This window comes from Crotalus tigris, unplaced genomic scaffold (genome assembly GCF_016545835.1).
Source record: "Crotalus tigris isolate CLP2741 ecotype Arizona unplaced genomic scaffold, ASM1654583v1 scf7180000018856.1329670, whole genome shotgun sequence".
Classification (NCBI taxonomy): Eukaryota; Metazoa; Chordata; class Lepidosauria; order Squamata; family Viperidae; genus Crotalus; species Crotalus tigris.
This window is the reverse complement of record NW_024097237.1, coordinates 900,038-1,044,216: the sequence shown is the minus strand read 5'-3', so window position 1 is coordinate 1,044,216 and position 144,179 is coordinate 900,038. Positions and strand designations below refer to the sequence as shown.

General features: G+C 41.1%; 1 protein-coding gene and 1 long non-coding RNA gene across 2 annotated transcripts; one reads left to right on the top strand and one right to left on the bottom strand.

Annotated features, from left to right (window-relative positions):
• Window positions 1-69,641: 69,641 nt before the first annotated feature.
• On the top strand, window positions 69,642-76,905 carry SPRY2 (sprouty RTK signaling antagonist 2). Its single transcript, XM_039356983.1, has 2 exons — window positions 69,642-70,812; window positions 75,147-76,905. The coding sequence occupies exon 2, from the start codon at window positions 75,198-75,200 to the stop codon at window positions 76,140-76,142; it is 945 nt and encodes a 314-aa protein (XP_039212917.1). The 5' UTR covers window positions 69,642-70,812; window positions 75,147-75,197; the 3' UTR covers window positions 76,143-76,905.
• Window positions 76,906-77,264: 359 nt separating this feature from the next.
• Window positions 77,265-125,191, bottom strand: LOC120314170. Its single transcript, XR_005558356.1, has 5 exons — window positions 125,041-125,191; window positions 121,819-121,862; window positions 92,012-92,180; window positions 90,337-90,410; window positions 77,265-77,314 (listed from the first exon to the last, which is right to left on the bottom strand). It is a non-coding gene; the product is annotated as an uncharacterized LOC120314170 (long non-coding RNA).
• Between the last annotated feature and the right edge of the window lie 18,988 nt (window positions 125,192-144,179).

The following is a 144,179-nucleotide window of genomic DNA, read 5'->3' as shown; positions in this document are numbered from 1 at the left end:
ACTTGAATCTACTTGTACTTCCATTTTTAAGCATCTGCCTAATAGCGTTTAAGTGTCAGAACATTATTGTATTTGCACCATCTTGTCACCAATTCTTGCTTGCGGTCTTGGAAAGTTTAACTCTTGTGGCCTAATAATATCTTAATATTCTACCCTCTGGAACTTGACTATGGTATACAGTTTGTATAGCTCAAACTCTCATCTCAACTCTGACTGTGCCTTTACCTAACAGTTTAGAGCAGGGGTGTCAAAATGCCGGCCCGCGGCCTGGTTTCACCATACTGAAGCCACACCCACTCCATTGCCAGCAATGCAAAAAAAGTCACGATACTTCACGACATGTCACGTGATGTGGCGAGTTTGACACCTGTGGTTTAAAGTAACTGTTCCTTATAATATTATTCTTGGACTGTTCATTTTCTCAACAGTTAACTGTCCAGGTTCTGGAAAGAATGGTTGGTAAATATGTAGAGATGTGATTGGGACCAACATGGGTCCAAAGGAAAATTTCCTAGCATGACAGAATTCCTACTTATGACAGAAATAAACTTTCTGCTGGATAAAAAGAACATGTGGAGTACAGGATTATAGAAAACTAACATTTTTTTTTCCTGAGAAAAAACAGTTTATTATTTACCTCACTAGCATTTTTCCCCTTTGAGCTTTAGTTTTTCATTATAATGAAGAATAAATTCTGTTTAAGCCAAATGTTAAAAACAACAACAGCAACCCAGTGTCTTGGTTATTCCTGCATAATTTATATCTCCCTCATTTCAAATTATTTCATTCCTGGGAATTGTCCATGATCATAAAATAAAGGAATGGCCAGTACAAAAACAATGAGTAATTTTCCAAGAAAAGAAATTTTACAGAGGAGCACAATTTCACCCTAACAATATGCAAAAGCTGCATTTGGTTAGTGGAATTCTATTCTATAAAGGCTCAGGAAAGGATAAGGAATTCATGAAGCTCTGGATTATTTGACCAAGCTGGCTGGACCTGCTAAGATTTTAAAGGGCCAGAATGTTCCTACCCTTTGTCTTTCTTCTACTCATTGAATGTAGAGAAAGACACCACTTCTCCTGTGTTCAGCCAGAGATGGAATAACAGTTCATCAAAGAGGAGACATAAGAAGCAGTATTACAGCACATAGTTACCATGTGTGGCTCTCCAGATGTTGAACTATCATTTCTCTCTCACCAATCACCATGCAAGCTGAAACTTTCACTCCAGCTTACTACTTGAAAGAGGAGGACTCTAACCGGTGGAAGAGTCTGGTTTTTTCTACAAGCCATGGCAATTTATTTTACACCTTGGAGTTGTCAGGATAAGCCAGTCTAAGGCAGCTAATCTGCAGGCCTGAAATCAGGGTTATGCCAGCTGAAATAAAATGATTAAAGTATACTTTTTAAAGTCAGGTCTGCTGCTTGCGCCAAGAACTTCCACATTAAGGAGAAACAGTTCCTGAAATCCACTGTAATTCTGTCGTGCTCGGAAGAGATAATAAGGGAGGGTGGTGATTTTAATTGGATCTATAAAGCTGGCTCTTATTAAGGTGAATGAATGTAAAAGATAGATCAAAGGCAGTCCTTCACAACCAGCCTGTCGGCAGTATCACTCAAACAGAATTAGTAGGCTTTCCACTGGGGCATGTCGGGAAAGACTGTAGCATTTGCCTACAGTGATCCTCAAAGCGCTTTTTTTTTCTTCCCTCTTCCATTTATGTCTTTAAAGAGCTTCAGCCTTCATTAATATTTAATGCTGCTTGACAGAGGAAGAAGAGGAAGAATTATAAAGGAGAACAGAACAGGAAAGAAAGGAGGAAAAAAGGAAACAGAAGCTAAGAACCAAAGGTGTGTTTCCACCCCCACCCCACCCCCAGTTAGTCCTCGGAGCCCAAAGGGGTTTAAGACTTAGTCTTCTTGAGCTATAGTTGCTTATAAAACATACAGGCTGCTTTCCAAACTGAAAAGATTTTCCTATGCAGCTTCTATGATGTTTATTACTTGTTTACATATTTGAGCATCCCCCCTTTCTTCTTCTTCTTCTTCTTCTTCTTCTTCTTCTTCTTCTTCTTCTTCTTCTTCTTCTTCTTCTTCTTCTTCTTCTTCTTCTTCTTCTTCTTCTTCTTCTTCTTCTTCTTCTTCTTCCTCTTGGTGCATTCCAGTCAATTTTTGACTCCTGGTGACTGCCTGGACAAGCTTCTTCCCCTCTGCAAGATTTCAGAAAGCGCTTGCCATAACTTCCTTGCTATGGCTAATGGACAGATGGACTGGCACAAAGTCATCTGGCTGGCTTTGTGACTAATGGGGGACTTGAAGTCACGATCTCCTGGTTTCTAGTTTGATGCCTTAACCACTACACCAAACTTGATTCTCTTCTCCCCTTTAAAGTAGATCAACTAAGAGAGAGCTATAGAAGTCACCCAGTGAGTTTTAAGACAGAGTAAAAAAAACCTGCATCAAAAAATTATCTGGAAATACTTTTAAGTATGACTAAATCTAGATTACACTGGACTAGTATTAGTTTAACTGATGACGTTACCTAGTTTGGTAATGAAATATCTCAAGAAAACCATCAAGCTCAGAGAGCACCAAGGACCCTACAGTTCAACCCGGAGCCATGTATATTCTCTGCTATCAATATTAGCTTAAAGATTGTCCTAAGGCGGAGCAACCTATAAGGGTAAATAAATAAAGATACCAGTAGTGGCTGCAGGAGAAAAGATTTTTTAAAAAGTAAAGATGGCAATTGAGACTTCTGATTGAAGTCTGATACATTTTTATGTGTGCAATACAGTTTACACATGTCAAAAATGTTACACAACTTTACTTTTCTATCTCCCCTGAAAATGGCTATTTCTACTACCTTATTCTTGGATGATAAAGTGGAATATTACCTCTTTTCCCAACTACAAAGTGCTATTTCTGGCTCAGTGCTAACATGAAAATGCTATTATTGAAGTTTTGCTGGAAAGATTTTTTTTAAAAAAAAAAAAATCTTTAAGATATGTGGATAAAACAGACTGATAACAAAATACTATATTGTACTTTTTCAGATTTCCAAAGCATTCAGCATAGTACATCAAGTATCTAAAGCATGCATACCAATGACTTAAGTACATCCAGCAGGAAATACACACATTCAAAAACTAAGCTCTGACTCAATTCAAACATTTCCACACGTACTTCTAAGGGAAAGGAAAAGTGAAGTGAGTAGGAAGAAAAGAGATAATAATCACCTCATCAACAATACAAAAGAACTTTATCGTGCTTTATATAAGAATTTTGTGTAATACCGTGAAGGTTCCTTTGATCTTAAATGATGTGGATGCAAACATTCTTCGAATATTTTTGCAATGTGCTTGATTAGTAAGATCGCATGTTCTTATGAAGAAATCATTGCACTTGTCTCAGTTCAAACCAAGTTAGGACTTGCACACAATTCGTCTCTGCAAGATATATTTAGCAAGGTTCCCACTGGTAATAAAAGCTTGAATCCTATAAAATCTTGTGTCTTCTAATTACTTGAACTGGTCAGCTCTATTCACAGGTTTGAAACATGAGTGGTGGATGAAATGGAGACAATTGAAAAGGTCAAAGGTTAGAAGTTGTGTCTAACTTTTTGCAAACTTCAAGGCAAGTTGTAAATCTGGATTTATGTTAATAGCAGATATTAATTCCTTTATATCATGGAGAAATTGTTTTGCAGATCCAATGTCAGGTTGTATCCATTGACCAACTTAGTTGTAATAATTGAATCAGATAAATGCTTCAGTTTTGGTATACTTAAGCCTACCATGAGGATGCAACTGCTCAGCAGCTAAAGACTCTGAGCTTCTCAGCTGGAAAACTGACAGCTCAGGTTTTAGACCCAAGTGGTATGTGACAGGGTGAGCTCCTGTTATTTATCCTAGCTCCTGCCCACCTAGCAATTCAAAAGCATGCAAATGCAAATACATAAATAGGTACCACTTCAATAAGAAGATAACAGCATTCTGTGCACCTTGGCATATAGTCACACTGGCTACATAACCACGGAAGCATCCTCAGACAATGCTGGCTCCCTTGGTTAAGAAAGAGAGATGAGCATCACTCTCTAGAGCCAGACACACCTGAAAATGGGAAACCTTTACTTTTAAGTCTATTACACAGTTTTCCTTATATCATTTACCCAATCCTGGATGGATGGATGGATGGATAGATAGATAGATAGATAGATAGATAGATAGATAGATAGATAGATAGATAGATAGATAGATAGATAGATATTCTTTATCATGTATGAAACTGGAATTATTTGATGGATGAATAGAATTTTAAGAATAATTATTCCAAGCAATGATAAAGAAAGATTTCTGGTGCTTAATACCGATTCTTCTAAGCATGTGAAGGGTTTATGGTTGATGAAGCATGAGGGCAAATGGCAGGAGCAATTATCATAGCTGATGTGATGAAGGTGTCAATATAACACTTGTGCCACATCAATCAGAGAGAAGAAGAAACACTAAGGTTTATTTCAAGTTTATGCTTGCAAGAGAGAAAAAAATCAAGTATTAGATTTTTGTTGGCTGGCTGACTTTCTGTCCAATGGTTCCTGCCAATATCTTGACAGCATCTGAGTTCAATTCTGAGCAGTTTGATTTGTAAAGGTATGTTTTGCAACAAGGTCTCGCACGTCCATGCCAAAACTTATATCACTTTGAGCAACTTTATAATTAGTGTGCCTATCATAGCGTCTAATTCCATTTGTATGAATCAGTTTCATCAGGAAGAGAGTGATCTGTTTATACCAAAACTAGCATGTTAGATGCCATTATGGCTTATAAATTCTGTGCCATTAATGATCAGTAGGTTCATAAATATCTCTCTTTTGCAGGCAGTCTTCATCATTCTGGAGGATGAATCAATGAAGTTTTAACACGTGAGAAGCCATCTCTGGCCCAGCTGAAATGAAGCAGATTATCTTGAGCCTTCCTCATCTGCATTGACATGTATTTCTTTGTGACTGTTAATATAAAACTTGTTGCGGTGCTGAAGAGAAGTGAGAGGCAGTTGTTCTGCTCTGAATGTTCTACTTTACACTTGAAAGCAATACTGGGAAACTTCTGTATGATTCCTTAGGAATTGTCCCGAGGGATTCTACCGGGTTCTGTCTTGCTTTCCATGTAATTTAACATCTATATGAATTCCTAGGAGAAAAGTATTAGCTAGCAGATTCAGTACTGGCTCTCATTGATATGTTGACGATGCTCACCTATACTACTCCCTTCTTACAAACTACAGACATTTCCAGAACCCCTGCTCCCAGTAAATAAAGCAGATATTGAAACAGAGAATGTAATAAACCTATTACTAAATTATGACTAGGTTACAGTGTGATGCTATTCAGCTTTTGAAGAAAAATTAACATTGTCTATCAACACTCTATGGCATAAAATATTGTTTTGATATTTCTGAATGTTCTATGCAAATATGCTCTATAATGTGGCTACATTCAATAAAAGAAAATGGACATCCCTGTTCGTTGTCCTTATTTATTTGAAAAAACTATCCACATTGTTGATATTTATTACCAACTGAGTTGGAGAATGCAACTTGATGCTTATAGAAATAAAATTATGCCCAGATACAATAACAAATAATTCCAATAACAAAGTTTCAGGAATTTCCATTCTTTCAAAGACTTTGAAGTCATTCATAGACAGCTGTGGAAGTAAGGTTTTAATTTGTTTAACCTAGTGCATGAAGTACACTTTTACTTGAATCAATCATGTTGCTATTACAAACATATCTAGATTTATAAGGGATATGCAACTGTTTAGCCAATAGGCTAAAACAGTGAGTTTGCTAATTGATGTGTAACAGTTGAAGACAAGCAAGAATCCCTTTTTTCCTCCTTCTCCCATGCAGGCTAACACATTGTTGCTGAGTTTAAAAAGAAGTAACTGAGAGACTCATCACAGTTCCTTTAGCTTCGATCTCTTCTTCTCCACCTCACATGTTTAAAAAGGAGAAGGGAGAAGAAATTGCCTCATTTGTTTTCCATCCCACTGAAATGAAGACTCGACTGCTTTACTTCTTTGGGAGAAGAGGAAAGAAGTTCTTTATCACACATTTGGGACCTAGTGGTAATATGAATAATGTGTGGAAAAGTTATATTGGAATTAGATTCCTTCAGGAATGCTTTGGAAATTAGGTAGTGATATGGTATCGCTCAATGTAAAGGACCTTTCTTTATAATCATTATCATCATCATCAATGAAAAATCTGACTTAACATATGGTGTTATAATAAGGATGATTAGCTTACCATGTGATGGCAGGAACCTAAGAGGTCTACCCTGTAAATGATTGTACGTGTTCATTCTTAAAATATCAAGTCTCCTTAAAAATGAGTTTGATTCCTGGTAATTTCATGATTCCTTGGCAATAGTACAAAAGTAGCTTGCCCATTGCTTTGCATTTTTTTAAACTATTTTTTAAATGTTGGAATACAAGCAACTATAACACCAATAAGGAAAAAATACAATATTAATTATCAATTAAGAAAAGAATCTACATGTCATGGTTCTGATAGATGAGACCAGTAAAAGAACTTCAAGGCAAAAAAGTTTCCTTAAAGAACATATTTATTTGGCTACATAGTATCAGCATGATCAAAAGTGAACCCAACACTGAAATCCCGTCCCAGATGTTACAATGTTGCAAAGTTGAACTTCCCACCCCAGTAAAGTGTCATGAGTCACATTCCCCAATTAACTACTTGTGTGGGCTTTGTAACAGAAGCTTTAGCCTGCCAAAATGCAATCAGCAATGACCTTGGTTCCCACAGAACAATTTATTGTTTTGACCAGTGGTCTTCAAACTTGGCCTTTTTATGATTTGTGGACTTCAACACCCAGAATTCCTCAGCCAGCGTGCCTAGCTGAGGAATTCTGGGAATTGAAGTCCACAAGTCATAAAAGGACCAAGTTTGAAGACCCCTGGTTTCGACTAACAAAAAAACACTCATCCCCCCTCCCAATTCTGAAAACGAAGGGAAAATGGCTTCAGCCAAATTCATTTATAGAGTTGACACATACATTGATGGAGATTAAAATAAAAGAAAAAAGGGGTAGAACCGGGGATTTTCTGAAAGAAAACAGCTCCCTATATTATCCATGTAATACTAATAATTCAATCCTATAGTTAAATATAGACTATATGGAAACATATTGTTTCATCTTTTTTTCCAAAAAGACTTATATCCTGGACCCATTTTTTAGTATTGGGAGGGTAAGTTTGTTTCAGTTTATGTAAGATCATCTTTTCTGGTGAATTCCAGACTCAGTAGAGGCAAGGTTCTTCATAGAGTGACAAATTCCATATTTAAGGATGATAATTTAACATTACAATTAAATCTTAACTATTATGTTTTTTAAAAAAAATCTGAAGTTGTATTAATACATGCTATCATCTGAAGCAAAACAAAGCTATGGCTAGACAAGACAAAATCATATGAGGAAAAAGAACCTTCAAATTTCATGCCCAACCAACATAAGAAATCTGATGTCCAATCCTTTTAAAATGTTCTTTGAGGGAATCAAATAAACACAATGTAATATTTTCTGATGAACATAAATATAAAAGAAAAGTTGTTGTAACTGAATAATGAAATTAAGCCATGAGAAGTATGTTTCATACTTCTTAAAACCTAAATTTCCAAGATTGGGTATTCCAATTCTTCATTACAAAATTCAAATATGTAATTCATGCTATCCATTTTGTTGTTTAATTCCTTACAAAATTGAATTATTAGTTCAAGAAGAGCTCTGTCTCTGAAGATCCTTGGATTCCATGTACCTGTTAAGTGCCAGGGAAATCAGAAGATCCAGGCATTTCAAATGGGTGTAAAGATTTATTGCAAACTTAAACTGTCTACAAGAATCTGAACTACTGATGGTCAAAGCAAACTGGTGGTAGATAAGAGTCAAAAGAATTCAAGGTGGGCTGGGCTTAGATATCTTGTGGATTCGGAGAGACTCAGGATTGATGACGCATTTGACCCCTCCCTCGGGCTTAGCCTGGTCATCTCCTACATCAGTGGTGGTGAACCTATGGCACGGGTGCCAGAAGCGGCACTCAGAGCCCTCTCTGTGGGCACACGCGCCATCACCCTAGTCCTAGGCCTTCAGCTGGGTTTTATAAAACCTTTTTGCTTTAGGCCTCCACCGCCATGTGCAAAAAAAAAAGGTTCAATCAATCAGTCAATTTCAACTTCTTGCGGGAAAACAAAAGATCTTGCAAAGTTGATTGAATGCCCAGCCAATGGGCCACACCCAGCCAATGGGCCACACCCACCCGGCACCCAACGATGAATAAATGGGTTTTGGGTTGCAGTTTGGGCACTCAGTCTCTAAAAGGTTCACCATCACTGTCCTACATCATCTCTGAGACTGATAAAGCATCTGGATCATACTATTTAGCCAAGATATGTTTCAATGAAACGTAATGCCAAATAGATATTATTGATAAATCATATTCAAAATGTACTATCTCAAAATCTTTAAAACAATCATTATAATCAACTGGTTTAAGGGGTTTAGCCACTGCTTGGCCCAGGAACTCCAACAGAATATCTGCAACTTTCAAGTTTTGGGTTATTCCACATGTCAACTATGGTTCAGCTTTCAAGAGTAGAAAGGAAGATCCTTCGCTAATATACTTGGACCCTAAAACTTGCCAACATTTCAAAGGGGTTACACAGTTGCTCTCCAAAAAAATCCAAAGAGGACAATATTTATTTTAAAAAATACTTCATAACGCAGATGTTAAAATGAAAGTCCAGTAATACAATTTAAAATCTGATAGGTAGAGGCCATCTTCATCATAAGGCAGCTTTTGTTTGACCAAAGATATTCTAAGAGTTTTGGCTCATTAGTTAATCTATCTGGTAAAGTATCTGATAGGAATTAATATTGAAAACTCTCTTAACATGTCCTTGTATCTTTCTTCTAAGTCAGTGGTTCTCAACCTGTGGGTCGGGACCCCATTTGGGGTTGAACGACCACTTCACGGGAGTCTCCAAACAAGGCTGTCCGCCATTTCCCCCCCCCTTTCTTTGGCCACGCCCCTGGCACCCGGTGATGTATAAGTGGTTGGGGGTCACCACAACATGGGGAACTGTATTATGGGGTCGTGGCATTAGAAAGGTTGAGAACCACTGTTCTAAGTACATTAATATTAATCCAGAGATTTAATGGAAGCCTTTGCTATCAGATTATACCTACTGAAATTACTTCTATACATTTAGATATATTCTGCTGAACATCCAACTATGTATTTTGAGAAAAATATAGGGCCAAATATTTTATGGCGTTGGTACAAATTGTAAATCCTAATTTCTTACTATAGCCTATAAATATTACAAATGATATTATAACGAGTATAAACCATATTGCTGTGCCCATTGTCTTATTTTAAGCTCTTTGTACAATTTCACAACCCACTCTATAGCAATAGGATTTCCAGGTTGTCTCCATCTAAGTACTAACCTGAGCTGACACTTTTTGCTTCCAATATCAGCCAAGGTCAACTAAGTCATATCACTAAGCTGAATCCCTATATTCATTATTAACTCCATATAGTTTTGCCTAAGTTCATATATGTCTAATTGGCCTCTTTTCTTTATCTTAGTTTTTATAGTCCAATAGGAGATATGAATTCAGTTTAAAAACAAAACAAAACAGGACTTATGTCATTATATTCTCAGCAAACATAGCAAGTAGCACAAACAGTTGAGCCTATTGGAAAATGAACTGATGACCCTCCCATGGAAACAGAGAAGCAATAAAAGTCTAGCAGAGCTATTATTTATTATGCAACAGAATAATATAGTTCTTATCAGATTGAGAAATATATTCAAGAAACCTCTGATAAAATTATCTTCTTGGCAGGGCGTGGTGAAACTTGATATGTTAACATTTGTCAGATGGATTGAAATCAAGAAACTGAAGATTACTAGGGCTGCACAGCTTCCTTTAGAAGAATTTGGTAGAGAAAAAAAAAATCAAATTTCTAACACTTCGTGAGCTTTGATCTGATAAATGAATCAGTTGACCAAATATAGTATTATGTTGATATGGGATCTGGTACCTTGAAGGGAGAAATACAACAAGGAAAAGAAAAATTAAATCTAACAAATAAGATTTAACTCGCTGCAGATGTAACTCCACACTGTTTGCATTAGATCGGTCTGCCCCATCTGCATGTCAAGCAAACAAAAGTGCTTGACTTTCAAACACGTCACAAAGCCTTTACAAAGTATATAAAACAAAGGACAATAAATGCACTAGTCTACCGATACACTTGTGTAGCCTGTACTGATGGCCCTGTCCCTTGGCACTAAAGTATAAAGAGGGGCAGAAATAAGGTGACCAACCGTCCTCCTTTAGGGAGGACAGTCCTCCTTTTGTAAGTTCTGTCCTCCCTCAAAAAGTGTCGTCTTTCATGTCCTCCTTTTCGATATTTGAAAACTAATCTGCAGGGCTTTTTTTCCCCTCATAGAACGCTCAGAACGGTGTTCCGGCACCTTTTTTTGATGGTTTTTTTTTTCAACTTTTGCATGAGCTGTGCTACTCCCACTATTGGCTTTCGAAAGCCAATAGGAATTGCTGCTGAGCGCGCCAAAACACCCGGCTAGCAAACTTTGCACATGCAAGTTGTCTGTATTATTGTCGAAATGAATAAAAGTTTCTTTTATTTACGATATTTTTTCTTCAATTTATTTGTGTCCTCCTTTTCATCGTAAAAAAGTTGGTCACCTTAGCAGAAAAGGACAGAACATGGAAAATAAATATTTTTCCCTTATGGAAAAAACCTTGTGGTTTTGATAAAGTTCCAATCCTCAGTTATTTGCCCAACCTCAAGATGAATAATAGCATTAATGGAATCTGGGGAGAGATATAGAGCAGTAGCTAAAGCAGGGGTCTTCAAACTTGGCAACTTTAAAATGTGTGGACTTCAACTCCCAGAATTCCTCACCCAGCCAGGAGTTGAAGTCCACAAGTCTTAAAGTTGCCAAGTTTGAGGACTCCTGAGCTAAAGAAACATACAACTACACCAGGGAATATTTGCAAAAGCTAGCTGTTCCTGTCTGAACATTTGAATTGTGCATTTAACACACCCAACATAGTGTCAGATATGGCTTTCCATCAAGTAATTAACACCAGGGTATAGATATAGCCTGAACCTGCTGCTTCAGCTTCAGTTTTGACTTCCAATCTTTAGATGACAGTATCAATAAGGCATATGATTATTCTGATATATGAGTATAGGCATAGAATGTCAAGAAAATGCATAAGAAAAAGACATTGTGAACCTGGGCCTAGTACTATGTTGCAATGAGGAACCTCAGGAGATTAGAATGACCCAATTCCTCAAACATTCTTGAAAATCTGGCTCTTCACCCACCAAAAGTAAGTAAAGCCCCCTTCAGATTGTGCGAGTTGCTTTCTTTTTTTTTCCTGTATTGTTTTGTCATCCTTGCTATCTTTACTCCTCATGTTTGTCTTTTGTTCTTTTTAATGTTTTATTTGTAAACTACCCAAAGTCACTTGAAGTAAAATGGCATATTATTACTAATAGTAGAAGATCAGGCGAAAAAAATGATAGATTTAATTTTAATAAATTTAATAAATGACAGATTTATTCATTAATAAAGAACTCTTAACCTAAATTCCTGCATCAATGCATTGCGAGAGAAACAAAGGACCCATAGTGGAAAATTCACCCACATCAATGCCAATAAATAGAAAAGATCCAGTGATTATTCTACTGTATGTTCTGAAGCTATAAGATTATTGGTCTCTTGCACCTAGATGAGCCCAAGAGCATGAGCTACAAGGTTACAGAGATCTTATATTGAACATTGATTAAAAACAATTTGAACTCATGTATACATTAGAACAGAGGTGTCAAACTGCTGGCCCACGGGCCAGATGCATCATAGCACAACCGCACCCATCCCATTGCCGGCTATGGCAAAAAAGTTGCAATATGTCACGACATGTAATGTGACATTGCGAGTTTGACACCCCTGCATTAGAAGATCTCAAATAAGGTTAGAAGTGTTTTTATATATAAAAAGAAAAAACTTAAAAGGAAGACATGGGTGTTATACATAGACAGATTCTTTGAAATATAATATAGTCAGTTTGATATATGAGGTGGTACAAGGACTCTGTTATTCTGTACTTAACTGTGAAAGAAAGAAGAGTTAAAGAAGCAATATTACACTTACTTCTATCAAAAGCCTTGTATGGATTCTGTACGTATTTAAATCATTGCAGCATGTTGGCCCAATAATAAAAATGCTACACTTAAAGGAATGTTCGGATGAATGCAACTAAATGGCAATACTGTGGCTTTATGCAAGAATTATCATAGCAAAGAGTACATAAACTAGATAAATAAGATAAAAAATGAAAAGCACAATCAATTAAAATTACAATTCTTCTCCACAAAAGGCACTAGATCAGCTGCAGAATGAATATTCTCCCAAGAAAGGAGACTTATGGTACAACTCTATGTATAACGGAAAATACAGATGACTGTGCTTTTTGATAGTTCTCCAAGTATAGAGTGCCTAAGATTGTAAACAATGAATTGCTACTTCCAACGTAGGACTAGCAGCATTTATTCAGGTGCTAGTGACTATTCATAGAATAGCAGGTACTAATTTATGTCCTGGGATCTGATGTTAAAAGGTTCATTACTCTTCTACATACCAATGGTCCTTTTAGTAGTTATAAAAGGAGTCCTCCACTAGTCACTGCCGACAATAGGGACTGGTGCTTATCTTCATTTGAAGCCCATTGAGCCAATACTGCTGAAGACATTTCCAGCATGACATCATGGAGTGGGGTTACTTTTCCACCAAAGTGGTACCTATTTATCTACTTGCATTTGCATGCTTTCAAACTGCTAGGTTGGCAGGAGCTGGGCCAAGGACAGATGCTTACCCCATTGCATGAAGCTCAGGTCTCAAACCTGAGCTGCTAGTTTTCCAGATGACAAGCCCGGCATCTTAACCACTGAGCCACTGAGCTGCCCATTTAGTAGTTATAGGTAACAACAATTGATGAAAATTAAATTCATGAATAACAAGTAACTCCTTCTATATATGACTGTGCCTCCATAGCCATGTGCTTCCAAAGAAACCTACAATCCAGTGGAAACTTGTTGCAGCCAGCAAAATAATACAGTAACGTGATTTTATTGCAGGCACTAACTCTCTGATTTGAAGGCAAAAGGAGAAGGGGACAGCAGAAGATGAGTGTTAGATAGTGTCATCAACACCATGAATATGAATTTGGGCAAACTCTGGGAGACAATGGAGTATGGAAAGGATTAGTTTGCTATGGTCCATGGGGTCACAGAAAGTTGGACATGACTTAATGACTGAACAACAACAACAACAACAAAAACTTTCTCTGATTCCTCTCTCCCATCTCAGAAAGCAGTTTGCAACTCATTTTGTGAGATCCCACGGATGTGAATGAATCTTACTTGAATAATAACGAATACTGGATTCCACCCATTGCAGAAATGGCAAAATGGTGCACAAGTTTTAATGATTAATCAAGGAAGAAGAGTCCTTTCCTTTTAACAATTTGGCTTATCCCTAATTGGTGTCATGTGTCTTTACTTCAAGTGCTGTTCAAGTTTTATTTATTTTGCTTGGAGGCAACTAAAGCTAAGAATACGACCTTATTTCATGGCCAAATGTATTTTGCTACACATCTGAACCAATCAGAAGGTATTTTTTTCTAAACACTGCAAAGATTTCCTCTTGTTGTTTCAGGATATTTCTGAAACGTGCCTCAGAGCTGAAGGCTTGGGTTTGATTAATGTATCGTTTCCGTTTTCAAATTAAAAACAGGGATCCTGAGTGATGGTTTCATAATTTTTGTTTGCTTTTCTGCTCTTTCCATGTGGTCTTAATTGCAGCCTGGTTCCCAGGCCTGATTAGGAAGAATGTACATCTGACTGCAGTTTAAGGCATTGCTTCAAGGCAGGAACTCAGCCTTTTTTATTTCCAGCAAATGGGAACAATCTGGAAAGGAACCAGGAAAGAGATCTACCTTTCCACTATCATTTCTCCTAATTACAGAAACTGCACAACAGGAATAGACAGAGCTTAATGTACATTATACACAAACATCTATAACAAGGCTATTGTACTGATTTGGAGAGGGGTTGTTTTAATTAAAAAACAAAATTAGGATAGGAAACTTAGATCGGCATTTTTCCTGCATGTTTTGTTCCATGTGCACCATGATGTCTTGGACAGACAAAATGAGAAAACTCTTCTTCCTTAGATCTATGGAGAGTCCCAGTTATCCAGGTCATGATTCTCCCAATGTGCTTTTTCAAAAGGCAACTGGACTTTCTTTGTGTTTTTTTTTCCTTGAAGAGGTTTTGCTTCTCATCCAAGAAGCTCTGATGTCAGAGCTGAAGAAGCTTCTTGGATGAGAAGTGAAACATCTTCAAGGACAAAACAAAGTCCAGTTGCCTTTTGAAAAAGCGCATTTGGGTTTCCTTCCTTATCTCTCCTTGAAATAATCTGTCCTCCCTCTCCATTTCTCCCTCTCCCTCTTCCAGTTCATTCTGTATAACATAGCATCCCAAGATAAAACTGTTGGCATTCTTAGGAATGCCCTGATTCCAAGCAAACTCCATTTCCAGCCATCAGTGCCATGGCTGGATTTTATAGATCTGGTGAATGAAAAAAACGGAACCACCCTATTTTTTTTTTATTTTAAAAATGAACTTAGGGTCCAGCTCATCATTACTCTGAGTTTGCATTTGTAGAAGTATGTTTAGATTGCCTGTTTCCCTTTCTGAAAGGGAAACGGACAATCCTAACATCTACAAATGCACACTCAGAATAATGCCTAGCTGGACCCTAAATACATACTTTAAAATGAATTTTAAATACAGCTCTGATCTATATTTATTGAAGTGTTTAGGACTCATTCCTTGTCCTTTTATACTGAGAAATATCCAGTGTTTAGCTATTGGATAAGCAAAAGCATCATTCACATTATAAAAATATGAGAGAATCACGCAAGCAAAAAAAAAAGCAAGTTTCAGTGGAAAAATGTGCAGCGCTAAATGCTGATTCTCTTAAAGAGCTGTATGCTTTTGTTCTCATCTTATTTGGGAGTCATATGGTTGGTTTTTCTCAGAAAAAGAGGTAACCAACAATATTGGTCTTGATAGCTAAGACTACATCTTCATTCAAAGCCATCATGTCTTAAATATCAATTGTAGGAATTATGCTTGTGTTTGTTGAATTGCTCTGATTATCCAGAGTAGTAGGCTGGTCAATTGGTGTTTTCTTGATCCAACAGGACTCTTTTTGTGTGTGTTATCTACCCTTTTACATACACATTCTAAGGAAAATGTGCATATTGTTTGACTCTTAAATTCACAGTTCAACAGTGTAATCCTGTATTTCTTTCAAAGACCCACTGGCTTGTTATTAGATAAATGAGCACAGGACTGGACTCTACCATTTTAAATTGCATAGTTCTGTGCAAATGGATTATAAGAATGGCTTTCAAAAATAAATTAAGAAGAGGAAAGGTAATGTAGTAATCACCGGTGCATTAAACTGCAATATGCAGTAAATCAGTTCTCTAATTTCATAGGTGATTACAAGAGAAATTGAGATTCCCTGGGGAAAAGGAGATGGAAGGATAACTTTCTTAGATGGTACTGATTTTGGATGTTAAAGAACAATCTGATTACCCTGTCGGAGAGGTTTCATCCTGTAAGAAGGAAAATAATAAAACAGATGGAAGTAGATGGGAGAATGGATGATGATTTAATTTTTCTCCCTTCTTCTTGGAACTGAGAAACGATTGAAAAAGCTGTTGTTATTTTTTTTTTTTAATATGACTCTATGGCACCATAATATATTTTGTTGTTGTCTACAGAAGTCCCATTGGCCTACTAATTATTTAAGCAGTTTTCAGACTAAAACAGATTGAAACATATATATATACAAAACTAAACTTTATTTTTGATGACAAACACAAAATGCCTATTAAGAGGAGCCTGGAACTCATTGTTGAATGAATCCTTGACTTACTTTCTGGACAGAAAGAGAGCCTGGTATATTTTATAATTTGTCGTATTTTTAAATTCAAGATGCTATACAGGAATTTCTACAGTTGTTTACCTATTATCAAATGCTGTTGATCCTTATAGTATTGGAATCCAATGCCTATCAATCCTCATGATTAGATTAAGTTATTACAGCTAATGTGGGTTACAGCTGAACAATACCTGAAAGAACATATGAACGGAGTAAGAATTCATTGTTGAATCTATTAGTAGTAATGACAGAGATGAAAAAGCAGTTTTCCTCCTCTATAGTTGCCCCTCTCAGCCCCTCCAGAGCTTTTCTAAGGAATTTATGAATTTTGGGGAATATGGCCCAGCATAGTATAAACAGGTTTGCAAGACACTTTGAAAGAAAATCATTACTTACAACATAGAATATAGAATAAGAGAGTTGGAAGCCACCAAAAGGGGATACAAATCTAGCCAGTGTCTCATCTTCCTCCTGATCCTTGGTTTACAGTAGTATGATGTTTAATCTGCCTCAGTTCACAAAACAAACATGTTAGTAAGGCATAGTAGAGCCCCAACTTTAATTTAATTAGCCGATTCAAATGACATCTAATAATCCCTTTTTGGAATGTTCTCAACCTACAAGCCAACTTTTTCTCAAAGAAGAAGGCTGAGGCTGGGTGAAAACTATCCCAAATCACTGGATGCGATGAGCAAAGTGCATATCACAACGTTCTCTGAGGTAATTAGGTCCACCTCTTCATTCAAGGGTGAATTCACCACTACCTGGAGGTCTTAACTAACCAGGAGTACATAAATCTAACACACAAGTTAACTGTACTAAGGACTCTGTCCATTTCTCCAGAAGTCACAATATCTTAACACTTTCTGTTAACAGGGATATTGAGCTAGTCAACTTAAAGGGACCTGCCCAGAGAGAGTCCAAGATTGGATTCAACTGGCTTTATTCATTAGAGCCCTAGAGTATTCTTCATACTAATAAAGTATATTCTCATTGATGTTCCTAGGCCTTTTCCTTCCCCATCCCTCTATGGTCCTACACAGGTTTCAGTTAGGAAAGCTCAGATGGAGGGTGCCTTATCCACAATAAGATCATTACAAGGGTAGCCTTGTTGCAAACATAGCTGGCATTCAGCAACAAAAGCCAGAGGTCGGGTTACTAAGGATCTCATAAAGTGGTATCTAGGCTGAATACTGGATAAATCTGAGGGAATTAGGTTTCAAATATTGCCTCTGTCTTCCTTGTCATCCTGGTTTATATACCTTCCATACACACACACACACACATATCTCCTATCAAACTTCTCCCAGGTCTCAGGATCATCTAACATAACTGTCCAAATATCCACAACCTAACCACAGTAGTCCCCAAGCTGCTTCTCCTTTGCACCGCATGCCACATGCTTGTCCTTTGTAGGCTACCCAATCAGTATCTTTCATACTCATTTCTCCCATTCCAGTCCCAGCAGGGCTAGTAGCTGGTACAATGCTGTTCTACATATCTAATCACCAATTCCTAACACAGAACAAAGCTAAAATAATAACACTCCAGCAGGCAGTCCAATAGGCAGTCATAAGGCAGCCCTAGTAGCTGGCAGGTGGAAATTTGTCCTCCAGGATGATAGCAATAGCATAGAATTTAGGTTTATATACCTCCCCAGCATTTTACAGCACTCTCTGGGAAGTTTACAAGGTAGAAGCATTATTGCATATCTGGCTCCTCACTTTACACACCTCAGAAGGATGGAAAGCTAAGTCAACCTTGAGCCCCATCAGGATTGAACTCCAGGTTGTGGGCAGAGTTTGCCTGCAATAATGCACTTTAACCACTGTGCCATCTGGGTTCATTATAATACAGGGGATGCACTGGTTACAAAGCCAGGAGATCTGTGCCCAGGTAGCCCCAAGGCTCGGGTAAGTTGCCAGACACTCGCATGTCAACTTGATTCCGTTTGCATGCCATGATTCCTCACTGCAGTCCCTCAAATTCAAGTTTTTCCTGTCCACAATTCCTCGTATCCTGATACTGTCATTAAAATAGCATAGCTCTAGTTAGACCTCCTCCTCAGTGACACAAGCATAAGAGCATCAATCCTAGACAAAAATTGCTACTTGAAGGTTCAAGGCATCAGGACTTTCCCAATGCTTCTCCATAGTGTAGATCTTGAAAAAGTGAGCAGGGTCAAAGCTAATTAGTGAATGAATGAAAGAGTATCAGGAAACCCAAGCTGGAGGCTAGACTGGGAAGTTGAAAATAGATCCTAGAAAAGGCAATGACAAACCACTGCCATACTGTTGCCAAGAAAACTACACCAACGTACTCATGGCTTTGCTAAGAGTTTAACTCAAGGGACATTTTAGTTTTGTTTTTACTGTTATAGGAGAAAGTAACTGTGGTGGCTAGGGAAGCCTCAGTTACCATTTGTCTGCTTCTGATATAAAACCCTTTCTGTACATCCTTTGGGACCAGAAAAAAAGTTGCCAGATGTCAGTCTAAAATAAACTTTGATAGCTAAGTTATAAATCCCATAGGGAAAAAAAAAGGAGGATATAATGGAAACACTGAGTAACGTATCATAAATAAAGGGCTGCCTCAGTAAAACGTTCAGGAGTCCAAGTTCAAAGAAGGTTCAATTCTTCCCTAAGACTAACATCAAATGCTTCAAATTAGTGTTGCGTTTTTCTACAGAAATGATCTTTTATAGAAAAAAAAAAGATCTTAACTCAGGATGCGTAAGTTAGTAATTGTTTGCTGTGCTGAAGGATGAAAACATTCCCCTTTAAAATAGGTTGATAATCCATATTTCCTTCCAGAAGGATGTTTACTGCTTTTATTTCAGTCAAACTTCTCTTTTTTTCACCACAAGTACTTTCTGTTGTAAAATAAATGGAATTTATAAATCCACTCGGCTACAGCTATGTCGACAAAACATTAAACAGTACAAGGTTTGATTTTGCAAATAGCTACACTTTCCATTTTTATTTATGATGGCTTTTAAAAAGTATGCTTGGATTGGCCATTATTCTGCTCCCCTTGCCATAACTTTAAATTATGACATTACAGTGCCAAGTCTGCGTCTTCCATTTTCTTCAGTTTAGCAATCCTCATCAAACCCTTATTTCTCTAAGTTAGGTTAAGAAAGTTTCATCAGAGGCCCTGGAAAGGGATGCAGCAACCACGTTTCTGCTAAGCCTCCACTGCTATTTCCATAGCCATTATAAATGCTGATACCAAATTCAAATTTTTAATGAGAGAAGAGTAGAAAACAATTGAATGCAGGGAATAACCGTGTGCAATTATTTAATCGATGGCATTTAATTCCAACTTACATCAAAGAGAGATCTAAGCAAGCTAGTTGTCCTTATTTGTTAGTTTTTGGGTATTATTTCAATTTATAATGTCAGGCACAGGAAACCAGGAGCCTGGATAGAGTTCAAAAGCACTGTGAGTTTATTCCATGCTATTTAAACACAAGATCTAGGCAAATTGGCACCAGATAAGAATCAACGGATTTCAAGGGAGGCTGGACTTAGATCTCTTCTGGGGGCATAGAGATTCCAGACTGATGATGCATTTGACCCTACCCTCACGCTCAGCCTAGTCATATATACATATATACTACATATATATGCATATATATAACCCACACACCCACTTCACGGTCTGTTTCTGTTTCAAAGAATTTCTAGCAAGACTATCCAATTCTGTAACAGCTTTGTTCCCTGTGCCATTCATCTGCCACAAGATTCATTTCTCTTGCCATGTATATCTGTACATCCAGCTAGACGGTATTGTTTCTCTGGGCCACATATGAGTTTATGTGGGTATATGCATAATTTGTTGAAAGGATCACGCACCTCAGTTCTAATTTACATGAAAGCTGGGACACGACCATTGAAGTGAAGACAAGGATAGAAAAAGCTCGAACAGCATTCTTCAAAATGAAAAAGTCTAAGACTGAAAATCAGGCTTGTCAGATGCTATATTTTTTCTATTCTGCTCTATGGAGTAGAGAGTTGGTGTCTGACAGAAGGCCACCTGAAGAAACTAGAACCATTTGAAATGTGGATTTACAGGCGGCTGTTATGTATAATCTGGGTTGACAAGATCAGAAATGAGGAGGTGATAAGCCGCCTGGAAAAGCCAAGGGAAATCATCAAAACAATTAAAAAATGAAAGTTAGAATATTTTGGATATGTGATGCGACACCCAGAAAAATATGGCATACTCCATTTAATCCTCCAGGGAAAGACTGAAGGCAAATGAGGTCCAGGCAGAAGAAGAACATTGTGGCTTCAAAATCTAAGGGACTGGTTTGGACAAAACTCAGCTGCACTTTTTCATGTGGCTGCTGATAAAAACAGGATCGCCAACATGATCGCCAATGTCCGATAACGGATATGGCACAACAACAAGAAGAATGCATAATTTATTTCATTTTATTTCTTTGTAATGTTTATGCAGTGTATATTGGAGGTGGTAATCCTTTGAGAACTGTATGCAATGAAATCTCATTTTAATGCATGCTGATTAATGCACATTTAAAGTGACAATAAAGGTGGTATGGTATGGTATGGTATGGTATGGTATGGTATGGTATGGTATGGTATGGTATGGTATGGTATTCTACTCTACTCTACTCTACTCTACTCTACTCTACTCTACTTTACTCCATATCATGCCATGCCATGCCATGCTATGCCATTCCATGCCATTTCATATTATGTTATGTTATGTTATTATAATTAAATAGAGTAATAGGTTTAGAAACTAAACCATTTTTTATAATTCAATTCAACTAGGTTTGCCTCTCTTTGAGATAGCATGATCTTCATTTTTTCCTCAAATCCTCCCTGAAAATCTATGTTTTATTTTTTGTTTTGTTTTGTTGTGCTTTATTTTGTTTTGAAAATATAGTACAGAAGGGATGGGATCTTTAGCAAGATATATCTCCCAGCTCTTATCGGATAAGCAGACAAATTCAGCTTGATCTAAAATGTATCCAGATGCTGAGCCGCACTGGACTTTACAGTTAATCTTCATTACTAAGTTGCCTGGGTTGGAATGTGCAGATGGAGAAGGAATGGGGGAAATGTTGGCAATAGCATCACAGCTTTCCAGGGACAAGCGAGCACATTCCAGAGAGGGATCCAAGACAAAAAACTGCACAGTCCTGAACTGGATGGAGGGGATGAGGAAGGTTCAGGGTAACCACACCTTAGAATCTCCCATGTTATGTCTATTAGGTTAGAAGGTTATAGTGTTGGTGTCAAATAAAAGTCCAGGTTCATTCTGTTTCTGAAAATCTTACTGTTTATTGGTTACACAGCATAGTAATGTTGAAGCAAAATTAATTCTGAGGTTCCCAGACATTGGTTCATAGAATTAAATAAAAATATCTCTGGTCCAACCCCCACCTTCTCATGTAGTTCATGTAAAAAAATTCACTTTATTATGGGAACCATCTGCTTCCTCTCCACACCTGCTGCAGTGTCCTTGGAAAGGTTTCAGGTTCTCATGGTCTTTAGTGGAATTGTAGAGGTTTCATTTCTCCATCTTAATCAAATCTAAAGCAACACCTTCCCCCCCCCCACTTACTCTAATGGCAAGTTGAAATGAAGAGGCACGTAGCTATCAAAGTTTCATTCTTGACAGTTGGTCTGGGGAGATTTTGTCTATTAGGTGTAAGTAATGGAGAACTGGATTTGATTGGATCTCACTGTGTCACCTTTGGGTATTTGCCTGACAGTGCCTAAACCAATGCAAAGCTGACCAACAGTTTTTATGACAATCTGTGTGGCATAATAATAAAGGTGGTAGACTAGTAATGATGCTCCAGTTCTAGTCCATCTTCAGTCATAGAACCTCATTGAATGACTTTTTGAGTCAGCTTCTCTCTCTCTCTCTCTCTCTCTCTCTCTCTCTCTCTCTCTCTCTCTCTCTCTCTCTCTCTCTCTCTCTCTCTCTCTCTCTCACCCCAACATATCTCATAGGACTTTGTTGGGAGAAGTGAGGAGGACTGTGTGCTCTGCCTTGAGGGATATAAATTGAATAATAAAATAACATTAGCAATGGGAGCACAAAGTATGGATTTGACACAGAGAGTGTGATGGAATACAGGAGAAATAAAATTAAAATAATCATTATGCATGACCCCGGATTGACCTTCATGGGTTGCTAGGGAGAAAGCAGATAATTGAGTTGCTGACCTTATTCAAATGTACTTCCCTTGAAAATAGTGTTCCTTATCAGTGAAAGTTATATCAAGTGAAAGTTCAGTCAGTAAAAGTTCAAAACCATGAAAGGCTGGCAAATCTCTTGCCTAGAACAGAATGTGGCAGGAGTTGGCTGGGCTGCTTGTAACCGGAATATGTAAGTTACCCATCAACTAGCTCATATTTCCCTTTATAAAAATAAGACCTACCTTTTGGTGTATTTTAGCTGTTCTTGCCAATGAAACTATTATTTGTCAATGATGTCATGATGTTTTGATTGTAGCTGTTTAAAATCAAATGCTTTAATACAGGCATGTCCAACCTGCAGCCACGGGGCCACATGTGGGCCTAGATAGCTAATAATGGAGCCCCACAAAATCATAAACTTACTGTAACATTATTGTGCAATTTTATTTCATAAAACTATATTATATTTTTTATATGCAGTCCAAGACAATTATTCTTCATCTTCAGAGGAGTTTAGGGGCTAAACTCCGCTGAAGATGTTACCTAGCCTGGTAATGAAACATTTGGAAACCAACCCACAAGCTTGGAGAATGCACCTCCACCCTCATCCTACAACTGAGCTACAGTTATTCACCACCATTGCAAAATTAGACTTCATTCAACATGGTCCAGGCAAGAATGGACACCCATTCTTTGGCAGGGGCCCTTGCGCGTGATTTGGAAACAAAATAAAACTATGAAAGAGATGCCCTATCTCATGCATTTGATTGGCTTTGCATGCCAGGTGCCACGAACCCATTGCGGTTCTCATCTTTGTTCACAGAATGGGAGATCAATACTAGTGATCTACGCATACCGCATCCATTGTTCCAGGATTGCTGCTTTTGATTCCAGCTCCAAGTCCGATTGTGCTGGATTCAATATTGCAATAGCAACCTTGGAAATCTCAGGTGGCAGTTTGGTATGGGGTTTGTGAACTTCCCATTGCCTTTGGTCACATCAGAGGGTGAGCATCATTGCTTGGATCAAATTTTTGTTAGTAAGTCCACTGAGTTCTTGATAAGGCATCTAGGCCCAGATTGTGCCCCTAAGTACCCAATGATGCCAGAACCCCTGTGTCAGAAACCCAAAGGTTGACCACCACCATGCATTGTATGAATCCTGACAAATATATGTCTTGAAAAGAGAGTGAATGACTCTCAGATGAAGCCAGTGGTTTATTGCACTTGGAGAAAACAGGTGATAAATGAAATGGAGATGGGACGGGGCAAGGATTGGAAAGGGACAGCCTTGAGATGTGTGTTGTCAAACTTCAAAGGACCTAGGGAGTGACAACCTCTTAACCAAAGGTTAATGTGTGAAAGTGGGGGTGGACTTTTGTACTATAATATTATTGTATATTTGACTTTGTTTTGTAAAAGAAAAAATATTGAAATAGAAGGTAAAAGACATGTATTTGGGGGCAGCTGCGTTCTGAGAAACTTTAAAGAGTTAGGAAGAGGGGATTTCCTAAGAAAAGAACAGTTCTATTGTAAAAATGCTTGGCCATGTTGTAAACTTGAGAGCTCAGTTCATGAATAAAAATAGATGCTAAAATATTATCTGCATACCTGCTAACTAGAAATACTAGCAGTTACCACATCTGGAGGAAGCAGGATTGATGTGTCCCAGAGAAGGAATTGAGAACATGAGATTATTAACACTGTAAATCCTCTAGCTTTAAAGATAGGACAGAATGTTACTGCCTTTTTAACAGCATCTTGACCTAAAATTGTAAGACCCTTTGGTTTATACAGACTATGAGTTGTACTTGATTTTTATTTTATAGCATTTGAAAAACTATTAGCTCTAGGGCAATTGAAAAATTCTTAGAAATAAAATATAAATTTACCTCAGCTGGATAGTTGCCAATAGGACGGAGAAGACCAGGCAGGCAATGACAAATCTAAATATGGCAGCCTTATTCTCATATGACAGTGATGGCGAACCTTTTAGAGACTGAGTGCCCAAAAACCACCCCCCACCCCTGACCCTGCTCCACCCTGCCCACTGGGCCACCCACCACCTCCATTGCCCACCATAGATTACCCAGGCAGCCCAGAAGCGCCATGGTGGCCATGCCCTCCGCCCATGCCCCACAGCATCATCTGCATGTGACGGGGCGCAAGGGCAGAGTCTTGTCCCCGCTGCCTGGCTACCATGTCCTTGGCTGTGCTGCTTCATGTGGACCACGCCCAGGGGTGACTCTCCTCCGGGGAGGGCTGCTGGTGAGGAGGGGGCCTTGGGAGGAGGCGGGGCTGGGGAGACAGTGTGTGTGCCCACAGAGAGGGCTCCGAGTGCCACCTCTGGCACCCGTGCCATAGGTTCGCCACCATTGTCATATGACATAAGTATTATTTTAGATGTTCATCTCATTCTATCCAATAATAGTTAATCAACTTCATTGTCCCTAACTGTGCCTCAGAGAAAATCTAAAAGTAGATTTTAAAGAAATCCAGTATTTTATCTTCCCATCATCCATGTCTTTCTTTTGTTCTCTCTTATTCCATTTTTAAAGGAACATTGATTAAGCAAGGAATTAATTACATTTTGGATATTCTTGCTTATATTCTAAATCAAGGCATATGTGGATTTAAAAAGAGAATACAAACTTTTCTCCATTGTTTAAATATGGAAAAATAGAAGTGTAGTGTTGCTACAAAGAAAAAAAAACCCTCAAAATATTGCCCTTACTAACAATCCTAATGAGATTTTCAAAAAAGAAAAGATAGAGTACTTTTAAAAGTAATCTCCTTTTAACCCACATCTCAACATTCATCTCCAGAGCGCAGAGGAAAATAAAAGAATTTCTGTTGTCATCTAATTTGAAGATCCACAAAATGTGGATTTTGTCTGATAGTGCTGAATGAGTTTATCCACCGGTAACTTCATTGACAAAAAGAAATCTGAACAAACTACAGAGGAGTTCAAGTGAACCAAACAAATGTTTTGGTTAAGGATTTTGCTTCTTGGCCAAGTTTGCCTTGATCCTATGAACTCTGCTAGGTTAGATCAACCTGACATTTTTTAAAAACTTTGAGAGAGGATAGACTTCTGTGGCATCTGTGTCCCATAAATAAAGTGATGTTCTCCAGTACAAATTTGTTTCTTGGCAAACTAGTCCATGATCAGGCAGGGGAAAAAAAGGCTGTCATCTGGGATTCTGGAGAGAGGAAGGAAGCCTTTCTGTGTGGATTTACTGGAGAGCAAAATATGAACTGGAAGAGGAAAACCACATGTTTCAATTCTCCTGAAATATAAAGATGATATCACCAAGAGATATATGTGTATGTGAGCACCCCAGACACTTTAGTGCAGTGGTTCTCAACCTTTCTAATGCCGCGACCCCATAATACAGATCCCCATGTTGTGGTGACCCCCAACCACTTATACATCACCGGGTGCCAGGGGCGTGGCCAAAGAAAAGGGGAAAAAATGGCGGACAGCCTTGTTTGGCGACCCCCGTGAAATGGTCGTTCGACCCCAAATGGGGTCCTGACCCACAGGTTGAGAACCACTGCTTTAGTGGCATATAAAAGTTTATTCTTGAATTCTGCTCTTTTTTTCCTTCTCCAATAGTGTGTTCAGTCTAATTGTTGCCTCTGTAGTTTTGGATCATGAGGGATGCAATACCCAGTTAGGTCTTCATGTGTGTAGAATTTTAGCCACTCTTTTATGACAGAACATTGCTCACGATATACCATCATGGAGGTAGTCTATACTTCTTACCGATATCAACTTACAACACCTATCTCATTGCAATTCTATGTCTCCACATTACAGTGATTTTATTTTATGGTTTTATGTTAATATAGTACATTATCTCCTTAGTTTTTTTTCATATTATATCTATATCTATCTATATCTATATATCTATTGGCAATTTGGAAATAAACCTCCGTTAGAGCATGTGCAAGAAATAGGCGGGGATAATGACACCCATCCTATGGCGCCCTGTGAAGTAGTTCAGTAGGCCATAAGGAGTGGAAGGAGAAGATTGTGTTGCAGTTAACTCATCCGCTATATCAATTGAAAATGAACCATTTTTTAAAATGAAACAGGGGCTTGCTTTGCACTGCTTCAATGATGACAATGTGTTTAATGATGCTGTTACAGGGTGGCTTCATTCCCAGGTGGGAGATTTTTTTGCAGAAGGAATTTCAAATCTTGTAAGAATAAGAGAGTTGGAAGGGACCTTGGAGGTCTTCCAGTCCAACCTCTTGCTCAAGCAGGAGACCCTATACCATTTTAGACAAATGGTTGTCCAGTCCCTTTTTTATTTATTTATTTATTTATTTATTTATGAGACTTATATACCGCTTTAAGTGCAAGCACTCTCTAGGCGGTGTACACCAATAAGCAATGTATCTGGGTCCTCATTTTACGTACCCCGGAAGGATGGAAGGCTGAGTCCACCTTGAGCCGGTGAGATTTGAACCACTGACCTGCTGAACACAGTCAGCTAAAGTGGCCTGCAGTACTGCACTCTAACTGCTGCGCCACCTCAGCTTCCAATGTTGGAGCACCACAACTTCGGAAGGCAAGTTGTTCCACTGGTTGATTGTTCTTACTGTCAGGAAATGTCTTACTGTCAGGAAATTTCTCCTTAGTTCTAGGTTGCTTCTCTCTTTGTTCAGTTTCCATTCATTGCTTCTTGTCCTGCCTTCAGGTGCTTTGGAAAATAAATTGATTCCGTCTTCTTCGTGGTAACCCCTCAAATATTGCAATTATTATTTTTTTGAAGTACACAACTTCCTATTGCCTTAAGGACAAAAGCGTAGAGAGATGTAGTGTCTTTCATTGGATGACTTCATATGTTCCAAATTTTTAGTTAGTGTTCCATAATTAATTGCAAAGACTCTGAGAAACACTGGGTTAAAATGTTGGACTTGATCTGGAGACACTCAGGGCAATGTCCTCATTCAGCAAGAGGTCAGTTTGGGTCTGTCATATCATTCATTCCAACCTACTCACAAAGTCTTGGAAAGAAAGAAAGAAAGATATAGCCATTTGAGTCCAAATGGTCCAGTTTGAGTCAGTTTGATCTAGTGATTAAGGCATGAGGCTTGAAAACAGGAGACCCTGAGTTCAAGATCCACCTTAGCCATGAAAGCCAGCTGAGTGACCGTGAGCCAATCACTCTCTCTCTCTCAGCCCAACTCATCACACAGGGAGGTTGTTGTAGGAAAGTACCATGGGAGGAGGAAGTTGGGTTTGGATATGTTCACTGCCTTGCAGTATTTGTAAAAATAATAGAGGCAGAGTATAAATAAAATAAATAAATATAACTGGAATAAAATATCATTTCCTTTCCCTTTTCTCAATGTGGAAACCCCTGAAAAAACTCTTCCTGTAAGAAAAATGAATGGGAAATGATTTGAAGTGGGGAAGGAAGAAGAAATATATAGATAGGCAGAACTTTTACAATATAGTGTATCTAATTTACAGGTGCATAGGAAAAAAAAACCGTCTCCAGACAGATTAAAAATAGCTAAATGTAAAATCTCCTTCATGTCAAGTTCGACATCTGATGTGCCAAAGCTTCTTGGATGAGAAGCAAAATGTCTTCAAAGAAAAAAACAAGGAAGTCCAGTTGCCTTGAGAACAGGGGTGTCAAACCCACAATGTCACGTGACATGTCATGACGTATTGCGACTTTTTCCCCATTGGTGGCAATGGGGTGGACGCGGTTTCAGTGTGATGCATCTGACCCGTGGGCTGGCAGTTTGAGACCCCTGCTCTAGAAAAAGCACCTTTGAGACAACCATGACCTGGATGACTAAGAATATCCATAGATATTCAACACGTGATGACTTCATGACCATATCCATATACTTTTCTTGGCCACATAGAATAAGTTTGCCACTGCCTTTTCCCAAGTACTACTGGTAGTAATAGTACTTCTTCTCCTCCCTCCCTTTTATTTCTCCTTCATCAGCCCTACAGTCCTGATTAATTAGGTCCAGCCTATATTAGTGACAATGCAATGGTTTATTCCTCAGTTTGCACACAAACATTTTAATTTTTAATGATGAAATTTAGAGAAGTAACCCAGAGTGGGTTTTTCATCTTGTTGGTCATACATTCTATTCAATTCTGATATGATAAGTATCACATCTTTAATTTTTTTTTTCTAAGCTGCATCAGCATTCATTTGATAGCTCTGAGGGTCCTTCTCCAAAGCATCTGAAGGCAGGACAAGAAGCAATGGATGGAAACTAATCAAGGAGAGAAGCAACCTAGAACAAAGGAGAAATTTCCTAAGAGTAAGAACAATTAATCAGTATTATTCTGTTACTAACTGTTTTCCTAATTATTAAAGGAAGAGATGATACAACAGTATTCTAAGTTTGGTTGGTTTGTTCTGAAATGGCAAGAAACATTTCAGCTCCTCTCTCTGATATAACAAATATAATTGATTCTGCATCATATAGGTTCTTACAGATTCACTATGAATTTACTGGACATGTGTTCATGATTTCAATTATGCCTTTTGGAAAACTCTTTAGTACTTTTGTATTTATAGCAGCCACAAAGATAACATCTCAAAAAGCTCTTATGTTGATGATCATAGGAAGGATGTGTCAGGATCATCTTTTTATTTTCAAATCGCCACATTGTATGAAAGCTAGCAAGATAAATATGAGCTTTGTCAGCGAAGGCAGAAACAGAATCAAATGAACTAGAACAGATACAGTGCATGGCTTCATGACTAAAAGTACTTTGAATTAAGCAATGATTCAATTCTTAGTTAGATTATTTAAAACCCATCTCTTAAACCATTGAGTAAAGGACACTTTAATCACATGGAGACTGCAGAGTTGATTTGAGAATGTGCTGGCTGAGGGCCACCTTTGGTCATTTTTTTTCTAATCAAAGGCCATAGTCATTCATTTTAAAATGAATTCCATAAAATAAAATATAAGTGTTACCACTAAAAATGTCTTAATAATGTGAGGCAGTACATAACACTTAAGGTGTTAAGACTGAAAAAAGGGAGATTTGGGTTCAGTCTGATCATTAATGTGATGAGATAACTTTCAGCTGGTTACTGTTATCCAATCTTGACCTGAAAGGTTTGCCATGCATTCTTGGACTGGGAAAAGTAGTGCCAGGATAAATTTTGCTGATTCCACCACCAACTCTATTGGCTGAGGTAATTATGGCCATCTCACTTGCCTGCAAAGTAATGGGTGCCAAGACTGAGGAGATTGAGGCTATTTTTGGATGGTATCAAAACAAGGGGAGAATCTTCTCTTCTCTTCTCTATTCTCCCTTCCCCTTCCCCTTCATTTTTACTTTTACTTTCACTTTCATTTCCTTCCTCTGTATATTAGAATTCTAATTTGCTATATATGTTACTTAGTGTTCCACTCATCATCAAGATTCCTCACTACACCTATTTTTTTAGAAATATAAAGGCTTTTTGGATTAAGATTTGGTGAAATATTCAAAAAAAATTTAATAGAAGGATAAAATTTACACCACAATTATTTTGTTAGGTATTATTGAAGATTGTGATAGTAAAGAGATTATTTTAATGTTGAATTTTATTATGGCGGCAAGGTTATTGATTGGGCAATATTGGAAAAAAGATTCCTTGCCTATCTTAGAGGAATGGTTTTTTAAAGTTTCTTATTTATCAGAAATGGCTAAAATTTTGGCTTATCTGAAAGACCATTCACAAAAGAGATATAATTCTGTATGGAAAAGATGGGTAAATTTTGTTCAGAATAAATATGGGATTAGAAAGTATTATTTAGCTTTTGAATAACTTATACTGTAAAGTTGTTATGGTTAGATTTGTTGATTTTAATATTGATTTTAATGTAATGGAGTTAAAGGGGTTTTTAATTTTTTTTTAGGATTTATGTATAGTTGATTGATGTTTATTTAATTTTTATGTTTTTTCTTCTGCTGTTTTTAGCTCTGTATTCAGCTCTGGGAAGGGGGGGTTAAGGGGGATGGAGGGAGGGAGGTGGGGAGGGATTTTATTGTAAAAACTTTATAAAAATTTCAATAAAAAAAAGATTCCTCACTACACCTATTTTTCCATGCATTTCCAATTAAACAAATATTTCATTCTCAATTCTTCCTTTAATAAAAATGGAGAGTTCAAATAATCTAGACTGATGATTGGCGTTCTACTTCACATCTTGTATTAGATTCTAGCAGAACCTGAAGATTCAAGATATGGCCTCTTCTGGTTTGGTGGAAGATTTTTAAAATTATTGATCTGAAACAAAATAATATTTTATTATTTTAAATCAGACATCCAAATATAGTGCAATTCTACCATTGTATTAAAATGCATTATATCAAAAAAAAGTTAATGCATTTATCCAGCCTATGTAACAAATTTAGGCATAGATCAATAAGATTTGACAATATTTATTTAGGAGGAAGTTGCCCTCTACTGAGTTTAATCATTACCTCAACTAACCTAGAATTGACACCATTAACACTTGACAAAAAAAAATATGTTCCTTTCATGTAGGCTAGGAGTAAGCTGAAAAGTGAAAAAGATAGGAAGAGAGAATTTCTTCAAGAATTTGCAATGAAAGGGGACAGAAAATGTCCTACTTGCCCCTTTAAACAGGTGATAGCTAAATGAACCTTTCTCTTTTACTCTAAAAGTGGCACAGACTCTATTTCTACATTTTAAAAATCAGCGGCTAATCCTACAATGAATTTGATCATAGAAGATCACTCTAGATCTTGGTTACAGGACCATCTTTAAAAATGCTAGAGATCAAAAACTGGGTATTAAAATTTAATCTTCCAGTGCTACAGGAAATGTTAATATTCTAATAGAATAGGATAACAGAACTAGAAAGGACCTTGGAGCAGTGGTGGGATTCAGCCGGTGCGCATCACTTCAGCAGAACCGGTAGCTAATATTTTGTTGCCCAGGTTCAGAATGGACTTCTGGAAGCGGCATCCACACAGAGAACTGGTTGTTCACGTATTTGAATCCCACCAGTGCCTTGGAGGTCTTCTCGTTTAACCCCCTGCTCAAACAGGAGACCCTATACCCATTTCAAACAAATGGATGTCAAATCTTTTCTTAAAAACCTCCAGTGTTGAAGCACCCAAGTCATTCACAGCGAATGTTCTTTCTCTGCACACTATTATGGAAAACCACTACAATATTGAATATACAGTAGGCAATAATGTGATCAGAACAAAAGTTCTTGTGCTGTGAATACAAGTGTGTGTGTGTGTGTGTGTGTGTGTGTGTGTGTGTGTGTTTGTGTAAATGGGAGAGATGCTCTAGGCCATCTCATGGACTTAATTAAGCAACTGGAAACATTCTTGCATCCCTTTTGCGAATGTTTAAATACATACATGAGATAAGGGGAAAAAAACACTTTCACAAGAAACAAAATTGGGCAAGATTAACCACACACCAACTATCAAGAATTCACTAGCCTTAGTTAGAGCAGTTGACATTAGAATTTTCTGTATACCAAAGCAAACAGACCTGTATCTACAATACTCAGTGCTTTTTTTCTAAAAAAAAAAAAAGGTGCCGGAACTCACACACTTCATACAACCTGCCTTGCCTACCCTACGAGGTTCCATCCAAAAAAGGTGCCGGAACTCCCTTCTGGGTGTTCTATGACAAAAAAAGCCCTGACAATACTCATGGTCAATGTTCCATCATTAAATCCAATCAACCAACCAATTAATCAATCAGTATAGACCTGGAAGCGTCCTTGGAGGCCTTCTACTCCAACCCCTGCTGAATCAGGAGACCGTATACTATTTAAGACAAGTACCTATACCATCTTTTCTTAAAAACCTCAGTGATGAATCACCTACAACTTTTGACAGCAAGATGTTCCACTGATTAATTGTTCTCACTGTTAGGAAGTTTCTCCTTAATTCCAGGTTGCTTCTTTTTTTGATGAGTTTCCATCCATTGTTTTTTGTCTTGCCTTCTAGTGCTTTGGAAAATAGGCTGACCCCCTCTTCTTTCTGGTAGCCCCTCAAATATTGGAATACTGCTATCATGTCACCCCTAGTCCTTCTTTTCTCTAGACTAGCCATACCAAATCCCTGCATCCATTCTCCATATGTTTTTTGTCTCCAGGTCTTTAATCGTCTTAGTTACTCTTCTTTGCACTTTAAATATTTTCCATATTTAAAGAAGTTTAAAGTGTATATTTAAAGTGGAAATATTTAAATACTTTCCATATTAAAGTTCTTGTAGTAATACTGATACTTCCTCATTAATCCTCTTCTCCGACAGGGTTCATCTATATTTCTTTCACCAGTGAATCAGGATGGTATCTCACCCTTTATTGACTTGCACTGCTTTTTTCTTGTATTTCTGCAAATGTGATTTACAGAATCCTGGGAGGTAAAGACTCCCTAAAGTCCAGCCTGTGTTCTAGTAACTTGCCTTGGCAACAATACAGTAGTGCTTTGCCAAATGGAGTATTTTAACTACTCCATCTGAAATCTCCAATGTTGTTCTGTCCAAGGATTAATCAGTCCTGATCCTGCTTAGCTTTTTTTTTTTAATGATCATCCAAATTTAGCTAGATATCCCACCGACTGCAACTTTTGTAGAAGTCAAAACTTTATTAGAGATGAACAAGATTATCCCTTGGCCATTTCCCAGTTCAAATATGGCCTCTGAAAAGATTTTTAAAAAGATTTTTAAGTTACTGGCTTAGCCTACTATATTCTATACAGTTCATACCCAACTATGTATGTATGGCAAGACTAGGCAATATTTGTTACCCTTTAAATCAGAGGTTCTCAACCTGTGGGTCGGGACCCCATTTGGGGTCGAACGACCATTTCACGGGGGTCACCAAACAACACAGTCTGCCATTTTTTTCCCCTTTTCCTTAGCTGTGCTACTCCCTTTTATTCTATTGGCTTTTGAAAGCCAATAGGAATTGTCCAGGCTGTCTCTGTCCTGCTGAGCCCGCCAAAAGTCCCATTCTGCAAACGGTGCTGCACCAGTTGAGTAGTCCTCGACTTACGACCGGTTGAGTAGTCCTCGACTTACGACCGGTTGGGGGTCGCGGCATTAAAAAGGTTGAGAACCACTGCTTTAAATGTCTACTGTTCTAGTGATGCCCTTGGCAAAATATTTCATATTGTGCCAATACTCTAGTGAGGAGTCCTAGGTGCTCTCTGAGCTTGCTTGCTTTTTTGCAGACGTTTCATTACTCTAACTAGGTAACATCATCAGCGCTGGTAAGGAGTGCTGTTTGCTGTCAGGTTATATTCTGGTGTCTTGCCTGTCTGTATGGGTGGGGGCGGTCTTAGGGATTTTTCGATTGGGCTGTTTACTAATGGTTCTACGGCAGTTTCTTGGTCTGATGTTGACCTTGGAGTTAATCTATGCTGATCTGAGTGCTGATTACTGATGGAGAAGTGCTAGAGTCTTTTTCTCTTTGGGGCTGATTGATTGTCTCTTTTGCATAAGCAGTATATAAGTCTCATAAATAAATAAATAAATAATCTATAGATGTTGTTAATGTGTCTATGTGTCTATTGATGGCTGATTTGTCAGAGTGCCAGGCTTCTAGAAATTCCCTGGCATTTTTGGATTTGGCCTGGTCTAGGATTGTCACATTTTCCCAATTGAAACTACGGTTAAATCTGTCTATAAGTTGTGAAATTAAAGAATTTCCATCATGCCTCTTGATTGCCAGTTGGTGCCCAAGGGTGCGTTCTGCCAGCCTTCTGCCTCTTTGTCCTACATACTGTGGTTGTTGCAGTTCTTACACTGTATCTTGTAGATGACTCCTGTTTTCTAGTGAATTGTTAAAGGACTACATGTGAAACTGGCAGTTTTGCACCTTTTATTTCGTTGTAGGTGTTCAAGGGGCCTAATTTATAGATTTTTGAGTTGCCTTCTTCATGGGAAGGTCTTTGGAAGTTGAATAATCAGGGATTACTTCAGCTGCAAGAAACCCAGCATATTATCTCTTCCACTATTTTGCCACCTTCAAACAAGATGAAGAAAGGAAAAGAGAGATAAGTGGAAATGAAGCAGTAGCCAATCTGATAGAGGAGACAAGACAATTTTTATTTCGCAACTCCGCAGCACACCTTCTGCAACGGATTAGGGCTGTTTCCACTTAAGCAAAGAGGTTGCCAACCTTTGAGGTTGAGAACCAGCAGAGCCTGTTAGGCAGGCTTTAAGAGCTGGAAGGAAGGGAAGTGGAGAACTTTCACTCACTGAAACAATCTGTTATGTTCTTCCAGCATTTAAATTAAGACAGAAGCTAAAGTAATCTGAAACGGAGGGATTAAAAGCAAAATCCCAAACTTCACGAGGGTGAGAAGTTAGAAGTGCAAATGACATGAAACAGTAATAATGAGGCGGGCGAAAGCTCAGAAGAAATGCTACTTCAATTCAAGAACTATACAATTAAGGCCCGATAAGGAAAGCACACAAAGCCCAGGGCTTTGGGAATTCTTTCCAATTTCTTTACCAGCCTGGACTATAGGAAATGTCTGCATTTTCTTCCGAGGAACAAAGTAATGTGTTCCATGTGGGTCTGGTTTTCTGCTCTTCCTTCATGCTGCATCTGTATGCATTTCTTTTAGGAACCACAGAGAGAGCAGCATACATTCCATTCTGGATCATGTGACAAGGAAGGAGGGAGGGGCTTATAATGGAGCCATCGCAACATTCCAAGATGTTGTCCATCTGCTTTTTCCATAAAGATGCATTACAATATTATTTTTCTCCTGAGATTTTTTTTTTTTTCCCCTTGTAACCCTTACATTGGATCCACTCCACTTTTTTTAACTCGATCTTCCTTTTGCTGGCTTCTCCCTCCATGGAAAATTTGATTTATTTCACTCACTTTTCTGTTGACCAGTTGACAGATATTCAGGCTCCCAAGATCTTTTGTGCAATTTCTTTCCAATATTTTGTTGGGATGGAAAGATAAAAAACAGATAAAAGCATGAACCCCAAATTTAAAAGATTCTTTTTGAAAAGACCCTTAATGTTTTAGGACAATCAGAAGCTTGAAAGATGGCAGTTTTATTTGAAATTCCATAGGAAACTAGTTTAAATAAATACCTATTTTAAAATACCGCATCTTCCCTCAACCTAGAAGGCAACAAAACAAGACAAGATGGGTGGCAAATAAATCTAATAAATACCTTCTTTGTTAAGAAAAAAAAAAGCTTGCATAAGAACAGTGGCATCTAAGGAGACATTTTGCACAACTTTATCCTTTACAGAACAATCCAATTCATGTCTACTTTGAAATAAGGCCCATGTTGTTTTATTTGATTTACTCATAAGTAAAAATGGCTGCAAAACCACACCTCTACACCTGAGAATAGGTCCACTGTATTGAGTTTCACCACAGTGTAGACATCAAAAGGACTGGACTGTATATATGCTACTATACTTTTCATCATTAAAATGCTTTGTGCCCTGAAGGAAAAGGGAATTGGAGCAACATTTTAAAAGGGATATGTAGGGACAGCAATAATATTAATGCAAATATGCCCAAAAGAGAAAGTCAGGAAATTACAGTATGAAAGTCAATCAATTAATTCAATTTAATCAATGATGTTGGTTTCCGAAATGTTTTCCAAGCAGCACTCACTAATATACGTGGCTATTTTCCAGGTTAGCTTCACAAACCTTTTAAGAGATAGACTAGACAACAGTGATGAAATAAAGTAAGTCACTAATCACCATGGTTGAGCAGAGCTTTGAACCCCAAACGTCTTAGTCCGGATTTAATTCTCTGTCCAGGAACTTTTTAGTAATGGTATATGCTGCTGGATCTCAGTGCAGAGATCATTTTAAAGTACAATTTTTACAAGCAGAAACTATTACTCACTGCTGGAAGGAAAAGCCACTTTCAATCCTGCCTTTGCACGCTCATTACAAAAGCAAACAAAAACCAACCAAACTCAGAACAGAATAACAGTGTTGGAAGGGACCTTGGAGGTCTTCTAGTCCAACCCACTGCTCAACAGGAGACCCCATACCTTTTCAAACAAATGGTTGTTCAATCTCTTCTTAAAGGCCTCCAGTGATGGAGCACTCACAACTTCTGAAGGGAAACCGTTCTACTGGTTAATTGTTCTCACTATTAGGAAATTTCTCCTTAATTCCATGTTGCTTCTCTCCTTGATTAGTTTCCATCCATTGTTTCTTGTCTCGCCTTCTGGTGCTTTGGAGAACAGATTGACCTCCTCTTCTTTGTGGCAGCCCCTCAAATATTGGATCACTGCTATCATGTCACCCCTCATCTTTCTTTTCATGGAACACAAATGGCCTGCTGCAATCCCATCTCAAAATTTAGCTTCCACCAAGGCAGCGATCAGCTAAATCAAAGTTACTTATTTAATTCCATTTTACAAATATCAGTATCATTTTTGAAGTGCTTAATTTTAAAAACCCATCAAATGCTTAATCTAAAGTGCAATGGCTATATAGTAGTAATGCAATACTGCAGCACTCTAGTCACATAGTTTGAGCAATCTTAGGCAGTTAGTCACATGCATTTTTACTGAATCAAAAACGGCCTTGGAATAACAGTAGTTCTGAAGAAAAAGTATATAACAATCCAATGTCCAATGTGTTGTCTGCACCTAATCAATGATGAATGATACTGGAAGTTAAGCAAGAGTTAAGTTGGTTAGTCAATACTTGGGTGGGAGACCACTAAGTATTCCCAAATTCCATGTAGTGATCAAAAAATTGAGGATGGCCACTTGCAGATCGTTGTCAGTTAAACTACATGGACATGAGCATCATGTTATATAAGTCCAATTTGAAAGAAAGTTTGCCTTTTCTATGTGACAATCCCATGCAGATTTTTATTCTTGTTTAGGACGCTACAACCCTTCTCTCAATTCACCTCCAAACCATGAGCCTGCCACTTAAAATAGTAAACCAGAAAAGAAGTCATAAATATATCTTCTTCTGAGACACTGCTTGCTGTCTACTTTCTGTAAGTGCTTATGTTAAAAAATACACTGAACAATTTTTTAAAAAATCAGGTTAAAAGCCCTTTAAAAATCTGACCCGTGATTTTCTTAATACATTAATATGATAAATGACTCAACAGATGCAAACAGAAGTCAATAGAAGGTTTTCTAAGAATTAAAACATGTATAGTATGAGTTGAAACTGAACGAAGAGAGAAGCAACCTAGAACTAAGGAGAAATTTCCTGGCAGTAAGAACAAACAATAGTGAGATGGCTTGCCTTCAGAAGTTGTGGGTGCTCCATCACTGGAGCTTTTAAGAAGGGATTGGACAATCATTTGTCTAAAATGGTATGGGGTCTTCTGCTTGAGCAGTGGGTTGGACTAGAAGACCTTCCAGCTCTGTTAATCTGTTATTCTGAAAGAGGCAACTGTAGTCTCTAGTCAACAGAATCCAAATTAATGGATGATTGTTTTTGTATTGTTGTTTTGTTATGTTTTATGTGTTTTTTATTGTTAACCGCCCAGAGACTTTCGGGAATGGGGCGGCTTATAAATTTTAAAAATAAATAAATGAATGAATTTCCCATGCACGTGCAGCTCAGAGGACAGAGAAAGGAGTCTGCAGATGTTTATTGTGCATCTTTACTAACAACCATAAACTGGCAAGTAGATGAGTGAAAGGTACCCACTAGGCATTTCCACTAATCTCTTTGATCAAAGAGACATAATGGGAGACAATCCTTCTAATTGCTTTCAGGAGTTTCAGGCTGAGTACGTTATGTGGCTTTTAGCTGTCCATCAAAGGGGAGCACTTGGAAGTGAATTTCTAGAGGAAGAAGGAAGGAAATCGTTTAGAAAGCCTTATCATCTTTTTTATGGTTTCATGTTAAAGGATGTAACAGTAGGGGGAAAGATGCTAATTGCAGGGGTATGGGGCTCTGTGATTTAACGCAGACCCAGGCCTCCATTTCTGCACTTATTTTAAACGCCCTCCTTTGCTTTTCTTGACATATAGGTAACTCTCGACTTACAATCATTCATTTGGTGACCATTTGAAGTTACAATGGCACTGAAAAAAGTGAGTTGTTATTGTTTTTCACACTTATGACCACTGCAGCACCCCCACAGTTAATGTGATCAAAATTCAGACCCTTGGCATATTTATGACAGTCGCAGTATACCCCAAGATCTTCTAACAAGCGAAATCCATGGGGGAAGAGCCAGATTCCTTTAACAACCCTGTTACCAACTTAACAACTGCAGTGATTCACTTAACAATTGTTGCAAGAAATGTCGTAAAATGGGGCAAAATTGATTTGACAACAGAAACTTAGCAGCAGAAACTTTGGATTCAATTGTGGTTGTAATTTGAGAACCACCTGTAATGAAGTGCACCAGACAGCTGTGCATAGTTTTTCAAACTTTTAGGGGGTTCCCCCATCCCCCAAATATCAGTAAATAGTGGATCTGGGGAGATAAATAGTGTGGAAGTTGCTTAGGAGCTTGGCTGCAAACTCTCTACATTTGTCCACAGTCTGTATGGCACACAAATCTATTCTTCTTAAAGCTGCAGTTTCACTTCCTCAGTCCCTGAAATGGTAACTCTGGAGTTAGCATTTAATCTATAGGATATAATGTTCATTTTAAACCAGGGCCTCATTTATTTCACACTTGAGACAACAGCAACTGTCCTCTCCCATCCTGCAGGTTTTTCTCAGTGGGGAAAAAACAAAAATATATGGAAAATTTAGGATGAATGGATGAAACTGCTAGATGCTAAGTGGGAAGATCTTTGTTTAAAACAAAGAGGTTGCTTTCCGTGAGTGGAGTTTTATACAAATCCTGCAAATTTTGTCACTTTTTCTCTTCTTAGATGGATTCTGCTACCTACCCACTCCTCAAAACTTTGAAAGCAGTTTCAATGGATGTAACTTATTTCATTATATAAATAAATTAGAATAGAAATATAAAAACTATAAAGACAAGACCTATCTCTCTACATGAGTTCAAATCACCAGGACCAGATGGATTATACCCTAGAGCAGGGGTGTCAAACTGCTGGCCCATGGGCCGGATGCGTCATGCAGAAGCCACACCCAGCCCATTGCCGGCAATGGCAAAACTGTCCTGATACGTTGTGCGATGTCACGTGATGTTGCGAGTTTGCCCTAGAATTTTGAATGAGCTGGCAGATAGGATGGATGGATGGATGGATGGATGGATGGATGGATGGATGGATGGATGGATGGATTTAAATTGATATCAGAATTTTGTCAGCATTGGGACCAGCCTTACTTCATACTACTGCCCAGTTCACATGTTGGAGAAGGGCTTTCTTTATGTCATCTGACAGAAGCAATGTGGAAACACAGTGGGGGAGTTTCAAATGAAGAGACTCCAGGGCACAATTTGGTAACATGGGAAATTAGCTCCTTCTTGGTGAGCATGCAAATTTCAGTAAGATCAGACTTGTAAAATGCAAGTACGAAAGGATCACACCCTGTTTCCTACAACTCCTTGCATCTTGTTGCTTCACTCACCTCTGTACCTGCCGTGGGGCAAATCCTATTTGCTTCAGTAGGGCAGTCAAAAAGAGGAGAGGAGATGGAGATACAATTGAAATCTTGGCCTCTATCCTCTCCAGTTAGTAATCTTTGTGAAAGCAACTTGTAATCTCCAGATTACTCCTGTAGAGTTTGTGTTTGCTCCTCCTTTTCCTTCTTTTCTTCATTGTACATGAAGGACTGAAGGAACACACATTGAGGAATAGTTCAATAGGTATGGAGGCTGTTGGACTTATCTGGAATTTGGGGAACAGGTTATTGATCCTCTCACAGTATGGGATGGCTACCGTGGGAAGGAGATTAACAGTTCATAAAAAGGCTGCCTCCAATGGCATGACCATTTACAAAATGCTCATTTCCTACCAGACAAATTGATGACACTGATGATCACCACAGATGTTCATCTTATCTTTTTTTTTCTTCCTTCTTTCGGAACTGTTTCTGCATTTTCAAACAAAGCAATGGGTTACCGTCTCGTTTTCATTTTCTAATACATTCTGAATAATTCCACATTATGGAGTCTAGAAACACTGGTGTACAGTACATAAACAAGATGTATTGCTTCCTGGCATATTAGCATCCTCCTAAGAGACATTTCATTCAGCCTCTTCCATTTTAAAGATATGAAATATAAAAACTGTTGCTCTAGGTTGACTTAAGAACTTATATGATTCAAATACACAGAGGCTTGCTTGCTTGTTTGTTTTTTTCTCATAACCAATCCATCGTATGTGAGAAATTTAAAGCCAGCTGAGATCATAGATTTATTGTTGTTGTTTAGAAATCTTTAGATTCTTGGTACAGATCAGACTTCTTGGTTAATATCTGGCAACATTAAGGATAACCATGTAATATTCTAAAAGTTATCCTCTGTAGCTGACTGTAAACATGTTCTGATATTTATTTTAGTTCTCATAAAATCAGCTCTAAGAATCTTTGCTGTGGGTGGACTGGATGACATCTGAACATATTACTTATAAGTTTTTGGTTAGCTGTTTTATACACTATAGGATTAATTTCATAAAGTACTTTAGATGTTCTGTGAATTCTTGTAAATTAGAAATTGAGTTATACATACAGGCAGCTGTGGGATTCAGCCGGTTCACACTGGTTCGGTAGAAGCTAATTTTTTGTTGAGTTTGGCAAACCGGGCCTCCCAGGCTCAGAATGGACTGCCGGAAGTGCATGGACACCACTTCCAGAAGTCCATTCTGGGCCTCGGAGGCCCGGAGAAAGCCTCCCAGGCCCAGAACAGCCCACCAGAAGTGCATGGATGCCACTTCCAGAAGTCCGTTCTGTAACTCAGAGGCCCAGGCCCAGAATGGACTTCTGGAAGCAGCATCCATGCAGAGAACCAGTTGTTCATGTATTTGAATCCCATCACTGCATACAGGAAGTCCTCAACTTACAGTGGGTTCATTTAGTGACCGTTCCAAGTTACAACAGCACTGAAAACAATGACTTATGACTGTTTTTCGCACTTATGACCTTTGCAACATCCCCATGGTCACGTGGTCAAAATTTAGACTTTTACATTTTACAACCTTTCTTGTTAAGTGAATCGCTGCAGTTGTTAAGTTAGTAACATGGTTGTTAGGAGAATCTGACTTCCCCATTGACTTTGCTTGTCAGAAGGTCACAAAAGCGGATCGCATGAGTCCAGGACACTGCAACCGTCATAAATGTGAGTCAGTTGCCAAGTGTCTGAATTTGGATCAGCTGACCATAGGAAAGCTGCAATGGTCGTAAGTGGGAAAAATGGTCATAAGGCACTTTTTCAGTGCCATTGTAAGGTCAAGTGGTCACTAAATGAATTGTTGTAAGCTGAGTACTACCTGTATATAAGACTAAAGATCTCCTTCATAAGTCCTACCAATTTTTTTCGAACTATTGAATCAAGAAAAAGAGTCCATTTTTAGAAGAAGAAAAAAAGAGAAGTAGAAAATTATTGGCATTTATCTTATTAACATTTATATGATTAATCACGTGATAGTCTTAGGGATTTACGCACACTTTTATTTGGAGAAACAGATGCTGAAAGATATGTTAATACACTAAAGCTTATCTATGAATATATGAGTTTTATTACGCAGAAGGAACGGTTAAGGCATCTAGCTCTTTTGCAACTGTGTGTGAATGTACAAGGAGGATTTATTTTTGTGGAACTCGTTTGTGAATTTGCAATTTAAAAAAGTAGAATTAAGATGACAGGGTAAATTTATAATCATTTGTAGCCCACTGGCAATTGGAACTGGAAAAAAAAGTAATATCATTACATTTGTATTAGTTTAGACAAAAACTACAAACTACCAGAATTCTATACAATACTTTTTTTCAGCGTAGATATTCGAGAAAAACAGAAGCAAGGCGTAGCTATTTGGAAACATGGTAGATAAAAGATCAGTTTGAATTTTAATGTAATTTCAAAAACATTAGTTACATTTAATCTTGGGTTTTCCTCCCCTATGATTCAAGAAATGAGAAATATGAAATAAGATTATTGAAACATGTATTAGCCATTGGAACTATAGTCCAAAATGCCAAAAATCAAAAGTAACAAATTGTATTTGAGTGTATGGCTGTGAAAGTTGGACCATAAGAAAGGCTGAGCGCCAAAGAATTGAGACCTTTGAACTATGGTGCTGGAGAAGTCTCTTGCGAGTCCCCTGGACTGCAAGGTGATCAAACCAGTCAGTCCTAGAGGAGATCAACCCTGACTGCTCTTTAAAAGGCCAGATTCTGAAGTTGAAACTCAAATACTTTGGCCACCTAATGAGAAGGAAGGACTCACTAGAGAAGAGCCTAATGCTGGGAAAGATTGAGGGCAATAGAAGAAGAGGACAACAGAAAATGAGGTGTCTGGATGGAGTCACTGAAGCAGTAGGTGTGAACTTAAATAGATTCCAGAAGATGGTAGAGGACAGGAAGGCCTGGAGGAACGTTGTCCATGGGGTCGTGATGGGTCGGATACGACTTCACAACTAACAACAACAAAATTTATTTATTATATGGAAAATATTATGAAGTCTGGATACTTTTAATATTTAAAATATTAAGTAGGTTTTAATGTGAACAGCTTGGCAACCTAGTGGTAAAGATGCTTGCCTGCCACTTGGAAGGTTGAGAGTTCAATTCCCAAGCAGTGACAGATGTTCCTCTATCAGGGCACAAAGAAAAAATATCTGCTGTGAACTCCACATAGGCATCAGGAAGGGCATCCAGCCAGTAAGCACTCAGCTGCATCCATTTGCCCTCACTTTACCCCTAATTAAGAGATTACAGGGTTGTAAAAAAAATGTTGTTGTTAGTTGCGAAGTTGTGTCCGACCCATCGCGACCCCATGGACAACATTCCTCCAGGCCTTCCTGTCCTCTACCATCTTCTGGAGTCCATTTAAGCTCACTCCTACTGCTTCAGTGACTCCATCCAGCCAACTCATGTAAAAAAAATAGGTTTTAATATATTAACTCAGATTTTCCCACAAGACAGGAAGCCCTGCTCCTATCTTTGAATTAGCCATTTCTGTGCTATAAAGAAATTAAGCACATTTCCCAAACCTGAATGTAAAACTGTACATCTCTGAATGTAAATACTGCATCAAGTGTTAATATTTGTGATATGAAAAGCTTAGGAGAACTGATTTTCTTTTGCTTTGTTTAAATGATCTGCTCAGAGTTACCACAAAGACCAAGATAAGTGGTATATAAATTTAAAGAATAAATTAATAAACAAATAAATCTCTGCTTCTATCAAGTTCCCATATATAGCATCGGTATTTGTTATGAGTTAGGTATATCATCTGATTAAATAAACCACTGTCAAAAAATCAAATAAGTTTTACTCTTTTAATACTTATTGTACTGAGTAATTTAATAAGCTTAATACAGGGAGAAAGCTAACCATCAGAACACAAGCGAGCAGTCAGATGAGAAAACCTGAACTCATTGGTAGCCTCACATTGCAGTGAACAAGACACATGTTCAATTTTGCAATTACTGAGATTGTTGGCTGAGCAGGTACAAAAATAGCCAGAGAAATGATTAAAGCCTGGGAAATGGGCCCCTTGTCAGTCAACAGGAGTGCTGATTTACCACCAGCTTATCAGGTGCTTAGGAGCCAAAGACTAGGCAGCACAAGGAAACAACAGCCAATTGCCGGCCATCAACACACCAATCAACCAATAGGAAGGCACCACATAAATATGACTCATAGAATACCACAAATCACATATTCCAGTAGAGCAGACATGTCAAACTCGTGATGTCACTTGAGTTTGCATGACGTATCAGAGCTTTTTCCCCATTGCCGGCAATGCGATGGGCATGGTTTTGTCGTGATGCGTCCGGCCCACGGGCTGGCAGGTTCACACCCCTGCAGTAGAGAGAAGTTCCCTGTGGATGGGCTCCAGTATGAGTCCAAAAGCTCAGAAGATTAAGCCTCTGGTCTTGGTGACTGACCCAGATTGGATCTTGCAATTAAATAACTATTCTGAAAGTGGAAAACTGTCTCTTTCATTTTTAGTCCTTCCATATATATGCTAGATGGATCAGGAGTTAGTGTGGAAGAGGCATTCCTCTCCTGAATAAAAATAAATGTGAATGCCATTTTTCAGGTTGCTTGCCAACTACATTTGAAAAAAGAAGTTTGTCAAATTAATCAAGTTGGTTTGTTGATAATAATAATAATAATAATAATAATAATAATAATAATAATAATAATAATAATAATAATAATAATAATAATAATAATAATAATAATAAAGTTGGAAGGGACCTTGGAGTCATCTAGTCCAACCCCCTGCTCAGGCAGGAAACCCTATACCATTTCAGACAAATGGCTGTCCAGTCTCTTCTTAAAAACTTCCAGTGTTGGAGCATTCACCACTTCTGGAGGCAGGTTGTTCCACTGGTTAATTGTTCTAACTGTCAGGAAGTTTCTCCTTAGTTCTAGGTTGCTTCTCTCCTTGATTAGTTTCCATCCGTTGCTTCTTGTCCTGCCTTCAGGTGCCTTGGAAAATAGCTTGACTCCCTCTTCTTTGTGGCAGCCCCTGAGATATTGGAATACTGCTATCATGTCTCCCCTCATCCTTCTCTTCATTAAACTAGACATACCCAATTCCAGCAGCCTTTCCTTATATGCTTTAGCCTCCAGTCCCCTAATCATCTTTGTTGCTCTTCTCTGTACTCTTTCTAGAGTCTCAACATCTTTTTTACATCGTGGTGACCAAAACTGGATGCAGTATTCCAAGCATGGCCTTATCAAGTGGTATTCCAAGTGGTATTAATACTTCACGTGATCTTAATTCTATCCCTCTGTTAGTGCAGCCCAGCATTTTGTTGACCTTTTTGGCAGCTGCAGCACACTGCTGGCTCATATTTAAGTGATTGTCAACTAGGACTCCGAAGTCCCTCTCACAGTTATTACTATTGAGCAAGGTATTTCCTATACTATACCTGTACATTTGGTTTTTCTTGCCTAAACATAGAACCTTACTTTTTTCACCATTGAATTTCATCTTGTTAGATAGCGCCCAGTGTTCAAGTCTGTCCAGATCCTCCTGTATCCTAAGCCTGTCTTCTGGAGTGTTGACTATTCCTGCCAGCTTGGTGTCGTTTGCAAATTTGATGATTTCCTCATCTATCCCCTCGTCCAAATTGTTGATGAAGATGTTGAATAGCACTGGGCCCAGAACTTAGCCCTGGGCACCCCATTACACACTTCCCTTCATGTAGATGCAGTTCCATTGAGGACCACACGCTGAGTAAGGCCGGTCAGCCAACTAAGGATCCATCTGGTGGTGATGCTGTCTAACCCACATTTTTCTATCTTATCAAATAGTAGGTTGTGATCTACTTTATCAAATGCCTTACTGAAGTCCAAGTAAATTATATCCACAGCATTCCTCTGATCCACTAATTTTGTCAGTTGGTCAAAGAATGCAATAAGATTTGTCTGGCATGATCTGTTTTTGACAAACCCATGTTGGCTTTTTTGAAGATGGGAACTACATCAGCTCTTTTTCAGTCCTCCAGTAGTTCCCCAGTGCTCCAGGATCTTTGAAAAATATAGTTCAATGGTTCTGAGATCACATCTGCCAGTTTCTTGAGAACCCTGGGGTGTAATCCATCTGGTCCTGGTGATTTGAACTCGTCTAGGCTGGACAGGTGCTCACTTACCGTTTTCTTGCCTATCTTAACTTGCGTTTCTATTCTGTTTTTTATGGCACTATTTTTGGTAGGTTGGTCTGTTTTTTCCCTTTGTGTAAAGACAGATGCCAAAAACGAGTTAAATAGTTCTGCTTTCTCCCTGTTGCTTGTCACCTTCTTGCCACTTTCCCCCACTAATGGACCAATCATTTCTTTCACTTTTTTCTTGTTTTTTACATGTTGAAAGAAGCTTTGTTTGTTATTTTTGACTTTGGTCGCAAGCCTTAGTTTATTTTGAGCCTTAGCTTTCCTCACTTCATCTTTGCAGGCTCAGGCTATTTGTTGATATTCTGACTTAGTTATGTGCCCCTCTTTCTACTTTTTATACTTGTCCTTTTTATCTTTCAATTTATCAGAGAGTTCTTTATGTTGTTGTTGTTGTTGTTTTTATAATATTTTTAATCAGGCCAATTGACTGTAGATTCCTCTTTGAGTATGTCAGGCATTGACTCCCAAAGTCTCTGTTTTACTGATTAATAAAACAAAGTTTTCAAGGAGTCAGATTTGATTAATAATTGCTACTGTATAGCCAGTAGAGGGAGCACTACTCATTTATTTCTTGCTGCTTTATTATCAAGGGTTCTAAAACAAAATTAGCTAACCTTTGGTAGCTTTTTCTCCCCTTCAGGACTCAAGGATCCTAATTCCTGTGAGAAAATAACTTCCTTTCTCAACGCGTAACAAAATAAAGTAAGGAAACTGGTTTTAAATTACTGTTAGTACATTGCAATCAAAAGTTTGAGATTTGTATCTTGCTTCTTTATTTACTCTGTAAACTTTGGCCATACGGTCTATGTGCAGCTTCCACAGTCCCCTGCATTACCTAAGCACAGAAAATGTTGAAGAACTCCATGTTTATAAGGTCTGGCCTAGGACTACAGGCAGCATTAAACAAACTGGTATTTTTGGCTTAGTGTTATTATGTGTATATTCAGCTCAATAAATCATTTAAAAAATCTGGTGTGATGTATGAATCTTACGTCTATTTTCAGTTCAGACAGACTCAAAGTTACAAGTGAAATTAGTATCAACTATCTATTCTTTGGAACTCTTTAGTACTTGAGTCTAACACTTTTGTAAGGGTGTTGGTAAATGTATTTTACTATGCTCTGTTCATACTACTTGAACCATATTTTTGTTGAGAAGTATGCTTGGGGCATCTTCAAAATAGCAGCAGTAAGACAATCAATCACTGTTTTCAGGCCTGTCATAACAGAATAAGAGAGTTGGAAGGAACCTTGGAGGTCTTCTAGTCCAACCCCCTGCTCAAGTAAGACACCCTATAATATTTCAAACAAATGGTTCTCCAATCTCTTCTTAAAAACTTCCAGTGTTAGAACACCCACAACTTCTGGAGGCAAGCTGTTCCACTGATCAATTGTTGTCACTGCCAGGAAATTCCTCCTTAGTTCTAGGTTAATTGTCTCCTTGATTAGTTTCCATCCATTGCTTCTTGTCCTGCCTTCAGGTGCTTTGGATCCCCTTTTCTTTGTGGCAGCCCCTCAAATATTGGAACATGGTTATAATGTCACCCCTAGTCCTTCTTTTCATTAAACTAAACATATACAATTCCTGCAACCTTGTTTTAGTGCCCAGCTTCCCAGTCATCTTTGTTGCTCTTCTCTCACTCTTTCTAGAGTCTCATCATCTTTTTTGTATCATGGCAACCAAAATGAACACCCATCCCTTTCTCCAGCTATATTGGGGGGCTATATACAACCTTCTCTTGATATCTTTAGGCTTGTGCTTTTTAGTACAATGTAAGCACTGTGTTTTGTATGCATTCATAACATGTGAAAGTATTTTAAACACACAAAAAGTGCTGTCAATAAAAACAATGCCTGTAGTACAGAAAGAGAACCCTGCAAATCAATTTATCCATCTATTGTGCCTTAGGACTCATTCCACTTCAGAATGCTAATTTTTTTGACTAACCGACTGCACAATTTGAGTCATCAGACTATCTACCACCCAGTTAGAAAAATTGCCAAATGGTGATAATTTTATCCCCCTGTGAGGTAGGATGGCAGAGAAATTGTGACTGCCAAAGTCACCCACCCACCTTTTGGACAGACCTAGAACTCAAGTCTTCTGGGTTCTAGGTCAACTTGTTAACCATTACACCAAACTGATTTGGATTGATTTTTTAAAATGTGCTATGAAGCATGCTTTACTTTCAGCTAAGATCATACTTACTGACTTACATTTGTATGGCTCTCCCAGTCTATCTGAACCAGTTCCCACACTGACAAATAGCCTGAGAGTTAGATTTTTGTTTTGTTGTGTTTTGTTTCTGTTTCTAGTGTAGCCTATAACCAGCATCTTATGGCTACCCTTGTCTCAGCATGAAAGCTAAGCAGGTTCAGGCCTGCTTAGCATTTGGATGGGAGACATGGAATTATTGTAGTTGTAGACAGAAAAGCTGAAAAAAAGATATGCCGTGGAAAGGGGTGGTCCCCAATGATGCCAAGAAAACTATACTGATGCAGTCCCCCAGAAGTCAAGCTTATCTCTGAGATGCTTTATCTTTCTAAGTTAAATTAGTGAATAATGAGGAAGAAGTCAGGTGAACAATGGGGTGAACAATGGAAGCACAAATTATGGACTCCTGAGATTGTTCATTTTCCCTTTGGTGATATTTCCTGATTAATCAGCCCTGGGAAGCATCATTAGGCATCCAGGGAGACAAATGTAGAAGAACTTTTCTCTCTTGAAGCCAAAAAGAAAAGATGGTCCTGTTGGTCCTAATTTAATATTTCCTTTCCCAATGCCATCAACCTGATGAAAACCATTGTCACCACCCATGACTAATTTTAATTACAGGGGGAGAAGAATTCAGGAGATTGTATCCTGGGTCTCCTGTATCATGTCTATCCCAAGTCATATTTTAAAGGATGTTTTAGCTTTCCCACAATTTATCAGTTCCAAATGACCTACCCATAGCTATATATAATCAAGCATGACATAAGACTGGGTGGCCTTACACTCCAGCCAAGAGTCCAGTTCCTGTACCTTGTCTCAGTTCTTCCTTGCAAGTCTCAAAAGATTCCTGATGTAAAGGCAGAGAATTAAAATTTATCTGAATAAGTGGATACAAATGTTTTGTCTAAAAACAGAGCTTGCTCTGTAGATATTCCACTTCTTTCTGTTAAAGCAATGGTCATTCATCCAGAGCTTAATTGGAGGGCGGGTTCCACTCTGGAATATGTCTTACCTAAAAATGCCACGCAAATCAAGCTTCTTTTATGTCTGTATAAAGTGCCTTTTCCTTGACCATTCGCATTCAACTTTATCACTTCTCAATCGAAAAGAATGCATGAACTTTTCTCAGTTTAAAAAATGGACTGTTGTTTCCGATGACATGTGTTTTTCAGATGTGTTTGATTTTTCATGCAATGGGGAGATCTCAAATTCTATTCAGCCCACACTGATTTCCTCTTAGTGCTTTATGGTACAGTTTGTTCCTTGACACAGGGTGTCTGTGCGTGCATGTGGGTATGCTTTTTTTTCCTCATTAATATGGATGCTGTCTAGAGTTGCTTTGGTCATCAAGCAGCCAATACATTGATTAAAAGCATAAGTAAGCAAACAAAGTCCAGTAATGCAGTGCTATGATTTTATCAATGCAATTTCTGCTACATTGTGCTTTTTCAAGTTGGCCCTTGAAAAGATCTACTGCTCCAAAAGTCACGCCACTGGAGAGCTGCATGATCACTAACAGAATGCAATTCCCTGCAATTGTTGAAACATTTACTCTGGCTTGTATACATTTGCATGGATTGCTGAGCTGACTTTTCCAAATGGATCCTAGCGACCAGAAACATTGCCCCTTCCTTGCATTTTGCTTATTCAGCTCTGTGTCTCTCATTCATTCATCTAACCTTTTAATTGTTGATGAGAATGAATGAATGTTCCCAGGAAGCAATAGGGAAATCTATTTAGTTATTCTGAACTGGTTCAGATCTGAGGATCTTGTAGGATGTATCTGGAATGAATTCCCAGATTCCTTATATTAAAGGAATCTTAGTAGCAAGGCTGGGAATAACCTCCAGCTAAAATCTTAAGAGCTACTGTCACTGCATAGTCCTAGCTAGAATTCCAGGGCACTAATTTAAATAAAAATAGCTTTATGAAGTAAATGTTACCAATTAAGAAAGTATGGATGGACCAGCGTGCAAGTTCCTATAGTCCCTGAAGCTCGGACTGTTTCAATGGCTGAAGCTTCTGTGTTTATTGTATCTGCAACATAGCATTTGCTATAACAATGCAAGCCTGCAGCACTCCACAAATGCCTCTTTTATGGGCTCCTAAATCAAAAGACCAGACTAGCTCAGTTCCTCTTTGGGGAATATATGATCCCTCCAAAACAGGGAACTGTGGTCAATTTTCTTTGCAAATTACTCAGCTCACTTCCTGCACTGCGTGGGAGACAGGAGATGAATTATAGACAACACAGCAGCAAAGGAAGACATGATTGAAGGGAATAGATAAAAAGTCAGAGCAAGGGAAACTGGCCAGGGTCTAAACTATTTGAGAGAGAGAGAGAGGGATGTTTAATGCTAAATCACGCGAAATGTTTTTGCCAAACTTTGACATGCATGATTTCCTGGCCTTAATTCTTTTTCTTTCTTTTTTTCTTTTTCTTTTTTTTTATTTCTTTAAAGAGAGTTGGGGGGGAAAATGGGGGTAATAAAAATAACCAGCTGTTTCTTGTATAGTCCAGGAAATCGGGGTGATTTATAGTTTGAAGGCAAGGTTTGAAGGGGTTGCTTATGGCAAGCTGCGATGCCAGAGAAGTCACTCAGGCCTGTCCACTTGACGACTCAAAACCCATTTCCTGAACAGTTCCTTCTACACTCATCACCTCCGACAGCTATTATAGACAACGGTTTGGCTGGGGCCTGGGAGTATTTTAAAGCAGCGGGGATCCCAGCTAGACAATCCAGCTGTCAATTACCTTTTCCCCTGTCGTGAAAAGAGGGCCTCGGGACAATGGCAAAGGCTCAGCGGGTGGGTGTGTCCCTTCAAGGATGTGGCCCATTCTGCATTCAAAACTATTTAAACGGTAGGGCCTGCCCCACCCCCTTGGATGAGGTTGACTGGAACAGAAGGTATAGATGTCCCCCAGCAAAAAGTTCAGAAGTCTTGCTGAGGCAGAACCAACTTGGCATCCGATTAGCATCTGAGCAGCCTTTTGCAAATAAATCTTTTCTTCTTCTTCTTCTTCTTCTTCTTCTTCTTCGCTTTGCTCCAGCAGCCCTAACCGTACAGAAAGTGCAGAATAACAGCGGTACTGATATTGTGCCTGTGGCTTGGAAGAGCGGGGGTGGGGGTGGGAGTGGGAGAGAGAGAGAGAGACCCAAACTTCCTGTGAACATAGATGACTTGCTGAGCGGCCTGTCCATCATAGAGGCAGCTTTGTCCAGCAGTCACTTCCCATTTGAATTTGACTGAGTGAGGAGCCCAGGGTTATTTGTAAAGAACAACAAGGCTTTTCATAATTTCGGGAGGGAAAGGGTGGGGGGGGAGGGTGCTAATGACTGACCTTGAATAAGGAGACAATCTGGTTTACCCAAGGCAGGAAGATGCCCAACTGGTAAGCCAAATGAGAAGTTGGGAGGGGGGAGAGAGAACAAAAAGGACAGGGAGGCCTTTTGGCAATGGAACGGAGGTCACCGCTGTTGTGTGAATTGCCCCCCCCCTTTTTTTTTCTTAAGTTTACTTTTTTGGAAAGTATGAAAAAAAAAGAGCAACACAAAGAATGACCCAAGCTTTCCTTGTTGCCCTTCAAACCAACTCTTTGCCTCTTCAGAGATGTTTGACTCAAAGTGAAAGGAATCACATAGAAATAGTTCTTGTCTTCTCTCCTGGATCAAAAAGGCAACAACAACAACAACAATAATAACGATGATGATGATGATGATGACGATGATGATGTTTTTCATCTGATGGACGTTTTCCTCTCTCTCCCCCCCCCCCAAATAAAATTTTGGAACTTTTCAAAATTAACAAAACTGTTTATTGGGAGGGGGGAAGGATCAGCATAATGAAGGAGTGGAATATAGAATGGTGCGAACCCCGGAGGTTCCACATTTCTTGTAAAGTACCATTTTCCCACACTTTCTCTTATCCAGGCGTAGATAATATTGGAAGTGAAGCTAGGTGACAGAGGCATTACACTTTCAACATCTAAGTGGCTTAGTGCTCTTGTGAAAAATATCATTTTGATATTTTTGACTTGCAGTACTTCATATGAGAGGGAAGCTCAGCTTACAAAGTTTTAGTAAGAGGTAAATATGGGAAAGAGCCTTCAAGTCATCTGTGTATCCAATTGGCAGATTCATGTCTCTTCTGATCTAATGTGATAGCTACCTTCTTCATACTGTTTTCCTTACAGAATGCCCCAGGTAAGTTCAACCTGGACACCTCCATTTCCTTCCTCATGTGTTACTTATTTCAGTTCCTCTTAGTCTGACAGGCACTTAAGATGCTCAGCCTATTTCTACTGACTTAATACTGACTAAAAGCATCAGTGTATTGCTGAGTTGTTGTTTTTTTCAGTTTTTCTTTTTATAAATAGCCAACACCCCAGAAGATAGGCTCAAGAACCAGATGGATCTCAACAGACCTGAAGACTGGGCCCTATCCAACAAAATGAAATTCAATGTAGAGAAAGTAAGGTCTTACACTTAGGAAAGAAAAACCAAAAGTGTAGGTACAAATTAGGTGCAACATGGCTCAATAGCAGTAACTGTGAAAGGGATCTCAGAGTCCTAGTGGACAATCATTTAAATATGAGCCAGCAGTGTGTGTGACAACAGAAAAAAAAAAAGCTATTGCCATTCTAGGATGCATTAACAGGATAGAATCAATATCACATGAAGGACTAGTACCGTTTTATAAAGCCTTCGTAAGACTACACCTGGAATACTGCATCCAGTTTGGGTCACAACCTTATAAAAAAGATGTTGAGACTTTGGGGGGGGGAGTGCAAAGATGATTAGGGGTCTAGAGACTAAATCATTTGATGAATGGTTGCAGGAATTGGGTATGGCTAGTGTAGTATAAAGAAGGACCAGGGGAGAGAAGAAGAAAGGATCAACCTATTTTCCAAAGCACCCAAAGAGAAGACAAGAAGCAAACAGATGGAAACTAATCAAAGAGCGATCCAATCTAGAACTAAGGAGATTTTTTTCTGACAGTGAGAACAATCAACCAGTGGAACGGCTTGCCTTCAGAAGTTGTCGGTGCTCCATCATTGGAGGCTTTTAAGAAGAGACTGGACAGCCATCTGTCTGAAATGGTATAGGATCTCTGGCTTAAACAGGAGGTTGAACTAGAAGACCTTCAAGGTCCCTTCCAACTCTGATATTCTATTCTCTTATGTTCTAAATTTGATCCTGCAATGTTTTTGACCATTCATTTGATTATTGCTGTATTAGATATGAGAAAGTCACCTCAAATGCTCTGGAGTGACTAGATGGAAAGCTTGATTTAGGTGGCCCAGAAACATAGTCACCATGATCAAAGTCTATGTTAGCTAGGAATTCTGGCCGCCTGATTCAAATTTCCAAAGGTCTTGTCCCCTTGTTAATATGAACAGAACTGCCACCAACATCACACAGCCTATATGTTTCTTCCACATTCATCCCAGTGCTCCATAAGGAGCTTACAATATTCTAAGCTGCTCAGAGTCGCCTCGCAGCAAGATGGACAACAAAAAAATGTAATAAATAATAATCATTGTCCTCATCAGTAGAGCGGAATGACTGCCCTGAAGATTATTAAATGCCTCTACAAGGGATCTTCCAGTAAGACCTCTCTGCAGGAAAATATCCTTAAGCAAGGATAATTACAGGTTTTTAGCTCAACACAGTATTGATCAGGGAGATATTAAATATCTCAAATAGTCCACTCATCCGTACTCTGGAAGAACAATAGTAGATTTTAAAGACAGATGTCATATTGCTCCCACCTCCCCTTTTTTTTTCCAATTAGAAATAGCTAAAGTGAATACTAAGATTTGTTTGCCATTCAGAAATATATAATTTGCAACACACAACAATCTGCCTGGCTCCTAGGATCTACCCTGCTTACTTACCCCCATTCTCCACCTTTGGTGAATGCTAATTTTGATCTCTGCTCTTTGTTTTAAAATTCCTGGAGAACTCCTTCCGGCAGTCTAAGCCGGGAAATTGCAGCAAAGAGCTAAATCTCTTGGTAACTGGAGCCAGATTTAGGGGAAAAAAAAGTGTCTGACAGATCTATAGGAAAGCCATCTCTGAGCCAAGCTTACTTAAGCTGGGCTGCATCTCTATCTAAGAGCTAGAAAAAAAGCAGCAGAGATAACAAAAGGTAACCACATTGCTGAACAAAGAGACAAAACTCTTTGCAACTGTATCGCCTGGAAGCATTTATAGCAGAGATGAACAATCTCCAAAGAGCATGCCAGGAGCCACATTCAGCAGGCAACTGTGGCTAGGACAGAAATTTGGCAGGCCTGGAGGGAAATGTAATTTTGGAAAATTACATCTATTCTTAATATCTTAAATATCAAGAGAAAGTATTACCCTTTAAAATATCCCATATGTTACAGCTGTTAAAATTGCATGGCCAATTTTAGATGGCAATCCCCATCGTTGTTAGAAAGGGGAGGAGGGGTTATGCAAGGACTTTGAAGAGTCCTCATACCATTCATAGGCTAACAGAATAAAAGAGTTGAAAGGGACCTTGGAAGTATTCCAGTTCAACTTCCTGCTTGAGCAGGAGACCCTATACCATTTCAGACAAATGACTGTCCAGTCACTTCTTTTTTTTATTATTATTAAAAAAATTTAAGATTTTACAATAAAAACCCCTTCCCCAATCCCTCCCAACCCTCCCCAAAACCCTCCCCCATTCTTCCCAGAGCTGAATACAGGCTTAACTAGAACTTAAAAGAAAAAGAGTTTTAAACCCAAATAAACCTTAAGCAAATATAATTACACTCAATAAACAAATTGTAAAATACTTTAACTTCATTATATATAAAAAACAAAAAGAGGAAAAAAAGGAAAATAAAAAATAAAAAATTAAAGAATAATAATAATTACACTTCTAGATAATATCTTAAACTTTAAATATAAATTATTTGAAAGCTAGATAATATTTTCTTATATCATACTTATATTGTATAAAATTTATCCATCTTTTCCACACCAAGAGATACTTCTCTTGCAATTGATCTTTCAAGAAAGCCGAAATCTTTGCCATTTCTGCTAAGTAAGAAACTTTAAAAAACCATTCTTGCAAAGTAGGCAAAGATTCCTTCTTCCAATATTGCCCTATTAACAACCTAGCCGCAGTAATTAAATTTAACATTAAAATGATCTCTTTGTCATCACAATCCGGAACAATACCCAACAAAAACAATTGTGGAGTAAATTTTATCCTTCTTTTAAAAATTCTTTGAATATTCCACCATATCTTAATCCAAAAAGCTTTTATACTTCTTAAAAGCTTCCAGTGATGGAGCACACCCACAACTTCTGAAGGCAAGACATTCCACTGGATAATTGTTCTCACCATTAAGAAATTTCTCCTTAGTCCTAGGTTGCTTCTCTCCTTGATCAATTTCCATCTATTGTTTCTTGTCTTGCCTCTGGTGCTTTGGAAAATAGGTTGATCCCCACTTCTTTGTGGCAGCCCCTCAAATATTGGAAGACTGCTATCACGTCACTCTTCTTTTCACTGGACTAGAGATTCCCAATTCCTGTAACTGTTCTTCATATGTTTTAGCCTCCACCCCCGTTAATCATCATTGTTGCTCTTCTCTGCAGTCTTTCCAGAGTCTCTACATCTTTTTTATAATATGGTGGCCAAAACTGGATGCAGTATTCCAAGTGTAGTCTTACTAAGGCTTTATAATACAATAGTAATACTTCACATAACTCTTGATTCTATCTCTCTATTAATGCAGGATTGCATTAGCTTTTTTGGCTGCTAACCACAATACTGAGTTGACCTTGATAATTTCAAGGCAGGCGAGTCCAGGCCAGTGGAGAAAAGTAGAGCTAGGTAGATACCTGGAAATTCCTACACTTTCATGGCTTTCAGGACAAAGAGTACCAGCACTCAGGTTGTAAAGCAGTGGTTCTCAACCTTTTTAATGCCGCGACCCCCCCAAACCGGTCATAAGTCGAGGACTACTCAACTGGTGCAGCACCATTTTGGCGGGCTCAGCAGGGCAGAGACAGCCTGGACCATTCCTATTGGCTTTTGAAAGCCAATAAAATTAGACTCTATTCAAGAGAGTCTATTCTATTGGCTTTCAAAAGCCAATAGAATAAAAGGGCGTAGCACAACTAAGGAAAAGGGGGACTGCGTTGTTTGGCAACCCCCGTGAAATGGTTGTTCGACCCCAAATGGGGTCCCGACCCACAGGTTGAGAACCACTGTTGTAAAGGCTTCTTGTGAATCAGGCCAGGACTCCAAATGGTGAAAGAGAATTTAAAGATGCATTGCTGTTTCCTCAAAAAACTCAGTGGATTGCAGCCCAGATGAGCTCTGGAGGTCACTCAGAACTGGTTGCTAATAGAGATAATAAAGCCCTTTCCTTCCCTTAGGTGTATTATTCTCCTCCTTTCCAGTTCATTATTGCTCTTTCAAATGCTAAACATAAAAAAAGAAAATGTCAAGGAAAGGTTTATCTTTCAAAGGAAATGCCAGCATTAATGCTTGCCTTCCACTCACTTTAAAAAAAAAAAAAAAAGTGGTCCTAGATCAATATCATTGCATTAAGCCAGGAGACGAGACACTAAATGCTCCAGGGACACGGTAGAAAAGCCATCAGCAGCTTTCTCTTTGCCCTGAATGAGCACTTTCAGGAAACCCCTTTATGCAAAGAAAATAACTAGCTATTTGTACTTCTCTGAAGGAGAAATAAAGCAGACAGATGGGAATACGGCCTTTCTCGTCCTTGGCTGCTCCTGGAGATGAAATATATTTAAATTTCAGAAGATAAGAGTAGCAGCTTCAGCCGAATGGAGCTGCCTGGTTTTACCAGAGTAGGGCAGCTGAAGCCTCGCTGCCCCAAATAACAGAATAACAGACCTGGAAGGCACCTTTGAGGCCTTCTAGTCCAACCCCTTGCTCAAGCAAGAAACCCTACATGATTCCAGACAAGTGGCTGTCCAATCTCTTCTTAAAAACCTCCAGTGATGGAGCACCCACAACTTCTGAAGACAAGCCATTCCATTGATTAATTGTTCTCACTGTCTGGAAATTTCTCCTCAGTTCTAAGTTGCTTCTCTCCTTGGTTAGTTTCCATCCATTGCTTCTTCTCCTGCCTTCAGGTGCTTTGGAGAATAGGTGGACCCCCTCTTCTTTGTGGCAGCCCCTCTAATATTGGAACACTGCTAACCGCATCATCTCTGATTCTTCTTTTCACCAGATTAGATCCCAGAGCTTTTTTGTGTCATTTCCAGTTTTACCCCCTTTCCTCCATGACACTACCAGTGTCCTCATGCCGTGCTTTAGACACTCTTGTCCTGTTCTTTTCTGGGCTGCAAGAGTCCAGCCAGCAGCAAAACACAAAGGAGAACAAAGATAGCCACAGTCAGCACAACACATTTTTATCCTGACTCCTCTTTCTATTGCCATTGCAAAAGGCTGGGCTTTACTAAGGCTTCTGAAAGAATTGCTTCCTTGTCAATTCTATTTGGAGCCCAACTCATCCCCAAACAGAGTCAAAGCGATTGGAGCAGCATAAAAGGACTTTGTAAATAAAGGATACTGAGCAACTTGTAGCTTGCTGCCTAATTATGTAAAAAAAAAATTGTTAAACTATTCTGATTATCTGGAAAAGTACTTCTGGAGATGATGTGATCTATATAGAAAGATTTAGACCAGCGGTTCTCAACCTGTGGGTCGGGACCCCATTTGGGGCCAAACGACCATCTCACGGGGGTCGCCAAACAACACAGTCCGCCATTTTTTTCCCCTTTTCCTTAGCTGTGCTACTCCCTTTTATTCTATTGGCTTTTGAAAGCCAATAGAATAGACACTCTTGAATAGAGTCTAATTCTATTGGCTTTCAAAAGCCAATAGGAATTGTCCAGCCTGTCTCTGCCCTGCTGAGCCCACCAAAAGTCCCATTCTGCAAATGATGCTGCAAGTTGTCTGCAGCGAAGGCGAGCTGTCTGGAAGTTTCCACCCCTCCCTGCTGAGCAACTACTAAAAATGTAAGTAAAAGAGGCCAGGGGTGGGAAGTGGGAGGCTGGTGGGCGCAGGGAGGGTTGCTGGCACACGTGGGACCCGGCGGGTGCCTTACCTGCCTTGGGCTGGGCCAGCTGGTGGCCCAGCCAGTGGTTGGCCTGCACCGTCTCTGCCGCTTGCCAGCTATGTCTCGGCCGGTGCAGGGGGTGGCACCACGCATGCATGGCGCTCCCAGGCAGGGAAAGTCCTCAACTTACGACCGGTTGAGTAGTCCTCGACTTACGACCGGTTGGGGTCGAGGCATTAAAAAGGTTGAGAACCATTGATTTCGACCCATTATTAAGTGATCATTCGAAGTTACAACGGCACTGGAAAAAATGACTTATAACTTGATGTTTTTCACACATACGACCATTGTAGCATTCCCCTGGTCACATGATCAAAATTTGGAGGCTTGGCAACTGGCAGTCTCCCGGGGTCATGTGATCACCTTTTGTGACCTTCCGACAAGCAAAAATCAATGGGGTAGCTAGATTCATTTAATAACCATGTTACTAACTTAAGAACTACAGTGACTCTCTTAACAGCTCTGTCAAGAAAGGTCTACTAACATGGGGCAACATTCTCTTAACAACTGTCTCGCTTAGCAACAGAAATTTGGGACTCCGTTGTGGTTATAAGTTGAGACCATCTGTACCATGATACTCCAGGAACTCCAGGAACCAATCAAGGCTCAGTGAGTTCCACTATAGCCTTCTTTTGGTTAACCACATAAGAGTACTTTTGTCTGCCCAACAGATTTTGGTCTTTTGAGAGGTGGCTGTATTTCTCTATCCATGTTACTCTTTTGTTTTCTTTATGTTTTATTAGCTTTGACTTATTATATGAGCCGTGGTGGCGCAGTGGTTAGAATGCAGTACTGCAGGCTACTTCTGCTGACTGCCAGCTGCCAGCAGTTCAGCAGTTCGATTCTCACCAGCTCAAGGATGACTCAGCCTTCCACCCCTCCGAGGTCGGTAAAATGAGGACCCAGATTATTGGGGGCAAAAGGCTGACTCTGTAAACTGGTTAGAGAGGGCTGTGAAGCACTGTGAAGTGGTATTGCTATATTTATTAAAGCAGCCCACAAGGAGAAGATGAAGGGCAACATATGGATCACAGCTCATTCGTTCATTCATTCATGGAGCCACCAGAAAAGATCGGAAAGTAGTCCTGGAAATAACTTGCTCTTGTGCCTTGTAGGGATTTTGTTGGTTATAACCAGCATCTTAAATTGTACCCAAACACTTATGAGTACAAGTCATGGAGATATAGTAACACCTGAGTGTATTCTGACATATCCAGAACAGCTTGTTTACCGTTTGAGCTGTGGTGGCACAATGGTTAGAATGTAGTATTCCAGGCTAACTCTGCCCAGCCAGGAGTTCAGTCCTGACAGGGCTCAAGGTTGACTCAGACTTCCATCCTTCCAAGGTTGGTAAAATGAGGACCCTGATTGTTGGGGGCAATATACTGACTCTGTAAACTGCTTAGAGAGGGTGGTGAAGTGGTATATAGATCTAAGTGCTATCGTTATTCTTCTGAAACAGTTGCAGCTTCTGAATATTCTTCAAGGGCAGCCCTGCATAGAACATTACAGTAGCCCAAATGGAAGTTGATTAAGTCACAGTAAGGTTCCGGATCCAGGAATGGATACAACTGGTGCACTAGATGGATTTGTCCAAAGGCCTTCCTGGATACTGATGTTATTTTATGATTTATTTCTTTTATTTCAAGTACTAACTCAGACCATGTGAATTCTGGGAAGTCACATACTTTCTCCTCAAGTAGAAGTCATGAACTGTTGGGAATCCTTTGCTATGTAATCCTGTTATATAACAATGTAAAAGTATAATAATAAAATAAACCATAATGCACAAAGAACAGTAATGTATTTCACACATTATGCTAAATTAAAATTAAACATAATGTGGGAACAATTAGCAGCTACTGTGTTTTCTACTCACTAAAAATAAAGGACTTATTTAATAGCAACTCCACTGTCAAAGTGCTAACAAAGAACCAAATTACTTTCCATGTGAACTGTAGGCACAGGTGTCCAACTATTAACATCCCCTAACATCTACACTAGCAAACTAAGAAATAAGCTTCCAGCCATTTACTCTAGAAAAGTGTTTCTCAATTTCAGTGATTTTGAGACCTGCGGATTGCAATTCCTAGAATTCTGCAGCTAGCATGGATTTCTGAGAGTTGGAGTCTACAGTTCTTAAAGCCACTGAGATTGAGAACCATTACTCAAGAGTAAAGGGGAAAGGAAATAACATAGAGAGCTCCCTTTGTCTGGTCATGATTGCAAAAACTGTAAAAATCGGTTGATACGACAGTGAGAGAGACTATCACAAAGTCATTCAAGCAGCTTTATGGTCTAGCACAGTGGTGGCGAACCTACGGCACGGGTGCCAGAGCCGGCATTCGGAGCCCTCTCTGTGGGCACACGTTCCGTTGTCCCAGCCTCGCCTCCCCCCACGACCCGCTCCTCTCCAGCAGCCCTCCTGAAGGAGAGTCGCCCCTGAGCGTGGCCCACGTGGAGCAGCACAGCCAAGGACATGGCAGCCAGACAGCGTAGACAAGACTCTGCCCTCACATCCCATTGTGCACAGTTGATGCTGCAGGTGCAGGCAGAGGACGTGACTGCCATAGCACTACTGGGCTGCCTGGGCGATCTGCACGGACCCTGGAGGCGGTGAGTGGCCCTGCAGGCAGACGGTGTGGGGGATGGGGGGTGGAGTGGGGGTGGGGCAGGGGGTGGAGTGGGGGCAGGGCCAGTTTTTGGGCACTCGGTTTCTAAAAGGTTCACCATCACTGGTCTAGCAGGAACCCTGAGGAACAACATCCCCAGCCATTCAGCCATGACCAACCCTTGCTGTTCTATGGATGAGCACTTGTCATGCTCCTCTGTCTCACACTGCCTTTTCAGATCTGCCATGATCATATTTTATAGTGTCCAGCCAACAGATGCTAGGGTGGCCTCCTCTCCTATTTCTGCTGATCACTCTCAGCATGATGGACTTTTTGAGTAAGTCAACTTGCATGACATGGCCAAAAGTATGATAGCCTTTATTTGGCAATCTTGGCTTCGAGTGGTATTTTTGATGAGGTCCGATCGAGGACTTCAATGGTGTCCACCTTTCTCCTACCTGTATTTTTCAGAGTCCACATTTTGCAGCCACAAGTAGCAATTGGAAAAATTATTGCACTGACGAATCTCCATTTGATTGATAGGCTGTGGCATGCCTACTTCATTTTTTCTCGTCTCCTCTCTTCTCATCTCTGCTAAAGAAAGTTTTCATCTTGTTTTCTTGCTTTGTCTTTTTTATTATTTTTTAACGCTATTCATTACTCAACTGGCTTGAAAAATACTGCATACCCTTTTGGATCCTGATTATTCTCAGAAAAATGGTTTTGAGTTCAAGTTGTCTGTCTCTCTCTTTTTAAGGTCAGTGCATCCTTATTGCCATTACAAGGAAGGAGTATGAGAGAATTTTTCAGAGCGCAGCTGGGATGGAGAGGAATAGAACTGCATACTAACACAATGAAGCCATTGTGTTGAGCAAATGTACTGGCCATGAAAATGACAACAGCTGGCTATGTCTTCTGCCTTGAATACGCCCTGGGCAGTCATTCTAATCCTTTTCCAATTGAAACATAGTACTACACAAAACTATACTTATCTCTTACTGTTATGGATTTCAAATTCCATAATTCTCAATGGCAAACATATCAACAGAACAGCCGAATAACAGAGCTGGAAGGGACCTTGGAGGTCTTCTAGTCCAACCTGTTGCTCCAGCAGGAGACCCACTACCATTTCAGACAAATGGCAATCCAATCTCTTCTTAAAAGCCTCCAGTGATGGAGCACCCACAATTTCTAAAGGCAAGTTTTTCCACTGGTTAATTGCTCTCACTGTTTAGGAAATTTCTCCTTAGTTCTAGCTTGCTTTTCTCCTTGATTAGTTTCCATCCATTTTTTCTTGCCGGGGAATCCTGGAAGCTGAGGTCCAGAGGGATAGGAACTCTGATCCAGACTTACATACATTTATGGGCAAATACAAATGAAGTTGTAACCTGCAATATATTTAAGTTACAGACCTGGCCATGGATTTATTTATAGAAGCACTGGATGACTCAGGTATCTCCAATCTCCCACTCTTTTTGGCTACTGAAGTGGGAGCATCAAATGGAGAAAAATAATGGCATCTTCTTCCTTGCAGCAGGTTAAAAAGCTACACACTGTCCAAAAATACAATTAGGATTTCTACAATACAGTTATACTGTATTATAGACGTAGGTCTCAACTTAGTAGTATTATATTAAGTAGTATTATACTAAGTACTAGTATTATATAGGTAGATCTCAACTTAGTAGAATTATATTATACTAAGTAGTATTGTAGAGGTAGGTCTCAACTTAGTAGTGTTATAGTAAGTAGTATTATAGTAAGTAGTATACAGGTAGGTCTCCACTTAGTGGCATTATATTAAGTAGTATTATAGTAAGTAGTATTATAGAGGTAGATCTCAACTTCAACCATAATTGTGACCAGATTTTCCACTGAGTAACAAGGCAGTTGTTAAATGAGCCCAAATTTTGATCACACAACCGTAGGAATGCTGTAACCAGGGCTTTTTTTGTCATAGAATGCACGGAACGGCGTTCCGGAACTTTTTTTTTGAACCTAAGAACTGGTTCCTTCTAAGCTGCCAGCGCATGTCCAGGTAAACCTGCAGAGCGATTTTGCGGACCCCCAGCAGCCCGATCAAAAAAAAAAAAAAAAAAAAGCACTGGCTGTAACAGTCTTCAGGTGTAAGTCACTCTTTTTCAGTGCCATTGTAATTTTGAATGGTCCCTGAATGAATGGTTGTAAATTGAGGATTCCCTGTGAGTGAAATAAACATGCATCAGCTCTCCCGTGTTTCCCAGGGCCTTTTGGGATGCTTGTTGGAAAGAAGCACGTGTAATGGCAGAGCACAATGGTAGAAAGTCATATTCCTTGCTGGGACAAATGCCAGACGCACAACAGCTGGACAGGGTCCCAGAAGTGGATGGGGAAGCAGTACAGATAGTCCTCGACTTAAAAACAGTTCATATTGTGACCGTTCAAAGTCACAATGGCACTGAAAAAAGTGACTTAGGAACATTTTTTCAGTTACAATCTTTGTACCATCCCCATGATTATGGTTAAGGTGACCAACCGTCCTCCTTTAGGGAGGACAGTCCTCCTTTTGTAAGTTCTGTCCTCCCTCGAAAAGTGTCCTCCTACATCTCCTCCTCTTCGATATTTGAAGACTAATCTGCAGGGCTTTTTTTTCCCCTCATAGAACGCTCAGAATGGCGTTCCGGCACCTTTTTTTGATGGTTTTTTTTTCAACTTTTTCAACTGTGCTACTCCCGCTATTGGCTTTCGAAAGCCAATAGGAATTGCTGCTGAGTGCGCCAAAACACCCGGCCGGCAAACTTTGCACATGCAAGTTGTCTGTATTATTGTTACAATGAATAAAATGTTTCTTTTATTTGCGATATTTTTTCTTCAATTTATTTGTGTCCTCCTTTTCATTGTAAAAAAGTTGGTCCCCTTATTACCATGTTCCCCCGAAAATAAGACTGGGTACTTTTTTTTTGCCTCCAAAAGAGGCACCAGGTCTTATTTTCAGGGTAGGCCTTACCTCACCTCCAGCACCCACAGCCTCGCCCAGCCGGTCCACTTCTTCTGGGGCTGAAGTTCTGCAGCTGCATTCGGGCCTGCATTTTGCAGTCAGGCCATTCCAGAAGGCCTAAGCAGCCGAGTACAGTCTTGCATAAGTCTCGGCTGCATAGGCCTTCCGGAAAGCCCTGTGACTGAGAAATGCAGGCCTGGCTACAAGAAGAGGCCTCAGAAGAAGTGGGCCGGCAAGGAGAGGCCTGGCTGCAAGGTAAGTGGGTGCAGGGTGAGTGGGGCAGCTTCACCCCACACCCCACCCTAGCTTGATTTTTAGGTGTGTGCCTCGCCCCAAAGCTAGGGCTTATATTAGGCCCACCCCTAAAAATCAAGCTAGGGCTTATTGTTGGTGTAGGCCTTACTTTTGGGAAAACACTGTATATGCTCAAAATTCAGATACTTGGCAACGGTTCATACTTACAACCGCTGTTGTGTCCCGGAGTCATGAGATCCCCTTTTGCGACCGTCTGACAAGCAAAATCAATGGGGAAGCCAGATTCGCTTAACAGCTGGGTTACTAACTTATCAACTGCAGTGGATTCACTTAACCATTGTGGCAGGAAAGGTCATAAAATGGGCCCAAACTCACTTAACAAATGTCTCACTTAACAACAGAACTTTCAGGCTGGGAAGAGGCTTTACCTGTTCAATCCAGGACGATCATTCTAGCCAAATACCCAAACTGCATTTACGGGTAACTATTAAACAGTGTCTACAGTACAAGTAGGCCTCGGCTTACAAGCACAATGGAGCCCAACATTTCTGTTGCTAAGCAAAAAGATTGTTGATTTTGGGCCCCATTTTGCAAGCTTTCTCGCCCCAGTGGTTAAATGAATCACTGCACTTAAATGAATCACGGCTGTTAGGTGTTACTAACAGTCCCCCATACGTGACCTCAAGAAACTGGAACTGTCATAAATATGAGTTGCCACATATTATATTAAATTTTAATCACATGACCATGGGGACACTGCAACGGTTGTGTGAAAAACCATCATGTCACTTTTTTTCAGGGCCGTTGTAAGTCCACACGGTCATTAAACAGTGTTGTGAGGGGTCCTTGCTGCTCTCTGAGCTTGCTTGTTTTCTTGCAGACATTTCATTACCCTAACTAGGTCACATCATCAGATGTGTCCCACTGATACCAACCTAGTTTTTCAGTTTTCCAGTCCTTTCCCTTAATGCAGAAGACAGAAGACAATGGCCAGCTCTTAAGGCTGCTGGTAACTCTGGGTATCAATAGAGAAACAAATGCTTTCGCCTCTTCTCCATCCCTGACATACTTATTTTTCTAACAGCTCACTAAAGCTAAGCAATTAGCCTCCCCCTCTAGTGGTTATAATGCAGAAAAGAAATCTGGTCATTCATAAAACTGAGGAAGAGAAATGTCTAACTGGGAAATTGCACCTGACTCCGAACTGGATAAACAGAGGAAAACATTGGGAAAGGTGTAACTTTCAACTGGACCATAGAATCAGAAACTTTAAAACAAAGGAAGGAAGGAAGGAAGGAAGGAAGGAAGGAAGGAAGGAAGGAAGGAAGGAAGGAAGGAAGGAAGGAAGGAAGGAAGGAAGGAAGGGCTTTAATTCCAGGACATACAGTAACAAGTTAATTATCAAAGTTCAAATCTTCACTAAATCTTCTCTAAAAATTACTGTTAGGTTGTTGAGGGAAACTAATAATAAGATGTCAAAAGTTTCTAGTGAACTGCATGATAGATGGTGCACAACAGTGAAAGTTCCCTTTACTTATGCATTAATGATAGTTCCTAAGGAGAGCTATTCTAATTAGATCCACAGTAACTCTAGGGCTTCTTACCGACCTTTCCACAAACAGCAGCTTGAGATCCAGATTTTCTGAAACTGAAGGCCACCATTGGACAAAAGAGGAAACTGCGGTTCCATAATATGAAAGATTACTTTGATCTTTAAATGAAGTCAGAGCAACACAGATGTCATTTGATGTCTATTAAGAGTCACCCCAGAACGTTTAATAAGGTTTGGCTACAACCACCTCGCTGCTAAAGATGCAATTCAAGGGTTTGAACTAGACCAGTGGTTCTCAACCTGTGGGTCGGGACCCCATTTGGGGTCGAACGACCATTTCACGGGAGTCGCCAAACAACGCAGTCCGCCATTTTTTCCCCCTTTTCCTTAGCTGTGCTACTCCCTTTTATTCTATTGGCTTTTGAAAGCCAATAGAATAGACTCTCTTGAATAGAGTCTAATTCTATTGGCTTTCAAAAGCCAATAGGAATTGTCCAGGCTGTCTCTGCCCTGCTGAGCCCGCCAAAAGTCCCATTCTGTAAACGGTGCTGCACCAGTTGAGTAGTCCTCAACTTACGACCGGTTGAGTAGTCCTTGACTTACGACCAGTTGGGGGTCGCGGCATTAAAAAGGTTGAGAACCACTGAACTAGGCTGTCTGGTCTTCTATTATGGCCACGTTCAGAACTTGGGCTGACATCCACAAGCCTGTTAACATGATTCTGGACTGATCACTGTGTTAAAGATATATATACATGTTCTTCTTGGCTATATGCCTGGTATTTGGAATTTAACAACAAATCCAGAACTATGGCCTGGGGGATTGGTGAAAAAAAAATATATTCTTCAGCATTTCAACTGGTATGCAAAAATGGATTGTCAATATGTTGCCAACATTTTTGTTGTTGTTGCTGCTGCTTATCAAGTCAAAGAAGCAGAATTCAAACAAAAACTATCAGTTTGGAGAGTTCTTCTGTTACGATCCAGATTTCTGGATTTGTTTTACCTTTACTTTCTTTTTATTATTTCTACACTTTATTAATATTTTTTATCCATTTGAGATAAGAATCTGTGATTAATGTCTTCCTGCCTTAAGCACAGCATAAAAGAAATACACGTGCAAGCCTAATTTGTTTTTTCTGGAGATAATTTTTTTGTTTCTAATTTATTTGTTTATTAAATTTACTTGCCGCTCATCTCATTACAAGGTGACTCTATGTGGCTTACAAGGTTGAAAGCAGTAAAATGATATATGTACGTTTAATAATAATAATATATATTCAGAATTCAGTCAGAACTGAAGAAGCTTCTTGGATGAGAAATGAAACGTTTTCAAGGGAAAAAAAAACAAGGAAATCCAGTTGCTTTTGAAAAGCACCTTTGGAACAGCCATGAGTGGATGATGGAGAATCTCCATACACATTTACCTACATTAACCTGCCAATCATTTGCAAAGGATTCCTAATGGAATATACAGTGGATTTAAAAAAAAAAAATCTGATACTTTAATTAGAATAGTAACAAATGGCTACGGTCATAGCTTCTTTACCTTTAATGGAATACTTACTATCAAACAGCATTTTCTGTTTCAACTCATTTCTTCAAAAAGTGTTTGAAATAGAATTAACAGCGTTGGAAGGGACCTTGGAGGTCCTTCAGTCCAGCTCTCTGCTCAGGCAAGAGACCCTATACCACTTCAGACAAAGTCCAGCCTCTTTTTGAAAACCTTCAGTGATGGAGCACCCACAACTTCTGAAGGCAAGCTATTCCATCGGTTAATTGCTCTCACTGTTAGGAAATTTCTCCTTAATTCTAGGCTGCTTTTCTCCTTGGTTATTTCCCAACCATTGTTTCTTGTCTTGCCTATTGGTGCTTCGGAAAATAATTTGACCCTCTCACCTTCGCAGGAGCTCCTCAACTATCATGTGCTATCATGTGTCCTCTAGTCCTTCTTTTCAATAGACTATAGAGGTGCCCAATTCCTGTAACCAGTGGTGGGATTCAAATATGTGAACAACCAGTTCTCTGTGTGGATGCTGCTTCCGGAAGTCCATTCTGGGCCCCGGCAACAAAAAATTAACTACCAAGTTCTGCCAAAGTGGTGCAAACCGGCTGAATTCCACCGTCTGTAACCATTCTTCTACATTTTAGCCTCCAGCCCCTTCATCGTTTTTTGCTTTGCTCTTCTCTGCATGGACATTCTGGAGAACTGACTTCTCTTATGTCAGAGAAGGCTTCAACGCCTGCCCACCCCCCCACTCCAGGCAAGACAAATGTCAACCAATTTCCCTCTCTGGCACCCTTTCCAGGCTTTCACCCCAGCCAGTGAATCAGAAGCTTATAAAAGGCTAGGCTTTCCAACCGTTAGTAGCCAGCCTCCTATGTATGTTCATTCAGAAAATAATGCCTCCCTATAATCCCCCGTGGAAAACCCTTCCAAATAAACAAACCTCGCATCACGTCTGCCCTTTTCCTATTCTTACTAAGCCTCCCCACGCACTTTCCTTTTAAAAAAAAGAAAAAGGAAAAAAAAACTGTGCTTCGTTTATACAGAAACGCATTTTTCATAGCCCTGGTCCGTTTCTACCAGGGCAGCATTCTGCTTCTCACGTACACTAAACACGCAGAGGGTGAACGGGGACGGGGGTGGTGTTGGGGAAGTGGGGAGGATAGGAAAGGGGAGGGGAAGGAGAGGAAAGGGGGGGGCGGCGGCGGAATTGCAGCTAACACTTGTACTCAAACGTCTCCTTGGGATAATCCACCCAACACGATCCCCTCCCTTTTCTCCTCCCCGCGTAGCGCCCTGGAAAATCGGCTAGGTGATTGGATTACCTTTCTTTGAATGGAGGCGGGGGACGGGAGAAGGGGGGGGTAGGTGGGTGGGAACCAGCCGCGAAGTTACATTCATGATGCAATGCCCCGCACCACGTGTTAAGTTATTTCGGCCCTGCTGCCTTGCCTAGGTCTGCTTCAAGCTTCCTTTGGGTCTTTTGTGGGGGGGGGGGGCGATTGCCTGGTCTGACTCTGCGGTCCCTCGAAACCGCTTGCCCCCCCGCCCCCGCTTCGGACTTGCCCCATCCCAAGGGCGTCTAACGTCCCACGGCTTTCTTTGTAGGCTCAGGAAGGAAAGGCAGCGAATTCAGCGGGGTTGATCCCCAAAGAAGGGGGCCTTCAAACGAGGAGGCCCCCCCCGCCGCCTCGGAGTCTCGTGGAGGAAAATAATTCACGCCCCCTCCTCCCGAATAAAATCCAATTTGCAATTTGGGATGGTGAAGGTTGGGGGGGGGAGGAATAAGGGGGCATTCCCGGGAGGGGGAAAAGGGGTGCGTGGATTTTGTTTTGTCACCCCGAAAAAGTTCTGCCTCCGTTCCGCTTTTTGTTTTTTTTAAATACCATTGGCTAAGGTCAAGATTCAACCAGCTTATTTAGGGGTGCGAACCCCATCTGATCTCAGGACAGCAAGACGGGGGGGAGGGGGGAAGAGGGAGGTTGGAGTCCCCTGCCTGCGCTTTTTTTCCCCCCCTTTGTCCAAAATGTCACCGAAGGGAAAATACGTCTCCCTTCCCCCCCCTTTTTCCCTTCCCATCCCCCCCCACCAGGTCCCCCGAAGCGAGGCTTCTTTAGGGCAAATAGGATCCCTTCCATTCCTGGGGTGCACTGGGGATTTTAGTGGCGTCCCCCCCACCACCCTAAAATGAAAAAAGGGAGGGAGCGGAGCGGGAGCTACTGCCTCCTCCGGCCGGGGTCTCGAACACCGACTGCTGCGGAGTTGCAACAACCCTAAGCGCGCCCTGGCAGGGGAAATGAATGTAGCCCGCGCGAGCCAATGAGCTGGGACCGGATGCGATATATCCTCTAGGACAACAACTGCTCTGTTCCTCCTCAGATCCACATGACGCCATTTACTTTTGCTTTTGCGGAGAGATCACCCTGCCTCCTCCGGAAAGGAGAAGAAAAAAAAAAAAAGAAAAGAAAGGAGAAAAAAAAAAAAAAGCCAGAGAAGGAGGGGAACGAGGGAGCAGCAGAAAAACGCCGAAGCTCTTAGAGACCGGATCTCAAACCTGCTTTTCTGCAAAGATACAAGCAGCAGCAGCAGCAGCAGCAGCAGAAAGCAACCGCTGATTTTTTTTCCCCTCTCCCCTCCCCTTTAAAACAACAGCAACTCCCCCTCCCTTTTTTTTTTTTTTTTTTTTGCAATCAGCAAAGCTGCCTTGAGAGAGGGAGAGAGAAAGAGAGAGGGGGGAAAAAAAACACGCACTCACGTACAGCACACAAACTCCGAGGAAGCAAGCAAGCCACCACTTTAAAAAAAAAAAAAGAAAAGAAAAGCTACCTTCCCTTTTTCCTATTTTTTTTCCCATTATCATTTTTTTTTTATTTTGCAAACGGTTTTTTGCAACCGATCGGAGTCTGGGGAAGCCGAGCGATCCGAGAAAAAAGCCGCTCTTGGTTGGGCTGGAAAAAGATCTGAGCGAGAGAGAGAGAGAGAGCTCATCAAAGCCAACTCCAGGAATCGTAATTTTTATTTTTACTTTTTTAATTGTTATTAAAGAACCGACTCTTCGCGTCGTTGGCCGGGGCTTGTCTTCCCCTCGCGCTCCTTTCTGTGTACGGTGCACGCAGAGAAAAGTGGCTGGAGAATGACGAATCGGCCTCTTCATTGATAAAAAAAAAAACCCCAACAACAACAGAAGCGATTAAGGAAACCGCCGTGAGATCGCGAAGGGGGAGAGAAAGAGAGAGAGAGAAAAAAACAAATCCTCGCTGGATCGGAAAAGAAAAAGGGCGTTTTTTTGTGTTTTTTTTTTTTTTTTTAGAAATCCGTTGATTGTGGTGCAGCGGCGTGTGGCTCTCTGGCTTACGACTTGTTGTTATTTTTCCCCTCTGGAGAAAAGTGCAAGCAGAGAGAGAGAGAGAGAGGAAAAAAAAAAAGCCTCCCAAGTTTGCAGTGGATTTTTTTTTCCCCCTCGGTTTAAAAGCAAAACATTTCGATGCTTCTGGCTTACAACCTGGACTCGAAGTGAGTTTGCAAACGGAAGAAACGCTTTTCTGTTCTTTTTTTTTTTTTCCCTTTTCGGCTTCTGGGGTTGCATTTACTCGCCCGCCGCAGGAAGGAGGACGCGGGGAGAGACTCTTGTGGGGGGGGGGAGAGAAGGCTTGGGAGTGAGGGTGACCTCGCTTGCACGGCGGCAGGCAGCTTTGCCCTTCCGTTGCAAAGCGAACTCCCGGGAGGAGAGAAACCAAGGCTTGTACAAGAAACGTGCGGATCGGAGCCGTTTGCCCCGGGGTGCGAGACGGCGGGGTTTCCCCGCTTTGCTCCCTCCGTCTTTCTCCCTCCCTCGTGGGGACGGAGGGCGATGGAGCCCGGCGAGGTGGCTTGGAAAGGGCGCACGGGGGCTGCGGGGGCTGAAGTCCCGATTTCTCGGGTGGGGGGGGTCACCTGCTGGTCCCCTTCCGCTTTTTGCGGAGGTCTTTGCAAGCGTGGGAGCACCCACCCGCGGCCCGATTGTCAATGGGAGGTGGCGTGGTGGTTTCCAAGGGCAGGTTAAAAAAAAACAACTGCTTGCAGGAGAGTAACTCTGTTCCCCGGATCGAGGCGCCGGGAAGCTCGCCTGCAGGCGGACCCTTTGCAAAACGGGGTTCGGGCTAAATCCAGAGCCCGTGGGGAGGGGGGCTTCAAACCTGTCAAAGGTTGGGCTTCCGCAGCCCCAGACTCTGAAATCGGGGTTCTTTGGCTTGTGCCTCTTTGGGCGGGGAGGTGGGGGGGAGCTTTTTCTGGGTGCCATTCGGAAGTGAGAGACTGTAAATCTGTTTCTCTCCCCCCCTCCCCCGGCCTTCTCGTCCCCCTCTGCTTGGGAAACCGATTGGAAGGGGAGCAAGGCCGCTACCAAATCACTTTGGGAGCAACGCTTGTTGACATCTGCCCTACCAGTTTCCTTGCCTTCTATTTTATTTTGGGGAGGGAGAGAGGGGGGACACTCCTTATTTTGGGGGAAAAAAAGGCTGGCAATCTCCCTTCCCCCCCCCCTCTTAGTTTGGGCCGTTTTCTAACTGCAGAGATTTAACCTCCGGCCGTAAATATGACACGAAGACAAGGCGATTCAGTGGCAGGAAACAACGGTGGAAGGTTCTCAATGGCACGGAAAGTTTGCCTTTATTCCTTTCCCCTTATACGCTTCTGTCTGTCAAAGGGACCTGTCTGTATGCGCCTTGTCAATTTCGCCTAATAACGACTTTTGAGAGAGAGAGAGAGAGAGAGAGAGAGAGAGAGAGAGGTTGGGAAAGCGAGAGAGAACTGTTTAGAAACTTGTAGGGGGAAAGGAGCGTTTTCCTCCCCATGACTCTTGATTTTGGGCAATGGCAGAAAAGCCATTGATTTTGGGCAATGGCAGAAAAGCCATCTCGCTAAATATATATATCAATTGGGGGGTGGGAAACCATCGTTTCAAAAGAGGAGTTGAGCTGCTGTTTTTTTCCAAACACCTGTGTGACATTCATAGAGAAATCAATCTATTGGGAGTGTGACTTTGGTCTTATTCATAGGTCAAGCTCCCTCCACCGCAGCCCCCAGCCCCCTTATGGACAAATGACATTCTGGGGGCTGTTATTTTATTTATTTTGGGAAAAGTTCAGGTTTTCTCATGCCTTGAAGTGTGTGTGTGGGGGGGGGGGAAGGTTGATTATGCAGATCAAATCAAAGAGAGAGGCTAGAGAGAATACTACCTTTTAAAGTATTTTCCTGGGCTCCCGGAGGAGAGAATAATAACATCCTATCAAAAGCAACATTGAAGGGAGTCTTATACTTTTAGGGCCAGGGAAAGGAATAAGAGAGAGAGAGAGAGACTACCTGACTTGAAGATATTCCTGAATGGAGCTGCTATCTAGAAGGCTTTACATAAGCAAAGTCCCTACTTGGGAGGAGAGAGGAAGTGAGACAGCAAAGCTCTCCTGATAAGGCAATCTTATTAGTAGCCCCATTCTCACTGCTTTTTCTCTCCCACCTCCGCCCAGCCAGGAAGTTCATTTCTTATCTCCAGGTTGTTTGTAGGTTTTCTTCCTGCAAGATCAGGACAGCTTAGAGGCAAACAAGTAGTGTGGTTTCCAAAAATCCCACCTTATCAGCCTGCTTTATCTATCTATCTATCTATCTATCTATCTATCTATCTATCTATCTATCTATCTATCTAACTAACTAACTAACTAACTATCTGCAGAGGAAAAGTCTATAATAAGAGAAAGAGCTATGCTTGGGTTGCTAGGAGGAAGAATCAGCTCAAGTGGGAAGATGTCAAACTAATCTTTTTCTAGGGCGAAGCTTTGTCACGGAAATCCTAAATGTACAATATGAAACCTCCAGGCTCCTGCATTTTCCCCTGTGCAGGATTTTAAAAAAGCAACACCCATTTTTATACAGTTATTGCAAAATAGGTCTGTGCCTGACTTTCATCCAGCACTAGTGAGTTCTGTTTGTTCATGTTCTTAGAAGGCAAATGGAAGTCAGAATTTTAAGTGCTTCTCCAAAGTGGTTGTTGAGGAATGAAATGCTTTGCAAGCAAATGTCCATGAGAGTGTGGCCATTTCTTGCAGGTTTTCTCAGAAATAAATCCTGCAAAGTTCTCTAGACAGGCAGTGTTTGAATGCTTGTATATTCGAAAGTGTTGTCTTCTGAATTGCAGGGAGCATAATAAAGTTTAGTTTGATAGCCTTTATGGTTCACCTTTGTGAAATAGGTCTTGCTAAATCTTGAGAGAGTAAGAATTTCAGCTTCTCTCTCTCTCTCTCTCTCTCTCTCTCTCTCTCTCTCATTCCAGTTTGACATCTTTGTTACTCTGAGCATAGTTCATTGTGCTTCTTACAGCTAAGCAATAATGCTTTAGGAAGCCCAGTTTTAAGTTGAAGCAGCGGTGTCACATGCTGTTCCTGGAACTGTGTGATTTATTGTTAATGTGTAGGATGTTTGCCCATGTAAGCCAAACCACCTTTTCTGGCTATGTTCAGGAAGTGAATGGATTATCTCTGGGTGTTATGAATGCACAATGCAAACCCTGACAGTGCTTAGCATTGTAATGTGTCTCTGCTGGTACTTTGAATTGCAAAGTGGAACACAAATGCAAAATTCTGAAGAGAGAAGGGGGGGTCTAGCTTTTCGGGTTTGTTTGTTTTTTCACCTCAGATAAGACTAACCTCAAATACCCAAAAGCATTTGTTTGTTCAATTTGATGACTCCCAGAGCCAAATAACCTGGCTGTTTTTCCTGCTACCATTGCATAGAATTGTTCCTTTTCCTCTCTGCATTGTCTTTACGTTTCATGGGCTGCCAACATTTTTCCCAGATTGCCCCATAATGTTCAGAGCTACCATTTTGCTCCCAGAGCTTCAGGGCTACTAACAGGTAGTCCTCGACTTATGACCACATTGGAGCTTAACATTTCCGTTGCTAAGCAAGACATGGTTACATTTTGCCCCATTTTACGATCTTTCTTGCCACTGTTAAGCGAACTGCCGCAGCTGGTTTAGTTAGTAACACGGTCGTAAAGCAAATCTGACTTCCCCGTTGATATTTGCTTGTCAGAAGGACCCTGGGGCACTGCATAAATACACGAAGGGTCATAAATACGTGCCAGTTGCCAAGTGTTTGAATTTTGATCACGTGACCCTTGAGGATGAAACAACAGTCCTGTGAAACACGGCCCTGCGTCATTTTTTTTCAGTGTCACAACTTTGAATGGACACTAAATGAATAGGAGTAAGTCGAGGACTACCTGTATGGTAATTTTACAACTTGAAGGGGATTAAGCTCCAGCTAAGTCTTCAGTCCTACATTCTCTTACTTATGGAATAAGTTCCTCTGAAATCAATGGCTCCCACCTGTACTTATGTAAGATTTTTCTATCTGGGGCAAGAATTTGAAAAGCCTGTTTGGAGCCTCATTCAGATGTAAGCCGTAAAAAGTAAAGCGCACGAGATAGAGACAGGTGTTCACTAGGCTTATTTATCAGGTGTGGTGGAGTGAGCCACATGCAGCTGCCTTGCCAAGCAGAGCACACTTAAGTGTGCAAAAGCTGCAGGCTGACCTACATGCAGATCTGGGTTGATATTGAAAGTCCTAATTCCAGGGAAGCATTGTAGTGTTGCATTTCCATAAACTTGGCCCAATTCAGGATAGCAAATAAAGGTTTGTTTCCTTAAAGTGTGTGTTTATTTCAAGATCAAGACCTCGGTTGATTGACTTTCTTTCCTGAGAGACTGGGTGCAATGCTGCACCCAGTTACATTGCCTGGCAAAGCAAACATCCACACCTGGAAATGCAAAAACAAAAGAACACCCAACTAATCCTCCCTTTCTTTCACTTAGGATTTCAGATGTGTTCTAAGCTTCCGGGAGTGATAGCTGTTCAGGATACTGATGGAGACGAGAGCTCAGAATGGCAGTGGGTTACAACCCTTGCTTCAAGGCCAGCATGACACCGGGAGACAATTTGGAGATTCTGACCTGAGGGATGTCTTAGCACAACAAGTTCACGTCTTATCCTTGGAGCAGATCAAGGCTATCCGAAACACAAATGAATACACAGAACCTCCTACGGTGGCTCCCCGGCCAGGACTGAAGCCAGCACCACATCCAGCGGTCCAGCACAAGAGCGAAAGGCCACATGACTTGACGGAGCAACGTCATTTGAACTGGCTTCAACACCCCCAGGTCCATGTTTCTTCTCGACTACCACTCTCCCGTTCCATCAGCACGGTCAGCAGCACTAGCTCACGTGGTAGCACAAGGACAAGTACGAGTAGCAATTCCTCCGAACAGAGACTTCTGGGGTCATCCTTGGGGACAGTTGTTGAGGGGATAATACGAGTACAGCCGAAATCGGAACTGAAGTCTCGGGAGCTGAAACCCCCCAGCAAAGAAAATTTGCATATGCATGCTTACCGATGTGAGGACTGTGGGAAATGCAAGTGTAAGGAATGCACTTATCCACGGACTCTTCCATCCTGTTGGATCTGTGATAAGCAATGTCTTTGCTCAGCCCAGAACATGGTAGATTACGGGACCTGTGTCTGTTGTGTGAAGGGGCTTTTCTACCACTGCTCCAATGACGATGAGGACAACTGTGCTGATAACCCGTGTTCCTGTAGCCAGGCCCACTGTTGCACTCGGTGGTCCACCATGGGGGTCGTGTCCCTTGTTCTGCCTTGCTTGTGGTGTTACCTACCAGCCAAGGGTTGCCTTAAATTGTGCCAGGGCTGTTACGACCAAGTTAACAGGCCAGGTTGTCGTTGTAAACAGTCCAACACGGTTTGCTGTAAAGTTCCCAAAGTCCCACCCAGGATTATTGACAAGCCAACATAGCATCACTAATCGGGTAATAAGGATGACGAAAGAACATCAAATGGGGCCAGCTAAATGATCTATAACTGTGGCACTGTTTCTTGGTGGTTGGGGAGGGGAGAAGCAGCAGTGAAAAAAGTCCAGTCTTGTGAAGACCCCACTTTAGAATCCGACCAGTGGAGATCCAAGTGGCAGCACCCAAGTATTGCATAAGCTAAGAGACTCAAGCTACTTCTAGGCAAACTCACGTGTTGTGCGTTTGTGTGTTTTTAAAGGAATTAGTACACTTGTAAATTAGGAAACTACTTCAACCCACTCCCAATTTATTTTCTGCCAGAGATGTGCTATATTTTTGTATATAGGATATTTTCAACTGTGAAAACACAAGTGTCATAAAAACAAGTATGGCACACGAGTCACAAAATATTATACTAATATGTTGTACATTCAAAAGAATGTGAATCAATCCCTATGGCTTAGATTGTATTTTTTGCCTTATGAAGCCCTTCAATTGCAAGACTCTGATTTCTTTTTTTTTTCTCTCTCTCTCTCCTTTTGGACAGTTGCAGTAAAATTGAGTCTTTATTTTCTAATTTTTCAATATATTGTCTAGTGTAAAGAATATTTATTTGAAGTTTTATTATTTTATAAAAAATATTTATTTTAAGAGGCATCTTACAAATTTCACCCCTCTTTATGAGGATGCCACCATTGCTGCAAATTAAGGGTGAAAAAAACATATATTCCCTATAAAATAGAAAATATATTAACGTTTGAAATTAAACCAGGCTGTTTGTCATTTTTTTTCATCCGTTCCCCTCACTTCTTTGAATTGAGCAATTGCATTTGTCATTAGGATGTTTTTAAAAAGCAAGTACCAAAGGTATTTTTGTGAGCTTTTGTTTGGTTATTAGGGGATCCAGAAAGATACACAAAAGTAGAGTTAATAATAATAATAAAGTTGGAAGGGACTTTGGAGGTCATCTAGTCCAACCCCCTGCTCAGGCAGGAAACCCTATACCATTTCGGACAAATGGCTGTCCAGTCTCTTCTTAAAAACTTCCAGTGTTGGAGCATTCACCACTTCTGGAGGCAGGTTGTTCCACTGGTTGATTGTTCTCACTGTCAGGAAATTTCTCCTTAGTTCTAGGTTGCTTCTCTCCTTGATTAGTTTCCATCCGTTGCTTCTTGTCCTGCATATGATAAAGGTTGTTAAAAGGACTTAAGATCATCAGTAGTGCCAATATTACATTCTACTATTGCCTCTGTCGAAAAAAAAAAGCAATTATACAGATGGTCCTCAAGTTACAACAGTTCATTTAGTGACTGTTTGAAGTTGCAACGGCAATGAAGAAAAGTGACTTATGACCATTTTTCACACTTACGACCTCTGCAACTGACTCATATTTATGATGATTGCAGTGTCCCAGTGTCACCTTTTGTAACCTTCTGACAAGCAAAATCAATGGAGGAGGGTCAGATTCATTTAACAACCATGTTACTAACTTAACAACTGCAGTGATTCACTTAACAACTGTGGCAAGAGAGGTAAAATGGGGCAAAATTCACTTAACAAATGTCTCACATAGTAACAGAAATTTTGGACTGAATTGTGGTCCTAAGTCAAGGACCATCTTATCTGATAGCAATGTTTGTTTCCTCCACTAATGTCAGCAAATGGATACAAAGCAGTTACAGAATTAACATGGCCTGGGAAGTGGATTATGCTTGTGGATATTAGAAGGAGAGAGGTTAACTGTTTAGGTATACAGTTAACATTTTCAATAGCCACATAAACAATGCCTTTCTATAGTCTGGGTTAATTATTCAGCCAGGTCTGGTTTAGGACAAATGCAAAAAAAAAAAAAAGTTCCATGCAAAGAATAGAAAAGCCAGAGGCAAAATAATTTGTTGTGGAAATCTGAATGCACTCCAGTTTAGGCCAAGCTTCTGGTTGATGTATCTGCTTAAAATTGTCAAGGTTGAGAAACACTGTGCTAGAGCTACTTCTGCATAGGTAAGTGTCCTTCTTTTACCAAGGTTCTCACAAGAAAACAAAAAAATAACTGCCCAGCTGTATTAACAATCTTTTTGTCATTCGAAGTCCGGCCTTCCAAGTCCATAGTTCATAAAGTGCTGATTACCCAGACAACAAGCAAATAAAACCTGTCACAAATGTGTGTTTCTGTTTGTGTATGAAAGGGAGAGAGAAACTGAGAATGTTATTTTTATGAAATTGGCGGAGAGCCACATGGAAGTGCCTCCGTATCCTTGCCAGTCTGAAATAATTTAAGAATGTAGTCATGATTGTGTTGGTTGGATCATAACAGAAAGTCTGAAAAGGAATTAGGAAATTCTTGTTCCAGTGATGGATAATGAAATGCCTTATGAATTAAAGTCACAAGTGGACATGGAAATGTGGCCTGTTCTGTGAATTACTGGTGCAGTTATGCTACCATTTATTTGTACATGGAAGTTCCACGTCTGAAGAATTGAATTTAAGCGTATCAGAAATGACAGTTTGTGTATGATAAATTCAGCTTTATCTTTGGGCAGTTTAAGCTGTTGACACATTTTCTGCCTAATAGAAGTTTTGCAAGCCAGGGGCTTCCTTGTGTATGTTGTTCTTGCTCTCCCAAAATCTTCAGCCAACGTGGGGCAATTCTGCAAGTTGAAATTGGATATATGACTTCAAACAACAGAGTGCTGCTGTTGATGTAACCTGTGACATTTTGTGATCCTTGAGGAAATGACAATAACAGAAGTTGAAAGGGATGTTAGAGGTCTTCTAGTACAGGGGTGTCAAACTCAATTTCATTGAGGGCCGCATCAGCATTGCGGTTGCCCTCAGGGGGCCGGGTGGGTGTGGCCAGAGTGGGTGCGGCCTACTGGGTGGGTATGGATGGAGTGGGTGTGGCCTACTGGGTGGGTGTGGCCAGCTCTACATCATTCACGTCAAGGGTGCCTGTGGGGGCCTGGGCAGGAGTGGGATAGATCTGAGGGTCTCTAGCAGAATGGGATGGGACCAGGGCAAGTGCCAAGGCATGGTCCACTGGAGGAGCCTCACTGTTCCTCTCGGGCCATGCGGGGGGGGGGGGGCTTATGGAGCTAAGACTGAATGCGTTTCAACATAGAGGGCCACCACAAAATTGTACATTGGCTCCCGGCTGGCCTGGGCCAGAGCCAAGGCAGAGGGGGCTGTTCCCTCACTGTTTCCAGGATGGCTTCACAGGCCACATGAAACCACTTTGCGGGCCGCATCCGGCCCCCGGGTCTTGTGTTTGACATGTCTGTTCTAGTAGAACCCCCTGCTCAACAGGAAACCCTATACCATTTCAAGCAAGTGGCTGTCCAATCTTCTTAAAAACCAGTGTTAGAGCACCCACAACTTCTGGAAGCAAGTCATTCCACGGATTAGTTGTTTAACTGTCAGAAAGTTTTTCCTTATTTCTAGGTCAGTTCTCCCCTTGTTTAGCTTCCATCTATTGCTTCTGCTTCTGCCTTCAGGTGATTTGAAGAATAGGTTGACCCTTTAAATATTGGAACACTATCTAACCTGAGGATGGTTCTACCTTTTCAGACAATATATGCAACGCTGAAATCTTGTTTTCATCAGATTTGGCAATCTCCACGTGTAGGTGATATTTTTCTGATAATATGGACAAATGTGGCTGCTATGCTTTCTTAAGCAAGTGTATGATTTTATAAAGATACATATTTGTATTAGTTTGTCCAAAAGCTGGTTTTATACATAAGCCATATTCTTGCTATTTGGCAAGCTTGGGGGCCTTATAAAACAAGCTTTTTGGTGCTCTCTATTTGGACCATAATCTCCAAAACTGCCAGCAATGTCATTTTAAGATTTTTTTTATCAAATCAGATCAGCCAATCTGATTATCAGATTGTCAATTATAAATTCTGAAATGATCAAATCAGAGAACCAGCTTGCTCTAGTAGTTAAGGCTCCAGGCGGAAATTCAGGAGACTGAATTCCAGTTCCAGTTTATGCATGAGACTCAGCTTTGTGACTTAGGAGCAGTCGCTGACTCTTAGTCCGACTCACCTCACGAGTTTGTTGTGAGGAAAATAGGAGTAGGAAGGAATATTAGATGTGTTTGACCCCTTGAGTGATTTATAAAAATAATAAATTTGGGGATTATTTTTTAAAAAATGGATGGGACTATGGTAAAGTGAATGAATAGGTTTATGGCATAATGCTGCAATATGTTTGCTTGCATTCTCAAAGCGATTGAGAGCAAAAGGCTTTCCTTTGCATTCAGATCTACAATAACAAGATTGTGATCAAAAAGAATCAGCTGTAGAAGGCAGCCTTCTTTGTTGTTGTTGTTAGTTGCGAAGTCATGTCTGACCATCACGACCCTATGGACAACGTTCCTCCAGGCCTTCCTGTCCTCTACCATCTCCTGGAGTCCATTTAAGCTCACTCCTACTGCTTCAGTGACTCCATCCAGCCACCTCATTCTCTGTTGTCCCCTTCTTCTCTGGCCCTCAATCTTTCTCAGCATTAGGCTCTTCTCCAGTGAGTCTTTCCTTCTCATTAGGTGGCCAAAGTACTTGTGTTTCAACTTCAGGATCTGGCCTTCTAAAGAGCAGTCAGGGTTGATCTCCTCTAGGACTGACCGGTTTGATTGCCTTGCAGTCCAGGGGACTCTCAGGAGTCTTCTCCAGCACCATAGTTCAAAGCAGTGGTTCTCAACCTTTTTAATGCCGCAACCCCCCCCAACCAGTCGTAAGTCGAGGACTACTCAACCGGTCGTAAGTTGAGGACTACTCAACTGGTGCAGCACTGTTTGCAGAATGGGACTTTTGGCGGGCTCAGCAGGGCAGAGACAGCCTGGACAATTCCTATTGGCTTTTGAAAGCCAATAGAATTAGACTCTATTCAAGAGAGTCTATTCTAGTGGCTTTCAAAAGCCAATAGAATAAAAGGGAGTAGCACAGCTAAGGAAAAGGGGAAAAAAATGGCGGACTGCATTGTTTGGCGACCCCCGTGAAATGGTTGTTTGACCCCAAATGGGGTCCCGACCCACAGGTTGAGAACCACTGGTTCAAAGCCTTCTTGTTGTTGTTAATTGCGAAGTCGTGTCCGACCCATCGCGACCCCATGGACAATGTTCCTCCAGGTCTTCCTGTCCTCTACCATCTTCTGGAGTCCATTTAAGTTCACACCTACTGCTTCAGTGACTCCATCCAACCATCTCATTCTCTGTTGTCCCCAAAAAGCCTTCTTAAGAGGGCACATTGATTTACATCCAGAACGCAAAAAAAGTGAAACCATCAATTTTGTGCTCTCCAGATTCCCCCCTCTTTGCATATTGTTGTTAGAGGTTAAGATGCAAAATAGGGACCTTTTTCAAGGTCCTTAAATCTCACAGGTGTACAAAGTAAACTAAATATCCCGGGTGTTATGTCCCGAGCCTTGCAAACGGCTCGGGCGTTTGCAGGCAGTCCCGGGCAGGTGCAAAGCTGCCCGGGACCAGACAGGCTGTCGCCAGCGCCGTGCGCATGCGCGGGTGCTGGCGCGGGAAAGTAACCCATTTACCCGGGAGTTGCCTATATAAGAGGCTGTGAGGCGTTTGGGCTGAGCTGAAGCCATCTTCCTGTAAGCTGAACGCTGAATAAAAGAAACTGAGAACTCCAGCTGCTTCTCGTGTCTGTTTTCCCGCCAAGGACGCAACACTGGCGACGAAGGTGGGATGCCTTGCACTACCTGGAAAGGAAGAAGTGTAAGCTTACCCGAGGAGTCCTGAACGGCGGAAGAGGAACGGCGTCGACTCCGCAGCTACCCGCCAATCCGGTGCGCATTCGGGGGTAGGCTGGCTGATAGACCCGTCTCCTGAAGATCCGAAGATGGCGAAAATCGGAAGGCTTTCGGAATTCGACGTCTCACATCCAGAGCGGTGGGAGTCCTACGTATCCAGAATGGAGAACTACTTCAAGGCAAACCAAGTGAGGGAAGATAGCTTGAAGGCCGCCACCCTGCTTTGCGTTTGCGGCCAAGACGCCTTCGAAATCGCAGAAAATCTTGTAGCACCTGTTCCAGTAGAGTCTGTAAGCTACGCAGACCTGAAGAAGCTGCTGAAAGAGCACTTCCACCCCAAGGTGTCCGTTATCTCATGGCGCCACACCTTCGAGCAGAGGGATCAACGGTCCGGTGAAACAGCCAAGGAATACATCGCCGCGCTACGGAAGGCCGCCAAGCCCTGCGAGTTCAAGGACCTCGAGGAACGACTGAGGGACCGATTCGTGTGCGGGCTAAGGCATCGAGAGCTACAACAGAGACTTTTTGCCAAGGAAGAATTATCCTTCCAAGACGCCTTAAGGGAAGTCACCGCAGAAGAAGCAGCAGGCGGCGCCATCAAAAACATGCGGCCGATCAGAAACAGTGCAGAGGGTGCGTCCGTGCACCAGGAAGACGTCCGACGAAACTCCGAGGAGGATCCGGACGAGGAAGTCGACCGTCTACACCCCGCGAAGGAAGAGAACCAGAAGGGAAGCTCTTCGGCTCTGCTCAAGTGCATCGGCTGTGGAGGTCGCCACAGGAGAACCGACTGCAAGTTCCGCTCCGCTACCTGCCGGGCATGCGGCAAACAAGGGCATATTGCAGCTGTGTGTCTGAGCCGACGAAAGGCACAACCCCAAGAAGAACGCCTGAAAGGTACCAGATTCCCCAGCCAGAATAGGGTAGGGTTTTGCGCTTCGCGAAGAAGCATCTGTAGAACAGGCACACACAAGCCCATGAAGAAAAAGCTGTCACTCAACGTGAAGCTACAAGGGGTTCCATTATCTATGGAACTAGACACAGGGTCTGCCCTGTCCATCATTTCATTGCATACATTTAGGAAGATTTGTTCCAGTAGTGGGTCTAAGGCCAAGTTAAGGCCTTCTGATATTGTATTAACAGATTTTCAGAACTCAAGAGTATGTGTTAAGGGGGAGGCCACCCTTAACGTGCAATACAAGAGCTTTGAAGGTCCACTAGACTTATTAGTAGTAGGGGGTGAACGAACGAGTCTCATAGGACTCGATTGGTTTGAGGCCCTGGGGATACACGTCACAGGACTCAACAGCTTACAAACACTCGACCTACAGGAAGTCTGCAAAGAATTTGCAGATGTTTTCAGCCCCCAGCTGGGCACATTCAAAGGACCACCTGTGTCCTTAAAGCTAGACCCCACTGTCACTCCCATTAGGATTAAAGCAAGAAGGGTCCCTTTTGCTTTAAAAAGTAAGATTGACACTGAACTAGACAAACTAATCCAACAGGGAATCCTAGAACCTGTTGATTCCAGCCCGTGGGAGACCCCCATTGTCACGCCTCTAAAGGCAAATGGGGACATTCGCATTTGTGCTGATTACAAATGCACACTCAATAAGGCATTGCAGCAACATGCCTATCCTGTTCCTGTGGTCAGTCACATCCTGGCCTCTCTCAAGGGGGGGCGTGTTTTTGCAAAGCTTGACCTAGCTCAAGCATATCAACAGCTGCCTGTTGATGATGATGCTGCCATAGCTCAGACCATTGTGACCCACAGGGGAGCCTTTAAAGTAAAAAGGCTACAGTTTGGAGTAAATGTCGCTCCTGGGATTTTCCAAAGCGTAATGGAAAACACACTACGAGGTATACCAGGGGTCTGCCCCTACTTTGACGATGTCTTGATTGCAGGAGACTCCACACACATTCTAGCTGAAAGACTTAGGGCTGTCCTGTTAAGATTCAGGGAATCAGGCCTCAAGCTCAGAAAAGACAAATGCAAGATCGGGGTGCCTTCTACTGAATTTCTGGGATTCAAAATTGATGCTGCTGGGATTCATCCTGCTGAATCCAAACTAACTGCTATTTTACAAGCACCCAGGCCAAAGTCTAAGGCCGAACTTCAGGCCTTCCTAGGCCTCCTGAATTTCTACAATTCTTTTCTTCCACATAAAGCTAGTGTAGCTGAGCCTCTTCACAGGCTACTAGACAAACAAGCTGTGTGGCTGTGGTCACAAGCACATGAGGCTTGCTTTAAAGAAGTCAAGGCCTTGCTCACTTCTAACAGTGTTCTTGCACATTTCAACGAGTCTCTTCCTGTGTGCATCGCTTGTGATGCATCCCCCTACGGGGTTGGAGCTGTCCTGAGTCACCTCAGGTCTGATGGAACTCAGGTTCCTATTGCATACTACTCCAGAACACTGTCTTCTGCCGAGCGCAACTACGCTCAGATAGACAGGGAGGCTCTGGCTGTTGTTGCTGGAATTAAAAAATTCCACGATTTTCTATATGGCAGGCATTTCACGGTCTTCACTGACCATAAGCCTCTGCTGGGACTGTTTACCACACGTAAGCAGACTCCCCACATCATTTCCCCTAGAATGCTTAGGTGGTCTATTTTCTTGTCTGCATATGATTTTTCATTACTCCACAAGCCTGGGAAAGAAATGGGCCATGCTGATGGCCTCAGTAGTTGCCTCTGCCAGTAGTAGAAGCTGACCCCGCGCCAGCTGTCAACATTCTATCAATCCAAGCCTTGCCCGAGCTCCCTCTTAGTGCCAGGGATGTTACCGCTGAAACGGGTACAGATCACACACTTTCACGTGTCCGCTCCTGGGTCCTGTCCGGGTGGCCTGAGCACTGCCCTAGTCCTGAGTTTCAGAGTTTCTGGTCCAAAAGAAACGAACTGTCCCTTTCTCAGGGTTGTCTGCTTTGGGGAAACAGAGTTGTCATTCCCACCTCAATGAGGACTAGGGTCTTAGAATCCCTCCACGAGGGTCATCCTGGCATTGTCCGTATGAAGGCTCTTGCACGAAGCCACTTGTGGTGGCCTGCTTTAGATAAAGATATTGAGGCTAAGGTGCACGCATGCCACCTCTGCCAACGATCTCGCCCAGAGATGCCCCAAGCTCCTGTGCATAGATGGGAGGAAACACAGTCCCCATGGTCTAGGGTGCACATTGACTACGCTGGGCCCTTTCAGGGCCAGTTCTTCTTGGTCCTTGTTGACAGCCATTCAAAATGGCTTGAGGTTGTGCCTGTCTCATCCACCACCACTGCAAAGACTATTCAGGTACTGAGGGGGATTTTTGCTGCACACGGGCTGCCAGATGTCATCGTGTCCGACAACGGCCCTCAATTCACCTCCTCCGAATTCCAAGCTTTCTTACAGGCAAACCTGATTCGTCATGCCACGTCTGCGCCTTTTCACCCGTCCACCAACGGTATGGCTGAACGCATGGTGCGCATCGCAAAGGACGCCTTGAAGAGACTCACCTACGGGGACTGGCATCACAGGTTGGCTGACTTTCTCCTTTCTTATCGCACCACACCGTCCACTTCTACAGGGAGAAGTCCAGCTGAACTTCGTTGGGGGCGCCAACTTACTACTAGACTTGACCGGTTGCATCCGGACAGACTGCCTTCATCTACCTCACATCCTAGGGCACCTAGACAACTACTTGTGGGTGCCCCGGTTTGGGCTCGCAATTACGGGCCTGGTCATACATGGGTCCCCGCTTCTGTGTCCAGGATCACAGGTCCTCTCTCCTACGAGGTTGCCCTGGACAACGGTCGTGTCCTACGTCGGCACATCGACCAACTTCGCTCTAGGCGAGACTTTTCTGCTGAGACTCCTGGGTCTTTTCCAGGGGGGGAGGGGGACCCTTTGGAGCAAAGGGAAGGGCAAGAGTTACTGCCCATCTCCACTGAGGGAGCCACAAACGGCCCGTCCCCAGATTCCGCAATTGCTCCGAAAAGGAAGTCATGGAGCTTACCCACACAACAGGCACTCACGCCTACTCCAGCCAGGGAGTCACCCCGGGGGCATACTCACGTTCCACACACGTCACACAGCACTCCAGTCACGGAGGATACCCGGGGGCATCCCAACAAATCATTCCCCGCAAGAGAGCTGGCACACAATCCCCAAAGTTGGCCTGACCTTACCCCAAATCCTACAGGGGGTCAAACATACACAGAGCTAGTCGAGGAACCAAGTCCCGACTACAACAACCCTAGCACAAATCAGGGAACACCTGAGTTTTGGGAAAGTACAGAAACCCACACGAGCCCGAGCACAGAATGGGGTTCAGGGAATGAACAGCCTCCTGACAGGTCTTGGACTGACCTAGGAGGTTCTACAGAGACGCCCAGCAGCGGCTATCACTTCAAGGGGCCTGAGGGTCTACAGCTAGGTAGGTCAACCAGGTCACAAAGTAACAGAAGCCCTGGCCTGACGAGCCCGGTGGGCAAGCAAGCAGGCCAGGCATCGGGGCACAGTCCTTGGAAGACACCAGGGCACAATAGAGAGAACAGGCTCACGCCTCCCTCCAGTCAGGGGACTTATGCCAGTAACCCACAGCTAAGAAGGTCACAGAGAGCAAAGAAATCTCCTAAGTACCTAGAAGACTACATAACATTGCTGGCAAGGCAAAGGCCAGTAAACAGTGGGAGCACTGGGGAGCAAAATGTCATATAAAATAAATGTTGTATGTTGGTAGTAGTTTTAGCCCGGGGGAAAGGGGTGTTATGTCCCGAGCCTTTGCAAACGGCTCGGGCGTTTGCAGGCAGTCCCGGGCAGGTGCAAAGCTGCCCGGGACCAGACAGGCTGTCGCCAGCGCCGTGCGCATGCGCGGGTGCTGGCGCGGGAAAAGTAACCCATTTACCCGGGAGTTGCCTATATAAGAGGCTGCGAGGCGTTTGGGCGAGGCTGAAGCCATCTTCCTGTAAGCTGAACGCTGAATAAAAGAAACTGAGAACTCCAGCTGCTTCTCGTGTCTGTTTTCCCGCCAAGGACGCAACACCGGGTGTAGTCCTAACTAGATTTGGATTGTTCTGTTTACATGAACTGGCCTGATAATAGCCTTATTTGAGCTGAGCTCTTATCCGTAGTGGCAAACATGTGGATTTTAGACTTCAATAAATAACTGACAATGAATGTTCCATTTTAAAAAAAATCATCTGCACTTAGAAAACTATCACTTCCGTGTTATTATAGAGAAGTGCTTATCTTTTCTTTTTTTTTCTTTCTGGCCTCATTTTCCATTTGTTTTTTTAAAGTAGAGCAATGCTAGTGAAGTTTTTCCTGCTTTAGAAAGGAGTTTTTCTCAGAGGAAGTAGATTCTTTCCCCTAAATTATATACAACAGAAGATAATGCATGTTTTGGGAAAAGTGTTGAATTTATGGTGGAGCACAACATTTGCTTGTGGATGTCTAAGGCTTTAAACAAACTTCCTTTGCAACTACTATGTCTCAGAGATTGCTCCATTAGTATTACTTATTTATGTAAAACTAATATTTTACATAGTAATTTCTATCTTACACAATAATTCTATTCATGTTGATATTTTACCAATAAAATCAAAGGGCCTATTTTTGGTATTAAGCATTTGTAAGAAATAGAGTCCATGCTGTCTCTCTTGTGTTATAGAATCTACCTTTATGTAAAGAAATAATGATTAAATGAGTTAAAATTTCACACTAAGCTAGAAGTTTCTGACATTTGCAAGCCCAAACTTAATCTAAGGCAGTGGTTCTCAACCTTTCTAATCATGCGACCCCATGATACAGTTCCCCATGTTGTGGTGACCCCCAACCACTTATACATCACCAGGTGCCAGGGGCGTGGCCCAAGAAAAGGGGAAAAAATGGCGGACAGCCTTGTTTGGCGACCCCCGTGAAATGGTCGTTCGACCCCAAATGGGGTCCCGACCCACAGGTTGAGAAACACTGATCTAAGGAAAGCTTAAACTGTTACACTATAAATTAATTGGTTAACTGTTCTTGTATTTTTTTAAAAAAAAAGTTCCCCAAGTAGCTGCTCCAGTATTATTCTACCAGGAATGAAGGTGAATAGCTTATTTAAAACACTTCTAATTTGCAAATTACATTGCAGTCAACTGTTATCTAAGATGCAGTTCAACTTTCCTCAATGGCTGTTCTGCTGGGGAGATCAGCAGATGAAGGAGAACTTGCTTAGCTTTGACACTGTAGGAACCAATTTCAAGTTAATCACTCAAGAAGAACATTTTTAACAAATTCGATGCAGTCCATGTATAACCTCACATATGCAGCCTATCTCTTTTTTTTTGTTTTTTAAAAAAGTCAGATGTTTCCATATATAAAATACAGGTAATCCTCAACATACGACCACAACTGAGCCCAAAATTTATGTTGCTAAGTGAGAAATTTGTTAAGAAAATTTTGCCCCATTTTACGACTTTTCTTAACATTGTTGTTAAGTGAATCTGGTTTCCGTATTGACTCTGCTTGTTAGAAGGTCGCAAAAGGGGATCACATGACCTCGGGACACTGCAACCGTCATTAACATGAGTCCATTGTTAAGCGTCTGAATGTAAATCACATGACCATGGGGAGGCTGCAACGGTCATAAGTGTGAAAAATGGTCATAAGTCACTTTTCCTGGGTCGTCGTAACTTCGAATGTTCAATAAGTGGATTGTTGTAAATTGAGGACTACCTGCAGTCATTTTATTTATTGATTTATTTATCAAATGTATACAGCCACATCTCACACACTGGCCGGCATGCAATAAAATTCTTGAAAAATTTAGACATGCATGATATGGACATAGATGTTAGGTTTATTATAATACAGGTTTGATTTGTTTCTACTTCAGTATGTGTGGGATTTAAGTGATAATATATAGTATGTACCACAATGTCTTTGTTTGCAATACTAACACACTCAGTTAAGATACCACCATTTCTGAACTATCAAAAAATATCAGCCTGACTTCTTTATCTTTGCATCAGATTAATTCGGCACATCCTTGGATAAACAGGGGCTAAATAAATGCTCCCATACAATAAATTAATCTGGATTGTGATCCTTACACTAAATCTTGCCGAGAAGCATTACCCATGACTTTAAATGACTGTAGCATCCATTATGTGCCATTTGAAGACCTGTAGAAATCTAAAAAAAAGACCCCCTGGATTAATTGCATTAAAATATCCCCCTGAAGAGTTTTCCACTGCTAAGTGTTTCAAAAATAAATCAATGGTTTGCACAGATAAAACAGTACAACATTCTAAGTAGCACTTATGTTAAAGCAATAAGGTTTGAGATGGTTACAGCAGACTTTTCCCTCTAATTTTAGTGAGATTTGGTCACAACTTAATGCAAATGTATTGGGACATGTATGTTTTAAGACAGATGCTGGTTTATTGAGAAAAAGTATCAGAGATTTCATCCAAATCAAAAGCAGAGTGGAAAATGCATGGCCTATTGAAACCAGACACATCTTTATCTTGATGTGTCTCTCAGTGCATGTTTGTGTGTGGGTGTGTATATGTATGTGTGTGTCTGTGTGTTCACGGAAGTGTATCCCATTTGGAAAATTACTTGCTATTGCTCAGATAGCCAACTTCTAGATGTTTGCTGGACCTCAGTTTTTCTTAACTTTATAATGCAAGATGCTCACATCTGTTGGAGTGCAATACATCTGAAAGACCACTCTCACTTATAAATGAGCAGTTGACAGCTTTAATTTATTATACATATTTACTACAATAAGTTAATTATTGACTGAGCTTAAGGAAAAGTGATCTGGGAACAGTTCTTCTTGAGGCCAACCAAACTCAACCAACCAACTCAAACTCTTAAAAATACCTTCTAAACTATTAGAAACAAACTTTCATTGCTTTGCACCCAAAGTAAATAAATCAGCTTCTAACATTAAATTGCAATATTTAATTCTGAAGCTTTGCTTTTAAGAAATCCATGATGAAGTCATTGGCAACTCTCAAATGGACAGGCAAGTTTGCAGATCCCTATTGGCATGAGATGCGTGAGTCTTCCATACCAAGCATTCATGTTTTTCAAATTAGGAAAGTTAAAAGGCGTCCTGATTTGTTAACTTGTCAACTTATCAAATTTACACAATTAAAAACATTTAGCATCTAGGCATGCCTGTACTACTTGTGTGAAACATGGTATTTGGTTGTAGCTTGGCACTACTCAAATTTGTAGGGTTTATCTAGTCGACAAGGTAGGGACCCAAAACTAAATCCAGTCTTACTGTCATAATTGTTCAAAAATAACAGCACCAACCCTGTTTAAGAAGTAACTAGATAGGAAAGCCAATGACCCATGAAGTCATCAGCAGTTGAGTTTTACTTGAGGTCTTTGCTACCTTTAGGCTACAGTAGGGGGCAGTGTCTACCTAGACCTTTAGAAGCTAAGTAAAATCAAACCTGGTTAGTATTTGAAAGGGAGACCATCAAGTAATTCCAGGGACCATGGAGAATGACAAGCTTCTTTTATATCACTGCAAGAAAATTTAATTTTTTTAAAAAAAAAAAATTCAATTTTACATTACATTTATAAAAAAATACATCAGATAAAGAATAAAATAAATTTATACACAAAACTTTCAGTATTGCTCACCCATTTCCCCCGAAACCGCATCCACCTCTAACCTCTTCTGTCACTTCTCTCTTTCCCTCTTCTTCCTCACTCTCCCCCTCTCCTCCTTCTCCTCAACCTTCCTACTTACTTCTCCCCTTCCTCCTATCTTCTCACTCCGGATGCGGTCCAGGGGAAATGCCCGAGCAATTCCTCTCTCCAAACTGAAACATCAATATTATATACAATAAAACTATTTCTACTTATCTGAGCTATTTAACCTTCAACCCATCCCCCCCACCCCACCCCCGCCCCCGCCCACCCCCACTTCCCAGAGCCAAGTACAGGGTTATACAAACATATTAAACATAATCTATTTAAGTTTACTAATTATACAATAACCAAAATCATACTAACCCTTAACTCTCTTGAAAAGAAAATTTAATTTTAATTCAAAAATTTAATTCAACTTAATTCAAACTTAATTCCAAGGGTATTTCACTTTATGCTTAAGAGTGAATGTTCACTTTTATTAGCAAATGTGTTGCACTTTTATAGAGTGATTCAGCCCTCCAGGTTAAATTATTAGATCAAAATTTTTTAAAGAATTTATAAAAGTGAAACTGTATTTAAGTATTTGTTTTCCCAAAAGAAGCATACCTCTGCCTTTTCTTACATTGCTACCACCTCCCTGGATTTTGTTTGTAAAGTTCAATTTTTTGTTGCAACTTCATTATAAAATGCAAAAGAAAGGCATGGATTGTATCCTCACAGAAGCATTGCTGCGCCCTTGAGAGTTTTATGATGAGGTGATGAAAAGGGTCTGTTTTGCCTCTCAAAAAAAAAAAATATATCAACATTTTCCATGATTGTATACTGCCGGTTCCTATAAATTTCCACACTTTTCTATTGTCATTTGTTTTGCACAAGCCCAATTACCTCAGAAAGTAATGACAGCTGAGCTTATTTCAATCTCATATTTCTGTAATAAAGAAATAGTTTATGGTCTTTTAGCTGAAAGGCTTGTTCAACATCTAACATATTTGTCAGAACTACAGGACAGGCAGTTCTTTCCTGTCCCATTGCCAGAATTTTGGCAAATGTGGAATCTGAGAATTTAAGTAGCCATGCCAGCATGCTATTTCAACATTTCAATTCAACAAATACACTTGGGGGTTGGTCTAATGCAAGGGTCTTCAAACTTGGCCCTTTTATGACTTGTGGACTTCAACTCCCAGAATGTTGGCTGAGGAATTCTGGGAGTTGAAATCCACAAGTCATAAAAAGGCTAAGTTTGAAGACCCCTGGTCTAATGACACCATCCTATTTCCATCTTCTTGTGTTGGAGACCGTTTTGCATCAAGTGAGACTCTTTTGAACCAACCTTGAATTCTAGCACTGTTAAAGAAGGACAGTGAATTGCTTCTTCACACGCTATCTCTGGCCCATATAATTTTACCATCTGGCCTACCAATATGGTCTCCTCCCCACATCAAACTTCACTTCAGTAAATCTTGGTTTTACCTTAAGCCAGCCATGGCTGGAAGAAAATGAGCAATAAGCGAGGCAGATGTTCACATGTCTGCAATGATGATCATGATGATGTCCATTCAGTCATGTCTTGAGTCTTGACTCTTGATGATTTTATGCGCCAGGTCTCTCCACATCTTCTGATCTTGCACTACCATGTTTCCTGGAAAATAAGACCAGGTCTTTATATTAATTTTTGCTTCAAAAAGTAGAGCTTATATTTGGGAAAATACGGTACTAAATGCGTCCATCTGGCAACAAATTTTTGGTTTGGGACTTTTATTATGAGTGTCCTGAAAAATCATACCAGGACTTATTTTCCGGCTGCGTCTTATTTTTGGGGAAACATGATACTTCTTTGAGTTCTTTCTATACTCTGATGTCAGCTTTGGTAGTGCATATGACCATCACACATGGTTAATAGGGTGTTTATTTCAAGGATTTGAAGGCTCGTTCTAAACTCAAAATGCTTCTGGTGATCCATCACTTGTGCATTTTTGTCTTGTCTTGTCCCACATATAGGTTTCCCAGCCTGTACTTCACTTATAATCTAGTTATCCAGACATGTTGAGATACAGAAAAAAAGATATACCCCAGGGTGGAATCAATAGAGTCATCTGAAACCATGAGATTGTTCATTTTAGTTATTATTTTGCTGCCTCGGGGTTTAATGTTTTACTCAAGATAGCAGAAAATGTCTGTATATGTTTTACATCATGTTATTATCTTTTTAATTTTAGTTTAATACATATACAGGCCCAAACAGCATTATACAGATTGCAGGATATTCCATGACATAAGCTTATTGTGCATTTATTTATTTCATGTCTTAGCTTGGGTGCTTAATGCTGATGAAGACGTCAAGAAACCAAAATTTAAGACAAGATGTATGTTCAGCTATACTTGTGAAATGGTGGTTGATTTGATGAAGAGCAGGCTTCAAAGAGAATGTCTTTGGTGAACTGAGTTCATTCCACTCTTGCGTTCAATCTTTATGAAGAAGGCTAAAATCTCTTATTTGCTTTGCTTCAATTTCTTCTCTGTCTGTGGTCTTCTCTCTTTCTAATCCATCTTGTGGAGTTTACTCTGTTTCCTTGCCTACTTTATTGTCGTAGACATGATTAGGGCACAGAACTAATCCCCCTCACTATTTTTAATAGGGTAGACTAAAATAGCTGAAATTGTTGATTTTTTAAATCTACCCCTGCCCAGCTTCTTCCACTGTTAGATTACTCTGAATGAACACAGACTTTGACAGACAAAGGATGCCTTCCCCTTGATGCTATAAATCAGAGCTTTTCAATCTCTGCTAAGGGGAAGCTGGCTCACATCAACTTAAGCCACAGAGTCATTTTCTAAGGCAATGCTATCAAATTCTAGGGAAGAGTTTTTCAACCCTACTTGGCAGATGCCAGGATAGAACCCAGCACCTGTTCCTTGCAAAATCTCTAGTCTCCTTCCTGTTCTATGAATTTGTGTCTCTGTAAAAGGTTGTTTGACCTAGGTTAATAATAATATGGCCCTGAAAATTTCCAGTTGCAGAAAAAGAAAACCATAACAATAATGACTGGATTGGCATGATTGCATTTTAACCAAGATGCTTGACATTCTGACATATACTCAGCAACTTTAGGCGCTATTCGTTTTGCAAGTAAACATACAGGAAGTCCTTGAGTTATAAACAGTTTGTATACTGACCATTCAAAGTTACAACAGCACTAAAAATGATTTATGATTATTTTTCACACTTATAACCATTGCAACATCTCCAAGATCACGTGATCAAAATTCAGCCATGTGGTAACTGGCTCATATTTATGAAGTTTCTGTTCTTTATTTAGAATAGAATAGAATAGAATAGAATAGAATAGAATAGAATAGAATAGAATAGAATAGAATAGTTGAAAGGGACCTTGGAGGTCTTCTAGTCTGACCCCCTGCTCAGGCAGGAAACCTTATAACATTTCAGACAAATGGTTGTTCAATCTCTTCTTAAAAATCCACAAGAAAATTTAAATGATTTTACTTGTGGAGATTAGCAAGCCCATGCCAAATGCAAAACAAAACAAAAAAATAAAATGCAAATTAAAATAAGCAGAAAAATAATGATGAGTGGTACAGAATGCAAATTGAAAAAGGATGTTTTAAATTAGAGCGATGGTATTTTAATGGAAAGCTTGGCCAGCAAATTTAAATGATGTTTGGGCTCAGGGCTTTGGTTATTTTAATCTATCTGGTACCATCAACAATGCTTGAGAAAGTCTGGCTTTAGGCAGAAATAGAAAAGCCAGAAAATGCTTTGGGACAAAACAATCTTGGATGCTCAAGATGATTGTTTCCTGATGTCAGCGAATGCCAAAAATAGGAAACAGGGTTACATTTTCTTTTTTAAAAAATGAGAGAGAGAAAAGGCAAGCTCACATCCCACACTTGAAGGTGAAAATGCGGCAAGTTTCTAATTTGGAGACAGGATGGGAAGGGTATTCAAATAATTCAATTAAATCTTGTTACATTAGTTAATCTAAAGAGAAGTTAGAGGACTGAAGTGGTTTGTATTTAAGCCACCAGGTAATTCAAAAATGCTCAGTATGGTATGACTCTAATAGTAAAAAACTGTGGGATATCTTTTCCTTTCTTAGCTGTGTTGGCTGCTATAATGTGCCCTTACACTGTAGCTCTAGATAAACTTCAGCTCAGTTTTATCCTGGACATTTCTTTCATCTTCAGAGAGATACTAAGGTTTTGGCCTTTTGGAACTAGAGACAGCTGTACCTGTATCTGAGAAAATCGAGAAATTTCTTTCTGAACTAGTGATCTTGCTGTGAACACCAACACTTCCAGGAAATCAGACGTTTAAGACTCCTTTTGCTAAGCTTTATAAAACCCTATTGAGACCTTACCTGGAATACTGCAACAAATTTTGGTCACGGTACTACAAAAAAGATGTTGAGACTTTGGAAAAAAATTCAGAGAAGAGCAACAAGATGATCAGAGGCCTGGAGACTAAAACTTATGAAGAACGGCTGTGGGACTTGGGTTTGGCTAGTCTAAAGAAAAGAAGTAAATAGAGAAATAAAGCAGATATTGTATAGAAAAATATATATGTATATATAGAGATAAAGAATTATATGTAAGAAGAGGAACAAATTGTTAGAAATACTTACACTGGAATATTACGTTATGTCCACTTTTTTTAACTGTATTATAAATAAAAAAACTTTTTAAAAGAAAAGAATGGAAAAGAAGAAACAAGGGTGACACGATAGCAGTATTCCAGTATTTGAGGGGCTGCCACAAATAAGAGGTGGTCAAATTATTCTCCAAAGCACCAGAGAGCAAGACAAGAAACAATGGTTGGAAACCAGAAGCAACCTGGAATTAAGGAGTGAGGACAATTAACAGTAAGGACAATTAACCAGTGGAACAGCTTGCCTTCATAAATTGTGGGCGCTCCATCACTGGAGGTTTTTAAGAAGAGACTGGATAGTCATCTGAAATGGTATAGGTTCTCCTGCTTGAGCTAGAAGATCTCCAAGGTCTATTCTATTCTATTCTATTCTATTCTATTCTATTCTATTCTATTCTATTCTATTCTATTCTATTCTATTCTTTTCTATTCTATTCTACTCTACTCTACTCTACTCTACCGTACCCTACCCTACCCTACCCTACCCTACTCTACTCTTCCTTGTGTCTCATCAGCTGCATCATGAACATGCCCCAGTCACCATTTTTATAAGAACTGTAAAGTACCAGCCTCCACTGAATGTGGAAACATCTCTCTCTCAACTCCTTTGCTTCAGCCAAGATCTTGGGATCATTTTATCTAATATTATTCCTTCTTTTCTTTCCCCAAGCTCTCCTTCACCACCTTTTCTATGTTCTTTTATGCCATCTGCATTTTATTGACCCCAGTTCTGGAAACAAGAGATTCAAGAAACCATGGAGGAGTCTCCTTATACTATTTTGCCCTCTAAGTCTTTTTTCTCGTTATTTGATCCTACTCTTCTATCTTTTTTCCCCTTTTGTCTTATCTCAGCCATTTCCTGTGCATTTCAACTGCAGATAGATTCCCATACTCTGTTAAGCATACTATTTTTGGCCCTTTATTGAAGCAAAGCTTTTTTTAGATCACTTTTTGTGCTCAGCTTACCAGACTTACAAACATCTAAAGTTCTTGAAATGGTTGCCCTCTCAGAATTAATTCTTTGTCTTCTAATGGTCTTCTTGATCCATATCAATCAGTATTTTGTCTCTGGGTCATTCAACTGAGTTGGCAATTTATCAGATTCTGAATGATATTTTGGTGACCGTGTTCAAATCTTTATAAGAGTGCTGATTCTTTTGGACCTGTCAGCAGAATTTGACACACCTGACCATTGGATATTGCTTTTGGCATATGGATACTGGAATAGATACCATTGCCTATGCATTTTGGTGTTGAATCTTTTTTTTTTTCACTTCTCATTATTTTATAGTGTTTCAGTTTTGCAAATTTTCCCCATATAGTAGGTATCTTTCAGAAATCAATCCCAGGTCATATTTTATTTATCATTTATATTCTTCCTTTGTGTTCTGATTCATGATCAGATAGCTTTTTTTCTTTTCTGCTGATAGATGACAGGAAAAAAGCCATGACAATCCACCAGTTGATTTTGTTAACTTCTCTTAAGAAGAGACTGGACAGTCACTTGTCTAAAATGGTATATATTCTATTCTATTCTATTCTATTCTATTCTATTCTATTCTATTCTATTCTATTCTATTCTATTCTATTCTTATATTTAGTTCATGAGAACAATCACTAGCCTTATTGCTTTGACAAAATAGTGATCAGCAGTGGCTACTCCACTGTTTATTCCAGCACTCTTTTCTACTGGATCATGGACTGAAGGAAAGCAATTTAATGTGGCCACCTTACTGTGCCTCATTGTCTCTGGGTTTCTCTAGAAAAATGGCAGAGAAATATACTTAAGGCTGCTGCTTTCCTAAGAATATGGAATCGCTTAAATTCTGCATTATCTGCTTGGCCCATCATCAATACCAACCATTCATCACTTGGAGAGCATAAGTCCACCTATTCCCAGATCAAGGCAAATGCACAACATGGCCATGTTTTACAACTTCGGTGCAAAACTGCTCTTACAACCTGAACTGATTGTGTCCTGCAGAAAAGGATGGTTTTCATCACTTTGTTCAGTTCTAGTAACAGCCCCAGATCTGAATGGCTACCATATGTGAAACACTCCTTCCTTCCCAGTGGCTGGCTACTACCTTATGCAACGCAGGCATTTCATGTTGAATTACTATGTTCTCTGCTAGTCAGCAATTGTTATTGTTTGTTTTGAATAATACTACAGCTGATCCAATAATGGGCTATTAAATCAATTAGCTATCCTCAAGCCTAGAACCTCACACTTCATTCAACCCTTATATCTTGCCAGTGGGCACCTTTACTTTCCCATTCCCTGCTTTATACTCCTCCCCCCTCCCCTCCTCTCTCCCCTCCCGTCCCCTCTCTTCCCCTCTCCCATCTTGTCCCATCCAGTCCCCTCTCCTCTTCCCTCCCCTCTCCTGTCCTTCCCTTCCTTCTCTATCCTACCCTACCTTACCTTGCCCTGCCCTGCTCTACCCTACCTCACCGTACCTTTGGGAAGGGCAAGGAAGTAGGGCAAACCAAGTAGTCTTGTGGTGGCAGTAGTGGAGACTGAGTATCATTGCTAACTCACCACTGTCAGACTAGAATTTCTGAAGATGATTTAAGATACAGCCAGGAGCAGCAAGAGAGACAAGCATCTTAGGTTGCAGTGTCGAATTACCTTAAAAAGTCTGTGTTACAAATTGCTGGTTGCAGGAGATGGCAGGTATAGAATAAGCAACAAAGGAAACAAAAACTAGATTGCATTTCAGTTGGATTTAGCCTACCTCAACAAAAGCATCCTGGAATGTCGATATTAGTGTGGGTGGGTGTGTTTGTGGTGGGGTGGGAGAACGACAAAAGGCCTGTGTATGGTTGATTAGGTTTGGCCTGAGAAGACAAATTGGCAGTTTGGAAGGATGATGCCAGTGTAGGGAGAAAACAAAGAATAGAAAAATGTATATTTGGGTTATTTAAAAAGAACTTGACCTGACCTTAATGGACTCAGCTGAAAAATCCAGTCTTGCCTGGATTATCACAAAGCCAGTATTGATAAGGCTTATCTGATAAGACTCAGGGCTAGGATGTATGGTTTCAGGCAGTCTGCACTAAGATTCAAGGAAGGATCAGATTCATTCTTTCTTTTAACATGTCTTTAAGAATCAAAGGGATCTTGCTGAGACTGTTTACACTAAGCTCTTCGTTCTTAGGATTTAGGGTGATCTTTTCAGGAGATTGTCATTTGCCAAGGTCAGAATGGAAAATGGAATAGAAATTAGTTTATAAACTCCAAGCCTTGCACTTAAATTCCATGTTCTTCTACAATTTAATCCTTAAAAAACTGGGATTCTACTCGTGCAATTTAGCTGACAATAAATTTACACACAGTATGATAAGAAACCTTAATAGCCACTTCATCTATGTTTATTAGGGCAAGAAGGCCTGTGTTTAACTACTGCTTTGTTGATAAGTTTCATTATCTTTCACTTTTCTTTTCTTTTTCTTTTTACCCTACTCTTCCCCTCATCTTTTCCTCCCCAAATACTGGAAAAATAAGATTCAATTCTCAGGACTGTTCAGGTAGTCCTCAATTTACAACAGTTCATTTTGTAACTGTTCGAAGTTACAACAGCGCCTGAAAAAAGTGACTTATGACCATTTTTCACACTTAAGACCATTGCAGCATCCCCGTGGTCATGTGATCAAAATTCAGACACTTGGCAGATGGTTCATATTTATGACAAGTTGCAGTGTCCTGGAATCACGTGATCCCCTTTTGCAAAGTCAATGGCGAAGCCAGATTAATTTCACGACCATGTTACTAACTTAACAATTGCAGTGATTCACTTAACAACTGTGGCAAGAAAGGTTGTAAAATGGCTCATAATTCACTTAACAACTGTCTTGCTTAGCAACAGAAATTTTGGACTCATTTGTAATTGTAAGTCAAGGACTATCTGTACAATGAAGCATCCATACAAATATAAAGAAAATGAATAACACATAACATCAAATTATGACATTAAATCTATTCCTTCCTTAGGGACAGCAGAACTTGCTTTATTATTAAGTAAGTAAGTAGTCCATCTAGTTCACTTTTGACCACATAGGAAGACAGTGGTTTCAGGCCAGTTCTTTTGTCAGGAACTGAATTTGTATGCAAAGCCAAAATTCAGGCCCTTCTCCAATGCTGCTCTTTGGAAAGTTGGCCTGTGTTTTATTTCATTCAGTTAATAGAGTTCCATGGACAGAATTCAGAACATAACATTGGAAGGCAGGAGAACGAAATAACTGCTTTTCTTGAACAGATACCTTAGAACATAAACTTGTGTAGATAGATTATAGAAAGGTGAGAGTCATGATGTAAATTTGGAGAGAGAGAGGTTAAAATGCAATTGTGCTTACAACTGCTGTGAAGAATAGGGGGGAGAGAGAGAGGTGGGGGGGCACATATATACTGTATACTGTATAAAGAGCCATAGAAAGATACAACGCTTGGCAGCACAAGACAAGATAGAAAGACCTGCACACGGATTAGAGAACAAACAAAAGAAAGCAAAAGAGTGGAAATGGAAATGAGTTGGTCACATAGAAAGAAGAACAGACAACAGGTGGACCAAGACAGTCAAAGAATGGTTCCCACTTGATGAAAAGCATCCACAAAAGAGACCTAAAACAAGATGGATCTACGACATCAGCAAGTATGATGGGACCAATTGGCAAAAGAAAGTTTAGGACTGTATAAGTTAGAAACATGCGGAAGAGGTCTTCATTCTGCAGTGGATAGACAATGGTTAGAATGAATAAATGAACTGTACAGTATATTTATTTATTTATTTATTAATAAAATTTATATGCCGCCCAATCCCTAGGGACTCAGGGCGGCGTACAAAATTAAAACAATAAATATAACAATAAAACAGTAAAATAAGTGCATTCATACAGCATGTCCCAATCATATCCCGCCCCCCCTGGGGACATCAACCCCAGGCCTGCCGGAACAGGAGAGTTTTAATGGCTTTCTTAAAGGCCGGCAAGGTGGGAGTAGTTCGAATCTTGGGGGGAAATTGATTCCACCAGGTCGGAGCCACCACAGAAAAGGCCCTTCCCCGAGGGCCCGCCAGCCGACATTGTCTGGCCGACAGGACCTGAAGGAGACCCAATCTGTGGGATCTCACCAGTCTCTGGGAACTATGCGGTCCTGTAAGTAACCTGGTCCTAAACCATGAAGGGCTTTAAAGGTGATAACCAACATCTTGAATTGCATCCGGAGACCCACAGGAAGCCAGTGCAGCTCGCGGAGGATAGGTGACACGTGGGTGTACCTTGGTGCACCCACAATCGCTCTCGCGGCTGCATTCTGAACCAACTGAAGCCTCCGAACGCTCTTCAAGGGTAGCCCCATGTAGAGTGCATTGCAGTAATCCAGTCTTGAGGTGACAAGGGCATGAGTGACCATGAGTAAAGCCTCCTGGTCCAAATAAGCCGCAACTGGGGCACCAGGCGAACCTGGGCAAAGGTCCCCCTGGCCACAGCCGATAGATGTTGCTCCAAATTTAGCTGTGAGTCCAGGAGGACACCCAAGTTGCGTGCCTGCATTTAGGGAGGTAAATTTACACCCCCCCCCAGGACTAATGATGGACCATCAGGATGACCCTTGGAGGGCAAGACCCAGAGCCACTCGGTCTTGTCAGGGTTGAGTCTAAGCCTGTTCACCCCCATCCAGAACCTTACATCTTCCAGGCACCGGCACATCACGTCGACTGCTTCACTGAAAGGACACGGGGTGGAGATATATAATTGGGGATCATCCGCGTACTGATGATACCTCACCCCGTGTCGCCGAATGATCTCACCCAGCAGTTTCATGTAGATGTTAAAAAGGAGGGGGGACGGGACCGAGCCCTGAGGCACCCCATAATCAAGGAGCCTAGGGGTCAATCTCTGCCCCCCCGCCAACATCGACTGCGACCTGTCAGAGAGGTAGGAGGAGAACCACCGCACTATGGTGCCACCCAACCCCACCTCTCCGAGACGACGCAGAAGGATACCATGGTCAGTGGTATCGAAAGCCGCTGAGAGGTCAAGAAGCACCAAGATAGAGGAATGACCCCTATCCCGGGCTCGCCAGAGGTCATTGGTCAGTGCGACCAAAGCAGTCTCAGTGCTGTAGCCAGGCCTGAAACCAGATTGAAAAGGGTCCAGATAATTGGTTTTATCCAAGGATCGCAAGAGTTGGGACGCCACCACCTTCTCTACAACCTTCCCCACAAAGGGGAGGTTGGAGACAGGACGAAAGTTCTTCAAAACAGCTGGGTCCAGGAAAGGCTTCTTGAGGAGGGGCCTCACCACCGCTTCCTTCAAAGTTTCCTTCAAAGGAAGCGGTGGTGAGGCCGCTTCTTGAGGAAGCGGCCTCACCACCGCTTCCTTCAAAGGTTGCGGGAAAGACCCCTCCATCAAGGAGGCATTGATTATTGCCTGGAGCCAGCCTCGTGTCACCTCCCTACTGGCAGAAACCAGCCAGGAGGGGCACGGGTCCAATAAGCAGGTGGTGGCATTCATTGCCCTCATGGCCTCGTCCACTTCATCAGGGGTCACAGGCTCAAACTCTCTCCAGATAACATGACTAAGACCAGCCCCCGGCATCTCGACTGGCACTGCCCAGTCGGAGTCCAGGTCTCTCTGAATCTGAGCAATTTTGTCCGAGAGAAACTGAACAAACTCTTCAGCTCTCCCCTGTAAGGGTTCCTCCGCCTCCTCCACTTTAAGAAGGGAGCGGGTCACCCTAAACAAGGCGGCCGGGCGAGATTCTGCAGACGCAATAAGTGCGGAAAAGTGAACACACTTTGCCGCCCTTATCGCCACTAAATAAGTCCTAAGATAGGCTCTTAATAGTGATCGGTGAGATTCAGAGTTACTGGCCCTTCAATGTCGCTCTAGACGTCTGTTGTGGCACTTCATCTCCCGGAGCTCCTTAGTAAACCAAGGCGCCCTCCGGGGACCACTACCACAGAGAGGTCGCAAAGGCGCAATTCGATCCAGGGCCCCAGACGCCGCCTCATTCCAGGCTGCAACCAGGGACCCAGACGAGTTGTGGACAAGGGAGTCAGGTATTTCCCCAAGCTCCTCCTGGAACCGATCTGGGTCCATTAGGCGCCTGGGGCGGAACCACCTAATCGGTTCCATCTCCCTGCAGTGGGGGAGTGATGCTCTGAAGTCCAGCCTCAATAGGAAATGATCTGTCCATGACAAGGGAGAGATCTCTATTCCCCTTAATTCCAGATCATGTCTCCATTGCCCCGAGAGAAACACAAGGTCGAGCATGTGACCACCCCTATGAGTCGGATCCTGGATTACCTGGGTCAGTTCCATGGTTGCCATAGAAGCCATGAACTCTTGCACCGCCTCTGAGCGTTCACTGAGTAATGGCAGGTTAAAGTCCCCCAGTACCATAAGTCTGGGGAACTCCACCACCAACCCGGCTACTGACTCCAGCAGCGCAAGCAGGGCTGTTGCAACGCAGCTGGGAGGTAGGTATGTCAGCAACAAGCCCAACTGAACCCGTGAACCCAACTTCAATAGGAGGGACTCACACCCAACAATCTCTGGGGCAGGAATCCCACGAGGACTCAGGGACCTCCGAGTGATGACTGCCACTCCCCCTGATGTCGAGGCTGATGAAGCACCACAAACCCATCCGGGCACATCTCCGAGAGGGAAACACCCCCCTCAGGGCCCCTCCAGGTTTCGGTTATACATGCCAGGTCCACCCCCCTGTCCAATATTAGATCACGGACAAGGGGGGCTTTGTTGACAATGGACCTGGCATTAAGCAACAGCAGCCTACAACTAGGGCCCTGTACTCCCCTGTCACATATGTATATGTATGTACATGTAAATGATACCAGTCCCAGTCCATTTTCATAAACCAGGGGTCTTCAAACTTGGCTCTTTTATGACTTATGGACTTCAACTCCGAGAATTCCTCAGCCCTGCAAGCTCCAGAACACCTCTTTGCCTTAGAACAGGGGTGTCAAACTGCCGGCCCGTGGGCCGTATGTGTTACGAGGAAACTGCATCCATCCCATTGCCGGCAATGGGGGAAAAGTTCCAATATGTTGCGTGACATCACATGACGTCACGAGTTTGACATGTCTGCCTTAGAATCTCAACCTTTCTATGGCTCAGTATGATAAAGTCTCATGCAGTGATTTTGCATTGCTTCGCTTTGTGCTAGTTGATTCTTTTGATTCTTCTACAAGCTATGCTTTGAAGTGATGCAAAACATCTTGTTGAATAGAATTACATTGCCTGTTCACCACGCTGAGGACAAGCATGTAGCCTTAGTGTCCTGAAGCTGCCTTATTATAATTATTATTGTCTTCTTTGGTACTTCCTGTTATTGGTATTATGATAATGATGATGATGATTACTCTGTTGCTTTGCATGTACAAGAGAGCTTCTGCACAAATTCCTTGTGACTAATCACAAATTCCTTGTGACTAATCACACTTGGTTAAATGAAGTATTCTGTTTTGTAGTACTCTACTGTACACTACTCATAATTTCAAGCAAAAGAGGTCTGAAATTCAACCAAGCACATTCTTCAACTGGTCTAAAAATTGGGCATGGGGCAATACTTCTCAATGATTAAACTATGCTTAGGAAAACAAAGAATAAACTGTTCCTCCTCTTGAAACTATATTAAGAGTTCCAAACTATTTACCATCTTCAAGACTCAAACCAGCAGTGGAGTGTAGAATGGAGTTGTATCAGCCATCCCATCATCAAATATCCACAATAGTTTGAAGTTCCAAGACATTCCTTGTAAATAGTTTACAGTTTTTGCTACCATCAATAATCAAGTGTTTCTGGCAGGATAAATCTATTAAAGCTACCCTGTTGTATCTAGAGAGACAATCTTAATCTCTGACATAAGGTAGGAAGCAAGACTTCAGTGCTTTGAGTCAAAAATCTAATCACCTTTAATTGTATCTAATAAAAGGATAAAAGGTTTCCATGTTTCTTTCTATTTATGTTTGTCTCTACCACTTCCCACTGCTGTATCTAGAGAGACAATCTTAATCTCTTCTCACATACGTGAGAAGCAAGATTTCAAGTGCTTTGAGTCAAGAATTTAATCATCTTTAATTGTTCTAATAAAAGGATAAGAGGTTTTCATGGAATTTTTTTTTCATTTATTTTTGTCTATATCACTTCCCACTGCAGTTCACTAGATCAAGGAGATCATGATCAAATTAACAATAGTGTAGACAAACTATTTCCTCCATGTCCATTAGACAATTACTAAAGGACAGTTGGTGCCTCTTATCCTACCTGATGCAACTTTATAAAGATGAACTTTATATATACTAATATACTAAGATAAGTATTCTCTGTTTGATACAGGCATCAGTGATTGTGTGCTATCAAGATATGGTGGAAAGTGTTTAGCCCAGCAAAATCTTTGTGACGACCAAACATGCCCTGCAAACACGGCCAATGATTCTTTTCCTTCTCTTACACACAACAAATCCCACAAGTAAATATCTTTCTCATTGCAGTTTATAATTATGCCTAGGTATAGAATAGGTGGGACCTGGCTCAATAGTAGTAACTGTGAGAAGGATCTTGGAATCCAAATGGACAACCCACTTAAATAAGAGCCAGCAGAGTGCTGCAGCTCCCCAAAATGGCCCAGGCTGCATTAACAGAGATATAGAATCAAGATCACACAAAGTATTAATACCACTTTATAATGCCTTGGTAAGACCACACTTGGAATATTGGATCCAGTTTTTATCACCACAATATAAAAAAGCTGTTGAGACTCTCGAAAGAGTGCAGAAAAGAGCAACAAATATGATTAGGGAGCTGGAGGCTAAAATATACAGAAGGACTAGGGGTGACATGATAGCAGTGTTCCAATATTTGAGGAGCTGCCACAAAGAAGAAGGGGTCAACCTATTCTCCAAAGCGCCTGAAGGCAGGACAAGAAGCAATGCATGAAAACTGAAGAAGCAGTCTAGAACTAAGGAGAAATTTCCTGACAGTGAAAACAATTAATTAATCAGTGGGATGACTTGCCTCCAGAATTTATGGGTGCTCCAACACTGGAAGTTTTTAAGAAGGGATTGCACACCCATTTGTCTGAAATAGTATAGGGTCTCCTGCTTGAGCAGAGTGTTGGACTAGAACACCTCCAAGGTCCCTTCCAACTCTGTTATTCTGTTATAATTACTATATCTTTTCCTGCATAATGTACAACCACACTTAACCGAAGAGCTGAGTCATATATTGTATGTCATATAAGTCATATAAGTATATTGTATATGCTTCAATGTTCTGGATTTCCTACTTGCAGGAAATCTTTACAAAGGAATCTGAAATAAAAATGGAGCTGTATAACCAATTTAAGAATTGTTAATAGATCAATCACCTTCATTTGATTAAATTAATTGAAATTAATTAGAATATTAATATTACTAAATGCCTGCTTGTGATTTAGTATGTGAAAACAATTATTTATTTATTGCAGCGTATGCAACGTATGGCATACCATACATGGACTAGCTTAATATATTAACATTGCACCTAGATTAGTAAAATACAATAAAATATAAATGTTAAAAAGATCCGTATCAATGTCTAGGCCAGTGGTGGCGAACCTATGGCACGCGTGCCAGAGGCGGCACTCAGAGCCCTCTCTGTGGGCATGCGTGCCGTGCCCCGGAGATGGCAAGGGACTGGCCCCTGCTGCCCTGGCCCCACCCACTGAGTCTGTCATGACCACTGTGGCCACGCCCACCCAGCACACGGTGATAAATAAGTGGTTTTGGGTTGCAGTTTGGGTACTGGGTCTCTAAAAGATTCACCATCACTGGTCTAGGCCATCTAACCATCGAATATAAACCATATCATATATAATGCCATTGAACCTTATTTAAATCTGGTCCAGGTGCAAACCGTCTGTCTGGAAAGATCCTTCCCTCAAGATGGATTTCTTTCTGACTGAGTCAAATTTGCAGATGACACTAAACTGGCAGAAATAGCCAACACCCCAGAAGACAAGCTCAGGATCCAAAAAAATCTTGACAAACTTGAACAATGGGCCCTATCCAACAAAATGAATTTGAATGTGGAGAAAAGCAAAGTTTTACATTTAGGCATGTATAAGTACAGATTAGGCAAGACCTGGTTCAAAAACAGTAACTGTGAGAGGGATCTTGGAGTCCTAGTGAACAATCACTTGACTATGAGCCAGCAGTGTGCAGCAGCAGCCAAAAAAGCTAATACAATCCTGGGTTGTATAAACAGAGGCATAGAATTAAGATCATGCGAAGTATTAGTTCCGTTTTATGAAACCCTAGTAGATCACACCTGGAATATTGCAACAAATTTTGGTCACCATACTACAAAAAAGATGTTGAGACTTTGAAAAAAAGTTTAGAGAAGAGCAACTAAGATGATCAAAGGTCTGGAGACCAGAACATATGAAGAATGGCTGCAGGTCTTCGGTTTGGCTAGTCTAAAGAAAAGAAGAAACAGAAGTGACATTATAGCAATGTTCCAGTATTTCAGGGGCTGCTACAAAGAAGACGGGGGCAGGTTGTTCTCCAAAGCACCAGAGGGAAGGACAAGAAATAATGGTTGGAAACTGACCAAAGAGAGAAGCAACCTGGAATTAAGGAGAAACTTCCTAACGGTGAGGACAATTAACCAGTGGAACAGCTTGTTTTCAGAAATTGTGCACTGCAGGCTTTTAAGAAGTGACTGGACAGTCACTTGTCTGGAAGGTCTCTTGCTTGAGCAGGGGGCTGGACTAGAAGACCTCCAAGGCCCCTTCCAGCTCTATTCTATTCTATTCTATTCTATTCTATTCTATTCTATTCTATTCTATTCTATTCTATTCTCTCTTCCATATTGTCTATTCTGTTCTGTTCTGTTCTATTCATTGTTTATATTTTTTAAAAAAGATACTGGACTGGTATATCCCCTCAGCTTATAGCCGGTCATGATGTGATCTACAATAATCTAAAATAGGGCAAGAGAATCATACTTACAATAGCTTCTTTCCTCTCATTCCTTTTGGCATTACAGACTAGGCTGAAAATGCCTGCACACTCAGATCTTATGTAAGATTTCTTAATTTATAACCTTGTTGATTGGATTATGAATTAAGTACCTTGTCACTTGTATGGCTCCTTTCAAACAGAAGAAAACTGGTTATTGTGTTGAAGAATGTAAAAAGTTGCTCAATCTATTAATTATGTTCATTGAGATTGATTGTTCTCCTTAAAAGGGTTTTATTTTTTAAGTTGATTTAGGTTTCTTCATCCAATCTTTGTGTTTTCACAGTGAACTGGCAACCTGCCCACTGAAATCTACTTCCTGTTTCATGGTTTTCTAACTGCACAAGAACACTTTCTAACTGTAAGTTTATATAGCTGATTATTGTCAGGCCTAACTTTTTGGTCCATAAGAAAACCCCAGCTCTACATAATCAGCGGTGAAAATGGGAAGGGGTCATTTCATGTCCATTACAACCCCATACAAAAGGAACCATCCATCCGAGTGAAAGATGCACTATAATTGTAGATATTAGTTCAATTGCTAGGAGTATGGCGACTCACAAGTTTAGGATGCTGAGCTGACAATCAGCACGCTCACTTTGAGACCCGGTTGCTGCCGTATACCAGGGCAAGTTCCTGTTGCTTGCTCCAGCTTCTGCAGACCCAGAAAGTGGGCATCTGCAAGTAGATAGTATCATTTCGGTGGGCAACTTAATGGGGACATGAAAGGAGACCCCGAACGGGAGTTCCTGGGTTCAACCCTTTCAACCTGGAAGCACTTTGGTGCTCCCAAAACAAATGTACTGTAGTAATAGTGGTTCAATTGCTGTCAATAATATTGGTCTGTCAATGTCATTCAGCACCAAAATAGCAGCTCCATGAAATACAGCAGTTGTGTACAGAAAGATTTCGTACTCGGAGCCTCTGTAGATAGTTCCCCTGCACCTTCCATCCTCCATCAGCTTCCTGCATATTGACAGGAAGTGATAGAAACCAAATCTTATTACATCAGGAACAATCTAATTTGGGAATACTCATCTAGAAATAGCAGTTTTCCTGCTTAGAATCAATGGAAGTCATCTTTGATACAAAATTAAACATTTGCAATTCATTTTGTTTCATTTCTGATTTATCACCCAAAGTCATAATAGTTGAACTCAGCAGCCATATAAGTTCTTTAAATAAAATTACATACATTGAGTGAAAGTGCCATCCACCTTTCCTTGAGTCAGCACAAAGTAATGCTGGCGTCAAATTTGCTCTTCTCATTGTCAAACTTTATTCCCATCTCTATTGCATATGTACAGGGAGTCCATGACTAATGACCACAATTGAGCCCAAAATATTTCTGTTGTTAAGTGAGACACTTGTTAAGTGAGTCTGGCTTCCCCGTTGACTTTGTCTGGCAGAAGTTCTCAAAAGATGATCACCCGACCCTGGGACACTGCAACTGTCATAAATATGAGCCAGTTGTGTCGAGCATCTGAATTTTGATCACATGATCGTGGGAATGCTGCAACGGTCGTAAGTCACCTTTTTCAGTGGGTCTTTGTAATTTTGAATGATCGCTAAATGAAAGGTTTTAAGTTGAGGACTACCTGTATGTTCTGTGTCACTGCTGAGTGACGGTGTTCTGGTTTCTGAGTGTGACTGTTCTTATAGGCAAATCATTTTCCTTTGCTGCTGTTCCTTTCGGCACCTCATCAGCAAACAGAAAACATGTGAAGGGTGTGGTTTTGGGCCTCTGCCTGGGCTTCTTTAGATTGGTTTATCTGCCACTCCTATTGGCCATCTCCCAAGACTAAATACTGTGAAATAATAATAAAAAAACACAAAGAATGATGCCAAGGCAGAAATAGCCAAGGCAAGGAAGGAAGCAGATGTCCGAAAGGTGCTTTTCGGAAGGCAACTGGACGTCCTTGTTTTTCTTTGAAGACATTTCGCTTCTCATCCAAGAAACTTTTTTTATATATAACAAGTTTTTATTGGTTTTCCAGTTTTACATTTGAGTATTTGGAAAGCAGCATGGGTAGTCAATAGTACAATAACAAAATCTTTAGTGCATATCTCAGGTTACATCATCAAAAAATTCCTTCTCTATTTCCCTTAACATTTGCTATATTATATTTAAGCTAGTAAATTTCTAATTATAACAAGCTCAGTTAAAACATTTATCATTATATTTTGCTTATACATATCCATATCCTGTATTTAAATTTTACCTAATTTTTAATTACAATATTCCAATTTAACCTTTAATATCCATAGTATTTAAAATTCGGGTAACCCAAATTTCCTTTATTTCACTATATAAAAATTATATTATCTAAGATACAACTATTACTTACTTGAATATATTCTTATTTTATTTCATAAACATTTTCTATTTCTCATCCTAGTACAACACTACTTACTAATGGAGTATTGTCCAAGAAGCTTCTTCAGCTCTGACTAGATGGTGGAGAATGGAAGGATTTATATTCCTTGCAGACAGCTGGTCATTTGCATTCTTTTAGAGAGTCATTGAGGCCACTTGGAGGCTTATCTGTGTCCTTAGAGTCACTTGAGTGGTGCAAATGGGTGTGGAGCCTTCTTGGCTGCAATAGGTGATCCTGAGGATACAGATAAGTTTCCAGGTGGCATCAACGACTCTTTAAAAGAATGCAAATGACCAGCTGTCTGCAAGAAATATAAATCCTTCCATTCCCCACCATCCCATCAGAGCTGAAGAAGCTTCTTGGATGAGAAGCAAAATATCTTCAAAGAGGAAAAAGAAAGTCCAGTTGCCTCCTGAAAAAGCACCATTGGGACAACCATGACCTGGATGACTGTGAATCTCCATAGACGGAAGGAGATTCACAGATTCACATTCATACAAGTACTTAGACCCTAATTGAGAAAACTGAACCTGACTAACTGCTGAATAGCACACTTTGTTAAGGGAAAGGAATGTGTATGAATGAAATGAACAAAATTAAAGAAACTGGTAAACAAGCACCAGTCCAAATAAACTCTGCTATTATTTTCTTGATGTTGCAGTGAGGAGAGAGAGCTGGGGTTGCTGCCTTTAAAGGTAAAGATGGATGCCAGTACAGGATACCAGTAAAGCAAAATAGCAGTAGTATGTCCCTTCCCCCCCCTCCAAATAAAGGAGGTGATATCTGTTTTGTCTTCTTTATTGGAAGCTGGGAAAGGAGATGGATGTAAATACAGAGGGAAGTGATGGATAAGTCAGGAAACACTGCTAATAGAGAGGGCAATAGCTAGGAGGCAAATAGCTGTGGTGCAAGCTGGCTAGTGACCAGAAGGAAGGGAACGAGGTGTGCTCTCACCTCCCAACATTCCACAGCACACTTCTGGTCACACCCACAACAACTGAGTTATCTTAGCTCCAAGCTAAGGGCTGACAATTAGATTTTATTTACCTGAAAGGGGGAAGAAAGTAAAGGAGAAAAGGTCTATGGAGATTCTCAACCATCCATGTCATAGTTCTTTCAAAGGTGCTTTTACAAAAGGCAACTGGACCGTTTTTTCCTTGAGGAGGAAGAATAAGACTTTTGGCTTCTTGGATATTCTCCTTTAGTTGTGACGAAAAAAGAAAACATTATTTGGAAACCAGCTAGCGACATATTTAAGCTGATGTCAGCTTGGTCCCTTAGGAAAGAAACACTCTTGACTCCGTTCATAATGAAAAGGTTATTTTTACTAACAGCCAAGTGGTAGCAAAGCCAGATCTAAGTTTGCACACAAAGATTGGCTAGTTGACTTTCCCTTCTCTGTTCCACCCTCCCCCCCCCCATTATTTACCCATTGTCCAGTCACATTTGAAAAAGTTATTTTGGTAACTGTCCCAAATACGGTTGGTAGATGGATAGGCGGTTGCATTCCATTCCCAAGTCCATGGTTTTGGGATGTCTCAGGGTAGCATGAAGATCACTTTCAGTTTCCTCAATCTCCCCCCATGACTTATGACAGAATGATGTCTCTGAAGCATAGTGAGTGAAGGATGGCAGTTCTGACAGTAACAAGGTGAGGACAACGTTGTTCATCAAGGGAAGATTTATGATCATAAGGTGGCCCAGGGTTACCTTGAGATAAGATAGGTAGCCTATAAATTTTATTTATGTATTTATTACATACATACATACATACATACATACATACATACATACATACATGGAAGATTATTGTGACATGATTGTAAACTTGGGAGGAGATGTTTAAACTCCTAACCTCTGACTGACTTACAATTTTAACCACTTGTATGCACTACTGCATCATATGTTTAATGTCATCGTGTACCTAGGTGGTACAGATGGGTGGAAGGGAAAACAACATCACCTGTATTATTGCATCATTGTCCAAGTACCAAAATTATGTAATTCTGTTGTGCATATTATTTGCATCATTTGAATGGATGAATGCATTTTACACATGGCATCACCATGGCTTCTACCAGAGCTCAAAGTCACATTTCCTTAACCCAGTGGTGGGATTCAGCCAGTTGCCACCAGTTCGGCAAAACCGGTAGCTAATTTTTTGTTGCCCAGGCTGAGAATGGGCTTCCAGAAGCGGCATCCACACAGAGAACCAGTTGTTCACATATTTGAATCCCACTACTGCCTTAACCATGGTGTTTCTGAAAAGATAAATAACCTCCAGTTAGTGCAAAGTGCTTAAGGAGACTTTACCTCAGAGGTCCCCAACCCCCGGTTCATGGACCAGGCTGCAGCATGCCAGCAACCGGTCTGCACAAACAAGCAAAGACCTATCCGTGGGATGCAGGCAGCACACAAAACCATGCGCCCTCTGGTCAATGGAAAAACCTCTGTCCACGGAACCGGTCCCTGGTCCCCAAAAAGTTGGGCACCTCTGCTCTACATTATTAAATTCACCCTATTGTGCAGCTTGATCTACCTGTTTTGGAAAAAAGAGTCACTCACTTAGATGGGAAGCATTCAAATATTACATTTCAAGGAATTAATCATTCAGCATCTATACAGCATATATGCCCATTTGCACTGAATGTATTTATTTCATTCATACATTGAATCATTTCTATATGGTATTGCTTCTTACTTCAGAATGTAATATTCAACATTATGCCACTTCCACCAAATAATTCTATCTGTTCTCTCTATTGTCCAAAATCTAACTGTTAAGGGGACAGCTGAAGACATTTGTTCTCCCTTCTTATGGTACTTTATGTTTAAATTGGGTTTCGACTGGACACTCCTACAAATAAATTAGAAATCAGCAACCTTCTGAAGACCAAGGACTGCCCTTAGCATTTTTGTTAGAATGAATTGGTAGTGCACAGTATTTATATGAGTATGACTGGATTTTTTTTTTTTTTTTTTTTTTTAGAGAAATAGGGATTTCTTTGATGTACTTATTTTAGGGCTTCTACTTGTGTATCAGATCTCCAAATGGCAGGAAATTTTGCTCTTATTTTTGCTCACAGGCAGAAATGGTCCCAAGAGTTGCAAAAGCAGGACTCAAGATCTGCAGGGGACCATAAGATGCCCACTTCTGAAGTAAAGGATTATTCTGTGATGGTCCTTCAGACAGGAAACTCTACCCAGCTACCCCTTCAAAAAAAAATCCCAATGCCAACCTCAGAAAGTCTGTAATCAATAAATGACACACTTGGATAAGAAACCAGTATGTTCCATTAGCATTATGGAATGAGGGATCCTTGTTGCTCGCTGAACTTGATGATTTTCTTGTGTACATTTCATAACCAAACAAGGTAACATCGTCAGCACTGATGATATGACCTAGTTTGGGTAATGAAACATCTGCAAGAAAACAACCAAGCTCAGAGAGCACCAAGGACCCCTCATTTCAACCCTGAACTACTGTACAAATATTCTCCTTTATTGGGTTATACATAGTTCTTGAAACACCGTTTTAAGAACAATCATACACCCGTCTGAGGAATTTCACTACAAGATTTTTCTCAGGGTTCATTAATGCTATGCAATAAAAGACTACTGTGTTTCTTCCTATTTTTGAAAAATATAGTGCTTTATTTTATTGTTGTTTGACTTGTTTTATGGAATTTTGTTGTTTTATGGTAAATTACCTTAGGTGATCTTTTGCTAAAAGGTTCACTGCTGTTATTCTTTAGGATTTCTAATGTATACTTCCTAATCCTACTTTGTTAAGTGAAATTTCTATATACTATTTTCTCTTAATCGGATGTTTTCCTATGCTTTCCGTATTATCATCTGTTTCAAATGCTTACTTTCTAGATAATCTTAAATATGTTGAGACTTCAAAATAAACTCAACTGTAATTGTTCCTTCCCTCATGAATGATAATTTTCCTTCCTTTGTATGCTGGCAAAAATGTCCTGAGGAGAATTAAATGAATGTGTTTCATTTTTTTTTCTTTTTTTAAAAAAAATCAATTGCAATTTAAGCGTAAAGCAAATGTTTTATGCTGTCTGATGGTCTGCTGAAGACCACAAGAATTTTTTCAACTCTTTCATTGCCTTAAATTTTTCAGGATCTGTAAAATCAAACTAACTTAAAATAAAGGTTTGACTTCCAAAGATGACAGAAATACTACCTACAATCTCCTCTCCTCTCCCACCCCTGAACAAACCAGACCGATATAGGCAAATTTGAAAAAGTCGAGAAGAGGCACGTTTAAGGGAATGATGTGTGTGTAGGAGAAAAACAAGCAAACAAAACATACTTTCATATAAACCAAAAGTTGTTATCATTCTTCATCTGAAACTCTAAGTCAGTGGTGGCAAACCTATGGCACGGGTGCCAGAGGCAGCACTCGGAGCCCTCCCTGTGGGCACATGTGCTGTTGCCCCAGCCTTGTCTCCCCCCACAACCCCCTCCTCTCCAGCAGCCCCCCTGGAGAGTCGCCCTCTAGCGTGGCCCACATGGAGCAGCGCAGCCAAGAACATGGCAGCCAGGAAGAGTAGACAAGACTCTGCCCTCACACTCCATCATGCACAGTTGATGCTGAAGGGTGTGAGCAGAGGGTGTGGCCATCATAGCGCTGCTCGGCTGTCCGGGTAATCTGCAGCGGGCCCTGGAGATGGTGAGTGGTCCTGTGGGCAGGCAGGGCAGGGGATGGGGGCAGAGCAGGGGGCAGAGGGGTGGAGCAGGGGCAGGGCCAGCTTTTGGGCACTCAGTCTCTAAAAGGTTCACCATCACTGCTCTAAGTCAGCTTGATCACTTTGGGGCAACTAAATACAATAGCCCAGGGGTCCCCAAACCCCAGTCCGTGAAGCAGTACCAAGCTGCAGCATGCCAGCAACTGGTTCACACAAACAAGCAAAGCCCCATCTGCTGAATGCAGGCAGCACACAAAAACTGGCCCCTCCGGTCCGTGGAAAAACCTCTCTCCGTGTGACCGGTCCCTGGTGCCTAAAAGGTTGGGTATCTCTACACTAGCCCCACAAGAACAGAGCCAGAGACTGTGGTGGAAAGAGAAGCCAATGAATGAATCAGCTCCCCGAACTCTTCTCTGGATTAAGGAGAGGACCTGGGATCACCCATAGTACTTTATACAGATACTCCCTATAATGAGACCATAAAATAGCAGTCTCTGCTGAGTTTCAGAGCTCTGATAGATGGGAGAGTCATCTTTGCCCAAACAAAGGTTCAAAGCCTTCAAACAGATACTAGGCTCACCCACTTCCTTTCTTAGTCACCTTCTCTGGAAATGGCTTGTAAATTGTTTTATTTGGGGGAGGGGGAGATATTAGGAGTCTTCAGAAGGATAAATTTTATTATATTGGGTTGTTTTTCCTTCAATCTTCAGCAAAACAAGTTCCCTGTACTTTTAAGAACTTAAAGAAAAGCTTTGTTATTTGGAAATCAGGAGAAAAGGGGTGATTAGAATGTTGATTTTGGAAAGTTTTTAAATAGACTAAGGGGCCAGTTTGACTATAAAATAGTTTATGAAATAATTATAAGAATACTTTCTATGGTTTGTTTAAAATCCTATTAAAATAGATGATGATTTTAATAATTTGACTGTTTTTTTAAAAAAATTATTCCGTGAAATGAAAATAGCTTTATTCAAAGGAACAAGTTAGATTTGCCAAAAAAAAAAATAAGGAATGGGAATTCATGTTTTGTGAACTGACTTCTGCAATGGGAGTTTCTCTTCCTTTGAATCTGCTCTATCAAAATTGCTATCAAACATCTAGAATGCATGAGAGATATAGGGAGGAGAATGAAGAATCACACTATTGTCATTTTCCTAATAAAAAGAAACCTTCCAAACTGAATTTTTTTCATCTATTGTTCCTATAAATTATGTTTAAATTAATCATTATCATTTCTCTCTCCTATAAGGTACAAGTCATATCTCACCTTTTCATAAGAAGGACACTGTTATAGTCCTATTTCTTTTGGATAGATAGATCCATTATATCAGAATGGTATATTTCAGACAATCCTGCAATAAATGTTTTAATACATCAGATACATCAATGCCACTGAAGAATCCATCAGGACTGAACTTCTGGATTCCATCATTTTCTTCTATTAAATGAGTGCATACAATAAGTATACAACATTGGTAGATATAATAGGAGATGCACTGGCCTAGCAGTTAATATACTGGGCTTGTTGATTGGAAGGTTGACAGTTTGAGACCCAAGCACCATGTGGTGGGGTGAGCTCCCATTTCTTGCCCCAGCTCCTGCTAATCTAACAGTTTGAAAGCATGCAAGTGCAACTAGATAAATAAGTACCACTACTGTTATGTCCCGAGCCTTGCAAACGGCTCGGGCGTTTGCAGGCAGTCCCGGGCAGGTGCAAAGCTGCCCGGGACCAGACAGGCTGTCGCCAGCGCCGTGCGCATGCGCGGGTGCTGGCGCGGGAAAAGTATCGCATTTACCCGGGAAATGTCTATATAAGAAGTTGGGAGGTTTTGGGAGCTGCTGAAGCCATCTACTTGTAAGCTGAACGCAGAATAAAGAAAACTGAGAACTTCAACTGCTTCTCGTGTCTGCTTCCCGCCACGGACTCAACACTGGCGACGAGGATGGGATCGCCTTACACCGCCTGGAAAGGAAGAAGTGTAAGCTTACCCAAGTGAGTCCTGAGCGGCGGAACGGCGTCGACTCGGCAGCTACCCACCAATCCAGTGCGCATTCAGGGGTAGGCTGGCTGATAGACCCGTCTCCTGAAGATGGCAAAAATTGGAAGGCTTTCGGAATTCGACGTCTCACATCCAGAACGGTGGGAGTCATACGTAGCCAGGGTGGAGAACTACTTCAAGGCAAACCAAGTGAGGGAAGAGAGCTTGAAGGCTGCCACCCTGCTTTGTGTTTGCGGCCAAGACGCCTTCGACATCGCAGAAAACCTTGCAGCACCTGTTCCAGTAGAGTCTGTAAGCTATGCAGATCTGAAGAAGCTACTGAAGAAGCACTTCCACCCCAAGATGTCCGTCATCGCATGGCGCCACACCTTCGAGCAGAGGGATCAACGGCCCGGTGAGTCGGCCAAAGAATTCATCGCCGCATTACGGAAGGCCGCCAAGCACTGCGAGTTCAAAGACCTCGAAGAACGACTGAGGGACCGATTCGTGTGCGGGTTAAGGCATCGAGATCTACAACAGAGACTTTTCGCTAAAGAAGAATTGTCCTACCAAGATGCCTTAAGGGAAGTCACCGCAGAAGAAGCAGCAGGCGGCGCTGTCAAGAACATGCGGCCGATCAGAAACAGTCCAGAGGTTGCATCCGTGCACCAGGAAGACGTCCCAAAAAACTCCGAGGAGGATCCGGACAAGGAAGTCGACCGTCTCCACCCCACGAAGGAAGAAAAACAGAAGGGAAGCTCTCCAGCTCCGCTCAAGTGCATCGGCTGTGGAGGTCGCCACAGGAGAACCGACTGCAAGTTCCGCTCCGCTACCTGCCGGGCATGCGGCAAACAAGGACACATTGCAGCTGTGTGTCTGGGCCGACGAAAGGTACAACCTCAGGAAGAACTGCGCCTGAAAGGTACCAGATTCCCCAGCCAGAATAGGGTAGGGTTTTGCGCTTCGCGAAGAAGCATCCTTAGGACAGGCACACACAAGCCCATTAAGAAAAAGCTGTCACTCAAGGTGAAGCTACAAGGGGTTCCATTATCTATGGAACTAGACACAGGGTCTGCCTTTTCAATTATCTCCTTGCATACATTTAGGAAGATTTGTTCCGGTAGTGGAACTCAGGCCAAGTTAAGGCCTTCTGACATTGTGTTAACAGATTTTCAAAATTCAAGAGTGTGTGTTAAGGGGGAGGCCACCCTTAACGTGCAATACAAGAGTTTTGAAGGTCCACTAGACTTATTAGTAGTAGGGGGTGAACGAACGAGTCTCATAGGACTCGATTGGTTTGAGGCCCTGGGGATACACGTCACAGGACTCAACAGTTTACAAACACTCGACCTACAGGAAGTCTGCAAAGAATTTGCAGATGTTTTCAGCCCCCAGCTGGGCACATTCAAAGGACCCCCTGTGTCCTTAAAGCTAGACCCCACTGTCACTCCCATTAGAATTAAAGCAAGAAGGGTCCCTTTTGCTTTAAAGAGTAAAATTGACACTGAGTTAGACAAACTGATCCAACAGGGAATCCTAGAACCTGTTGATTCCAGCCCTTGGGAGACCCCCATTGTCACGCCTCTAAAGGCAAATGGGGACATTCGCATTTGTGCTGACTACAAATGCACTCTGAATAAGGCATTGCAGCAACATGCCTATCCTGTTCCTGTGGTCAGTCATATTCTGGCCTCCCTCAAGGGGGGGCGCGTTTTTGCAAAGCTTGACCTAGCTCAAGCGTATCAACAGCTGCCTGTTGATGATGATGCTGCTATAGCTCAGACTATTGTGACCCACAGGGGAGCCTTTAAGGTAAAAAGGCTGCAGTTTGGAGTGAATGTCGCTCCTGGGATTTTCCAAAGCGTAATGGAAAACACACTACGGGGCATACCGGGGGTTTGCCCCTACTTTGATGATGTCTTCATTGCAGGAGACTCCACACACATTCTAGCTGAAAGGCTAAGAGCTGTTCTATTAAGATTCAGGAAATCAGGCCTCAAGCTCAAAAAAGACAAATGCAAGATTGGGGTGCCTTCTACTGAATTTCTGGGGTTCAAAATTGATGCTGCTGGGATTCACCCTGCTGAATCCAAACTGACTGCTATTTTAGAAGCACCTAGGCCAAAGTCCAAGGCCGAACTTCAGGCCTTCCTGGGCCTCCTGAATTTCTACAATTCTTTTCTTCCACAAAAAGCTAGTGTAGCTGAGCCTCTTCACAGGCTACTAGACAAGCAAGCAGTGTGGCAGTGGTCACAAACGCATGAGGGTTGTTTTAACAAAGTCAAGGCTTTGCTCACTTCTAACAGTGTACTTGCACATTTCAACGAGTCTCTTCCTGTGTGCATCGTTTGTGATGCGTCCCCTTACGGGGTTGGAGCTGTCCTGAGCCACCTCAGGTCTGATGGAACTCAGGTTCCTGTTGCATATTACTCCAGAACATTGTCTTCTGCTGAGCGCAACTACGCTCAGATAGACAGGGAGGCTCTGGCTGTTGTTGCTGGAATTAAAAAATTCCATGACTTTCTATATGGCAGGCACTTCACGGTCTTCACTGACCATAAGCCTCTGCTGGGACTGTTTACCACACGTAAGCAGACTCCCCAAATCATTTCCCCTAGAATGCTTAGGTGGTCTATTTTTTTGTCTGCATATGATTTTTCCTTACTCCACAAGCCTGGAAAAGAAATGGGCCATGCTGATGGCCTCAGTAGATTGCCTCTGCCAGTAGTAGAAGCTGACCCTGCACCAGCTGTCAACATTCTATCAATCCAAGCCTTGCCCGAGCTCCCTCTTAGTGCCAGGGATGTTGCCGCTGAATCAGGTACAGATCACACACTTTCACGTGTCCGTTCCTGGGTTTTGTCCGGTTGGCCTGAGCACTGCCCTAGTCCTGAGTTTCAGAGTTTCTGGTCCAAAAGGAACGAGCTGTCCCTTTCTCAGGGTTGTCTGCTTTGGGGAAACAGAGTTGTCATTCCCACCTCAATGAGGACTAGGGTCTTAGAATCCCTCCACGAGGGTCATCCTGGCATTGTTCGTATGAAGGCCCTTGCGCGCAGCCACTTGTGGTGGCCTGGTTTAGATAAAGATATTGAGGCTAAGGTGCATGCATGCCACCTGTGCCAACGATCTCGCCCAGAGATGCCCCAAGCTCCCATGCATAGATGGGAGGAAACGCAGTCCCCATGGTCTAGGGTGCACATTGACTACGCTGGGCCTTTTCAGGGCCAGTTCTTCTTGGTCCTTGTTGACAGCCATGGCTTGAGGTTGTACCTGTCTCATCCACCACCACTGCAAAGACTATTCAGGTACTGAGGGGGATTTTTGCTGCACACGGGCTGCCAGATGTCATTGTGTCCGACAACGGCCCTCAATTCACTTCCTCCGAATTCCAAGCTTTCTTACAGGCAAACATGATTCGTCATGCCACGTCTGCACCCTTCCACCCGTCCACCAACGGTATGGCTGAACGTATGGTGCGCATCACAAAGGACGCATTGAAAAGACTCACCTACGGGGACTGGCATCACAGGTTGACTGACTTTCTCCTTTCTTATCGCACCACACCGTCCACTTCTACAGGGAGAAGCCCAGCTGAACTTCGTTGGGGGCGTCAACTTACTACTAAACTTGACCGGTTGCATCCGGACAGACTGCCTTCATCTACCTCACATCCTAGGGCACCTAGACAACTACTTGTGGGTGCCCCGGTTTGGGCTCGCAATTACGGGCCTGGTCATACATGGGTCCCCGCTTCTATTTCCAGGTCACAGGTCCTCTCTCCTACGAGGTTGCCCTGGACAACGGTCGTGTCCTGCGTCGGCACATCGACCAACTCCGCCCTAGGCGGGACTTTTCAGATGAGACTCCTGGGTCTTTTCCAGGGGGGGAGGGGGACCCTTTGGAGCAAAGGGAAGGGCACGAGCTGCTGCCCATCTCCACTGATGGAGCCACAAACGGCCCATCCCAGGGTTCCGCGAAGCTCCGAACAAGAATTCTATGAGCCTACCTAACTACCAGGCATCCACGCCTACTCCAGCCAGGGAGTCACCCCGGGGGCATACTCACTTTCCACACACATCACACAGCACTCCAGTCACGGAGGATACCCGGGGGCATCCCAACAAATCATTCCCCGCAAGAGAGCTGGCACACAATTCCCAAGGTTGGCCTGACCTTACCCCAAATCCTACAGGGGGTCAAACATACAGGGAGGTGGTCGAGGAACCAAGTCCCGACTACAACACCTCTAGCCCAAATCAGGGAGTAACTGAGTTTTGGGAAAGTACAGAAACCCACACAAGCCCGGACACAGAACGGGGTTCAGGGAATGGACAGCCTCCTGACAGGTCTTGGACGGACCTAGGAGGTTCAACAGAGACGCCCAGCAGTGGCTATCACTTCAAGGGGCCCGAGGGTCTACAGCTAGGCAGGTCAACCAGGTCACAAAGTGACAGAAGCCCTGGCCTGACGAGCCCGGTGGGCGAGCAAGCAGGCCAGGCAGCGGGGCACAGTCCTTGGAAGGCACCAAGGCAAAATAAGGAGAACAGGCTCACATCTCCCTCCAGTCAGGGAACTCATGCTAGTAACCCAGAGCTGAGAAGGTCACAGAGAGCAAAGAAGTCTCCTAAATACTTAGAGGATTACATAACATTGCTGGCTAAACAAAAGCCAGGTAACGATAGGAGCACTGAGAAGCAGAACACTGCATAAAATAAATGATTATATGTTGGTAGTAGTTTTAGCCCGGGGGAAAGGGGTGTTATGTCCCGAGCCTTGCAAACGGCTCGGGCGTTTGCAGGCAGTCCCGGGCAGGTGCAAAGCTGCCCGGGACCAGACAGGCTGTCGCCAGCGCCGTGCGCATGCGCGGGTGCTGGCGCGGGAAAAGTATCGCATTTACCCGGGAAATGTCTATATAAGAAGTTGGGAGGTTTTGGGAGCTGAAGAAGCCATCTACTTGTAAGCTGAACGCAGAATAAAGAAAACTGAGAACTTCAACTGCTTCTCATGTCTGCTTCCCGCCACGGACTCAACAACTACGGTATGGCGGAAACAGCGTTCCGTGCACCTTGGCTTAGAGGCATGCTGGTCACATGATCATGGAAGCATCTTTGGACAATGCTAATTGCCTTAGCTAGAAAATGGAGATAAGCACCATCCCTTAGAGTCGAACACAACTGGACAGGGAAAACCTTTACCTTCTTTTTGATATTAATAGAGACTCCAGTGGGATTACAGAATATACAGCTATGGAAGAGTTTATTCCTAGTTTTTTTTTTTTAAAAAAATGTTAATATATTGCCTTGTGGGAAATATCCTTCCACACTAGAAGGAGAAGTCAAATTATAAATACCAATACAGTGTCATTTCCAATTATTTCACTGGAAGTGAGGAGGAATAAATGAGAAGTTGACTGAGTTCCAGTAAACTCATTCCAAACATTTACAGATTATTTCCAGATCTTCTTGAATTAGGCATCAGTCCCAGAGAAAGACCAGATCCCATATCTCTGTAGCAGCAACATCATGACTTACCTTTTGAGAGGGTGTGAGCTTTCAAACTTCATAAACAGCATTCTCTGTTAACAGAAAGGAGAAAAGTTTGATTTGTGAGAGGGGAAGTAAACATTTAAATCCCTTTGATTATCTGCAAATTAAATGTCAAAGACTCAGCTTCCTAGAAAGGAACAATAGATCTCTAGTTCCAAACTATGTTGGTTGTTAAGGAATTTGTAGCCACAATACAATGCCTATATGAGCAAGGCTACACTGCCCAGTTTCTGTTTCTGAATAGCACAGATTCATGTCTAAGTGATATTCCCTGGTGCAGAGGGACCTAGTTCTATCATGCATGAATGGCATTTGATGAGCAGTTGAATATGTGAACAGAAAAGCATTATCCGTGAAGATAGAGTACTATCTGACTTGTTTTAGATCACGTTTATAGCAAGTCATTCAAACGTCCAAGTGATTTTTATATGCTCTTTGCACAATACTTTCAGGTTTTAATGTAATTGTGTTTTATGAACTGTACTGAATTTTATTATGTTGCAGGGGAGAAAAATCTTGTTAAAAAACCAGAGGAGTTATTTCCTCTAATGTCAAGCCTTTGAAAATGAGATAGTATCTAGATATTTGGAACATCCATTAAACAGGCAGAAACAGTCAGTGAACGTTTTTTCTTTACCCAAAACTAACATAGGCTTTTTTTTAATGGCTTTTATATGGTTAAGCCCTGCCTGACAAGAGTTTGTGAGCTTTCAAAATGCTGATGGTAAGTGAAAGAGATAGAGGAATTGAAGGCTGCTGTTCCTTTTCCTCTAGAGACTATATATATTTCCATAATGGAAACTGTTCCAGATATCAGCTGCTTGTGAAATGGAGAAGTTTGATCCCCATAGTGGAGAAAGAGAAGTTGCCACCTTACTTGGAATCGTAGAATCAAAGAATGGTAAGGGACTTTGGAAATTTTCTAGTCCTACTCCTCCCCCCACCCCCACCCCAGCCAAGGAGAGTCCTTATACATTACCAGACAAACCGTTGTCCAGTTTTTCTTGAAAACCTCCAGCGATGGAGCACCCACAACTCCAAGCTGTTCCATTGATTAATTATTCTCACTGTTTCACATTCCTCCTTAGTTCCAGTTTGACTTTTGAGGTATCCCACTGCATGTTCCCTTCCATGTAGATTTAGTTCTATTGATGACCACATGCTGAATGTGGTTGGTCAGCCAATTGTAAATCCATCTGGCGGTGGTACTGTCTGTCCTACATTGTTCTGTGTTACCAAGAAGTAGGTTGTGGTCTACTTTGTCAAATGTCACAAATCTGAAGTCCAAGTATATTATGTCCATCTGTCCATCATTTTTCTGTATAACTTTAGTCACTACTCTTAGTAGTAAATTTATTTTTATCACTGATATACTACCAAATAATGATACTTTCAATTTTTCCCAGTTTATATTCATGTTTCTTCGTTTCCTTCCATAATTTAGCATAGTCTTTTGCATGATCACAAAGTCCATTGCAATCTTCTGGCCTTTCCAAAAAGTCAGTGCTTTTTTTTCTAAAAAAACAAAAAAAACCAAAAAGGTGCCAGGACTCATACACGTCATACAACCCACCTTGCCTATCCTACAAGGTTCCATCCAAAAAAGGTGCGGGGAACTCCATTCTGGACGTTCAATGAGAAAGAAAGGCCTGCAAAAAGTTAAGTGGGACCAACAAAAGCTTATTAAGCCATAAAGTGTTTTTATTTGATTTTGCCTTAGTGCAGTGGTTCTCAATCTGTGGGTTGGGACCCCATTTGGGGTCGAACGACCATTTCACGGGGGTCGCCAAACAACACAGTCCACCATTTTTTTCCCCTTTTCCTTAGCTGTGCTACTCCCTTTTATTCTATTGGCTTTTGAAAGCCAATAGAATAGACTCTCTTGAATAGAGTCTAATTCTATTGGCTTTCAAAAGTCAATAGGAATTGTCCAGGCTGTCTCTGCTCTGCTGGGCCCGCCAAAAGTCCCATTCTGCAAACAATGCTGCACCAGTTGAGTAGTCCTCGACTTACAACCAGTTGGGGGTCACGGCATTAAAAAGGTTGAGAAACACTGCCTTACTGTCTTGGGTGAACTCAGACTTATATTTTAAAAAGCTTCTTTTTTATGACCCCATAATCCTTTAATTTGGGATAGAATCAGGGAGACTGGATGGAACTAAGTGTTTGCTGGCCGAATGCCCTTCCTGATGCCATGTAGAGTTCACAGCATCCCAGGAGAGAGAAAGGAAAGAGACTAAGTCTAAACTGGGGTGCAAATGGCACAGCAGGGGCGGGACTCTGATTCAGACTTAGTCTGATTGGAGCAGATAGATTAAGACAACCCATCTGTCCGTGGATTCTCCATCCAATCATGCTGGAGAAATGTCTGCCACTACCTAGGATTAAACTCTCAACCTTTGCAAGCACAAGGTAAGCGTCTTCACCACTATGCCACCACATCACTCTGAACGCAGACTTATACAACTATATATAAATTATTTAGCCAACCTTAAATTTACAACTTTGATATCATGGCAGACTGTGGTTAGCAACAACTGGGAAAGGAAAGGAAATTCCTATTATTTGTAGCCATACCTACATATAGTCTTTTCAAAGTTGACAATGAGAGGAGAAGAAAGAGGAAGAGAGAGACCACCAAAAGCCCTAGGTTCAGGCAGTCCTTTTTAGCATTTAAATGTCAACCCAACAAATCTTATGAATTCTGATTAATTTCAAAAGAAGTGATTGACAGCTGATTGTCTAACATGGAAGTTTGAATAGCTGCTATTGTGTTTTGTGACACTTATTCCCAGGTAGGTCTGTACAAAACTACAATCTAAAAACCTCTGAAGTTTTTTTTTCCATAAAAGACAAGTGGACTTAAAATAGCTTCATGTGGGCGAGGATTAAGGCCTTAATCTTCCCTGAAACTAGTAATGTGCAAAAGAAGCAAAAAAATCAAACCTTCCTTCCTTCCTTCCTTTCTTCCTTTCTCTCTCTCTCTCTCTCTCTCTCTCTCTCTCTCTCTCTCTCTCTCTTTCTTTCTTTCCTTTTTTCTTTCTAAGAAAGGACTAATTGTACCAAAGTGTTGCATTTAAAAGAAAAAAAAATAGGTGCATTCTCTTTTCAGATCTCCAAATGTGAGTGGTGGGATGGGGAGGGAAGAAAGCAAAGCCACCCATGCGACATTAAAAAAAAAGGAAAGCAAAAAAAAAGCACAATAACCTGGATGTTTACGGTGCCTTTGTGTCGCTGTCACCTCCCCTTAGCCTTGTCTGCCTTTGTGGCTGTTGTCCTCCCCCTGGCCGGATGATACCATAGCTCAGCGGCTCGTCTTAGGTACAGTTGGAACTGCCCTAGAATGCCTCTTTGTTGGTTTTTGCCTGTGCTAGAGCGCAATGTTGCTATGAAGTGAAGGGCTATTGAGTTTGTTCACTCGGGCAGAACACTCAACAGGAAGGAAGGAAACAGACATTCTTTCTGGTCCTATTGTGTGACCACCAGGCTTAAGCAATCAAACAGCTCTGCAGCCTCTGTTGCAATGCTGGCTGGGCTGCCTCTGTTAGGGAGGGGGAGGGGGAGGAAGGCAGGAGGGAAGTGGGCCGTTGGCTTTGTTTTTTGATACACCCCAACTGCATCTTTTCATGGCCCCCAGCCTCAGGTAGCTTTCCTCCCCCTCTCCCTCCCGATCCCTTGCAATTTCTGGATGGAAAAGCTTTTGCCCAAAGGAGGCAGGGATGGGGGTGGATGGGAGACAGAGAATACTTAAGCCACCTCTTTCAGAGAAGGCTGGGAATATATGAAAACGTAGGTGTTAAATCAGGAGAGGAGGTGGAAGTCAAAGGTAATAAATGGCAGATCAAGTCTAGATAAAGACAGTCACGACAGTCGTCTCCCCAAAAACGCTCCTTTCTTAAAGCTGTTATTTTATAAAGGTGGGGGCAGAAAACACCTGCTGTCAATCAGAGAAAGCTGCATTTTGAAAGCTAGATCAGAGAGGGAAAGTGAGATTTGGAATGATTGATTTTTTTTCACCATTGAATTTCATTTTGTTAGTTAGTGCCCAGTGTTCAAGTCTGTTAAGATACAGAAGGATCTGGACAGACTTGAACACTGGGCACTAACTAACAAAATGAAATTCAATGGTGAAAAAAGCAAGGTTCTACATTTAGGCAAGAAAAACCAAATGCACCAGTACAGCATAGGTGGCACCATGCTCAATAGTAGTAACTGTGAGAGGGACCTCGGAGTCCTAGTAGACAATCACCTAAATATGAGCCAGCAGTGTGCTGCAGCTGCCAAAAAGGCCAACACAGTGCTAGGCTGCATTAACAGAGGATAGAATCAAGATCACGTGAAGTATTAATACCACTCTTCAATGCCTTGGTAAGGCCACACTTGGAATACTGCATCCAGTTTTGGTCACCACGATATAAAAAAGATGTTGAGACTCTAGAAAGAGTACAGAGAAGAGCAACAAAGATGATTAGGGACTGGAGGCTAAAACATATAAGGAACGGTTGCTAGAATTGGGTATGTCTAGTTTAACGAAGAGAAGGACAAGGGGGGACATGATAGCAGTATTCCAATATCTCAGGGGCTGCCATAAAGAAGAGGGAATTAAGCTATTTTCCAAAGCACCTGAAGGCAGGACAAGAAGCAACGGGTGGAAACTCATCAAGGAGAGAAGCAACCTCGAACTAAGGAGAAACTTCCTGACAGTGAGAACAATTAATCAGTGGAACAGCCTGCCTCCAGAAGCAGTAAATGCTCCAACACTGGAAGGTTTTAAGAAGAGACTGGACAGCCATTTGTCCGAAATGGTGTAGGGTTTCCTGCCTGAGCAGGGGGTTGGACTAGATGACCTCCAAGGTCCCTTCCAACTTTACTACTATTACTATTACATAGCCCTATGCATGTAAACAGTGGAACTACTGTAAGGTTATATTTGAGTGCCACTGTAGTCATCATTTACCTCCTGAAAGAAGTGATTTGCAGCATCAATCTAAATCAGGGGTTCCTAAAGCCAGGTCTTAGTGTACAATGCATATTTTGGATCTGATGAAGCATTTTATATTTTTATACCCACCTACTCCAGCCCCCCCCCCAGTCAGTGAATATGACTCATGCTATCCAGAAATAATTTGGCTTGCCATGTTTGATTACTGAAAAATATTGAAGACCGTACAATTGAAATGTATACTAGTATTACAAAATACTGAAAACAGATCAATGTCTGTGAGGTTTCAGTTCATTGGGGGCACAATTTAAGATGCTGATTATGGATTCTGGCCAGTTATAGTTTAGGACAGTGATGGCGAACCTTTTAGAGACTGAGTGCCCAAAAACTGGCCCCGTCCCTGCTCCATCCCTTGTCCCGCCTGCCCGCAGGGCCACTCACCTCCTCCAGGGCCCGCCACAGATCGCCCAGTCAGCCCAGCAATGCCATGGCGGCCACTCCATTTGCCCGCATCCCACAGCATCAACTGTGCGCAATGGAGTGTGAGGGCAGAGTCTTGTCTACGCTGCCTGGCTGCCATGTCCTTGGCTGCGCTGCTCTGCATGGGCCACACTCGGGGCAACTCTCCTCCAAGGGGGCTGCTGGAGAGGAGGGGGTCACGGGGGGAGGTGAGGCTGGGGCAACGGCATGTGTGCCCACAGAGAGGGCTCCGAGTGCTGCCTCTGGCACGCATGCCATAGGTTCGCCACCACTGGTTTAGGATTTTCAAAGCTCAATGATAGCTTGTTTGGACATATACCTGTCTGAAGTTTGAAAGTTTATGGGCCCTACTCTCTTCAAAAATGAATACAATAGCATCTTATGAGTTATGACAACATGTCATGTGCTCCAATAGCAAATTCAATTTCTGTTGTTGTTGTTGTTAATTGCGAAGTCGTGTCCGACCCATAGCGACCCCATGGACAACGTTCCTCCAGGTCTTCCTGTCCTGTACCATCTTCTGGAGTCCATTTAAATTCTCACCTACTGACACTCAATTTCTGTAGAGTGTCATATAGTTGAAGCTACTTTGAGAACCCCCTTGGAGCCAAAGACCATTAGTAAAATTCAACTTCTAAGGACTTATTAGACAATAGTAAGGAGGTGACTTGCCACTGCTTTCTTCCAGAATGATTCTTCAATTTAGCAGTCTCGAATACAGGTCTCAGGATATCCCATCCATGTACTAATCAAGTTCAATCCTTCTTAGTTTTGTGGATCATTAGTTGATGTTGCAGAGGTACTATCATCCTTTTCTAGCAAAGATCAAAAAAGAAATATAGAGTGATATAAATATACAAGTACTTTATATAAAATATTAAGGTGGAGTTTGCAGCCATTATTGAAAGCGCCTTGTAGTAACAGTTCAGTTTTGAATCCTAGAGTTTCCACCAGAGATGATCCTATTTATTACTCTAGAAAAAGTGCAGAGAAGAGCAACACAGATAAGGGAACTGAAACACATGAAGGATGGTGTCAGGGATTGGGTATGTTGAGTTTAATGAAAGGCACTGTACGGCTGACATGATAGTAGTGTTCCAATATTTAAGGGGCTGCCACAAAGAAAATGGGGGTCAATCTATTCTCCAAAGAAGGCAGGACAAGAAGCAATGGATGGAAACTAATCAAGGAGAGAACCAACCTAGAAATAAGGAGAAAATTCTTGACAGTGGAATAGCTCACCTTCAGAAGTTGTAGGGCCTCCATCACTAGAGATGTTTAAGCCATTATTAAAAGCGTCTTCTAATAACAGTTCAGTTTTGGATCCTAGAGTTTCTACCATAGATGATCCTATTTATTACTCTAGAAAGAGTACCGTAAATGCCGGCGTACAAGGCGACCCGGCGTATAAGACGACCCCCGTCTTTATAGCCGGGCCGCATTCCTAGAACGTCGTCTTATACGCCGGAAACTACCAGTATTTCCGGCGTATAAGACGACTCGGCGTATAAGACGACCCCCGTCTTTGGCCCCGATTTCAGCGCTCGCGGAAGTCATCTTATACGCCGGCATTTACGGTAATTGGACAACCACTTGCCTGAAATGGAATAGGGTCTCCTGCTTGAGCAGTGGGTTGAACTAGAAGACTTCAAGGTCCCTTCCAACTCTATTATTCTGTTATTTTTGAAACATATTGTCAAGGACATTAATACTGCTTATAGATTTCAAAGAGGATAAATCACTATGCATGTCAGCCTTGTTTGGGTTTAATTTGTCCTTATTATCTTGGGTTTCTCCAAATGCTGAGTCTCTTTTGCTTCTTCTACCTTTGCTACTTTCTATTTTGTGACCCTCGCTTGGCTGAAGGGCTCTGAATTTTACACCTAACTCAGCTGAGTGCACCATTGGAACTTGAACTTAGACAGTTTGAATGCTGGAAGCTTAATGGAAGCAGTAAGTGCCATCTGTCTTTGCAGAAACCCCAGTTTTACATTTGCATTTATCCTAGCAAAGAAGCCATGGGCAATCATTAGCTACCCTTGTGATTAGGAGAGAATGGGAGAGAAAGAAGACATCAAAGTTCTTTTTTTCAGCTTATGGCTATTTTCTTAGAATAGAAAGCACCATTATTTCCCCCCACTGCCACCCCAGAGAATCTGTGGTGCTGTGAAAACAGTCCTACTTAGAACTAACTTGCAGATTTGCTAACATAATGCTTGCCTTTAAACCTATATGAACATTGGTTTTAAAGTGCAATTTTAGTTTGGAGGGATTTTGAAACAAAGCCACTAGGATGTGGTTTTATGGCTAAAACAACTATAAGTATATGGCACTGTTAAATGACACAAAGAAAATACCACTCATGGAACTTGATCGTTGGATTGATATATTCAGTCATCTATAAATAGTTACTGAAACATCGGTAGTGAGGATTAATTTGCAAACCACATGCAAGCATCTATTTGTAGTAAGATAAGAAATACCAGGAAGGTCATATTTTTACTTCATTGCAGGTAGATTGTTTGCATGATAAAGCTAAAACTATAGAGATTGGGGTGTTAACATAGGTTTTCAATGTGTGTTCATGTACACAATGTCGGCCTTGACTAACCAAATAAAATCTAGTATATCAAGATTACAGGGATGAATCTTTCTAGAATAGATTTATAATTCTGGATTTGCTTCCATGGATCATGTGATCACATGATTGAATGTGTTTCTAGATACAAAAATCCCTTGGTTTCTTAAAAAAGCAATCCAACAGGAAGTATGGCAATTTATCTCTTCTGCAATCAAAATCCAGGAAGTTTTTGACAAGGAAAGCTTTGAAATTATATATATATATAATATATAATAATCCTCAAAGCACGAAGCTGAAAACACCAGCCTGAAGATGACGAATGGGACTTCGTCGAAACGTTGCCAAGACACTCCCAATTTTATGCGGGAGAAAACCCGAACAACCAAAGACCTACATACAAACACCCGCAAAAACCTCAGAAAACATATATATATATATATATATATATATATATATATATATATATGTTGAGAGTAAAACTTGATCACCAGGAAGAGTTAAAACATTAAAAGTTTTAAATATAAAACACTAAAAGTTTTAAATATAAAACATTAAAAGTTTTAATAATAAAAAGAAGAAACCTAGCTTTCGTTGGCTCCTGCCAACATCATCAGGGCGTACATAAATCAATGGGAGTAAACATTTATAAGTGAGTTAGCACTTGCGCTCGACTTCTGGACCGCGTAAAGGGTCCAGGTCGACCAATCATAGCATTTGTTGTGATTGCTGCATGACTAATTGATTCATCCATATGTCCCTTATCCGAATGTGCACAGCCTCCGACCCCCCATTCATCCATATCCGTGGTCTAGGAGAATCCTTGATCTTATTCCAACTCCAAATATCACCACTACCACCCCTTCCCTCTTCCTTGGGATGCTCCGTGTGTCCAGGACCCTCTCCCCTCCATCATTCTGGCATCCATCTTTAACATCGTGATGTTCATTATTCCGGGGCCCCACTCCAGGTATCCTGCACGTACTCTCGCTGCATGGTTCTCCCTCACACACCGTCTTCCCGATGTTTCCAATCCCGCTAAGCTCCATAACAATTGTTCTCCCCTTCTTCCCCCTGACAGTTGCCAACTCATTGTGGGGGTTAAACTTCGAACTCTGTTGTCTGGTCGCCAAAGCAGTCGAAATCCCCAAAGCTGGTTGTTTGCATACTTTATCAAGTTGGTGCCTCTCGCTCCTCCCCCAAATAGGGTGCGATGTGGATCTTGATTTATTAATCACGCTTTCATTTCCCACCATTGATTACGCTGCCTTCCGAGAACGTGTAGTCATTCCTACAGTAGGGGATTTACGGTAGCTGTCCCCTTGTGTATCCTTACGGGGTGTGGCTAGCCTGTCATTCAAGGCTTCCATCTCCCTCCACGGAGGCGAGTGTGTCTCCGATTGACTGGTATGCAAGCTGGTCCTCACGAAGGTCCCTGAGGGGGTGGGGAAGGTACCTAGTGTGTCGGGAATTAAATCCTTAGAGCTGGTGGGTATTTCTTTCCGTAACGGTCGCGTCTCCATTGCGACACTCCAAGGACTCTCAGATCATCGGTTGTTGTTTGCATGGATATTAGTCCTTTCCAATGACGGAGTGGAATCGTCATTATTGAGTTGCCTGTGGTGCAGCAGCCGGGTACGGGTTTCCCACGCCCTCAGCATTAAGTGTGCAGGGCGCAAGTCTATATGTCGATTAATCGACTCCTCGTGTGAAAGCCATGCTTCCTTGAGCAACCTGCCACTCTTCGTGGTGTCGTTGGTGATCACACTCACACCCTCAAAATCAAATTTATGCCCAAACTCCATCATGTGCGTTAGGATCTGGGAGTATTGCTCTCCTCTTCTTATGGCCAACTTGTGCTCCTGGACCCTTGTTTTTACCCTCTTAGAGGTCTCACCCACGTAATTAGAGGGGTAGTCTTTGCAGTTGATTTTGTACACAACCCCCGATTTCTCTGCTGTGATTTCTCTTCAATGAGATTCAATATCTATTCTGAACCACATTACCTCATGTATGGGAAAGAGCAATTTCCCTTTTGCTTAAAACAGGCATCTCTGCCTTACACCCTACTAGGCATCCTTTGTTGTTGTTCAATCATTAAGTCATTTCCAACTCCTCATGACCCCATAGATTATAGTATGCTAGCCCCCCACCCCCCATTCTCATTCTCCACTGTCTCCTGGAATTTGCTCACATTCATGTTCATTGTGTCAATGACACTATATAACCATCTCATTCTCTGCCTTCAATCTTTCCCTTTGCCTTTCATCTTTCTCAACCAGATGGTCTTTTCCAATGAATCCTCTCTTTTCATTTGGTAGCCAAAATATTTGATCTTCAGCTTCAGTCTCTGTCCTGATTGCCTGATTTAATCTCCTTGAAGTCCAAGGGACTCTCAACAGTCTTTTCCAACACCACCATTCGAAAGCAACTAGGCATTCTACTAGTATGTTTCATTAGAATCAGGAATTGTAATCCCAAATATCTAGCCAGTACGATAGTAGATTGTGAGAACTTTCTATAGGATACAAAGCAGGATGATTCACTTAAATTCTCAACTTTGCAATTGCAAAACAGAGATCCTGAATTTTTACCTTATATCAAATGACATATACTGAATTGCCTTATTTACATATAAGATTTAGCCGAGGGAAAATTCTTTTGTAAACTTATTATTCCAACTAGGAGAGGATAAAGACATTTTTAATGGCTCCTTTAAGTTATATATAATTAAAACAGTAAGGATAGTGGTGAACCTCTACTAGTCAGAATGTTCACCACTTGATAAAGCTAACACATCTGCTCTGCAAAAATCTTGATTCTTTGCTGTCATCTAGTGGACACCCAGAGTTTTACAGCCTAAATGTTGCATTTTGGTAGACAATTAAAAGATGATGGCCCTAAAACAGGGGTAAGCAACCTTAGCTCTTTTATGACTCGTGGACGTCAACTCCAAGAATTCCTGAGCCAATAGTTCATCCAGTCAGTTCAAACGAGGCAATCCCCAGGTGTTAGGTCTGCTGTGGGAATGAGGCTGATAAGATTCTGTTCCCAAGGCTGTGAAAACATTGTTGAGTCTTCCACATCTTTTTTTCTGCAGAGAGATAAGCCAGATGCCCGCCCCAGGTTGGCATCAAGGGGGAATCAGTTCAAAGAGCAAGCAGATAGAGCAGGGGTAGGCAACCTTGGCTCTTTTATGACTTGTGGACTTCAGCTCCCAGAATTCCTGAGCCAGCATGGCTCAGCATGGAAACCTCTCCCTTTCTCCTCAGCACAGCTGGCTCAGAAATTCTGGGAGTTGAAGTCTGCCCTAAGATGTTATCTACATATTGTTCAGCCATCTTTGGCTTTTCTGTGGACAGAAAAAAGAAATGGTGGGACAATACAAGAAAATGACACTACTTGACCATTCATACAGATGGGGAGTGCAACAGGACAGTTGTAAAATAAAAGCTTCTTCTGGAAGTATGCATAATCTAATTTTACATAAAGGCACTTTCTAGTTTTGTGTAGATCATGATATATTAAAATTTGGTTAGAGGCCTATGAAGCTACGGGTATAAGCATGTAAGCTGAACTAGCAAAGTCTGGAAATTATCTGCTTTTCAATCTCTGGTGTCAATTATATGAGTTCCATTTTCACTACCGACTGGTTGACAAAGCGAGTAAAAAATGGAGAATAGTTGAGTTTGAGAGAGCTGCTTCACCACCATGCCATAGTAGAGTTAATTTCCCAAGTGGATCAGACAAAAGAACTTGGCAACAGTAGGCCAGAAATGTTCCCCTCTACACATACACAATTTAGAGAAGAAGAGCTTTCATTTAAGCAGTGGTCCTTAGTATGCATGATACTTAGTGACAAACTTAACACTGCTTTCCCACTAGCATGCATAAGCGAAAAGCAGAATTTAGCTCCTTTTGTCTATCTTTCATGATGTGCATTTTCCTGGGTCTACAATTTCTGTCTTTTATTGCTGACAATTCTCCTCTCTCTCTCTCTCTCTCTCTCTCTCTCTCTCTCTCTCTCTCCCCCTCTCCCTCTCTCCCCCACTCTTTCTCTCCCTCCCTCCTTCCCCCACCCCCCACCAATCACCAATTCTCTTTGGCCAAAGCATTTCTGAATGATTGCCAGGCTATAAACTATGTAAAGCCTGCTGCATTTAAAAGTTGGACTCCCATTGCTGAAATCATGACCAACAACCCCAAAATAGGGTGCTTTGTTATTTTACAGGAAAAAAAGAACAGAGTAGAGGGCTTAAGAATAAACTGAAAAGTCAAGAGCCAAAGGTCAGTTATCTTATTCTATTCTAAACTGTTATACACTCAAATACACACATGAAGTGAGTCATTCGTTTGGCTACAGTTTGCTTTAATGGAGAAAGCATTATGAAATATGCAGTAGTTGTGCCAAAACCTACTGAAGTCTCTTCAATGGAAAGCAAATCAGGTTTAATTCTTGAATTTAGACATCTGTAATTTATGATGTTAGAATTCTTAAGGGAGGATGAATTGTGTCCCTACCTCAATTCATTTCTATTCATGCTGGCTGATTCAGGTTTTTCTAGAGCAGTGGTTCTCAACCTTTTTAATGCCGCGACCCCCAACCGGTCATAAGTCGAGGACTACTCAACCGGTTATAAGTCGAGGACTACTCAACTGGTGCAGCCCCGTTTGCAGACTGGGGCTTTTGGCGGGCTCAGCAGGGCAGAGACAGCCTGGGCAATTCCTATTGGCTTTTGAAAGCCAAGAGAATTAGACTCTATTCAAGAGAGTCTATTCTATTGGCTTTCAAAAGCCAATAGAATAAAAGGGAGTAGCACAGCTAAGGAAAAGGGGAGAAAAAATGGCGGACTGCGTTATTTGGCAACCCCCGTGAAATGGTCGTTCAACCCCAAATGGGGTCCCGACCCACAGGTTGAGAACCACTGTTCTAGAGTCTGGTAGCATTTATGAAATTGAGGAGAGATTCCCAAGCTTGTTTGAGAGGATTCTTTTCTAGAAGAGTGATCATGTGATCCCAAATATTTTATACAACTTTCCAACTGTGTATTATGACTTGCAGATTCTTGATAAGTTCTCACCCTCTCAGTTTGTCCTCCAGTCCATCCTACTCAGTTTCAGACACCTAGAGAGAAAAAGAAAATTTTATCAAGTTCAGTTCTCCAAAGCACCTGAAGGCAGGTCAAGAAGCAGTGGGTGGAAACTAAGCAAGGAGTGAACCAACCTAAAATTAAGGAGAAATGTCCTGACAGGGAAAACAATTAATCAGTGGAACAACTTGCCTCAAGAAATTGTAGGTGCTCCAATAATGGAGGTTTTTAAGAAGAGATTGAAATGATAGATGGTCTCCTGCTTGAACAGGGATTGGACTAGAAGACCTCCAAGTTCCCTTCCAAATCTGTTATTCTGTTACTGGGTTCTCATTTGGGGTTGATGAATTGATAGCTAAAATGCTTCCCCCCCACCCCCGCCCCAGCCGTTTTAATGGACAAACCATAGAAAGTAAGACTGAAGTAAAAGTTCTAAGAGAAGAATTTTCCATTCAGAATTGGAGATTATTGTTTGGCAATATTGTCCCATATATCTGGAAAGCAGCAGAATGAGAAATATGTTATCAGTACAGGGTTAATTCAACTGACTCCACACTAAATACATTCTAATTTCCAGTTTCAATTCTGACTTCAGGTTTGAATGGTGGATCCAAAAAACAAATAAACAAAAACAAAGCCACAAGCAGATAATAGCAGATTGGGAGAAGAAGTGACAGACAACAACCTTATACTTTCAATACCACATGGTCCATGCTTTAGACCACAGATAGTGTTGCTTATCACATATCACTAGGCATTTTCTGAAACTTACACTTTTTCCATAATATTCAGTAATGAATGGTCATTTAACTTGGCTTAGAACAGAGTGAGAAGTCCAATGTTGAAAAGTCATTTATATTTCAATAAAAGTCTCATAATGATTTTCCCTCCTTTCAGCCACACTGCCCAGCTTGATGTCAGGATGGATTGTTTTTTTGTTGGCATCTGCCAAGCAGATCTTGGAAAGTGCCAGTTCAAGTGCAGAAAACCTTCTGCTCATTCTCTCCAAATGCATTATCTGATATTTCACTGGTAATTTTTCAGTAAAACCAAGTAAACAATCATACGTAATATTTACTTATTTTTAATTAGTGAAGGCTCTGATTCTCAAATCTTCTAGTCATGTCCTTTTGTGCCATTGATTTCAACAGATTGTAGGCACAAGAAAGTATTTGGTGAGTGTAACGCTATTTTTTTTTCTTCAGGTATCTAAATAAAGTCCTGGAACCTACAGAAAGTTTGCACTGATGTCTAAGGAGGGGAAGAGAACCTTCCATGAACCTGGCAATGATGTGTCAGAAAATATATCAGTCAGTCTGAATATTCTAAATTGGAAAATTGTCTTCATAAGTTCAGGATCTCTCACAAACATCATGGAAGGCCTTGTTTTGAACTAGGGAATCTAGATTTGTTTTAGTTACCAAATAATAAATATTACATTTCCCCCACCCACTATATCTTATACTCTACTCAGTTTTCTTTACCATAATCCTGTCATCTTCTGTTATTTCATTTCTTAATTATATTTAGAGAAAAGCATGGCCAAGTTGGCTAGAAAACATGGGGAAACATGTTAAATGTCCTGGGTCTGTTGTCTTCACCCTGGCAACAAGGAAAACAATGAAAGGGAAACTGGAGAATTGCAATGGTATCTGCAGGGCATGGTTCAAAAAGTCAAAATGATGTCCACAATAATGAGTTTCAAATTCTTCCCATGTTTATGTGGATCACACATGGCTCCATCTTGACTTTATGGACCATACTCTGAGACACCCCTGGTGACTTCCATTAAATAGACTTCCATCATAGTGACTGATTCAAGATCCATAGTCAAATGGGAATCTGACCTTTGTCTCCTTGGATCTCAAAGCATATTACTGTTGTCTGTATGTTTTGATAAAAACCTGATATTTCATAAAACAGAGCATCAGGAAAGAATTATTTGAGAAATTTCTCAAGGTAGCCATGCTGAGAGCATCTTGTTTTTTCTTTTGTTTGGTGGATATCAGATTTGAGTTAAATGAAGTTATAGGCTTAATTTTCCTTCAATATTTCTGCTGAACGTGCCTTTTCAAGTTCATTCTTTGCACAGGCAAGTCTGCTTAATGTATCTGTTTTGAGTCAACCAAGACCTTCATTCCCTTTGCAACCATATGTACTTTGTTCCTTTCCCTTCCTCTTCTAAAGGATTCTTTCCACAACTAACTTTCTGTCAATAATTCTCACAAGAGACTTCCTCTCCCAGCTGTGATATCAGAAGGATAAGAGCCAAACAAATATTTACCATGTAGACATGGAGGAAAAAAAGCCCAGCTGTTTTTAATGTCTCCTAGTTTTGTTACCATCTGTTCCCCTTGTACATCAGAATAGGTTATCTTTTTGATGCATTATGTCCATGAAATTGTTGGGCCTTGCTTAGAAAATGCAATGCATAATCAGACATGTCAAACTCACAATGTCACATGATGTCACGTGACGTATCGGAGCTTTTTCTCCATTGCCGGCAGTGGGGTGGCCGTGGTTTCCTGGTGACGCATCTGGCTCACAGGCCAGCAGTTTGACACCCCTGGCATACATACTAGGCTCCCCTTTTAGAAGGATATTGGGGATGGTGATTAACAAAAAGAAACAGAAATGTTGGACTAAAATGTCAGCAAACCAGCTCTTTGGCTGCTAGATGGGAGGAAAACAAGACATCATAATACTGAAGCCAACTACAGTACTGTCACCTGTTCAAGAACAACCTTGACCTGTATGGAAATTGCTAAATATACTGTGCACCAGGATAGGAAGATCAAAGGATAATCTAAGAAAATGGGGCTTCCCTGTAGAATCCCTATCAGATTCTGTGTGATAGAACAATCCATCCCACATATGCTATGGTGCAAACGATGTCCTTCAACATGTAGGGAGGAAGACCCCATACTGGTGAGAGAAAATGCTGTCAACATAGCCCAATACTGGGGAAAATCTCATTTAGTTTTAATCCTATTTATACTGGAATAGAATAGCTAGTATTCTATGACTATCACTAAGTGTTGCATCTTATGATTTATGATGAAGTGTTGTATTTCACGATTTATGAGTAATGTATTTCATGTTGTATATGATCATGATTATCACTATTACTTGTATGTATATTGAGAGCTTATACACAGGAGACAAATTCGTTGTGTGACCAACCACACTTGGCCAATAAAGAATTCTATTCTGTTCTTTTCTATATATATTTTTACATGTATTATACTGTATTTCAATGACTTATTTTATGCCTATTTTATTTTGCTCAGTGTTGAATGTGTTATGTTTATAACTTGTAGGCATTTCTGACATGAATAGAGAAACTGTAGTCAAGTCAGCACAATTGACTTACTGTATATCCAATGCTGGGTGGTGGGAGTGATAATAAAATGTTAAAGGACAAGACCTTTCAGTGTAACACATATCTTGTTTTGTGTCACTTAAGTCACCTGCCAGTTTCAGATGTGTGAAGAATAATGGCCAGTTGCAGTATTGATATGCAATATTCTCAACTCTAGTCTAACCAATTTCTTCATTCATTCATTCATTCATTCATGCATGCATGCATTCATTCTCTACCCCATCTTTCTTTTTTTAGGGTCCTTCCTTTCGATAACTGGGTGAAGAGACATGTTTTATCCTTCATTAAAAATAGCAAGACAGAACTGCTTCTGTTTAGAAGGTCATTCTTTCTTTCACTCATTCAATCAATCATTCAATCATTCATTAATTCTCTATCCCATCTTTCTGTTTTAGCGTCCTTCCCTTGAATAACTGGGTGAAGAGACATGTTTCGTCCTTCATTCAAAACAGGAGGACAGAGCTGGTTTTGTTTAGAAGGTACTGTAAGTGACTTCTGTTGAAAAACCGAAGCTCAAATTTCCCCCTCTCTTGTTTGTACTGTATTATAGGTTATACTGAAAATGTGTCTTAACTTCACTGGACTATAGCATTTCCTGCCATCACTCTGCACCTGTGACTACTTTATGAAAGGGTGAGGAACAGGGAACTATGAATCCACATCACACTTCGGTGTTACTATTATTATTATTGATCATCGCACAGTCAGCCAGATGTTCAGACTGGATTTGGCATTTTGTCTACTTATCGAGTCCTTACCCAGGACCTGGGATAGGCAGATGTGGATGTTTGATGGTATTACAGATATCGTTGCAGGATGGAAGCAGTTCCTAATAAGGCCACCTTTTGCAATTGACTAATAGCGAATTTGTCAATGCCAATGGTGTTCAAGTGGTGCTCCAGTTGTTTTGGGATTGCACCCAAGGAGCCTATTACTATTGGTACTACCCTTGCTTGCTTTTGCCACAGTCTTTCTATTTCTATTTGTAGTCTTTGTATTTTGTTATCTTCTCCAGTTCTTTCTCGTCTATTCTGCTGTCTCCAGGCACTGCCACGTCCACTATCCAGACTTTTTTGTCTTTCTTATCGACAATTGTTAAGTCTGGGGTGTTATGTTGCAGATGCTTGTGTGTTTGAATTCTGAAGTCCCAAGCAGTTTAATTTTATCATTTTCTATGACTTTCTCTATTTTATGATCCCACCAGTTTTTGCTTACAGGCAAATGATATTTTTTGCAGATTTTCCAATGCACCATTGTTGCTACTTTGTCATGCCGCTGCTTGTAGTCAGTCTGTGCAATCTTCTTGCAACAGCTTACCAAGTGGTCCACTGTTTCTTCAGCTTCTTTGCATAGGCAGCACTTACTGTCTGTTGCTGTCTTCTCAATTTTGACTTTTATTATTATTATTATTATTTTATTTTATTTTGCGATCACAGACCAAAATGCAAATGCAAATGCAAAAAAAAAACCACAAAAAATATAATCACAAACAATTAACACCAGAAGCCTTGGCTAAAGGGAATTACAATGTTCTCCTCTAATAGTTACAGCTCTTAAAAGAAATTTAGAAACTTGAGAAGTAATATAGGAGGAGCCATCCCCTAAACAATATAAACCAATTACTAACATTAGAACCAGAGGGATCAATTCCAAGGGGAGGCCACAATTTAATTCTGGCTGTATTATACATAGGGCAGTATAATAAGACATGCTCTCGGTGTTATTACAATTAGAAAGAACCGGGTATCACCAGTTAGAATCCCACAAGATTGAAAGTGTATTTAAGACTTTTATAAATAAATATTACTGAGAAGGAGGAGAGATGGGGAATTCAATTTCAATGGGAATTCATGTTTTCAATGAGAAGACATTTTGATTTGCGGACATGAGATTTACCAATGAATCACCTGTTAAATTTCAATAAAGAACCTAACTTTCCCAAACTGCATTTTTGTACAAGTTTATTTCATCCCCTAAATAGTTAACCTTTCCTTTTAACCATTTGTCATATGGGCCAGACAATTTTCTTCTTCTCTGAATTTCGATGTTTGAATTACTGAATCATTTTTTTTTTTCCCTAAAGTGGTATGAAAGAATTAGACTTTCCATTGTTTCCTTCCTGGACTCTGAAGAACTGGCAAGAGAACAGCAGGATATCTAAAACAGAGTGTAGTCCAGCAACAGCTGATGGTGTGGTTGATTTCAGGGTATGGTAAATGTAAATGTTCTATTATTATCTTTTCAGTCAACTATCAGGACACAGAAACAAAGTCTTGGGATACAATATAAAGAGTGGGAGACAGAAGCATACAATAGTATGAGCAGATCCCTCTGTGTTGTCATAGGTTACTGAAGTCATAGGGGAACTGATTCTGAAATGAAACAGCTGCCAAATATCCATGTTTGACAATACTGTCACATTCATCTTTAGTCATGTAACAGGTGGGAAATGCATGTTGTATCATTCTCAGTCAGCATGGCCAGTGGTGGGGAAAACTGGGACTTGTAGTTCAGCAGGTTTGTAAGACCACAGGTTCCCTGCATTTGCTGTATAAGAAAGCAACCCTTTATAGAGAGAGCCATCATGGTGTTTTGATTAAGTAGTTGGACTAAAAGCAAGGAAGGCAATTATGGAAGACAGACAGACAGACAGACAGATGGGCAGGCGGGAAGGCAGCTAGATTGGCAGCTAGATAGGCAGGTAGATAAGCAGATAAGTAGATGAAAACAATAGTAATAATATTTAGACTTATATGCCATTCACAGTGCTTTACAGCCCTCTCTAAGCATTACAAAGTCAATATATTGCCCCCAACAATCTGGGTACTCATTTTACTGACTTTGGAAGTATGGAAGGTTGTAGTCAACCTTGAGTTGGTCAGAACTGAACTCCTAGCAGTGAGTAGAGTTAGCCTGCAATACTGCATTCTAACCACTGTGCCACCATAGCTCTGATAAACATTCATGCTATTAAAAATAGCAAGACTTTTGTTTGATTGATTAAGATTCTTAGGAGTTATGTCTAAAACCAAAATTCAAACACATCTACGTGTCTATCCTGCTTTTTTCAAGGTCCAAATTCTGCTTCCACAAAGGATCACAGGCCATACCAATGCTATCATTATTCTGATCTTTGTAAGGAAATGCAACCCAGCAAAGCTTACTAGATAGTAAACTTGTGGGTTCTGTTAAGTATTGTGGGTAATCAAATGTACATACATACCATATAGATAGACAGACAGACAGACAGACAGACAGACAGACAGACAGACAGACAGACAGACAGATAGATAGATAGATAGATAGATAGATAGAGATAGATGAGTGAGAGAGAGTTGCTTCAATGGAAAATGTTGAATGTGAGACATAAATAGCTATGTGAAAATTGTCTGTGATACAGTTATATGAAAAAATATTCACTCTCTTTTATGTTGTATTATTTTTTTTACTAACTTTGATACTATTATCAGAGTTTCAGGTATGTTCTTAATACATAAAAAAAGCACAAAAGGTTGATGCTTATTCACTGATTTCATAAAAAAGCATTCTAACATGCAATGTGCCATTGTCAAAAAAGTCATCACACCTCTAGCAGAATTAGTTCAGTAAAGGAGAATATTTGTAGCTCAGGGATGAAAATTGGATTCATAGAGGACAAAATGGTGCAAGTCACATATCACTAAGAAAACATGTCAAATTCATTTTTAAAAAAGCACCTTGATGACATTTCAATATTCCAGAAAAATTATCCATGAGCAGATGAGTCAAAAGTAGAATTTTTCAGACTACACAGCAGTAGTTATATCTGACAGATACCAAACACTACATTCTACAATAAGAACTATATACAAATGGTTAAATATGGAAGAATAGTGAAATATTGCCATAATTTGGGGGTGCTTTGGCATCTCATGACCCGGAAGCCTAGCCGTTGTTGAAGAATATTAGACATTTGCCCATCAACTGAAATTAAGTAAATCATAGAGGAAGACAATAATCTAAAACATATATAAGCAAGCATACAAGAAATAAAGAATAGACTCGATGTTCTGAATGGCCAAATCAAAGGCATTCCTAATCCCTATAGAAAAATAAGACTTGAAAAGAGCAATTCATGTTAGAAAACCCTTGAATGCTACTGAATTGAAGGAATGGGCCATAATTTCCTCCCAGAGATGTGACAGACTAATCACTAATTAGAGGAAGTGTTTGGTTGCAGCTAAAGTGGGTGCAACCAGGACCAAATCTAAGGGAGCAATTACTTTTTCCATACTAGCTATTGGCTATTATCCAGAAAGGGCAAGTGCTAGCTGGCTACTTGTTTTCTTCAAGCTACATAGACCAGGGATAGGCAACCTTGGCTCTTTTATGACTCGTGAACTTCAACTCCCAGAATTCCTGAGCCAGCATGGGGGAACTATAACTCCTTCATGACTTATGGACTTCAACAGCCAGCATGGGGGAACTATAACTCCTTCATGACTTATGGACTTCAACTCCCAGAATTCCTGAGACAGCATGGCTCAGTATGGAAACCTCTCCATTTCCCCTCAGCACGGCTGGCTTAGGAATTCTGGATGTTGAAGTCCATGCATCATAAAAGAGCCAAGATTGCCTACCCCTGGTATAGACCTACAAGCAAGTAAATATGCCCATGTTTATGGTGTCCTGATGAAAACTGAAGATCGTAAGCAATCATAACAGTACAATTCAGTCTCTAGTGCCTTCAGAAGATACTTGGATGATGGAAGGATGGGTTGTTTAAAGATTCCCTCTGTCTTCCTCTCATTGCTATCTTCTACCCTCATTCTTTCAGAAGAGCATTAACAGTATTAATTTGTTGTCCAACATATTTTGGACCTCAATCTAGAGAAGAGAGATTTAGTATTTCTCTATGATCTGCTCTGTGATTTTTTTTGTTTTGTTTTGCAATATTTATAGTTTTTACAAATAACACAAGTAGGATTCAGAATTGAATGGGATATAATGGCCTTTTATAAGTGCATACAATCTCAGACCTTGCAAAAATTATGTTTCTACTGTTCATTGCCTCAAATTTTCCATACTAGGGGTATTGGATTGTAAGGCAATCAAACCTGTCAGTCCTAGACTGCTCTTTGGAAGGCCAGACCCTGAAGTTGAAATTCAAGTACTTTGGCCACCTAATGAGAAGGAAGGACTCCCTGGAGAAGAGCCTAATGCTGGGAAAGATTGAGGGCAATAGAAGAAGGGGACGACAGAGAACGAGGTGGCTGGATGGAGTCACTGAAGCAGTAGGTGAGAACTTAAATGGACTCCAGAAGATGGTAGAGGACAGGAAGGCCTGGAGGAACGTTGTCCATGCGGTCGTGATGGGTCGGACATGACTTCGCATCTAACAACAAGAGTGGTATTGAGTCACTATGTTATCTTTTTTCCACATTGCTTTGGGTGAGAAGCCCACAGTGCTGTGATGGGGACATTATTCAAGGGAAGTTAAGTAGCAACTTAAGATCATCACATTTTTTTAAAAAAAAAGTCTTTGCAAGATAAGGAAATGTGCTAAAATGTACAAGAGGCTCTCAGTAAGATTTCAACCAAGAAAACAATTAGTCTTTACCTGCTTCTCTTAGGAAAGGCATGCAGGGAAGCTGCTATATTTTCCCACTTTTCACAGGATTGTTTTTAAGGAAAATCAAGCCAGAAACATTAAGAAACATGACTGGCAGATCAGCACTGTCTCTTGTACTGATGGGTAATCTTGAGAATTAGAGGAGGGGACCGAGTTGGAGAAGGCTGCACACCCCTGCCTGAGAAAAAGACTTTGCTCAAATAGGCATTATTATACAAGAAGATATCTGGCACTGAATATTGGAAAATTTCCCTAGAAAATAT

What these genes read in the sequence shown, in the direction of transcription:
- SPRY2 (XM_039356983.1), top strand. Translation starts at nt 75,198, where the DNA reads ATGGAGACGAGAGCTCAGAATGGCAGTGGGTTACAACCCTTGCTTCAA.